This window comes from Saimiri boliviensis, chromosome 17, assembly GCF_048565385.1.
Source record: "Saimiri boliviensis isolate mSaiBol1 chromosome 17, mSaiBol1.pri, whole genome shotgun sequence".
NCBI lineage: Eukaryota > Metazoa > Chordata > Mammalia > Primates > Cebidae > Saimiri > Saimiri boliviensis.
Window position 1 is genome coordinate 64476621 of NC_133465.1, and position 124600 is coordinate 64601220.

The following is a 124600-nucleotide window of genomic DNA, read 5'->3' on the forward strand; positions in this document are numbered from 1 at the left end:
GCATTTCTCAAATGGAGAATTAGCAGTTTGATTAATTACCCCCCTAGACCTTAAGGCCATTTCTAAGCTGCTAATGCATTTCCAAGGAGCAGCAATAACATATAGCAAAGCGGTGGGCTGGGGAGGCGCCAAGCCTGCCTCGTGCCAAGACGGCTGCCTGGATCCAGAACTCCACTCCATCAGCCTTCTAGCAGGGAACAGATGGCACACTGAAAAGGGGTGATTGAGGACACTTTAATGAAGGAGTTTGTATACAGAGGTGTGAGCAGGGTGAAGGGAATGGAGAAGCACCCCAGGCTAGCAGCAGCTGGAAGCCACTACCACCCCAAGCCTGGAGGGAGCTGTTTGGGAAGGAGTGAGAGTCTGTAGCTATGGAAAAGGGCATCTAAAGGAGTTGCAGTCTTTGGTAAAGGCAGGCGTGATGGAGATGAGTGGGGAGTGCACCTGAAGGAACCAGTGGCCTCTGTGCAGCCGCCTACGGCCACACACACAGGAGCTCTCCCAAAGGAACCAGGCTCAGCAATGCCTGTGCCTGTAGCCAGACCCCTCTGCCCATCCACAGGCTCCCATTTGCCAGCAGTTTGTCTCCCTGTTAGCAGGGTGAGCATGCCCTTCACCCCATCCAAGGACTTCACTGGAAAACAAGGCAGTTACGCACTCAGAGACTGACTTGCATGTTCTCAGCTGGGGAAGACTTGGCAGTCTGGAGACAGTTTTGATTGTCATTACTTGAGCTCCCTGCATCTAGTAGGTAGAAGCCAGGGATGCTGCTAAACGTACTACAGTGCACGGGGCAGCCCCAACAACACAGAGTTGCCCAGATAAAATGTCCATAGTGGCCGGGCACGGTGGCTCACGCCTATAACCCCAGCACTTTGGGAGGCCGAGGCAGGCAGATTGCCTGAGCAACACGGTGAAACCACGTCTATACTAAAATACAAAAAATTAGCCGGGAGTGGCAGTGGGCACCTGTAGTCCCAGCTACTTGGGAGGTTGAGGCAGGAGCATGGCTTGAACCCGGGAGGCAGAAGTTGTAGTGAGCCGAGATCGCGCCACTGCACTTAAGCGTGGGCCACAGAGTGACACTCCATCTCCAAAGGGAAAAAAAGTCAATAGTGCCGAGGTGAGAGAACCTGTTTTCAACTAATGAGTCTGGCCTCCTGTCACAGGTCTGGCCTCCTTCTCTGTCTCTCCCTCAGCCTCCACCTGGGCACTTTCTAGCACCCTCCTAGTCCAGCCCCAGCTGGAGCAGCTCCCAGCCCTCTCTCAACACTACCCACCGTGGGCTGACTCTCAGTGGTGACCCCCAGTGCCTTGGTCTCTTCCTCTGCCCGACATTGGCTATTCCCTGATATTCCCATCTCACTCCCAGGCTGCAGACCATCCTTCCACAGCCCCACCCAGCCCTGACTTCAGGCTCTTCTATCTACACCCCACCCTCTCCCATTCCTCTCTAAGGCCATCTGTCCTCCAGACCCTGTTCCCAGAACCCCCTCCAGCTCCAACCCCCTCCCCCCAATTTTTCTCTCTCCCAATGGATTATCTTCAGGTTCACCATTTCTGAACATCACAGAACAAAGTAAACTTTGTTTGAGCTAGCCAAGGTCACATTCAAAGCTATTTATTCTTTTTTTTTTGAGACGAAGCCTGGCTCTGTCACCCAGGCTGCAGTGCAATGGTGTGATCTCGGCTCACTGCAACTTCTGCGTCCTAGGTTCAAGTGATTCTCCTGCCCCAGCCTCCCAAGTAGCTGGGACTACAAATGTGTGCCACCACAACTGGCTACTTTTTTTGTATTTTTAGCAGAGATGGGGTTTCACCATGTTGGCCAGGCTGGCCTCAACCTCCTGACCTCATGGATCCACCTGCCTTGACCCAAAGTGCCGGGATGACAGGCGCGAGCCACCTCGCCCAGCCTGCCATTTATACTCTTTCCCCAGCTCTGTCCCTGAGGGACCTTCTCCCCCCACTTCTGTGGCGTTCTCTCCACACAAAACCCACTTGCTGTTATCACACTGATACTGCGGCCGGGGAACCGCTGAGCCAGTGTCTTGCACAGGCTCCTTTGGCTGAGAATCGAGGAAGGCCTGCCAACAGCAAGCTCACCTGAGGTCCCCGGGGAGAGGGCACCTTGATGGGCAGAGCCTGAAGGAGGCAGTGGCCAAGGCCATGTGGGGCTCTCCCAGTGCCAGGGAGGTCACAGGCGAGGGAGCTGACCCTGCCAGGTGGCCCCTGAACAGGATCCCTCCTTGCCCTGTCACCTCCCCTTACCCCTACCAAGGCTGAGGTGAAGCAGTGGGAAGGACCCAGCTCTTCAGTCCTGAGATGGAGCTGCTGAGGTCCAGACTGACCAGCATACACAGCCACCATCACTGCTCCCCGCAGACGCACTTCAAAACCCAGAAAAGCAAGCAAGGCAAGTGGCCCCCAGACCCCAGGCCTGATCACCCCGCCTCCCAGTCTGTCCAGTGTCTCCACCCTCCAGGTCCGCCACCAGCCACTGAGCCACAACCCCTGGGCCAGCGGCAGTAGGAGGGCTAGGGCCAGGCCAGGCAGGAGTGGGGTGGCTTCCCTGGCCTCATTGCAGCCCCACAAGCTCAGTGATCGGCGGGGCCTGCACCATGAACTCCTCATAGCGCTGGAGAAACAGCCGGAAGCGAGCCAGGTACGAGTCCTCATTGTATGGTAGCTGCTTCTCACGGAGGAACTGGGACACCACAGGCTTCACCTGGGGGACAGGAGAGGGCAGGAGAGGGGCCTGTGAGCTGGGTCTGTGGGCAGGTCCATCACCCCATGGGGGGTGTCTTCTTCCCACCCCCAGCTCCTGTCTGCCTTGTTCCATGATTCTCCGGAGGAGCGGAAGGGCTTAAGTCAGAGAATTCTTGTCCCCACCCAGCAGAAGAAAGGAGTGGCTTCTTCCTAACATCCAGGGATCCTGACTGCATGACAGCCCTCCTTGGCACAGGGGGCTAAAAACCAGAGCTCCCTTTTACCAAGCACCTACCATGTGCCAAACATTTCAGATCTATTTCTCCATTTCATCCTCAAAGCCTGTCAACATAAGCCCTGCTACTCCCATTTTACAGAAGAGAAAGCTGAGGCCCAGAGGCATTCAGTTCACTTGTCCAGAGTCGCACTGCTATTAAGAAACCTGGGAGCCGGGCGTGGTGGCTCAAGCCTGTAATCCCAGCACTTTGGGAGGCTGAGGCGGGTGGATCATGAGGCCAAGAGATCGAGACGATCCTGGTCAACATGGTGAAACCCTGTCTCTACTAAAAATACAAAACATTAGCTGGGCATGGTGGCGTGTGCCTGTAATCCCAGCTACTCAGGAGGCTGAGGCAGGAGAATTGCTTGAACCCAGGAGGCAGAGGTTGCGGTGAGCTGAGATCGTGCCATTGCACTCCAGCCTGGGTAACAAGAGTGAAACTCCGTCTCAAAAAAAAAAAAAGAAAAGAAAAGAAAAGAAACCTGGGTATCTCTGATCTGAAACTCATGCTGCTGCAGATACACTGGCTGCCCTTCCTAGGTGACCTCTGACCAGGCCAGATGGGGAACTTGGCGTTCAGGTGAATCCTGAAGGTTCTTCCCTCCCCCTGCTACCTTTTATTTATTTATTATTATTTTTTTTTTTTGAAACAGGGTCTCACTCTGTCGCCCAGGCTGGAGTGCAGTGGCATGATTATGGTTCACTGCAGCCTCAACCTCCCCAGGCTCAGGTGGTCATGACTCAGTTTCCCAAGTAGCTGGGACCACAAGCATGTGCCACCACACCCAGCTCATTTTTGTATTTTTTTGGAGAGACAGGGTTTCACCATGTTGCCCAGGCTGCTCTCGAACTCCTGGGCTCAAGCAATCAGCCCGCCTCGGCCTCCCAATGGGCCAGGATTATAGGCATGAGCAACCCCGCTGGGCCAAAGAATCTTCCCTTCCACCCTCTAACGGTCCCTTCATTCCAGCGCCCCCAGCCCAGACCTCGACTACCTTGAGGCACATGTTGTCAGAGAGCCTGGGGAAGAGGTGGTGTTCCACGTGGCAGCTGATGATCGAGTGCCCGAACGCCCAGTCCAGCACCGGCAGCCGGGCCAGGTTCAGCACCCCCAGGCTCATCATGTGGATCCGGCGGGGCTTGTTGTCCCGGGAGAACATGGGCAGCCCAATGTGCTGTGACAGACACGTGGATCACGCCAGGCAGCATGGACCTCCCCACCCCATGCCAGGTGTCCTGGGACCTCGTGCTACCTAGAGGGCTCTTCTGTCCCCTACCACCTGGTGGAAGGGCCCCTAGCCTGGTTCCGATGCTGACCTTGTCTCCTGCACTGAGTCTCATCATTCTCTGCTCCTCCCTCCCCATCTGGACAGTTGGTCTTAGCCCAGGCACCTCTCAGGGCATGTGGTTCCCTCATGCTCTCAACTGCCTACCACTCACTCCTCACACCTTTGCCTCATCCCGGAGAGACTCTTCCTGCTCTGTTCACCAATCAAGACCCTACTCGTCATTCAAGGTCAAGTTTCACAGGCAGTGTCAAGTGCTTCCTCTGCCAGGTGCTGTCCTAGGTCGGGAACTCAGAGGTGACCAGGAGCCTCGGTGGATGCAGGACAGGACACAAGTATGGGATTAAGTAATTAAGTAGTTAACAGCAGCTGTGGTAAGTGCTGGACAGGGAGGTACAGGAAGCGCTTCTCTGGCGCCTTCCCTGGGCAGGGAGCAGGGAGATGTCCCCGTGGAAATGACGCCGGAACTGGATGCTGAGCCCTGGCCTCCCATGAAGAACTCCACCTCCAGTGCCTTCATCTGCCTGCCTTGGGGCATTCACTGGGGCTTTTATCTCCTACCACGTGGGCATCCGTGAATGGAGGGAGGCATGCCGACTGTGTTGAGGAGAAGCTCGATTCTTTTTCATTTTTTAATTTTTTTAGATGGAGTCTCGCTCTGTACCCCAGACTGGAGTACAGTGGTGCAATTTCGGCTCACTGCAACCTCCGCCTCCCAGGTTCAAGTGATTCTCACACCTCAGCCTCCCGGGTAGCTGGGATTACAGGTGCTCACCACTACGCCCAGCTAGTGTGTGTGTGTGTGTGTGTTTTGAGGCAGAGTCTCACTCTGTTGCCCAGGCTGTAGTTCAATGGCATGATCTTGGCTCACTGCAACCTCTGCCTCGTGGGTTCAAGTAATTCTCCTGCCTCAGCCTCCTACCCTACCCAGCTAAGTTTTGTATTTTTAGTGGAGACGGGGTTTCACGCCATGTTGTCCAGATGGGTTTTGAACTCCTGACTTCAGGTGATTCTCATGCCTCAGCCTCCCAAAGTGTTGGGATTACAGGCATGAGCCACCATGCCTGGCCATTTTTGTGTTTTTAATAGAGACGGCATTTTGCTAGGTTGGCCAGGCTGGTCTTGAACTCCTGACCTCAGGTGATCCACCCACCTCAGCCTCCCAAAGTGCTGAGATTACAGGCGTGAGCCACCACGCCCAGCAGAGAAGCTTGCTTCTTACCTGAAATCAAAACTCTTGAATGATCCTTAGAATTGGTGAGGGGAGGTGGGAGGGGAGCACTTACCAGAACTGCTGTTTTTTTTTTTTTTTTTTTTTTTTTTTTGAGGCGGAGTTTCGCTCTTGTTACCCAGGCTGGAGTGCAATGGCGCGATCTCGGCTCACCGCAACCTCCGCCTCCTGGGTTCAGGCAATTCTCCTGCCTCAGCCTCCTGAGTAGCTGGGATTATAGGCACACACCACCATGCCCAGCTAATTTTTTGTATTTTTAGTAGAGACGGGGTTTCGCCATGTTGACCAGGATGGTCTCGATCTCTCGACCTCGTGATCCACCCGCCTCGGCCACCCAAAGTGCTGGGATTACAGGCTTGAGCCACCGCGCCGGGCCCAGAACTGCTGTTAATGACTTAATCCCCTAATCGTGTCCTGTCCTGCACCAACCGGAAGCTCCTGTTCACCTCTGAGTTCCCGACCTAGGATAGCGCCTGGCAGAGGAAGCACTTTGACACTGCCTGTGAAACTTGACCTTGAGTAACAAGTAGGATCTTGACTGGTGAACAGAGCAGGAAGGGTCTCTCCAGGACGAGGCAAGGGCACGGTGTGACGACAGTGAGAGGGAGGATGCCTCATCCCTCAGGTGGCTCCTCTCTCCTCACCCTAGAGTCTAGCCTGCAGTCAGGGCCCCTGGGGAATGCTCCCCTTAGCTGCCCAGTGCCCAAGTTGGGGTGGCCTCACCTGGAAGATGTTGACATGGAGGTAGGGGTGGGCCAGCAGGGATCTGGTGACGAACATGCAGCCCAGGGCTGAGCTGGGGCTCTTGAAGCCTGACACGTTCAGGAGCAGCCAGTAGTGAGAATAAAGGCCCAGAGAAACCAGGGCCAGTGTCCGCAGGGCCGTCCCCAGCTCCACCTTCCTCAGCCGCTCTGCAGGAAGAGGCAAGACATAGAGGGAGGTGACAGGCAAGGCTCCGATCCATCAGGAGCAGCTCCCTGCTAGCTCAGGTGTGCTAAGGCAGTGGCAGGGGACTAAGTGTGTTCAATTCATACTCACAACAGCCCTGAAAAGCAGGGTCCCCCACTGTGTGGATGAAGAAACGAGGCCAGGCATCATGGCTCAAGTCTGTAAACCTGGCAGTTCGGGAGGCCAAGGCGGACAGATTGCTTGAGCCTAGGAGTTCAAGACCAGCCTGGGCCATATGGCAAAACCCTATCTCGATCAAAAATACACACAATTAGCTGGGCATGGTGGCACACACCTGTGGTCCCAGCTACTCAGGAGGAGGCTGACCTCCTAGGCTCAGGTGATGCTCCCACCTCAGCCCTCTGAGTAGTTGGAACTACAGGTGTGCACCACCTGGAGTGAGCTGAGATTGTAGCACTGCACTCTGCAGCCGGGGCAATAGAGTGAGACTCTGGAGGCGGAGGAGGGGGGTGAAGAAGAAAAAGGAGGAGGAGGAGGAAGAGGGAGGAGGAGGAGGAGGGAGGAGGGGAGGAGGAAGAGAGAGGAGAGAGGAGAGGAAGAAGAGGAAGAGAAGGAGGAAGAAGGAGAAGAAGAAACAAAGAAAGACAGAAACAGGAAGCAATCTGATGAAGGTCAAGCTGTGGGATTTAAACCCAGAGCTAGCTGCTCCCTCCCTCCTGCTCCCTCCACCGTACAACATCGCTCCCCAGACATCAAAGCTGTTCACATGAAGCATTATTTGTGCAAGGCGGCTGCAAAGCACTTTTTTTTTTTTTTTTTTTGAGACAGAGTCTAGCCTGTCACCCAGGTGGAGTTACAATGGCGAGATCTCAGCTCACTAAAACCTCCACCTCCTGGGTTTAGGTGATTCTCCTGTTTCAGTCAGCCTCCCAAGTAGCTAGGACTACAGGCCCCTGCCACCACGCCCAGCTAATTTTGTTGTATTTTAGTGGAGGGGGGATTTCCCCATGTTGCCCAGGGTGGTCTCGAACTCCTCAGCTCAGGCCATCCACCTGCCTCAGCCTCCCAAAACACTAGGATTACAGGCATCAGCCACTATGCCTGGCCCCTGCAAAACATTTTTATACCCAGGACCTCATTTTCTTTCACACCAAACTTGAGGAGCAGGTAGAGGATCCGAGGCTCAGAAAGGTTCAGTTATCTGCCCAGGGTCCCCAGCTAGTAGGTGGCAGAGCCAGACTTGGCTCTGGGTCCAAGGCTCTCCCTACCCTGCCAGGCGGTCTCAGCAAGTCTCTCTCGGGCCTTCCTCTACAAGCTACCTCCATGAAGCCAGGCAGGCAGCGAGAGCAGAGGAACCAGGTCCATGCAGGGCACCCCAGACCAGGCTCTCTTGGTACTCACCGACAGCCACCAGTGGCGTGGCGACAGGGAGGAGGAGAGGAGCAAGGAACATGTAGACGTAGCGGTTGAGGCAAGGCAGCCTCCACGTGCTGGAGTCCCCCAGCCCCACCACATTGGTGTAGGCATGGTGCATCTTGACATGCCCGTGTGTGGCGTGCTCTGCAGTGAAGGCTGTGCATACCTGGAGGAGGAAGCCAGAAAGGATGCTGGGGTTCGTGTCAGGCACAGTGGGTCAAGGCAGAACCTCTGAGAGCCCTGAGAACACCCCTCAACCCCTGCATGTCCAGGGCCGTCCTCCATCACGGCCTCAGCTAATCAGCTTTGACCATCAACTCTCAGGGATCTGTCACCACGGAGGGGCAGCCAGTCAATACAAACATGTCCATTTGGCGAGGCTCTGCAAAGCCTTTGGGGCTGGGAGGCTGGAACCCTGGAGTGCCAATCGGCCAGTGACTACCCAGGCTGTCGTGACTGGAGGCCCTGCAGGTGCTGATCCCAGCATCCACTGCAACGATTTTGTGTGCGTTTCTCTGAGAAGCATCTGCTGCTTCGTAACACTGAGCACCCTGAGCCTGGAGCAGCAGCCAGGAGGGGCAGCAGGAGTTGGGTGAGAGTGCAGGGACACCATCCCCTCAAGAGTCCACAAGGTGGGGGCGGTGCCCTGATGGGGACCCGAGAGCGTCTCCCTAGAGGTGACTCTTCTCCAGCATGGATCCCCGGTGGGATGCTCCGAAGCCACTCTGAGCAGCAGCGCAGCTCTGACTCCTAGGAGAGCAGTCAGTCTGAAATGCAAAATCCACACTAAGGTGTTTCTTAAGCAGATATATGCAAATGGTATGCAGATGTAAGCCTCTTCCAATATTTTATCTAGGACAGAAAATGTGGCTAATTTTATTGAAGACGCTGCCTGACTATTTCTGGAATGGCGTGAAAAATTTCCCAATACCACTCATTTTGAGCCAGGTAAAGACAGCGGGACGCCCCCTGCGGAGGGCTCACTGCGCCAGGCTCAGCATCCTGCATGCACACACTTCCCAAGGGAGGTGGGGGGTGACCACATGCTGCTGAGTTAGTTGGAAAGTGGATGGTCTTGCTGAAAAAGATTATCTGTTTTTATTTTTATTTTATTTTATTTTATTTTGAGACGGAACTCACTCTGTTACCCAGGCTTGAGTGCCGTGGTGAAACCACAGCTCGTGGCAACCTGCATGGGAAACAGATGCTCGATGCCACAAAGAAAAATTAGCACTGAGACAAAGAATCTTGCAGCGACACAATTTTCACTTCCTGGACTGCTGGAAAGGTACCCTCCTCACTAGCCATCTTGCCATGAGAGTGCAATGAACAAAGGAAAGCAGACAAGTTTATCCCTTACGAATTTGGGGTCGTCCTTACCGCTGTGTCTCATCTCCGTTGGCTGGAGCCAGACCTCACAATCTAAACTAAAACTCGATTGGCAAACAACTTAAAACTTTTCTAAACAGGAGAAAGCAATGGTGAGCTGGGACATGCCTGTGAGCATGTCCAGCACAGATATTTTGGCTAAAGTACAAGGACATAGAATATACTGTGTGCCTGTACAAGCATGGCATGTCTAACAGCTACATAGGATAGGGCTTAACAAACAGTGATTTGCACACATATTCTTTAACAAGAGAGGAAACTTTAAAGAGAAAATTTTCTACTTCCCACACTCTGCCTCCCGGGTTCTCCTGCCTCAGCCTCCCTTGTAGCTGGGACTACAGATGCCCACCACCACACCCAGCTAATTTTTGTGTTTTTAGTAGAGATGGGGTTTCACCATGTTGACCAGACTGGTCTCAAACTCCTGGCCTCATGTGATCCACCCGCCTCGGCCTCCCAAAGTGCTAGGAATACAGGTGTGAGCCACCGCGCCTGGCCCAATTTCTTCTTTCATGCAGTTGTTTGTTCATATAAGCATTGTCTGACCACTGTTGGTGCCCAGCACCATGCTACACCTATGGGGTTCCCAGGGCCTTGTCCCTGGGAAAGGGAAGAGAATGCCCTCAGTGCCATTTGATGGGCCCAACGCTGACCGTACGGGGCCTGCTCCCATGAGAATAAGGTGCTCTCAAGGGCTACTCTTGCTGTGGCCCTCACCAGAGTCCCTCTCTCATCCCGAAGGTGGCTAAAACATGGCTGCATTCACGCAGATCCCGCCCCAGGGCCAGCCCAAAGAGTTCCCTGGGGACTTGCACCTGGAGACTTTATTCTCCCTGGGCAAGACAGCCAGGTGGAGCAAATAAAAATACAGGATGCCCTCTGCATTCTGAATTTCAGATAAACAACTACATGGAATATCTGGGATATACTCGTACAAAAAATATTGGTTGTTTGTCTGAAATTCAAATGTATCAGTGTGTGTTAGGCCATTCTGGCATTGCTAAAGAAATATCTGAGGCTGGGTGGTTTGTAAAGAATAGAGGTTTCATGAGCTCAGGTTCTGCAGGCTGCACAGGAAGCTTGGTAGGGAGGCCTCAGGACGATCACAATCATAGCAGATCATAATCACGACAATCGTGGCAGAAGTCCAAGGGGAAGGCAAAGAGGGAGCAGGCAGTGACATGGTGAAAACAGGAGCAGTGGGACGGGACCAGGGGTGGGGGTGCCACACACTTTTAAGTGACCAGATCTTTTTTTTTTTTTTTTTTTTCCTGAGTCTCACTCTGTTGCCCAGGCTGGAGTGCAATGGCGTGATCTCAGCTCACTACAACCTCATGCCCGGCTAATTTTTTCTGTTTTTAGTAGAGACAGGGTTTTGCCATGTTGGCCAGGCTGGTTTCGAACTCCTGACCTCAAGTGATCCACCCGCCTTGGCCTCCCAAAATGTTGGGATTACAGGTAGGAGCCACTGTACCCAGTATGAATGCCCAGATCTTTTGAGAACTCACCCTCACTCTCACCAGGACGACACCAAGGGGATGCTGCAAACTCATTCAGGAGAAACGCCTCCATGATCCAATCACCTCCCACAAGGCCCCGCCTCCTCCCACGGTTGGTGCAGCAGCAACAGCTGACCGCTGGGGTTACTGCCTTCGTTGACAAACTTGGGTTTACCTGCCTGGAGACAAGTCTCTCTCGCACCAGCAGAACTACCGGTACTTCCAAAACCAACTCACCTGACCTGCAACTCAAAAGCTTTTTTTTTTTTGAGATGGAGACTTACTCTGTCACCTAGGCTGGAGTGCAGTGGTGTGATACCAGCTCACTGCAACCTCTGCCACCTGGGGTTCAAGTGGTTCTCCTGCCTCAGCCTCCCAGGTAGCTGGGATCACAGACGCCTGCCACCACACCTGGCTAACTTTTGTAGTTTTAGGAGAGACAGGGTTTCACCATCTGTGCCAGGCTGGTCTTGAACTCCTAACGTAGTGATCCACCCGCCTCACCCTCCCAAAGTGCTGAGATTACAGGCGAGAGCCACCACACCCGATGAAAGGCTTTTCTTAAGAAAACCTACATTTAAAGATTACATTTCAAACTGGGATTTAGGTGGGACAAACATCCAAATCATGTCACTGGACATTTTATATTTTACCTAGAAAACCTCCTGCTGAGGTCTGTGGAGCCTCAGAGGCCCCCAGCATTCTGGAGCCAGATGTGAAGGGGCTGCTGATGTCCTGGGAACCAGCAAGAGTCTAGAGAGGGGAACAGAAGCTGCGCGGATCCAGCCCGGAAGCTCTCCTGCCAGGCCAGCGCTGCCCCAGACCGTCCTGCAACCCCTCCTTCTCATCCTGTCCATTCCTGCTGCCCGACAATCTGCACCTCCTCCTCCTCCTTGCTGATCCCACCTCGACAACCTCCACCTGAACCTCCTCCTTGAACCCCATCCCTGCCCTCTGCCCTCACCATCTCTCGGCCTGTCCATGCCAACAGCCTTCGGCCCGTCTCCTGCCTCATCCACCTCAAATCCAATAGAGTGACCCAGTTAAAACCCAACACGGCATCATAATTTCACAACTATGGTTTTAATCCTGTAGGGTACTGTTTGTGTAAAAACTAAAAGAGGGGCCAGGCACAATGGCTCACGCCTGTAATCGCAGCACTTTGGGAGGCCAAGGTAGGCAAATCACTTGAGGTCAAGGGTTCAAGACCAGCCTGACCAACATGGGGAATCTCTACTAAAAATACAAAAATTAGCCAGGTGTGGTGGTGCACGCCTGTAGTCCCAGCTACTTGGGAGGCTGAGGTAGGAGAATCGCTGGAACCCAGGAGGCAGAGGCTGCAGTGAGCCGAGATCATGCCACCACACTCCAGCCTGGACAACGGAGTGAAACTCTGTCTCAAAAAAAAAACTAAAAGAGGAAAATATTAGAGAAGAACATAGAAGAGAGTGACAACCTGCAGCCGTCATCTCCCAGAGGAAACGGGTCATCTTCAGAAAGGGGCAGGACGGAGACCTCTCCTGATGCTTTTTGAATTCTGAATTACGTAAACACATTACCTATTCAAAAAATAAGTTAGTTATAAAAACTACCAACTTAGATGACCACCTTGGGCCACAAGACCAAGTGCCAGGTCTTCTGCCTGCCACACGCCTCCTTTCCCTCTCCAGGGTCCCCGTTAGATTCTGGCGACCCCAGATTCCTGAGGGTCCCTCATGCACTGTGCCGATGCCCACAGCCTTCGTCCGCATATTTGCTCTGTCTGAAGCCACCTTCCTGCTCCTTAGTTTGGCCAACCCTGTCCTGGCAGCATCTCCCCTGGAAACTTTCCCCCGGGCTTTGCAGCCCTGCATGATACACATTTGGGACTCGGCACTTCTTCTCAGGCGCTGTCCTGTGCACTGTAGGACATATAGCAATGTCCCCGGCCATTCACAGTAGATGCCAGTAGCATGCATACCTGCATACCCCAGGCTTTATTATTATCACTATTATTATTTAGAGACAGAGTTTTACTCTGTCGCCCGGGCTGGACTATAGTGACGAAATCATGGCTCACAGAAGCCTCGAACTCCTTGGCTCAAGCAATCCTCCTGCCTTGGCCTCCCAAGTAGCTTGGACTACAGGTGCACACCACTACATCCAGCTAATTTTTGTTTTGTTGTTTTTTAGAGACAGGCTCTCGCTCTGTTGCCAAGGCTGGTCTCAAACTCCTGGGCTGAAGTGATCCTCCCGCCTCGGCCTCCCAAGGTGGTGGGAGCCACCGAGCCTGGCCCACACCCCAGTATTAAAAGTCAAAAATATCTCCAGACATGGCCCAATGTCCCTGCCCTGCTCTTCCCACCCCCAGCTCTCAGAGCCTTCACTCCACCCTGGTTTATGCCCTCATCACATTCTGCCTGCCCCGGGCACCTACCAGCTGACGTGGCATTGCACAGGTGGCTTAACCTCCCAGATCAGGGTTTCCTCATCTACAAAGTGAGGGTAATAATAATTTCACCCTTGAAGAGGGTATGACTATGAAATGAGGTAATTTCAGGAAGCAGGAAGATGCAGGAAGCAGCCAGTAAGTGTTAGCCAGTGAGATCAGGATTTTTTACTATTTTAATGTCATTTGTATGTGTCTCTTGGAGCTGGGACACACACACACACACACAGTACTAATGTCCATTTCCTTGGTTTTGATATTGAACAACACTTAGATAAATGTAATTATTGGGAGAAACTGGATAAAGGCTATACCAGACCTGTTTTTGCAAGTATATATATATATATATATATATCTCCTGTTTTTGCAAGTCCTGTGAACCTATAATTATTTTAAAAATAAAAAGGGTTTTACAAACTTATATTTCGTACTGCAAATCTGAGTTTTCCCTCTAAATAAACATTAGAGATTAAAAAGATAAGAAGTCATAGTTGAACTTAAGCAACAGCCCTCCAGGTTTGCGTGGGAACAGGCAGAGAGAAGGTTGAAGAGACAGCCCGGAGGATAATGGCCACATTGAACTCCTGTGAGAAGAGAATGTTCCAGGATCATGACTAGGCTGGGAGTTCCTGGCCCTGTTTCCACCCCCACAAGAGGCCTGAAGGAAGGCGATGGCGTCCCCTATGAGGCACCCCTCCCCCAGGGCCGAGCTCCTGTCCAGCAGCGCGGAGACACCACCAGAGCTTAGGAACCGGCAGGGCCTGTTCCCTCCCACTCAGGGGAGCATCCTGGATTGTGAGTGACATGCAGGAGAGTCCCCAAAGCCGTCTGATTTCAGGAGCTAATCCTTCCCAAGCTTCAGGGCTTAAATTACGGGGACCTGCCCACCCCACGCTGCCCCCCACCTTCCTGTGGCCATCTGAGCATGGTACAGTCCCCTTCACTGGCAGTCCCTGAGAATACGCCTGGCAGTCCCCACGGTGACCCAGGACAGGGCTGGGCAGGTACTCTCACTGGGCAAGGCCAGGGTTATCAGAGGCAAGAGAGAAGGTCAGGGATAGAACTTTCCTATGGAGAACAGAAACGGAGCTTCAGAGGTTGGATACTTCGGAGAGAAACAACAGCCTGGAGCGGAAGCCTCCCCCTCCAGCCTGTCTGCCCCTCCCCCAGATCCCATGGCCCAGCTTGGAGCTGGCAAACCCTGAGACAATCCCAGCAAAAGCTGAGCGCCCAGTGATACTCAGTTAATGCCTGAGGCTGCAGTATTTGCCAAACACCAAAAAGAACCTAGGTCTGTAGGCTACATTATTCTGCAGCGATGATGTCTCCTGAGCGTCAAGGTTTGGGAAGAGCACAGGTACCCCCCAAGGAAGGATCCTAAGAGAGAAGACACCAAGATGTGGGAGGAGAGTCAGAGATCTAGGAAGGGTCCCAGGGCATCCTCTGAGGTCCTAGGCAGCAAGAACTTGTCCTCTGCGCCCTGCTGAGGCCCAGAGGACCCAGCATCCGATCCTCCAACGTATACAGAGCTCTGTCAAGCTTTGCAACCTTGCAGTTAAAAAAGCAACAACAACAGGCCGGGTGCTGTGGTTCATGCCTGTAATCCCAGCACTTCGGGAGGCCGAGGCAGGTGGCTCACCTGAGGTCAGGAGTTCAAGACCAGCCTGGCCAACATGGTGAAACCCCGTCTCTACAAAAATACACACACAAAAATAACCAGGCGTGATGGCAGGTGCCTGTAATCCCAGCTACTGGGGAAGCTGAGGTGGGAGAATTGCTTGAACCCGGGAGGTGGAGGTTGCAGTGAGAAGAGATTGCATCATTGCATTCTAGCCTGGGCAACAGAATGAGACTCTGTCTCAAAAAAAAAAAAAAAAAAAAAAGACAAACAAAGCAAACGAACAACTGCTAACCCTTTCCTTGCAGCTGACCACATTAACTCCAGAGAAAGAAAGCGACGATCACACTGGTGAAGCCTGTCAGGATCACGCCCTCCGTTACGATCTGCACTGCTACGTTTAATCCACATGCTGGCCTCATGAGGGGGGTCCTGTTATTTCTCCTGCTTATTAGGTGAGGAAAGTGACACTTAAATGTTGAATTAAGTAACTTGCTCAAGGTCAGGGCAGCCAGTGGGCTGAGATTCCAGCCACTGTAGAGAGCCAGAGTAGCCCCCGCTCTCTGGGGGGATCAGCAGCAAGGCTGCTGTGAACTTGGAGTGAACTCCAGATAAACAAAACCATAATAGGAGGATGTGTATGTCTCGGAATAGAACAGAGACAGGCCTGGAGAGATAACCAGCTTTCACTGACCTTGCTGCAAAAAGTTGTTAGCTGAAGTATTCGAACTGAAGTATGAGAATTATAACCACAGGCTGTTCTAAGTAACTGCAACCTCCCTCTGCTATGTGCTTTGGAAACATATAAATGAAGTACTCTTGAGACAGGTCAGCCAGAGAGACTGACATCCTCACACCCCGGACCACCTGGGCCAGCTTTCTCTATGTCTATGCCTGTGTCTTTCTTTATCCCCCATGGTTCCCTTGTGCAGCGTGGGATGCAGCATGCGCCAGAAACCACTGCTTCAAAGGCTGGTCTTGAACTCCTGACCTCAGGTGATCCGCCTGCCTCGGCCTCCCCAAAGTGCTGGGATTACAGGCGTGAGCCCCAGACACTGTCCTCGACACCACCCTGCCTGGCAGGCAGGACCAGCACCTCCTCCGGCACTGAACTTCCCTCACCGATACCAGCCAGATTGGGAAGACTGGTCCACCCCTTCCCTGACACTGGGGCTGGGCCCTCCCAGAGGGTAACTGGAGCGAAACTGTGGGATGAAAAAACTCAAGACGCATCCCATGTAGGTTAGTCGGAGGCTTGAGTGATAAACTACTCAGGCCCTGTTCCTCAGCCCACTGCAGCCCACCAGCCGGGTGTCACACCACATGAGGCTGGAGCCAAGCCTTCCCTCCCCAGCTTCCAGGGGGCTCGCAGGCCTGGACCCAGTTCCCTATACAACTGCAGGGTCATCGTCAACAAATAGTGATAGAAGACCTAGCAAGAGCTCAGGTCTCCAGAAGCTGAAGAGTCAAAGAGTCAAAAAGATGAAGCCACCAGGCTTATGGGGAAAAGACAGCATTCACAAGCAGAATGCAGCCCGAAGGCTACCTGGGTATCTCCTTCGTGCTGGGTTTTGGGTGGAGAGCTCCAGCAGAAAAGCCCAGGAAAGCTTCTCAGAGGAGGCGTCCTCGGCCTCCTGCCTTCATTTGGCACACATGATAGCTACTATGTGGGCATAACACTTTGGTGTTGTGTATCAGATTCACCTGCGGAACTTGGTGAAAACACAGTGGCCCAAGTCCACTTCTCTAGCAAGCCTGGGCCTTCAGGTCATTCTGCCACCAGACTCCCTCCCTCCTCCTGCACCCCGATCCTAGGGGACACAGGGCAGAACACACCAGTCCAGACTCTCTGGTTCGGGTGGGACCCTCCATCCTGCAGTCACCTGGCCACCTCCTGCTGTCTGCCACCGCCAGTCCACTCTGCCCAGCCATGCGCCCACCGGCTGCTGCAACAGAGCCAGCGCCACCACCTCCGCCACCCCCACCCCCACCCGCAGCCCGGCCGGGTCTCGAACACCAAAGTTTGAGAACCTCTAGGTTAGCTCTGTGCAGTAAATCCCTTACAGACAAGCAGTCCCAAAGTCTCGGTACCTGCTCCTTATCCTCAGCTGCCTCCAGGCTCCTGGCACTCGGTATAGCTTTTTTTAAACAATGGAAACAGCTCATTCAGCCCCGTGACCCAGCGTTATGACACAGTCCATGTCACCAGCACAGTCCAATGTCTCCCTTGCCTCTCTGTGGATTACAAACTTGGCGGGCAGCTGACCCAGACTCCAGGGCCTGGCCGGTGTCTAAGAGTCTGGCCAGGACCAATGCTCAGGGCTCCCAGGGAAAGGAACTATCTCAAAATTGACCCTGAGGATCAGAAGCCTGTCGGTTCCTCTTGTCTTCAGCACTTTAGATGTGTGTGCTGGTAAGAAGGGCAGGGACGGAGAAGGCACAGGGGATACGACAGTGCTAGGTGAGAAATGCTTCATCCACTCAGCTGAGTGGGTAGTATTATAGATATACAGATATATGTGCGTAGATAGTTATATAAAGTCATGTAACTTTATAAAAACTTAATAATTAAGTTATTTGGTCACAATAACCAGTCCTTCCAGAAAAGATTTGTTTCTGGTCCCGGCTTTCCTATTTATTCATTAGGTGTGGCCATTGATTTATTCAGGGGGACCATCACCTGGGTGGCCAGGCGACGGTGTCCCTGGAAAGGAGGAGGGAGCAAGTTCAGCAGAGGAACTAGAGAGGCTTGGAGACCAGTTAAGAGAGAAAGACAAGCTGGTCAGAAACCTTTGCCTTCCTGGCCTTGCCCAAAGGTAGGAAGGCCAAGGCAGAACTGGCAAGGGGTGGAAGAAGAGAGGGCAAGGGTCAGGTGAGGTGGGTCCTTCCTGGAGCTGACCCCAGGGAGCAGGGGGCTTCTCAGGAAGGCTGGGCCATGGCCCGGCGTCAGAGGAGCAGCATCTGGAGTGAAGGGCCCCTCCCCCCCACCCTTCTGTCAGTGGTTCACATTTTAAACCCTGATTGCAAAACCTGGAGGCCCCAGTGGTTGGACCTGTGGGCCAAGACAGTCGCATAGTCATCATGCAGTTTTCTACCATGGGGCGCAAACACCCTCTCAAGGGCTTGGAGAAGTGCACAGACACACTGTAGTGCGTACTGCACACGTGGACCCGCGTACCATCAGCCGCCGCCACCTGCCCCTCGGGCACACGCACAGCTGGACCTACCCACATGCTTGCACAGAAGAAAGAGGTTGCCCACATGGTCCCAGCAGCTGCTCACATCCTCCTTCTCCCAGGCTCACCTCCACAAAGAAAAGCAGCCAGATCTTGCTCCAGCGTTTGGACTCCGTCAGGGCCCCGTGAGTGGCCAGGTGGCTACCTTTGACAGTGAGTGTATAGTGGCACACACCCAAGACGGTGATGCCCGACGAAAAGACCAGGGCATTCTCGGAGCGCAGGCACAGAAACCCTGCGTGGGGAGGAGGCAGGGGACCGAGTCTTTCTCTAGTTCTGGGTGATCTGGGCCCAAACACTTCAACCCCTACCCTGGGAGCCCAAATTAAAGTGGACCAGGCTCCGGGGGCTGCCACAGGCTGGGGGCGAGGCAGGTTCCACTGCGGCCTGAAGGGGACCAGGATTGCCCCTCCAGTGGTCCTGACTCTCCCATGGTTTCCTTCCTGGGCCCCCAGCCAAAGCAGTGAGGGGGCCTCAGGTACCATGGGTGTTCCAGACCAGAAAGGGGCCAGGGGAAACTCCCACCCCGTCTCCAGTCACATCTCATCCCTCCCGCCACTCCCACCCCCATCTCGACTTTCCCTTCCACCACCCTCCTGCCATCAGACTCCGTCCCTCCTCCTGCGCCCCGCTCCTAGGGGACACAGGGCAGGACACACCAGTCCAGACTCTCGGGGTTGGTGTGACCCTCCATCCTGGGGTCGCCCGGCCACCTCCGCCTGCCTGCCGCTGCGGGTCCACTCTGCCGGGCTGCACTCCCAGAGCCCGCGCCGCCACCTCCGCCGCCCCCGCCCCCCGCCCCGCAGCCCGGCCGGGTTGCCAGGTCCTCACGTTCCTCACCGGCCGGCAAGGCGAGGAGGCTGAGCGCGAGGATGGCGCAGTCCACGCCGTGGCGCTCCCACCAGGAGCTCGTCCTCACCACGTCCTGGACCAGCACTTCCAGCTGCCGCAGCAGCGCCTCGCCCCCCTGGGGCGCGCTCGGCGCGGGTTCCATGGGCTACCTGGGCTCCGTGGGCCCCGTGGATTGCGTGGGCTCGGGCCCGGCGCGCACGGAGGACTGGAGGACGAGGCGGGTGTCTGCGGCACAGGCGAGGCGGGGCGGGGCGGGGCGGAGTCACGAGCCGCCTGGGGACACCCGCCCACAGGGTCAAGGTGCTAGACACCCTGGCTCCTCTGCTGTGCCCTCCGGAGACCCGGGCCCGGCCCCGTGCGGGACCCTGGCGGGCTGCACCAGAACCGCCGCGGGGGAGGATCCGGAGCCAGCCGCCGGGAATGGGGGCGGGGGTGGGTAGGGAGGCCACCCTGCGGTGAGACCCAGTCCCAGGTAGTAGGGACAGAGGCGCCAGGGGCACAGAGACCCCAGTGTAGACCCCACCCAACCCCCCAACCCTCACCAACTCCCGGCCACATGCGGAGGGCCTTCCCTGACCTCCGACCTCAAATAACTCCCTGAGTTCCCTTGGTCCCTGGGGTCTGTCCGAGCCTTCCCCTCCCCCGACCCTGACTCTTCTTAGTGGCACTGAGCTGCTGCTTCCACACGTCACCCACGTGGCACATGCCTTTGTATGTCTCTGCCAGCAGGCGGGACCCTCGGTGCTGCAGAGGCCTCCTCGTTTTTCCCAAGCTCTGGCTTACCTGGGGCAATACCGGGCACACAAACATCTGGGAATTCCTGGGACAGAAAGTTCAAGGACTCACTCCCCTGCCATTGCCCCTCCCCATGGGTCAAGGGGTGAGAGGTCCCCTCTGAGTGTGGCTTCAGCAGAGGTCACCCCAGGGGAGCTGGTTCTTCAGCCCAGTCATGTTTTGGGTGAAGGGGGGTAGCTATGGGGAAAACACATCCAGAGGTCATGGTTCTGGGTGGGCAGGCGGGCCCAGCTGCCATTCCAGTCCCTCAGGAGTGCCCAGGTCGGAACCCAGGGCCGGGGCCTCAGGCGAGCCCTCTGAGATCTGGGAGCCACAGCTGCCACAGCCCCTTCCCATCCGCCCAGGTCCACACCCCGCACTGCTGGAGATGACCGTGGTCCTCAGGGGATAAGCCTCTGTCCGCTGCGAACTCCTCTTCCCTGCTCCTGAATACCCTTTCTCTTGTCTTTTTCCTTTTACTTTTTCCCGATTTCATATTGAAGTCTCATGACTTAAGGGGTCTGGTAGGGTGGGGACGTGGGCATTTTTACCAGGAGACCCTAAGGAAAGAAAAGTTGGAGGAGGCCTGTCAAGGACCCTAATGACTTTGATTCCTTTTGAGTCCTTTCCAGTGTTTTTCTTCAGGAATTCTTTTTCTCTATCATTTTTTTAGAGACAGGGTCTCGCTCTATCACCCAGGCTGGAGTGCAGTGGCGCAGTCATAGCTCGCTGCAGCCTCAATTTCCTGGGCTCAAGTATCCTCCTCCTCAGCCTCCCCAGGAGCTTGGCACACACAGGAGCACGAAGCTCGGCTAATTACGAATTTGTATGAGCTTATCCCTTTCATTCTTTATCAAAGGATAAGGTCTGTTTACCAGCTCAGTATTCTAAGGGGCTGACAGTTTAATAAACCAAATCTCACCTCACAGGTTACCACTGACAGTCGCATACTGATGAGGTTTCATGGATTCCCCACATCCCTCAAGGATGGCATCATCTAAGGCCAGGTGCAGTGGCTCTCGCCCGTAATCCCAGCACTTTGGGAGGCAGAGGTGGGCGGAACACTTGAGGTCAGGAGTTTGAGACCTGCCTGGCCAACATGGTGAAACCCCGTCTCTACGAAAAATACAATAATTAGCCGGGCGCGGTAGCACATGCCTGTAATCCCAGCTGTTTGAGAGGCTGAGGCAGGAGAATCGCTTGAACCCGGGAGGCAGAGGTTGCAGTGTGCCAAGATCGCACCACTGCACTCCAGCCTGGGTCACAGAGCAAGACTTCATCTCAAAAAAAAGAAAAAAAGTGAAAAGAGTTTAAGTTGAACACATGCATACCCTAGATATATACTCAACAGAAAAGCAAAGAAACATACACAAATATTCATAGTGGCATTACTCAAAAGATAACACTGGGAACAATCAATAAACTGTGGTGTATGCACACGATGGGGGGATCACTACACAGCCCGAGCCTAATGCTGAACAAATAGAAACCAGACACAAAAGAACACCCACCAGGTGATCCCACGTGTATATAGTTCAGAAACAGGCAAAATGCATCAATGGCGTTAGAAATTAGGATGGCTTTTACTGATTAGGGACAGTGACTAGAAGGGGAATGAGGGGCTTCTCTAGGGGCTGAAAAATGTTTTGTTTCTTTTTTTTTTTTCTTTTCTTTTTGAGACGGAGTCTCGCTCTGTCACCAGGCTGGAGTGCAGTGGCACAATCTTGGCTCATTGCAACCTCCACCTCTTGGGTTCAAGCGATTCTTTTGCCTCAGCCTCCTGAGTAGCTGGGATTACAGGCATGCTCCACCACACTCGGCTAATTTTTAGAAAAGATGGGGTTTCACTATATTGGCCAGGATGTTTTGTTTCTTAAACTGGGTTCTAGTTACCCTTGCCTGTGTTCAGTTTGTAAAACTTCATCATGCCATACTGTTAGGAGATATGCATTTTTCTGTCTAGGTGATATATATGTGTGTGTATGTATATATGTATATGTATGTGTGTGTGTGTGTGTGTGTGTGTGTGTATGTGTGTGTGTGTGTTTTGTTTTTGAGACAGAGTTTTGCTCTTGTTGCCCAGGCTGGAACACAGTGGCACAATCTTGACTTACCATAACATCCACCTCTGGGTTCAAGCAATTCTCCTGCCTCAGCCTCCCAAGTAGCTGGGATTACAGGCACGTGCCACCATGCCCGGCTAATTTTGTATTTTTAGTAGAGATGGGGTTTCTCCATGTTGGTCAGGCTGGTCTCAAACTCCTGATCTCAGGTGATCCTCCTGCCTCGGCCTCCCAAAGTGCTGGGATTACAGGTGTGAGCCACCACGCCCGGCCGGTAATTGCCTTCTGTAGAGGTATAAATCAGAAGGTAAAGTCACCCCTAAACCCAGCACAGTGGAGCAGGGGAAGGCATGGCACCTACTCCCTTGGCCATGGAGTTGGCATGAGTGTGGGTGGGTGGCAGAGCGGCTGACCTACCCCTGCCAGCTGCGCCCAGAGTCTGAGTGACACCCCCCCTCCAACTCATTCCTATCCCTCTCTGTCATCTCATCCTGACCTCTCAGCCCCTGGTCCTCCCCATCCCTGGCTCGGGATTCTGCTCACAAGCAAGGCTGAATGGTGAGCCTGGGACAAGGCACTTTGTACAGCAGGCCTGCCCTCACCCGGGCTCCCTGCTGCCATGTTTCCCAACAGGCCCTGCAGGCCTAGTGAGCAGGCCTGGGCAGGCTCCTTAACCTCTGCCCACAGTGGCAGAAACAGCCAGGAGCTGCCTGCTCTCCCAGCCACCCTCCTCTAGACTTGCCTCTGTCCCCACCCAAGCCCTTATCTGTCTGCACAAGATTCAGCATATGTGAAGAGCACAGCGGGGTTTTGAAGTCAGGCACACTTAGTAGCTGTGTGACCTTGCATGAGTTACTCAACCTCTCTGAGCCTTGGTAGCTTCATAGACACAAAAAAACAGACATTTAAAGAAGTGAGATAGACAGGGCACAGTGGCTCACGCCTGTAATCCCAGCACTTTGGGAGGCCGAGGCAGGCAGATCACCTGAGGTCAGAAGTTCAAGACCAGCCTGGAAAACATGGTGAAACCCCATCTCTACCAAAAATACTAAAATAAAATAAAATAAAAAATAACTGAATGTGGTGGTGTGCGCCTGTAATCCCAGGTGCTCGGGAGGCTGAGGCAGGAGAACTGCTTGAACCGGGGAGGTGGAGGTTGCAGTGAGCTGAGATTGCACCACTGCACTCCAGCCTGGGTAACAGAGTGAGACTCCATCTTAATTTAAAAAAAAAAAAAAAAAAAGCCGGGCACGGTGGCTCAAGCCTGTAATCCCAGCACTTTGGGAGGCCGAGGCGGGTGGATCACGAGGTCAAGAGATCGAGACCATCCTGGTCAACACGGTGAAACCCCATCTCTACTAAAAATACAAAACATTAGCTGGGCATGGTGGTGCGTGCCTGTAATCCCAGCTACTCGGGAGCCTGAGGCAGGAGAATTGCCTGAACCCGGGAGGCGGAGGTTGCGGTGAGCCGAGATCGCGCCATTGCACTCCAGCCTGGGTAACAAGAGCGAAACTCCGTCTCAAAAAAAAGAAGAAGAGGAAGAGGAAGTGAGATAAACATGAATGGGAGTTTTACCATTTTCTTCCTGTGCCCCAGTGGATTGATGCCCACACCCACCTGGGAGACCACTTCAAACTTCGGACAAACACAAGGTCTTTTAGATCTTAGGCTGTAAAAGTAAAGTAATCAGCAGCCTGAGGTCTAAATTGCCCCTCTTGGCATTTGAAGGCCTGCAAGTTCCAGCTCCATTTCCAAATACTCTCCTGCTTGGGCTGGAGTGACTGGTCACTGATCTCTGACCCATGGACAAGTGTGGCCCTTTCTCCCCTCCAGATCTTTCTTCCCAGGGTAACTTCTCTACTCCTATCCCCCAACCAAGCCCCACCATCCTCTGGGTATCTGGCAACTTCAGCCATCACAGCAAAGCTCTTCCAATGTTTTTGTATATTTCATTCATTCTATTTTATTGAGCACCTACTATGTGCCGTGCATTTCAGCTTTCACCATTCATCCTTCCCCTCCTCTGACTTCATACCCACTACCAGCTAGCATTAGCCATCACACATTACCTCACAATGAGCACTCCTGGACACTGTGATCCAGCCACAGGATTCAAGCTGTCCCTGTTTGCATTGTCTGCCTGTATCAGTCAGAATAAGCAACATGAGCTGTTGTAACAAACAACCCCAACATCTCAGTGGCCAACCACAACACAGGTTTATTCTTGCTCACGTCACAGGCCAATTACTGATTCTCTGCATCTGTGATGCCTCCTCCAACACAGGGCTGCCACAGGATTGCCAGGGGATGGGGAGGGAGAGCATGGGAAGGTAGTTTGAATTCCAGGTCTGGAAGTGGCACATATCACTTCTACCCACACTCCATTGGCCAGAATCCAGGCATATAGCCTCAGCCACTGGCCAGCTTGGAACTGTGGCCTTTCTGTGTACCCAGGAAGAAGAAGTCACATAAAGGACTGTATAGCCAGCCTCTTCCCCATAGCCAGCTGTACTGTGAGCTTCCAAATGACAAAAATCCTTCCTACCCCTTCCTGATGTTTCCCTGAATCTCCTCCATAACTTCCAACCAGCCTGCCTCCCAGTGCCTGCCACCACCCAACAGGACCAGCACACCACCCCCTACCCAGCCAGTGCTCAGGATTTACCAGCAGATGGAGAGACTAGGGTGGGTTGAAACAGCCTGGCTGAAGACACAGGTGGAGACACAGGTCCTTCCTGTGTCTTTGGACAACACGGCTTCCTGGTCCTGATGCTGTGCTTGGCACATAGTAGGTGCTCAGTAAGCACCGGTTGACTAACGAATAGATAGATGCACGGAATGATTAGGAAAACAGGCTCAAGAGAATGAAGGAGGCGGCAAAAGAATTTGAAAAAATAGTCAATGGCGGAAAAGACCGGGTCCAAACCTGAGACAAGCTTGCCTTCCCAAACCTTACCTGAATGGGGAGGCGGTGCCCTCCTCCCCAGCCCCAGTGGACTGGGGGCATCTGGACCTACTCAGGCCACAACAGTGGGGTAGGATGTGTCACATGCACCCGGTCTTAGCCTTCCTGGGCCCTCTGGAGTTCCCCATCCTGGGGCAGTGATGATCCCTCCCTTCTGTGATTCTGATCTTTATTTGCTGGGGTGCACTGGGGTTAATTATTGTTGTGGTTGGGCGGGGTGGTGGGAAAGGCCCTGCCCTGCCCCAGGGCCTGGAGGGGAATCCCAAGAATCAGATGGGTCTGGAGACCTGGAGGTCTGGTACCAGGGCTCAGGGATGGCACTGGATGGGTTAGGAAGGTGCCTCCTGCCAGCAGTTTAACCGTCTCTATGCCCTGAGCCTAGGTGGCTGAGTCTTTAAGCCTTCCTTATAACCCCTCCATTCATGCCGCCCTCCAAATTATCAAAGCCTGAGTGAGGCCCAGCTCCATAAAGCAACCGGCATTATTCACAGGGGTGGGGCTGGGCAAGCCAGGGGAGAAGAGAGGTCGCCTGTGGCTCAGATCCCGGCCAGCTGGGGGTAAGACTGGCACCCTGAACTGCGGGGCCACATCTGCAGCATCTCGGCATCGGCCACCCCTCTCCGGACCCTCCCCTTGGCCTTCTGCGGCTACCCCAGAGCCTGCATCTGGTGTTCCCAAGCTGCTGCTTTTCTGTGGCAACGAAGCCAGGTTAGTGATGGCCCAGAAAGGTGGGAGGGGGAAGGGCAGGAGGGATGGAGAGAGCCAGCCTCTAGCTGGCAGGGGCTCTGCTGAAGCTCCACAGGCTGTCGGCCTCTCCTCACCTTGCAAGAAGGGAAACTGAGGACTGAGGCCCAGGGTTACTCTCCAAGCTGCATTGCAAGTTAGGTCCTTGGAAACCCAGGGCTGGAGCCGTCAGCAGCGCGGACACTGTTTTCCACCTGGTCTGTCCTCTGCGTCAGATCAGCACCCCAGTCCACTGTGTGAGTGACTCCGGGGTGTAGATTAGCCTGAAGGATGTGTGTTGGGCCTGGTGGGACCAGTGCCAGAGCTGGGAGGGGAGTGAGGGCTGTGACTCCTGCACAGTGTGGGGGCACCCAAAACAGAGCCGAGAGCAGGACTCTGGATCAGACACGCCCGGGTTCTAGTCCCTGCTGTGTGACCTTAGGTAAGTCATTTAACCTCTCTGAGCTTCGGGTTTCTGAGAGGGTGATTTGGAGTGGATGAGGGTGATGCCACCCACCTTATCGATCACTGGGGGAGCAATGACATCATTTCTGTACTGCAGATATCATCGGTCATGGCAGGGCACGGGCTCGTGGTGGATGTCGTTACCACGAACACCACTCCTTGTGTTAGCATAATTGTAACATGATTGTGATATTATTTAATTTAAATATGCCACAGTGGGGGGTCCAATCATCCCCACTCACAGATGGGAACACTGAGGCTTGTTAAGCTGAGCTGGCCTTTCTAGGAAGTGGCAGAGCTATGCACTCAAACTGGACACCCCTGCCCAGGGGGAGAGCCCACCCAGACCCCTCAGCACAATAGCTGCCCCAAGAGGTAGACTGCCTCCACCCCATCCCATCAGTTCTTCTCCCACTACGGCCCGCCCTATCCCCCAGGGCTGGGACCCCCAACAAGCCAGTCACCCAGAGAGAGGGTGAGGGAATCTCTCTGCAGAAACCCCAGTTCAGGGTGAGGGTGGGGTGAGGGAAGGTGCAGTGTTCAGGAGCTTCAACCTTCCAGTCTAAAGGAACTGGGACCCTAAAAATAAATAATAGGGAAGAGGAGTATAAAAATAGACTCCAGATGAAGCAATGGGCATGCACACACACACACACATGCATACACATACATATGCATGCACACACATGCACACGCATGTGCGTGCACACACACGCACACACATACATATGCATGCACACACTCATGCACACATAGGCACCCACATATGCACACACATGCACACACACGTGCATACACACACGTGCACGCACACGTGCACACACACATGCACACACGCACATACATGCACACAGGCACCACATACATGCACCCAGACATGCACACACATGCACACACATGCACACATGCACCCACACACATGCACACAAATACACATGCATGCACACATGCACACACATATCCCTCTTCTGGAAAACTTGGCGGCCCTGAATCAAAGACAAATGGGCAAAATCACAGACACATGCACTCAGCTCACCAATAACCAGCCAGGCACGGTGGCTCACGCCTGTAATCCCTGCACTTTGGGAGGCCAAAGTGGGCAGATCACTTGAGGTCCGGAGTTCAAGACCAGCCTGGTCAACATGTCCCTACTAAGGTCTCTACTGAAAAAAAAAACACAGGTTATAAAAAGAAAAAAAAGTGTATGATAAATTACACTGTTTGCTAAGAAGAACAATGGCAAGGAAGCCCTGGCTGCCACCCCACTCGCCATCGGAAAACTGCTTGGGGCATTCTTTAGTTTTTCTTTAAAAAAAAAAAAAAGAAAGAAAAAGAATAATAATTTAAAAAAATAAAGAAGAGGAAGAAAGAGGAAGAGGAAGAGGGAGAGGGAGAGGGAGAGAGAACGGGGGTGTTGCTTTATTGCCCGGGCTAGAATGCAGTCTAAAAATGGGTATTCCTGTAACTGTGCTTAATAATGAAGACATGAAAAAAATGAGGGAAGAAAAAAGCAAGCAGCCAACCAATATCTCATTTAAACCTGTAAGTAGGTGTGATGCGGTACTGATAAGAGTGTGTGTTTTGTGTATTTGAAGTGGAGAGTTCTATAAATGTTAAGTTTACTTGTTTCAGATCTGAGTTCAAGTCCTGGATGTCATTGTTAATTTTCTGTCCCATTGATCTGTCTAATATTGATGTTGAAGTCTTCCACTATTATTGGGAAACTTAATAATAATATTTGTGAGTTTAATACTGCCATTTAACGTTAGCTGGTTGTTTTGCCCATTAGTTGATGTAAATTCTTCATTATGTTGATGCTCTTTACTTTTTGGTATTTTTGGTATTTTTTAGAAAGGCTGATACTGGTTGTTCCTTTCTATGTGTAGTGGTTCTTTCAGAAGCCTTTGTAAAGCAGGCCTGGTGGTGATGAAATCTCTGAGTGCTTGCTTGTTCACCAAAAATTTTATTTTTCCTTCGCTTATGAAGCTTAGTTTGGCTGGATGTGAAATTCTGGGTTGAAAGTTCTTTTCTTTAAGGATGTTGAATATTGGGCCCCCACTCTCTTCTGGCTTGTAAGGTTTCTGCTGAGAGATCCGCTGTAAGTCTGATAGGCTTCCCTTTGTGGGTAACCTGACCTTTCTCTCTGGCTGCCCTTAATATTTTCTCCTTCATTTCAACCCTGGTGAATCTGGCGATTATGTGCCTTGAGGTTGGTCCTCTTGAGGAATATCTTTGTGGTGTTCTCCGTATTACCTGGAGTTGAATACTGTCCTGCCTTGCTAGGTTGGGAAAGTTTTCCTGGATAATATCCTGAAATGTATTTTCCAGCTTGGATTCATTCTCTTCATCACATCCAGGTACACCTATCAAGCATAGATTAGGTCTTTTCACACAGTCCCATATTTCTTGGAGACTTTGCTCATTCCTTTTTATTCTTTTTTCTCTAATCTTGTCTTCTAGTTTTATTTCATTGAGTTGGTCTTCGACCTCTGATACCCTTTTTTTTGCCTGATCAATTCGGTTGTAAAAACTTGTGTATACTTCGCGAAGTTCTCGTGTTGTTTTTCAGCTCCATTAATTCACTTATATTCCTCTCTAAATTGTGTATTCTTGTTAACATTTCGTCAAGCCTTTTTTCAAAGTTCTTAGTTTCTTTGCATTGGACTAGAACAAGTTCTTTTAACTCACATAAGTTTCTTCTCATCCACCTTTTGAAGCCTGCTTCTGATAATAGAACACACTCGTTTTCCATCAGGCCTTGTTTCATTGCTGATGAGGGACTGTGATCCCCTGTAGAGGGAGAGACATTCTGGTTTTGGGTATTCTCAGGCTGTTTTCTTCCCTTCATTGTAGATTTATCTATCTGTGGTCTTTATAATTACCGTCTTTGGAATTGGGCTTCTGAGTGGACGTCCAACTTGTTGATTCCCAGCACCAGAATCTGAGCAACCCACTGCGCCGGCCAAAACAGCGGCGTTAAGATTGATGGTGCTTTTCTAACTCTGCACCAAGAACTGCCGCACCGAGGCAAAACCACCTCGCCGGCCACAAGAGACGGGCTGGCAACCCATGGGGCTCCTCCACTGGGAATCTCGTGGTCCATGAGCAACAAGAATTCGTCTGAAAGTGTGGCGTCGTCTCTTTCTCTGCGCTTTCACTGGGAGCTACAGTCCCGAGCTGCTAGTGATCAGCCATCTCGGATCTCTCTCCGGACATTGGTAAAGTAGCAGAACAGTCTATGTATATCACACACCGGTGAAAACAATTCTTTAAGCACGGGCTCTGTGACCTGCCCCCGGGGCTCCCTCGGGGAGAGTACTTTCTAGTTTGGACTTGATCAGCAGTAAGCAGGCACCTGCCTGCCTAGTTTACCTTGGGTCTATGAGAAAACACAGAACACCTGTTCGCTAATAATAATCACCTGTTCAGAGAGAATAAACGAGTGGGCGAGCATCTGCTCGAGGCCCTCAGCCCAGAATGTTGTCAGCTCCCTGAGACTCTCAGCTGGAAAGGCTGTTGGCCCCCCATACACCTTCCTGTTCTATCTGGGCGTCTGCTTCTTAATGCCTTCAGCGCCACCTGGCTGGAGTCTCTACGGCCGAGCTGGTCTCGGTACCACCTCCTGCCTTCTGCCTGCTTTATCTTGGACAACTGCTGTGAGGTTTGAAAAAATGAGACCGTGAGGGGTGGTCTGGTCCTGTGGGGGTGAGACAGCACCAGAGGACAGGGAATCACTGGTAGCTACTGTTTCTGACGCCCTCTCTCCTCCATGAGAACACCCCCCACCTGCCAGGGCACCCATCAGCTATGTTTGGGGTCCAGTGGAGAAACTGCCCCAGGGTGTGCATTTTCAGAGTTGGGAAAAGCTCCAGCCAGAGTGGTGTTGGGGGCCGGGGGTGGGGGTGCATTTTCATACGGGGGTCGGAAGAACAGGACTGCTCCCTGGAACTGCCTAAGACCCACCTGCTGAGGCAGCTTGACCGACCACAAATGCAACGAACACCCCACAGCCAGTCTCAGACCAACAACAACCATGACCTTGATTAACTGGTGCGTACTAAATACCAAGGAGTGTGTGAGTGTTTATGCACCATCATCTCACCCTCCTAATAACCTATGGGGTTAATGCTATTATTATAATACCTATTTTTACATATGAGGAAACAGACTCAGAGAGGCTAGGTAACTTACCCAAGGCCACACAGCTGAAAGAAAAGGAGCCAGTTTCGCTGCCCAAATCTGGCTGTCCCGAGTCCTGTCATCTCCCACACAAGCTGGGCCAATCTCAGAGGTCACAGACTTAGCATGCACTGGAGGGACAGGGGTGCCATGCTGTTGGGGACTGGTCATAACATGGGGACAGGAGGCAGCGGGCACCATCAGGAGACCTAGTGCTGCTTTGCCCACTTGGTGACTTGGTGACCTTTGGCCAGCCCCTTCCCCTCTGGGCCTCAGTCACCTCATCTGTAAAATGACAGGGTTGGGCCATGTCCCCTGGAGGCCTCTGATTCACTCCACCGCCCCCACCTCCAGCTGGAGTGGAGTGGCGAGATCTTGGCTCACTGCAGCCTCCACCTCCTGGGTTCATGCAATTCTTGTTCCTCAGCCTTCCAAGTAGGTGGGATTACAGGCACACACTTCCATGCCTGGCTAATTTTTGTATTATTTTTAGTAGAGATGGGGTTTCACCATGTTGGTCAGGCTGGTCTCAAACTCCTGATGTCAAGTGATCCCCCTGCCTCAGCCTACTAAAGTGTTGGGATTACAGGCATGAGACACTACACCCGGCCTTTTTTTTTTTTTTTTTTTTGAGACAGGGTCTCACTCTGTTGCCCAGATTGGAGTGCAATGGTGTGATCATAGCTCACTGCAACCTTGACCTTCCCAGCTCAAGCAATCCTCCCACCTCAGCCTCTTGAGTAGCTGGGACCGAAGGTGTGCACCATCAACCAGGCTAATTTTTCAATTTTTTGTAAAGATAGGGTCTCGCCATCTTGCCCAGGCTGGTCTGGAACTTCTGTGTTCAAATGATCTACTAAGCTCTGCCTCCCAACGTGCTAAAATGTCCCTCTTCTTGAGCTAAACCTTTATGGAAATGAATGATGAAAGCTGAGCCCCTATACGTAATATTCCCTGCATGTACATCCCCACTCCTGGCGCCCCAGGCTTCCGCCCTGGAGCCACACTGGCCCACGGAGCCCCTCATCTCGCTGCCTCCTGCTCCCCTCTGCCGGGATGCTGAAGCGTCCCTCTGCTATCTGTCTCATCACTCCACGCCCCTGTATCCGCTTCTGGACCGTCGCGGCGAAGGCAGCTTTCATGAGGTGGGTGCAGTGACCGGGATGGCCAGCAGAGGTCGCAGGGAGAAGCGCCCCCGGGGCATGGCAGGTGGAATCGTGTTGTGTTGGCGCCCTTGGCAGCCTGAGTGTGAGCAAAGTGTAGCAGCAGCCAGAGACCCACATTCTGGGTCTGACTCTTCCCCTCTGTGGGCCTCCTTTTTGCCATCTGTGAAGTGGAGGGAAGTGGCTTGGAAGCCCTGATGGTTGCTAGGCAACCTTCCTGCACCAACATCCTAGGGACCTTTCTGATTGATACTGGGGGAAGGGAACTGTCTTGAACTCCCTTTGGCAGAAGAAATTGGCCCAGCAGCCGGAGGTAGTGGATCAAGATGACTCCAGGGCTCTTCCTCAGACCCGACTGAGAAAACAGCCCACTGGGCACCAGCTTAAGGAGGGGAATCACCCCTGGGGAAAAGGAGGGCTTCAAATCAGGCTGCCCGTGAACTCCCTGCAGTGGTAAGGGACATGGAGACCCTTTGGAGGCCCAGAGCCCAGGCGACAGACAGGTGGCAGCCTCCCAGAGTACAGCTTCTGCCCATATCTGGAAAAGCCCAGGGAAGCCTTGGTGGGAAGAGAGAACGTACCCTCTTGCGCTCCACAGCTGCAGGCCCTGGCAACAAGGCTGGAGGTTCAGCCACCTTCCTTGCTGAGGGGGACCCTCCTGCCCCAGTTCTCAGCCCTGCCTCTCCAGCAGCTCCTAATTCTGGGCTCAGCTAGGAGAACAGGGTACAGGCCTAGGGCTCCCTGCAAAGATGCACAGCTGGGGGCTCGAGGACACTCCAGAGAACAGGACCCAGGACCCAGTCCTCGCAAGCACAGAGAAGACCCCCTCCCACCCCCATTCCCCGCTTCCCACTCTTCATCCGCAAAGCATTAAGGACAAGACACGGGCATGACACTGATGGAGAACATTGTCTACAAAAGTCGTAATGAGGCTGCAGGATGGATTGCGGGTACAGCGGCGGGTGGAAGCACAGCGCCTGCTCCACCCCTGCACCGGGAGAACCGGGAGGGGCTGCGGCAGTAATGGACAAGGAACGGGAGAGAAGCGCAGCACCTGGGGCTCTGGGAAAAACAAGTCGGCACTTGGGGGTGGCCCCAGGATCAGGCCCAGAGAACAGGAAAAAGCGCTGCGGTGGGCTTTGGAGGTGGTGGCAGGCAGCCAAGTCCTCAGTGTCCTGTAGTGGGACAGGGACCATCTCCTCCATGCCCCCCCCCGCTCTAGGCATGTGTGTGGGGATAGGAAGTCCCACACAGACCAGAAAGAGGCCTTGGGGGCTCTCTTTCCCCTGCCCTAGCCAAGGGGGCCCCAAGAGGAGCTGGGAGCTGTGGCCATGCTCCCAGCAGGTCAGGGATGGGGGGCCATGGCCGAGAAAGGAGAACGGTACCTCTGCATGGGATGCGAAGGGGCACACACATGTCAGTGGGCTCCTGAGGGATGCTCCCACATCTGTGACCTAAGTCTGGCTGGAGAGCTCTGGGGGCACATGTCTGAGGACACATGCTCTGAGCACCCTCTGAGCTGGCCTTTCCCCTGGACTCACCACCATCACAGGGCTGGGACACAGGTGAGCTCTCCCTGACCCCCCCGATCCATGCAGAATCACGCAGCAGCCCAGTCCCTTTCAGACCTGGAGGGAAACCCACCACACAACACCCAACGCGAGCGTGCACGCATGTGCACACACATGAACACACATGCACACACACCCAGCATATGTGCACAAACACGCTCACACACCACACATGTACACATGTGCACACACATGCGTGCACACATGCACAAAAACGTGCGCACACACAGCCCTGGTGACCTGGGGACAATCTGCAGTTTAGATTATCCACTTTCTCCAGTGTCTACATCGCAGGACTTACCCACCCCAGGCCTGACACCCAGCCAGGCCCTGTTCTGCCTGTCCTGGGGCTGGGAGACTGAAGAGGTTGGCGATGCCTTTCTCTAGCCCAGTGCGTGCCTGCCAGGCCTGGGGGCTATAATACTGCAGCCTGTTGGTCTAGCACCTTGCGTCTAGCGCCCTGGCCCTGTGGAGTCCCTGGGGAGGGCCAGGCTGCCCAAGGAAGAAGGGGGAGGCTGGAGGAAGACAGGCCAGGCTCCACCCTGGATGAGCTGGGAAGGGTGTCAGTACCCCCAGCCCATCCCAGCCTGGCTCTCCAGCTCCGGGCCTTGGCCAGTGGGTGAAGGAGGGGGTGCTGGCTATGCTTGGGTTGGGGTGCAGATTGAGAGGGCATTTGGCTGAAGAGTCTGGCTGGGGAACATCCCCTCTGGGGTGGACGGGAGGAGGGGAGGCAGCCTAAACTCTTCCCTTCACAAAAATGCAGGAAGCAAGCAAGTCTCCGGCCTCAGCACAAGAGAGCAGGACCCTCAGAAGAGGGGTGGGAGAGGCCACAGCGCCCGGGACAGGTGCGGCGCCCTCCCGCATCCACCCTCCACACTCCCATCCAGCTCGGATGCTCGTGCCCTCCCTCTGAAGTGGGCCTCCCCCATGTCTACATGTCCTTTAGAGCTGTTCAGAGGGGGCGGCTCAGGGCCTTGGAGACCTCTAGAACTGGAGTTCCAGAACATTCTCTTGCCCTTTTGGTGCCTCCAGACCACACCTTCTGCTTCAAGGTGTAGACAGGCTTTCAAAGGAGTTGACCACGTGGTCCTTGCTCCTGGGGAAGGGGGCTGCAGGGCTGGCGACCATGGGGACCTCGAGGCCCCACCATAGGTTGTGGCAACTTGCGATTGATTTTGGTCTGGGGAGAGGAGCCCCGGTTACCTGTGGAGGAAGAGACAGAAACCGATCTCAGGTGAGGTCCTTCAGAGGCAACATTTTCTTCTTCCTTTTTCCTTTTTTTTTTTTTTTTTTGGAGACAGAGTCTCGCTCTGTTGCCCAGGCTGGAGTGCAATGGCACAATCTTGGTTCACTGCAACCTCTGCCTCCCAGGTTCAAGCCAATCTCCTGCCTCAGCCTCCTGAATAGCTGGGATTACAGGTGCATGCCACCACGCCTGGCTAATTTTTGCATTTTTAGCACAGACGGGCTTTCTCATGTTGGTCAGGCTGGTCTTGAATTCCTGACCTCATGATCCACCCACCTTGGCCTCCCAAAGTGCTGGGATTACAGGCGTGAGCCACCGCGCCCAGCCATCAGAGGCATCATGTTCAACCAGGACAGCCATCGGGACAACTTAGCCTCCCCATCTCTGAGCAGGCTGATGGTCAGGGGTGGGGGATGCCAGCCTATGGGTGACCTCCCCATCCCCAAAACTCTAAACCAGACTGTCCCCACACACCCATCCCTGCTCCAGCCATTCAGGATAAAGGCCATAGATACCTAAGAGGAAGTGAGGACAGTGTTTGTTGGGCCTGTGGGATGTCATGGGGGAGGGGCCAGGCAGGGACTGGGCAGTGTGACCACTGTGGTGGCAGCCTTGGGCACTATGGTGGCCTTTGGAACATGAACTCTGCCTCCAAGGGTGCTTCTGGCCCTCTTGGACTATTTGCCCACATTCCTGGTTGGAGCATTCAGGAACAGCAGGTAAAACATCTGCCTAAGGCTGGGTGTGGTGGCTCATGCCTGTAATTCCAGCACGTTGGGAGGCTGAGGTGGGCAGATCACCTGAGGTCAGGAGTTTGAGACCAGCCTGGCCAACATGGTGAAACCCCATCTCTACTAAAAATACAAAAATTAGCTGGGCATGGTGGTGGGCACCTGTAATCCCAGCTACTCAGGAGGCTGAGGCAGGAGAATCGTTTGAACCCGGGAGGTGGAGATTGCAGTGAACCAAGATTATGCCACTGCACTCCAACCTGGGTGACAAGAGTGAGACTGTGTCTCAAAAAAAAAAAAAATCTGCCTGAGGGCTTGGGCAATTGAGAGGCCCTGCTGACTGCACGTCCTGCAGCCGATGGGAGCCACCTTGACCCTAGGCTCTAAAGCCATGCAGACCAGGGATCAAGCCCAGCTCCAGGCTCAGCAGCAGCAGGACCTTGAGGTGAGCTATTCTGACCATCTGAGCCTCCATCTGCTGTCAAATGGGAACAATACAGTCCACCAATATAGTCCAGTTCACACAGGCATTTAGGGGGATTAAGCATGAGGACTTGTTCAAGGGCACAACCCAGCATCTGGGAGGTGGGAGGGCTCAACAGCACCCCAGCTGTAATTCCTGTGACTACTGTACCTCACTGACACTAAGACACCCATTTCCACACATGTTGATGTCCTCAGAATCGAGGCACACATCATAAATTGAGGCGTTGTGATAAGAACGCTTCCCGTCATCAATAAACGGGCAGCTTCTTGTTCTAAGCCGGTGGTAAATAAAATAATAGGGCCTCATATCATTGACGGCCCCATTTCGATTGTATGAAATACAGTATACTCCCTCCCTCCACTCCTGAATAGGCAGATCTGTAACCCCCTCCCCAGAGGCCTTCCAACTCCTGTTCCTCCATCCCCCCGCCCCTGCCAGGCTGGACACTCACAGCTCTGTGTCCTCCAGGGCCGGCGGGCGCTCCATCGCCTGCTGCCGCCTCCTCACGGCCCCCAAGATCTTCTTTCGGGGCCCCAGGGGGACGCTGATGCTGCGGAGGTCGAGGTCAGAGCACAGCATCAGAGCTTCGAGGTCGATCTTCTCCTGCCGCAGGAGGGCGGCAAAGTCCTCCATGTGCAGAGAGGCCAGGAAGGTCTCCAGTGGGCTGGTCTCGGGCTCCAGGTCTTCGTCCAAGCCCAAGTCCAGCTCGTCCCAGGGCAGCTCCTCCCCACAGCTGCGGTCCTGCAGGCTGTTGGCACTGCCCAGGCTGTCGTCGTCCAGGCTGGGGGAGCTCTGCAGCCGACCCCTCGGCGCGCCCACCCCGTCCAGCCCCCCATCCTCGCGGCCCAGTCCCTGAAGCCCACTGCTCAAGTAGTTTCTGCGGAACACCATGGTGCCCAGGCCGGGGCGGGTAAACAGGGAGTCGTGGCCTGAGTCGGTGCTGACCTCCGAGTGAGCAGGCTCGGCCGCCAGCGTGGCACGGGAGACGCTGTCCTCGTCCGAGAGGAACATGTCCCGGAGCGGGGCTCGGCCCCACTCCTTGGGGTTGGCGTAGGTGCCCTGGCGCACGAACATCACATCACTGCCCAGCTGCAGGCCGGAGAGCGAGCGCACGCTCTTGCGCCCATCCTCGGAGACCTTGAAGGTGCCTTCGCCGCCCTGCTTTCGCCGCTCCAGCTTCTTCTGCATCTTGGTCTTGCCCCTGGACGTGCCGTGCAGGGTGGCTTGCGAGTAGGGCAGGTGGCTGCCCAGCGCCAGGTGCTGCAGCCGGCGGCTCAGGGTGCTGGACGTGAGGCTGGAGAAGCTGAGCGCGTCGGAGCGCTCGGCCAGCTCGCGCCGGTAGCGCCGCTCCATGCGCTCGTGGTGCTTGCGCTGCAGCTTGGCGCACTCGCGGATGCGCCGCTCCGCCTCGCGGAAGGCCTTGTCCTTCAGCTTGCCCACCAGCTTGGGGTTGAGGCTGCTCTGCTTGGCCGCGATGGAGTCCAGGTAGCGCACGCACTCCATGTGGCCCTTCATGGCGGCCATGTCCAGCGGCGTGTGGTAGTCATTGTCTAGGCACCAGATGTTGGCCCCGAAGGACACCAGGAAGGACAGGCAGTGCAAGTGGCCATTGGAAGCTGCCAGGTGCAGGGGTGTGTTGCCCCAGATGTCACACTTGTCCGGGTCGCCCCTGCAGGGAGAGCACACAGGAGTGGCGGGTGAGGAGTCCTGGCTGGTGATGGAGGTGGAGGGAGTGGAGGCGAGGAGGGGAGCTTCCCCACGGCCACAGCAGGCCCCAAAGGGACCATGACCCTGCGACCTCTTCGACTCCAGGACACCTGTAGGCCTGAGCCACCAAACAGACCTGGGGTGAGCCCAGGGGAAAATGGCCCCAGGTGTGCAGGGGGTGGGGTGGCAGAGAAGGCGGGACCGGGGCGGGGCCTTCCCCGAGCTGACTGCGGGCTGGGAATCTCAGGGGATAAATATTTGATGACCTGAGAGAAGGGAGTGAATTATTCATGGGGTCCTGCGCAGAGCTGGCCCAGAGCGTGGTGGGCCAGGGCCGCTGGGTCTCTAGGCAGGCATGGTGGTGAGTGTGGCTGTGTGTGCCCAGTGACCGCAAAAGAGAAAGACCAGAGGGTGGTGTGTGCCAGGCCCCAGCCCCGGGTGAGTGTGTGTGAGGTGTGGGCTTGCGTGTCGGCGGGCACGGCCCTGTCTGCAGGGAGCAGGGCCAGGCCTGGCAAGCCCAAGTGTGAGAGGTGTCGGGCCTTGGCCTGGACCTGGAGGGGAGTGCCAGGGCAGCCAGGACTGGAGGGGAGGAGGAGGGAATCAGCTGCCCATGCTCCAGAGCCGTCCCCTCCCTAGGCTGCCCTCTCTTTGGTATCCCTGAGACGCTGGCTCACTTGAGCCTGTCCAGGGACACCCAACAGCCCCCACAAGCACCTTCACACCAGAATGTGTCCCCCAGGGGAAGCTCCCAAGACCCCTCCAGAGCTCTCGCTCCCTTGGGGACCCAGCACAGCACCCCTGCCCTGCGCTAATGAGGCCACAAGGCCACCCCCCCCCACCCTGCCTGGGGGAAGAATCACTCCTTTGTCTCAAGAGTTCCCCGCACACCCCCTCCTGGGCCTCCCTTCCCAGCTTCCAAGTCCTGCAGGCCAGTGTGGGAAGGGCCCCCCCACCGGCACCTGGCCCACACCCCATCAAACACCAGTCCTGACCTCTGAAGGGGCTGGGGCTTGGTGTAGCCAAAAGGAGCCCTCTTCCCCTCCTCCCATGAGCCTCTCTGAAGGGGTGACAGGGGCCAGTGTCACTGTGTGCTCTCCTGGTGGGGAGGGGCCAGTCAGCCTTGGCCTCCCAGGACATGGCTCAGCTGTCCAGGCTCCGAGGCTGCTCCCACCTGAGGCTGGGCCCAAGGAGAGGGCAAGAGGGAGGGGTCTCCAGCACCCACGACATGTTCAGGCCACAGCCCAGCACCTGGCACCGGGGCCAGTTCAGCCCCTGGCCCTCTCTCCCATGACCTGAGACTTCACATCAACTCTCCAGGGGTGTCCTGTCACCCCTCATCCTGTCCAGGCCACCCTGGTGTCCAGAACAACATGACTTCTCTTTATAAAGCCATTGGACCTGAGAGACTTGGTCACAGTCCTTTGACTTTAGCCCCAAGGAACCCATGTCAGTAGCTCTGGTCCTGGAGGTGGCTCAACTGCCACCTCCAGGCCCTGTCCCTGGCGCTGACACCTGCACTGGATGCCCGCCCCTCCCCCTCGGACAACTGCAAAGGGAGGGGGAGGGGAGAGAAGCCCCTTCAGGGTGAGCACATCGCAGCGTCCCTGTAGCTTAGCTGTGCCCCGCTGAAGGGGAGGGGCTTGGAAAGAGTTAATGGGGTGGCTGAACCAGTGACATTTGGCACTGTGGACAGTGTCCATAAATCCCAGAAATGAGCAGGGTGAGTGTAAGTGCTGTGTGACACTAGCCTGCAGGGGGGAGGTGGGTGCCGGCTGGGAGAGCCCTTTGGATCCAAGGCTGGAGAATGGGCAGTGATGACCCCTCCCTTCCTACCCCCCACTGCTGGCTCCTCCAGACTTCCCAGGCTTCCCTCTGGGTGTCAGCCCTCACACTTGCTCCAGGAGGACCCCAGCCAGGGAATCTCTCCCACCTTCCCCTCACTCTGCAGCAATCTCCCATAGTCAGGAACCCCCAAACACCAGTCTCTCCCCTCCTAGCCCCAAATCCAGGTCACAGATGTTACAAGTGTCAGATGCCTCTGCTTGGGTCCCCCTCCACGTGTGTCTCTCCCACCAACAGCAGGGTCTAAGGGTGCACCTGTCTGCAGGGGAAGGAAGCAGCTCCAAGCAGGAGCGGACGAGCCCAGGGGTTTCAGGGGCTTCAAGGGTGCTGGGTGGGGTGTACTTACCCGCGGCTCACAATGAGCCGCAGAGACTCCAGGTTGCCGTGGTAGGCAGCCCAGAGAGTGGGGGTCATGCCATCCTCGTCGGGGGCATTCAGCTCCTTCCGGGTGGCCTCCTTGAGGAGCTCCAGGTAGCCATCCCGGGCTGCCCGGTGGTACTGGTCGTTCATGGCGCCCGACGTGGATGGGGCGGGCGGGGGCACGGGGAAAGGCCCTCCGCAGGGGAGGGCAGCAGGGTTAGGGCTGAGGCATGAGGTTGGGGGAGGGGGGCCGGGCAGGGGCCAGGGCCACCAGCCCCCGCTGCCGCAGACGGAGGGTGCGGAGCGCCAGAGCCGCGACTACTGGGACATCTGAGCCGCTCACCGGGAGGCGGGGGTGGGGGGAATCTCCCGCTGTCCAGGGAGCCGCCCCCGGTTTTCCCCTGGGTCCTAAACACCCTGCATGCACCTCAAAGCACGAGGGTGACCCACGCGAGGCCTTGCCCCCCCCTTTTCAAAAGCGCCCACCCCCGGGTCCCCGCCCCAAGCCGGGGAACAGTCAGGGGTACGTCCTCACTAGAGCCTGGGGCGCTGTGGCTCCCGATTTCTCCACCTGTCAGTAGAACAAGCCGAGAGCTGGGGAGGGGTGCCGAGGACGGGGTGGGAGAGCTGCCCTGAGCCCCAGGACAGTGGGCCTAAGAAGGGGCGCGAGCACCGACCGCGGTGCGGTGAGCTAGTGGGACTCCGCGGGCCCGGCCGCCGCCGCCGCCCGCACGAGTCCCTCGACCGCGCTCCAGCAGGGGGCGCTAGAGGACTGGCAGCCGCTCCGCGCGCCGCGTGCAGCTTCGCACCCGAGCCCGGACTTCGCCGCATCCAGCGGAGCGGGGACCTGGGGGCCGGGCGGGGCGGCGGGGTAGCGGAAAAGGGAGCTTGGGTCCCTGCGAGGACCGTGCGGGGAGGGGGACTGGGGTTCCCATCCCGCGCAGCAGCAGAGGAGCACGAGGTTACAGGGTGCGCCGCGGCTGGAAGGCGTCGGGGTGCCCGCGGGCTTTCGGGACGTCTCTTGAGCTTAGCTCTCGGGGCTCTGGGCGCCTGGAATGCTGCGCGCCAGGGCGCGGTGGGCACCCGGGGCGGGGTGCCCTCTGGGTGCCGCAGTGCGGGGCCGCACCCGAGCCTGGCCGCACTGGGGTGACGGAGTGGGGTCGCCTCTCAAAGGGTAAATATGAATCTTGCCTTATCTAGCGCCCGCGGGCTCCTTCCTAAATTCACCTTGGAGAAAGATGGATCATGTGAGCGGGACTGAGAGCTTTATGGAGCCGAACTCCCGCAGCTGTAAATCACCCTGTCCTCCTGGGTATAAAGCGCCTGTCCAGCCCGGCGTGGGAGAGAGGAGACGCTCGCCGTCCCCTGACCCCCAGCTCAGCACCGGCTCGAGGCCCAGCCAGGTGGGTGCCCGGGTCCAGAAGGCCGTCGGACTTGGGGAGTGGGGACCCTTGGTGGGGTCCGACCTGGTGCTGCCGCGTCTCCTTTCTTTTCTGTCCATCGAGAGAAGCTGGTTCTGCGTTTTCTCTTCCCCTTTCCCAGCTCTTCCTCCAGCACCCGAAGCCCCCACCCTGCGGGTCGGGGAACTCCCTAGTCCCCAAATTTAGGGATGAGATGGTGGAAGGAGAGCCGTCGGGGTTGACCCGGAGTCCTGTCCGCTCCTCCCCCACAGTGACCCCTCTAGCCTCCGCCAGTCGCCCCCGCCATGTCCGAGGAGCTGGCCCCCGGCCCCAAGGAGAGCCCCCTGGCGCCGCAGGCGGGCCCCAGGGAGGTGTGGAAGAAGGGCGGCCGCCTGCTGTCGGTGCTGCTGGCCGTGAACGTGCTGCTCCTCGCCTGCACGCTCATCAGCGGCGGAGCCTTCAACAAGGTGGCCGTATACGACACGGACGTGTTCGCGCTGCTCACCACGATGATGCTGCTGGCAGTGCTCTGGATCCTCTTCTACCTCCTCCGCACTGTGCGCTGCCCCGGAGCGGTGCCCTACCGCGACGCGCACGCTGGCCCCATCTGGCTCCGAGGTGCCAGGGGAGGTCGGGTCGAGGTGGGGTTGGCACAGCAGGGACCCGGTGGCTGGGGGTTTTGCAGGAGTTGCAGAGGTGGTTGATGTAGAAAGCCGAGAGGTTCCCTAGGGAGAACCAGGAGGGCCAGATGTGGCTGAGGGGGAGGTGGGCTGCAGTTAAGGAAAGGGGAGGGAAGGGGTCCCCGGGGAGAGATGAGTAGAGGGATGGATGAAGGGAGACCTCTTTGCCACCGGTCGGTCGGAAAATTGGAGAAGGCTGGCCCTGGAGGGCCTTTGATGGAGAGCAGGAACCAGAAGACGGCAGCCACTGAAAGAGCCCAGTCAGGGCTCTCCTCGGTATCTACACAGCCCCAAAGAAGAACGGGGTTGGGGGGGTCTTGGTAGCATGTCCATCCATCCCCCCACTCAGTCATACACTCATCCTTCCATCCATCCATTCACCTTTCAGTCCGTCTATCCACCTATCCTCCTGTCCTCCCCATTGATCCATCCAACTGTCACTCACTCACCCATCTGCCCAGCCTCCCATCCTCAGGGACGGTCATCTCCCACCAGGTGGGCTGGTGCTGTTTGGAATCTGCACTCTTGTCATGGATGTCTTCAAGACCGGCTACTACTCCAGTTTCTTTGAGTGCCAGTCGGCCATCAAGATCCTGCACCCGCTCATCCAGGCTGTGTTCGTCATGATCCAGGTGGGTGGAGGAGTGTCGCTGTGTGAGAGAAAGGAGCCAACACTTGGCCTGTTGGAGAGGAGCCAACAAGGGGTCGGAGACCTGAGCTCCACCTGCCTCCTATCCTGAGCAATTAGGCAAACTGGGAACAGGGCTGCAGGGAACATCGAAGGAGTCCATCAATGTGGAAACACCACACAATGAAGTGATATCCCAATGTGAGCTCCCACTTGGAGCTCTGCAATGTTATTTTAACCTAAGCAGTGCCAGTAGTTAACACCTAGGAGGTGTGAGTTGTGACAGCCAGACTTGTCTCCTAGCACCTGGCCTGCCCTCCTTGGGTGCCCATAGTGGGCATCCGTGTCAGCCCAGGGTCCTGCCAGCTTGGCCCTTCTGTTCTGTATTCAGAAATAAGGTCTGACTGTAAGTGGGATTTCTCAAACATTTATTTTGTTGTTATTGTTGTTGCATAAACAATACTTTGAAAGAGCTTCTGAGTATCACAGTATTGTTGTTGCATAGACAATACTTTGAAAGAGCTTCTCAGCTTCTTGAGCTGAGACAGGACTGGCCTTAGATGGGATCAGAAAAGTCCCCAGCCTTCTATCATGACCAGAATGGCACCATGGATGATGCCCTCCCCAGAGACACCACCCCTGCTGCCCAGGTTTCCACAAGTCAGCACATGGCTAGCTGTGGCATTAATGTAGCTTTAGTCTTTCACATTTTACGGGTTTGAAGAATACTCAGGTAAAATGAAAATATAGATATCCCCACATCACCAAATGGCATGGCAGGAATTCACAGGCAGCCAGACAACAGCAAGGCCTGGCAGGGTGACAGAGGACGAGGATGAGCAGGGGATGTTGTCAAAGGAAGGTGAGAAGTCCACAGAGACTCCTTCCACCCTGAACAAGACCTAACCTCAGGCTGGCCTTGCTCCCAGAAAAAAAATAACTAGGTAGTCAAAACTCTACTTGAACCCCACCTCCACACAAAATAAACCCCACCACGAGCAGAGTTTCACATGTGACACTTTGCAAACCTTTAAAGAATGGAGAACCACTATTTTATACAAATCGTGCCGCATAATAGAGACAGTGCTCCACACCTTGTTTCTTTGAGACTTAGTCTCACTCTGTCACCCAGGCTGGAGTGCAGTGGCCCAATCTCAGCTCACTGCAGCCTCCACCTCCCAGGTTCAAGCGATTCTCATGCCTCAGCCTCCCAAATAGCTGGGATTACAGGCACATGCCACCATGCCCAGCTAATTTTTTTGTATTTTAGAAATGGGATTTCACCATGTTGGTCAGGCTGGTCTTGAACTCCTGACCTCAAGTGATCCACCCACCTCAGTCTCTCAAACTTCTGGGATTACAGACATGAGTCACCATGCCCAGCCCCCATCTCATTTTGTGAAGCTAAAAGAAATCTGATAACTCAGTGTAAGGGTTCCTCGGGCAGAGAGAACAAGATGGCATGGACGTGGATGCGCTGGAGTTTTGTCCATCTGTGGAGTAAATGCTTCTCACCACATTCTCTCAATACAGACCTACTTTCTCTGGGTCTCCGCTAAAGACTGTGTTCACGTCCACCTGGACCTGACCCGGTGAGAACCCCAGCTCGATGCCCGTGCCCAGCGTCCCAGTGTGGGCCTTGCAGGAGAGATTCGGGCTTTCCACCCTGGGGCAGGGCCCCTCTGTATGCCCCCTGGATCAGGTTGCAGCCAAGGCCTCCTTGCTTTGTCAGGCTGACTTCCACTACCTTGAGGGACTCTTTCTCCCAGGGGAGGGAGTGGTGGTGGCCCCGGCCCCTGGAAAGCTCCTGGCCCTCTCTTGCGTGGCATACCAGCCAGGCTGTGTTCCTACTGAAATCAGCTTCCCTGTTCACACAGGGCCTGGCTGCTTTCTTATTTCCCAAAGCCAGCTCTCAGTATTGCTCCCCAACCTGCCACCCGCCAAAGGGTCACAGGCCTCTTTGTCCCTGCCCCCAACCCCAAACAGGTGCGGTCTCATGTTCACACTCACCACAAACCTGGCCATCTGGATGGCAGCCGTGGTGGATGAATCTGTGCACCAGGCCCACTCCTACAGCAGTTCTCACAGCAACGCCAGCCACACCCGGCTCGCCTCTGACCGTGAGTTTCATCTCAATGCTGGCCCTGTGACTACCAGGCCTGGGCCCGAGTGCTTTGTGAATTTGTAACATCTGTCTCTCGTTCCCTCATAAGGGCATAGAGGCAAAGGAGAGAGCCAGGGGCCTCCTCCTGCTGCAGGATTTACCTCTGCAGTTTAAGTGTAGGTGACCCCAGAAGGGGAGTATTGGGGGCATCCTTTTATCCTTGAGGCTGCAGCCCTGGCCCCCCTATCTAGTCTCCATCCCACTAAGAAGGGACCGACCCAGGACCAAGTGCAATGGCTCATGCCTGTAATCCTAGCACATTGGGAGGCTAAGGCAGGCAGATTGCTTGAGCTCAGGAGTTCGAGACCAGCCTGAGCAAGATGATGAAACCCTGACTCTAATTAGCTGGGTGTGGTGGTGCATGCCTGTGGTCACTATGGGAGGCTGAGCTGGGAGGATCACTTGAGCCAGGGAGGTCGAGGCTGCAGTGAGCCATGATTGTGCCACTGCACTTCAGCCTTAGTGACAGAGTGAGACCCTATCTCAAAAAAAAAAAAAAAGGAGAAGAAGGAGAAGCAACCCTCCGTTTCTTCATCTGCAAAGCCAGCCGGGCCAGCTCTCAGAATGAAAAGAGACATTTGCCAAGCCCCAGGGTATCCTATCCTATAGAGCACATTCTGGAGTCAAGACTCCTTTCCATGTGGTACAAACAGAAGTGACGGGACGGTCATGTGGAGACTTGGATGTTGCAGCTGGCTTTCTGGGCTGAGTCAGATGGTGGGGAGGGCCGTGAGGAAGCTTGAACGTTAAAGATTCCCAAGAGGACCACTTTCTGTCTCAGGGATCCAGGGCTGGAAGGGATGGAAGGAATTGAATGGGGTGAAGTGGGTAGCCCTGTGGTTTAGACTGTTCTTTTTGAGACAGAGTGTCCCTCTGTCGCCCAGGCTGGAGTGCAGTGGTACGATCTCAGCTCACTGCAACCTCCACCTCCTGTGTTCAAGGGATTCTCATGTCTTAGCCTCTCAAGTACTTGGAACTACAGGCACATGCCACCAGGCCAGGCCAATTTTTGTATTTTTAGTAGAGACTGGGTTTCACCATGTTGGCCAAGCTGGTCTCAAACTCCTGACCTCAAGTGATCTGCCAGCATCATCTTCCCAAAGTGTTGAGATTACATGTGTGAGCCACTGCGCCTGGCCCAGACTGTTCCTACTGAGCACTGATGTGTCCCACAGTCTCTGGCACACAGTAGGTGCTCAAGAAATATTTGTGAAATGAAGGAGTGTGCCACACCCTGTGAAGATATGAGGGATACTATGGTGAATATAGCAGTCGTGACAGGCAGGAACCCTGCCTTTACAAAGGTCACAGGGTAGGGCGGGCACAGAGGCTCACGCCTGTAATCCCAGCACTTTGGGAGGCCAAGGCAGGCAGATCACCTGAAGTCAGAAGTTCGTGACCAGCCTGGACAACATGGTGAAACCCTGTGTCTACTAAAATTACAAAAATTAGCTGGGCATGGTGGCGGGCTCCTATAATCCCAGCTACTCAGAAGCATCACTTGAACCCGGGAGGGGGAGGTTGCAGTGAGCTATCACACCATTACACTCCATCCTGAACAAGAGTGAATCTCCATCTCAAAAAAACAAACAAACAAAAAAAACGGTCACAGGCTAGGGGTGAGACTTCTCTAGGAAGGTGAGAAGGCAGTCCAGCCTCGTGTCTCTCTCCCCGCAGCAGAGCGTGCAGGCAACGCAGTGGGAGGAGACTCTTGCCTTTGCAGCACAGCCGTCTGCCAGATCTTCCAGCAGGGGTACTTCTACCTATATCCCTTCAACATCGAGTACAGCCTCTTCGCCTCCACCATGCTGTATGTCATGTGGAAGAATGTGGGTAGATTGCTGGCCTCCACCCCTGGCCACAGCCACACCCTATCCCCGGTCAGCCTCTTCCGGGAGACCTTTTTTGCCGGCCCAGTTCTGGGCCTGCTGCTCTTTGTGGCCGGGCTGGCTGTATTCATCATCTACGAGGTTCAAGTGAGCGGGGACGGTGGCCGCACGCAGCAGGCCCTGGTCATCTACTACAGCTTCAACATTGTCTGCTTGGGACTCACGACTTTGGTCAGCCTGAGTGGCTCCATCATCTACCGTTTTGACCGCCGGGCCATGGACCACCATAAGAACCCCACACGCACCCTGGACGTGGCCCTGCTGATGGGTGCCGCCCTGGGTCAGTACGCCATCTCCTACTACTCCATTGTGGCCGTGGTGGTGGGCACGCCCCAGGACCTGTTGGCAGGGCTCAACCTCACACACGCACTGCTCATGATCGCCCAGCACACCTTCCAGAACATATTTATCATCGAGAGCCTTCACCGAGGACCACCCGGGGCTGAGCCTCACGGTACACTCCCCAAGGAGCCCTGCCAAGGCCTGACCTTCACCAACCAGGTTGCCCTCCACACCTTGCCTGCCTGCCCACCCAGCCCCGGGCTGGTTAGCCCCAGCCCTGCAGACCAGCAGGAAGCAGTGGGCGTTGTCTCAACCCCCAGAAGCCACTGGAGACGCCGGTGCCTAAAAGACATTTCTCTGTTTCTCCTGCTCTGCAATGTGATCGTGAGTAGCTGTGGGGAGGAAGGGGTGGGCTTGGGAGCAGAAGAGGCTGAGGAAGGATCCTCTTGCAGGTTTAAGCACTTTAGCTTCTCTGTCTTGCCCGCAGCCCACCTGAGAATCTTACAGCTCTCTAGGAAAGAAGCAGGTTCAGAGGGGGCCAGCCGTAGCTTTGTGGGAAATGGCATCTCAGGGCACACAGAGAATATGAAATCCTAGCATTCTGGCATCTAGGCACCAGATAGAGCTGCAGGGGTCCCGGGGAAGGTTGACACAGGGGCTGGGTGGAGGTGAGAGGAAGCTGAGAGCTGATGTGGAAGGGGGGACCCTCACCCCGCAGTGGGAAGTGTGACTGCTCCTGGGAACTTGTGACCTGCCTGCTTCTCAGAATAATTGGAGCAGCATCAGGAAGTAGCAGAGACCAGCGTAAGTGTGAGCAGTCTGTTAGCAGAGTGAAGTGGCAGGCCAGCTGGGAAGGAGGGCATCTACAACAGTCACCCCCTCCCCAGTGACTCAGCAAAGATTAAGAGCGACAGACTTGTCCAGGCACAGTGGCTCATGCCTGTAATCCCAGCACTTTGGGAGGCCAAGGCAGGAAGATCACTTGAGGCTGGGAGTTCGAGAGCAGCCTGACCAACATAGTAAAACCCCATATCCACTAAAAAAAAAAAAATGAGCCAGGCGTGATGGTACATGCCTATAATCTGAGCTACTCAGGAGGCTGAGGCAAGGAAATTGCTTGAACCCAGGAGGCAGAGGTTGCAATGAGCTGAGATCGTGCCACTGTACTCCAGTCTGGGCAACAGAGGGAGACTCTGTCTCAAAAAAAAAAAAAAAAAAAAAAAACCAATAGACTTCACCCAATACAAATATGTTCTGTATACAGAAGCATCCCAGGACAGAAACACTGGGAATGAAGGTGCACCCCAATAGAGAAAGACTCTTGATGTTTCTAGTACAACCCAAGACAGAAATGGCCCAGTGGGGCTTACAATTACCTCTGATATAAAAACATGTACCTATGTGGGTACATCTCAAAGAGAAAAAAACACTTCTAGTAAAGTTTCACTCAGTAGAAAAACAGTTCTTTCAGCTATAACCTCCAATAGAAAAATATCCCTAATATAGAAAAGTACTTAATGTGGGTATATCCCACAGAGAAAGATCCCAGAGTGAATTCTACCCCATGAAATCCTACTTGCATGAGGTGAACCAGCAGCCCTAACTACAAGCTGTTCTTAGTGAGTCCCACAGTGAAGGACCATCCTCCAGGACATGGTACCCATAAATGTGGGATGACGCCATGCAGGAGCCTTCCAACGAAGTTAATTTCACTTTAAAAAATAATAATAATAAAAGGCTGGGAGCAGTGGCTCATGCCTGTAATCCCAACACTTTGGGAGGCCTGGGAGGCCGAGATGGGTGGATCACGAGGTCAGGAGTTTGAGACCAGCCTGACCAACATAGTGAAACCCCATGTCTTCTAAAAATACAAAAATTAGCCAGACGTGGTGGCATGTGCCTGTAATCCCAGCTACTCAGGAGGCTGAGGCAGGAGAATCACTTGAATCTGGGGGGCGGAAGTTGCAGTGAGCCGAGATGGCGCCACTGCACTCCAGCCTGGGCAACAGAGCGGGACTCCGTCTAAAAAAAAAAAAAAAAAAAAAAAAAAAAAAAAAAAAAAATGTGGTCATCAATCTCTGACCCTATCAGTAGAAGCAAAAGGCCCAGACCTTAGCATGTCTTGGACCAGCTTTGGCGCCTGTCCCCCTGCCCTCTGCCCTGACCCCACCTTCCACCCAGGCCCAGCTAATAGGCTAGGGGCCACCTTCTGGGAGGCTATTCTTGCTCCAGGAATCTGAACCTAAATCACCTCCAACAGCATCTTCTCCATCTCCTCCATTTTATAGGACAGAACAGGCTCAGAGTGCCTGCCGAGACTGCAGTGTGCCCAAGGACAGTTAATTGGGGGTAGGGGTGAGGCTGGTCTAAAAAAACTCACACCTGAACCTTCTGAGCTCATAGCCAGAGAGAAAGCAGGATTCCAACATCCACGTCCTCCCAGCCCTGGGAAGGGAGAAGGGGTTGAGGAGAGAGCTGGAGGGCAGAGCTCAGGAAGGGATAGGGTGGAGTGGCCTTCTGCCTGAACCCCAAACCCCTCCCCTTAGGCTATCTGATTCTGCCACCCTCACCCCTATGCACACAACCCCCCAGGACAGAGCTGCTGATTTCACTGTTTGGACCTCTTCTTCTAGTGAAACCTCTTCTCCCCTCCCCCATCCCACACTGAGACCCCGCTAAGATTTTGGAAGAGGTGATCACAGGTGGACTCCTAGCCCAGGGATGACAAATTCAGTTGGTTGTACTTCCTGAGCCCCTTAGAGAGTGCCAGGTCCTGTCCAAAATACTGGAACTGCCCATTCACTGACACCAAGCCCTCCCTGTCCACCAAGCTAGAAGGATGGGCTCCCATCTTGCCATAGCCCAGCAAAGCCCACAGAAATGGCTCACAGGTTTCCATCTGGGCCGGCTCCTGAAATGCTCCTCTCTCCTCACAGCTGTGGATCATGCCCGCCTTCGGGGCCCGCCCTCACTTCAGCAACACAGTGGAGGTGGATTTCTACGGCTACTCCCTCTGGGCGGCCATCGTCAACATCTGCCTCCCTTTCGGCATCTTTTACCGCATGCACGCCGTCTCCAGCCTGCTGGAGGTCTACGTGCTCTCCTGAGGCCTCCGACAGAGACATGGGGAAGGAGCAGGAAGAGGAGACTGAGCTCCTGTGCCCGTTCAGACATCCTCTGGGAATGAATCCCAGCTGGTGCCATATGACAGCCCATTGTCTGCTGGTCCCAGAGTGGAATTTTCACAAAAGTTATTTTTCCAGGTTGAATTTTTAAATCACAATCAGGACAGGCCCATCCACCCCAGTATGACCGTGGGGCAGGAGGTGACTGGGGAAGGGAGACCTCTCCTGGCGGCATTTCTAGGACCAGCAAGATCTGGAAGTGCTGGCTCCCGCTCCCCCTCTAATCCTGCCCTGGGGCCTGGCCAGTGCACTGCCTGGAGCTGGAAACCAATAAACCTGTGCTTTGCCCCCATCCCCACTGTTTGTCTCCGTTGTCGCATCTGAGACGCTCACAGGAGAGGATCTCGGGGTTCAGAGTGGGAAGGGCCCCTGGAGATTTTCAGGTCTCAAGCTTTGTCATGTGTGAGCAAAATCCAAGTGACAGACTAACTACAGAGTAGGTAACCAGAGTTCTCAAACTGCCATCTTCCTTTTCCCTTTATCCCCAGGTGACATATACAAATAATCATTTTTTTTATTTTATTTTTGAAACGGTCTCACTTTTTTGCCCAGGCTGGAGTACAGATAGCTCACTACACCCTCAGCCTCCTGGACTCAAGAGACCCTCCCACCTCAGCCTCCTGAGTAGCCGAAGCTACAGCTACTACTGCCACCATGCCTGGCTAAATTTTTTTGGTGTGTGTATTTTTTGTGGAGATGGGGAGTCTCACTTTGTTGCCCAGGCTGGTCTTGAACTCCTGGGCTCAAGTAATCCTCCCGCCTCGGCTTCCCAAGGTGCTGGGATTACAGGCATGAGCCACAGCACCCAATCTAATCATTTTTTAATGTGTCCCATGACACAAGAAAGTTTAGGAAGCAGTAACCTAGTCTAATGTCTGCATTTTACAAAAAAGGAAGCTGAGGCCCAGAGAGGTAAAGTGACTTGCCCAAGGTCACATAGCTACAAAAAAAAACCCAGAGCCTTTCTGCTAGGATCAATAATTTTCAAACTTTGTTTTCAAGCAGATCATTTTTTCCCTTCAAATAAAATACTACAGGAATCCAAGTTTATAACATAGATATAGGCCAGGCTCAGTGGCTCACGCCTGTAATCCCAGCACTTTAGGAGGACAAGGCAGACGGATCACTTGAGGTCAGGAGACCAGCCTGGCCAACATGGAGAAACCCTGTATCTACTAAAAAATACAAAACTTAGCTGGACATGGTGGTAAGCACCTGTAATCCCAGCTACTCAGGAGGCTTAGGCAGGAGAATCGCTTGAACCCAACAGACAAAGGTTGCAGTGAACTGAGATCCAGCCACGGCACTCTAGCCTGGGAGACAGAGCGAGACTCCATCTCAAAAAAAAAAAAAAAAAAAAGATATAAACAGGGCAGTTCTAGTTTGAGAGGAGTTGGGAGACTCAGATCCTCGCCACCTGGGCCCTCCCCCCGACCTCCCCTTGCCCCAGGAGTTCCGCTAGGGGCTTCTCCTAAGTCCTGGGGATTCCACTCTACAAAGGGTATAGAGATGCTTAGGATGGAAGACAGCAGAGAGAAGGGAAGGAGGCTCCACAGTTAGAAGAAGAGTGAAAGGTGGGGGTGACCATGCAGAGTCAGGGGGAGGGGAAGGGCTGGGTGGGACCCACGGAGCAGATGGCATTTGGGGGAGGGCATGGGAACAGCAGCACCTGGAGTTCAGGGGACTTTGAGGAAAGTGTGCCCGGACCCTGTCAGCAGAAGGAGGTGAGTAGTTCTGAGGGGCTGCAGGTGGAGCTGAGGAGGCCTCCTGCCCCGTCAAAATGCAGCTCTGCTCCAACTCTCCCCATACCAAGTTCAGGGAGATACAGGGTCCTGCCAGGCAGCCTCCAGGCCTGGGGCTAGGAAGGTCACAGGAGAAAAGAGACTCTGTCCTGGAACGAGGGCGTCCATTCCCAGCTTGATCACCAAAGGAAAGCCAGGCCTGAACCCCACAAGCTCTTCCCTGCGGGCCTAAGAACACTGCACCCCTCTCATCCCACCGAGGACGAGGACCGGCTGCGAGCTGGAGACCCTGCCTGCCCGCACCTGCACCGCCTTCGACCCCGCCCTCTTGCCCAGCCGCTTCACAATTGGCTGCACCCTGTGGGTCCGAGCCCCCGGCAGGGTAATTAAAGAGGGATTAATGAGATTTCCAAAGTCAACAGAAAAATCGATGGGCCGCGGAGTCCGAGCGGCGGCTGCGCAGTCCTGCTGGGGGAGGGCGTCGGAGGCATCGGTCTCACCTGGGGACGGACGATCCGAGCCGCAGAGCGCCCGCAGTCGGTGCTTAGCCGGCGGCGATGCCCGTCCCGGCCTCAGGTAAGCCCAGAGCGCCGGCAGAGCTTTCCCAGCTGGCGCCCCCCAGACACTGGCACACACTACGCCCCCAAAGCAGGGTTCACGAGTAGGGGCTGCAGGGATTTGAGCGGGAGGTGGGGTGACTGTGGAGAGGTCAACTCCCTTTGATCCGAGGCCAGCCCCTTGCTCCCCCCTCAACCCGGGCTCTGCGCCTCTACTCCTTTCCGTGGACCTGGGGCGCACGAGGGCCGCAGGGCGCGGCTCCTCCCGGCCGGGCCCACACAGCAGAAAGTGGGCGCGGAGGCCTGGGGTGTGGAGTTGGTTGGGGCTGTCTGGACGGCCGGTCTAGGGCACACACGAAGCGGCTGCCCCCCGGCCCCACAGTCCCTTAAATGGCTCGAAAGGAAATCCCGAGGGCGCCCGCACTCAGCAGCCTCCTGGGAGCCGGCCCTGAGTTCCTGGGCCCGACGGCTTCGGCTTCGCGGCTTTCATCACCACCGCCTCTAACCGAGTCCCACAAACCAGTTCGGTGTCGCGGCCCTCCCTTGGACTGGCGTCGTGCCCAGGGGCGTGCCAGGGGGCGGCGGAGTCCTCCTTGTCAGTTCCAGGCGCCCTAGCCCTAGCCCTCTGACTGAGACCCCTGCCTGCCCACTCCGGCCCCCTGCCCAGCCAGGGACTAAATTCGCCCCTTTGAGGGCTCACTCCAGCGGCCTTTGGAGGGTTGGCCCCCAGATCGGGAGACGTGGGAGATGGGGGAGACTGTCAGGGCAAAGACCCCAAAGGGAGAGAACCTGGAACCTTGTCCCCCAGTGTCCCCTCTAGTCTGAGTAAAACCCACCCTTGAAATTCACCAATATTCCGGACTCCTCCCAACTCTCCAGGACCTGAAAGGAACTGGAAGGAAATGCAGAGACAGCTAACAGGGAGCTTGCTAGGTGCCAGGCATTCTCTCTACCTGTGCTTACATGTATTAAATCATGTAAATCTGACAAAGCCCCTGTTTGGTACTAATCCCTTCCTTTATTCGTTCAGTATTTTTTTTTTCTTTTGAGACAGGGTCTAACTCTATCCCTCAGGCTGGAGTTCAGTGGTGTGATCACAGCTCACTGCAGCCTTAACCTCCCAGGCTGAAGCCATCCTCCCACATCAGCCTCCCAGGTAGCTGGGACTACAGGGACATGCCACCACACCTGGCTAATTTTTTGGTATTTTTTGTAGAGGCAGGGTTTTGTCATGCTACCCAGGCTGGCCTCCAACTCCTGGGCTCGAGGAATTTGCTCACCTCAGCCTCCCAAAGTGCTGAGGTTACAGGCGTGAGCCACTGAAACCAGCCTTGTTCAGGAAGTCTTTATTGAGCATCTACTATGTACCAGCTACTATTCCATAGTTGTGTATTCGTTTTGCAGATGACAACACGGAGGCACAGAGTCTAAGTAGCTCTCTGTAGTAGTCTCAGTAGTCTAAGATGACCGAGGCAGTAAGTGCTGGAATCTTGGCTCTTGATCTTTAGTCTACCCTGCTTGGGGGCTGGGGGAGAGGGGTTGGGGGAAGGTGAAGTAGAGCAGTTAGGGTTGGGAGATATGGAGCAGGGAGGCAGCCCTATGAGCCCCAGCCTTGTTCAACTAGGAGGGAAAGATCAAGATCATCTGGAGTCTCCTCCCCTGCCAGCCTGGAAAGAGTTTAATGGGGAGGGTCTCTGTCCATAGCTCTGGTGCTGAAAATTCTTCTGTAGAAGACTACAGAGTCAGTGGGCAAAACACTGAGTGAATGTCACATCTGTGCTGGGTTTCAGGGTCTGAGTTAAGCAGGGCCCGGTGTCTGTCCTGGAGGAGTTCTGGGCCTTAATGAGAGCCAGCTACACCCACAGCACACCAAACAGGGCACATCTACTCTCAACAGAGGGGAGTGGCCCCAGCAAAGTAGTACCAGAAGGCTTAGGCAGAGAGGAAGGCTTTCCAGGTGGGTGGGGAGGATGAGCAAGTGGTGGGCAGGGCAGAAAGAAGAGCAGTGTCCAGGAGGGATGGCAGGAGGCAGGAGACCGTGCGAGAAACGCAGAGCTCTCTACCTGGGCCGGGGTGGGTGTGGGAAGCAGGTGCCTTGAGTGCGACAGGGGAGGTGGGTGGGGACAGGGAGGGGACAGAACGTGGGCAAGGATGACAGAGTGGACTGGGAAAGGGGAAAAAATCATTTGGAGAATCTCAAAAAGAGGCTCAAGTTTTAGTGCTCCATCTGCCCCTGAAGAAGACAGCAGAAGGAATAAATTTGAAGCAGGTGGGTGAGCAGGGGAGAATGGGAGCTTGGAAAGGTTGCATTTTCGAGCCAGATATGGTGAAGGTCTTCTGGTGCTGCAGAGAGGGTGTGTCTGAAGCTCCTGAAGCCCGGGGTCTCAAGGGAGAGACAGAGCAAAGCACAGCTAATGGAAGCAGAGGACAATGGGTGATCAGCATGGGTGTCGTGGGAGCGCTGATCAGGGAGGGCTGCAGAGACAAGGTGGAGTCTCTGCTGAGTCCTGAAGGACAAGCTAGAGTTAGCCAAGGGCCGAGAGTGGTAGGCATTAAAGGCAAAGGGTGGGGTGTGGGCAAAGACTGGGGGCATTCCAGGAAAGGCAGCAAGATGGTGTAGCCCAAGGAGAGGGGAGTAGGGTCTGAAGATGATGCCGGAGAGCCAAGCTGTAGCCAGACCAGGAAGCAGCAGCAGTACCCTGCCTTGGGCAGAGAACCTGGTACCTTGTCCAGATCCATGCTAATCATACACCTCTCATTTTGAGAGGCCATGCAGGCTGTGTCATAGTTTGGACTTTATACTGAGGGCAGTTAGTTGCCTCTGCAGAACTTTCAGTAGGGGAGAGGCACTCTGGGCAGGGAGCCCAGTCCAAGAGAGTGAGGAAGGGGGCCCAGACCAGGTAGTGATTGAGGTCAAGAAAAATCCAGGCCAGGCACAGTGGCTTACACCCGTAATCCCAGCACTTTGGGAATCTGACACAGAAGGATCACTTAAGGCCAGGAGTTCAAGGCCAGGAGTTCAACTCCAGCCTAGGCAACATAGCGTGACCCCATCTCTGCAACAAAAATTTTAAAAATTAGCCAGGTGTGATGGCACATGCCTGTCTGTAGTCCCAACTACTCATAAGTCTGAATCAGGAGGATCACTTGAACCCAGGAGTTCAAAGTTGGAGTGAGGTATCATGGTGCCACTGCACTCCAGGCTGGGAGACAGAGCAAGACCCTAGCTCTAAAAATAAAGAAAGAAAAATCTAAGAGCAACTTGTGAGCTGGAATGAACAAGCCTGGGGCCTAAGAGAATGCAAGGGATGAGGGGAGAGGCAAAGAGGACACCCTGTTCTCTGCTAGGAGATGTGGAGATGGACATGCCACTCTGAGATTGTGACCATTAGGAAGCAGGAGAATGGGGACAATGAGCACCTAGAAGCCTGGGCCCAGAGCACGAGGGCAGCGACAGGACCAACGAAGAGCCTGGGTGGCACAGGGGGTCTCTAGGGAGCCTTCCGAATCAGCTCAGCCTCCCCACCAGGAGAGCACCCAGAAGCAGCGGAACTGTCCCCACTCTCAACAGCAGCTCAGTCCCACCAGGAAGGAGCGCCCAGTGGGGAGAGGATGCTGGACTCAGAGCTACAGGCATTGGGTGACCCAAAATCTCGTCTAAGCAAGTGGTGACAAAATGGTTGGCCCGAGTGAATGCTTGAGAGAGGTGAGGGAGTGGCAGGAGATGTTCACGAAAAGAGGAGGGTAAAGATTGTTTCCTATGTGACACCAGGCACTCGTAGTACTTCCGGGAGGGAGGGAAGGGGCACAAAAAGGGAAGTCAGTTCCTTCAAAGTCAAAGGCATGGCAGTGGTGCTGATCTGGGCCGTCCCATGCTCTTAGCAGACATTGTAAATCAACCCCAGAAACTTTTCCCTAAACCTTTAATGTATTTTAAAATTATTTTATTTATTTGTTTATGTTTAAAAGCAGGGTCTAGCTCTGTCACTCACTGCACATGATTGGAGTGCAGTGGCCTAATCATAGCTCACTGCAACCTTGATTTCCTGGGTTCAAGCCATCCTCCTGCCTCACCCCCTGAGTAGTTAGGACTATAGGCATAAACCATCATATATATAAGCACACACACACACACACACACACACACACACACACATATGTAAAGACGGTGTCTTGCTATGTTGGCCAGGCTAGTCTTGAACACCTGGGCTCAAGCAATCCTCCTACCTGAGCCTCCCAAAGTGCTGAGATTACAGGCATCAGCCACCATGCCCAACCTAAAATTACTTTTAATTGCATAAGTACTGTGCTCATTAAAAAAAAAAAAAAAGAAAAAGAAACTAGAACAGTAAGCTGAAAAGTCTACCACTCCTAATACCAGTAGCCTCACCCAGAAGAAACTCCTTTTGTGAAATTGATGGGTATCATCTAGACCAGGAGTACCCAGTCCCCGGGCTGAGGACCAGTACCAGCCCATGGCCTGTTAGAAACCAGGCGGCACAGCAGGAGGTGAGCAATGGGGAGGGAGCATGACAGCCAGAGCTCCACCTCCTGTCAGATCAGCAGTGCCAATAGATTCCCATAGGAGCACAAACGCTGTGAACTGCACATGCGAAGGATCTAGGGGTGGCCCACTCCTTATGAGAATCTAATACTCGATGATCTGAAGCAGAACAATTTCATCCTGAAACCATCCCCCACCCTCCATCCATGGAGAAATTCTCTTCCAGGAAACTGGCCCCTGGTACCAAAAAAGTTGGAGACCGCTGGTCTAGACCTTTTAAACGTAATTGTCCAGGTGCTTGTATGTTCCCATAATACAGTAATGTTTCAGATCACCCCCATTCTTTCCTACCAAGCCCAGACACAGCCTCAGGATGCTTCTCTACAAAACATTTTAGGCAATCATTTCCCAACCAATCAGCATCAGGGTAAGAGAGGACACCAACTTGCCCTCCCTGATGTCAGAAGTGAAATTCCTCCCGGGGGGTGGAAGGACATCACTGCCTTTTGATGACAAAAAGTCACGGCCCTGGAAACTGACCAGGCGCTAGGCAGAGTCTATTCACCTTAGGATCAGGCACAAGTCAGGAAGTGAGGTTGAGGGCGAGGACGTGAGCCTCACACCAGCCAAACTAATTCCCCATGTTTGTGTGCAGCACAAAGCGTTTCTCCTGGTCTGTTTGAACCTCCTCAGGTCCCGTAAGGCAATTGGGCAGCTGCTGTTAGTTCCAATGTCCCAGCCAGAACGGCTACATAGCTGGCCCCGAGTCACACAGCAGTTAGGAGCAGGGTGGACTTGAACCCAGGTCAGCCTGGCAGTAAACCCAGGACCCTTTCTCTGTCTCCAGCCCCTGCTGAGCCTCCACCCATGCCTTCTCCAGAAGCACAGGAGACTGAAGCAGCCCCAGAGAAGGAAACCCCAGTGGACATGGGCGCCGAGGAGACAGCGGCCACTGCCCACCCCCGGCAGAAGTCCTGGCTGGTGCGGCATGTCTCCCTGCTGCTGCGGCGGGACCGGCAGGCCCAGAAGGCCGGGCAGCTCTTCTCGGGGCTCCTGGCCCTGAATGTGGTGTTCCTGGGTGGAGCCTTCATCTGCAGCATGATCTTCAACAAGGTGGCCGTTACTCTGGGCGACGTGTGGATCCTGCTGGCCACGCTGAAGGTCCTCTCCCTGCTCTGGCTTCTCTACTACGTGGGGAGCACCACTCGCCAGCCACATGCCGTGCTCTACCAAGACCCTCACGCGGGGCCCCTCTGGGTGCGGGGTGAGTTTCGGGATGCTGGGGGGCCAGGCAGGGATGGGGAGGGAGAGCTGGTTCCGGGCAGGTGCCAACGCCTGCCTGCACGCCCGGCTAGGCTCCCTGGTGCTCTTTGGCAGCTGTACCTTCTGCCTCAACATCTTCCGAGTGGGCTACGACGTAAGCCACATCCACTGCAAGTCGCAGCTGAAGCTTGTCTTCCCTGTCATTGAGATGGTCTTCATCGGCATCCAGGTGACAGGCTTCTCCCGTCCCCATGCCCTGTCTACCCATGCCATGCCCACATCTCCCACTACCTATACCTAGGAACAGCCACATAGGCAAATGCTAAATACCCCGAGGTCTTTGCACACACACCACACCTGTCACACAAGTGTTCACGTCCACACATACCCGTGGGTTCCTGCATCAACACACACACCGTGTCACTGACATAGACACTTAGAAGTCCAGCTGCCTGTGTGCATGTAGGCATATCCCTGAATATATACTCCCTAGAGGGAACAAACCTCTTAAAAATACGATCTCCGCTGGCGGGGGCTCATACCTGTAATCCCAGCACTTTGGGAGGCCGAGGTGGGTGGATCATCTGACGTCAGGAGTTCAAGGCCAGCCTGGACAACATTGTGAAACCCCATCTCTACTAAAAATACAAAAATTATCCGGGCGTGGTGGCAAATGCCTGTAGTCCCAGCTACTCGGAGGCTGAGGTAGGAGAATCGCTTGATTCTCCAGGCCTTGTGTTGGGTGCTTCATTCCCACTGTCTTCTTTATTTCCCTCAATAAGAAGGTATTTCCCCAAAGGATGGGCTTTTTGGTCCCTTTTCAGAGCTTAGGCAACTAAGGCTCAGAGATGGTTTGCCACTGACTCAACACCACACAGCAAGAAGCAGTGGAGCCGGGATTCCAACCCAGTCTTTCTCCCTGTGTCTTTCACTGTAAATATACGCATGCACCCCAGGAACTCACACTGGGGTCCCACCACCTCCAGCAGCCCCTGGGCTCAAGGCCCTGTCTCTTTCAGACCTGGGTGCTCTGGAAACACTGCAAAGACTGTGTTCAGGTCCAGACCAACTTCACCAGGTAAGACTTCTCTCCCTCCCAAACCCCCGGCCTCTCTGTCCTCCCTACCGCTTCCCTGGTCAGGGTGATCCTGGGGCTATAGGTTAGTCTGGGATGTGTCCCAGGTGGCCTCAGGGCTGCCTTTTCTGTGTCCTAGTGCCAGTGTGACACTAGGGAGTCAGTAGTTGCCCCAGCAACAGGGGATGGTGAGGGTTTGGTGCCCAGGGAGCCAACCAGGGTGTGTAAGCATGTGGCACTTCCTCCAGGTGTGGCCTGATGCTGACCCTGGCCACAAACCTGCTGCTGTGGGTTCTGGCCGTTACCAATGACTCCATGCACCGAGAGATCGAAGCTGAGCTTGGCGTTCTCATGGAAAAGTTCTCAGGTATGGAAAGGAGACCATGACTTCCTTGCCCTGAAAACCAAACACACACACACACACACACACACACGTGTGCGCACATACGCACATGCAAATGCATGCACACACACACACACACACATACACACACACACACACACACACACACACACGCTACACTCCCCAAAACAGGTGAGGCTCAGTTAGTCTACAGAGATGGGAGCAAACTCTAAAGGCCAGATTCGAATCAACAGAAAACTGAGGTTTGCTAGTTATTCTCATCCCAGCCCATCAGGTGCTGGCGCCCTGCACCCCACTCTAGGCGTCCACCAGATAGCAGTCAGCAAGCCAGCCACTGATCCTGGCTGAGCTGGCCACTAAGTCCTTCAGGTATGCACCCAACCCATGGCATTTGCATTTTACTCCCAAGCAACTAAACAGCCTCCAGGGCTGAAAGGAATGCCTTCCTAATACAATTTTAGGTACCTAGCCTTATCAATCTGGTGGGACAGATTTCTGGGCAGAAAAGCTCTCAAGATTGTCCCACACGTCTCACCTCCCATCCTAGAGGCCACATCCCATACCCCACATGGGAACACTGCTCTGTGGGGTTCAGCCACACCTGTATGTACATGCCTCACCCCACCCCAGGTGGCATCACCATCACGCCCTGCAGCCCAGCCCTCCCGGCACATTCACACATTCACATGCTCCCAGCACCAGTCACGACATGCCTGTGTACTGTGAGCATTCTGTATACTCTGCTTACGTTTCTCAGAAAAGCTGTGCAAGAGAGAATTTTTGGCAAGTGACATCATGGGTTTTGATATTATAAAGTAATCAAGGCCAGGCGCAGTGGCTCACGCCTGTAATCCCAGCACTTTGGGAGGCCGAGGCGGGCAGATCACCTGAGGTCAGGAGTTCAAGACCAGGCTAGCCAACATGGTGAAACTCCATCTCTACTAAAAATACAAAAATTAGCTGGGCATGATGGTGGGTGCCTGTAATCCCAGCTACTCGGGGGTCTGAGACATGAGAATCGCTGGAACCCGGGAGGCAGAGGTTGCAGTGAGCCGAGATGCACCATTGCACTCTGGCCTAGGAGATAAGAGTGAAACTGTCTCAAAATAAATACATAAATAAAATAATTCAAGCATTACAAATAAGTAGAAGAATAAGATAAACCTATCACCTCGGCATAATAATTATTAAAATTTGGCCATATTTATTTTTTATTTTTTTATTTTTTGCTGAAGTCTTAAATTGCAGAAATCGTGATATTTTATCTCAAAATATTTCAATATACATTTGTGAGTTTTTTTGAGACAGGGTCTTGCTCTGTCACCCAGGCTGGAGTGCAGTCAGTGGTGCAATCATAGCTCACTGCAGATTCCAACTTCTGGGCTCAAGCGATCCTCCCTCCTCAGCTTCCTGAGTAGCTGGGACTACAGGCACATACCAGCACCCCCAGCTAATTTTTCCAATTTTTGTAGAGATGGAATTTTACCAAAAAAGTGTTGAGCCCAGACTGGTCTCAGACTACTGGGCTGGAGTGATCCTCCCTCCTCAGCCTCCCAAAGTGCCGGGATTATAGGCATGAGCCACCATGCGGGCCCATTGTGTGTCTCTTTAAAAAGAGATGTATTCCTCCACATGACCACAATGCTATTATAATTGTTAAGAAAATTCTTTAACTTCATTCTGTCCTCTGCATCAGTCTATATCCCACTTTCTCCAGTTAGCTCCAGAAATGCCTTTTACAGACGGTTTGTTCAAACATGCAATGCATTTGGTTAAGTCTACGTCGGTATCTTCCCACTGATCTTGAGACTTGTCAGGTTGCTTCCTCCTGGCAGCGTTTAACTCAAGTCCCTCTCCCCTATTTTCCTTGGAATCGGAAGTATGGACAAAAACCATGATTAGATTCAGATTAGGTATTTTTGGCCCCAGCTGATGCTGTGTGCTTTGAAGAACACCGACGCCAAGGTACTAGTGACTGATGACCTGACAGTGCGTGCTGCCAAGGCCAATCGCGGGGTTCAGGTGTCACTACCACGGGTTTTCCCTTGAGCCCAGGAAGTAATCTGTGGGGGTAACATTTGGCACCATAGATGTCATGTGGAGGTTTTTTGGATTTTGGTTTTTGGTTTCTTTGAGACACAGTCTCACTCTGTCAACCAGACTGGAATGCAGTGGTAGGAACATGGCTCACTGCAGCCTCAACATCCCGGGCTCAAGTGATCCTCCCACCTCAGCCTCCCAAATAGCTGGGACTACTGGCATGTGCCACTCAACTAATGCTTTTTTATTTTTAGTAGAGACAAGGTTTTGTCATGTTACCCAAGCCAATCTTGAACTCCTGAGCTCAAGAAGTCTTTCTGCCTTGGTGTCTCAAAATGCTGGGATTACAGGCATGAGCCACTGCACCTGGCTGGCATTGTGATTTTTTTTTTTTTTTTTTTTGAGACAGAGTTTCACTCTTGTTACCCAGGCTGGAGTGCAATGGCACGATCTCGGCTCACCGCAACCTCCGCCTCCTGGGTTCAGGCAATTCTCCTGCCTCAGCCTCCTGAGTAGCTGGGATTACAAGCACGCGCCACCATGCCAAGTTAATGTTTTGTATTTTTAGTAGAGATGGGGTTTCACCATGTTGACCAGGATGGTCTCGATCTCTTGACCTCGTGATCCACCCGCCTTGGCCTCCCAAAGTGCTGGGATTACAGGCTTGAGCCACCATGCCCCGCCTTTTTTTTTTTTTTTTTTTTTTTTTTTTTTTTGAGATAAAGTCTCATTCTTGTCACCCAGGCTGGAGTGCAATAGCATTATCTCAACTCACTACAACCTCTGCCTGCCTGGTCCAAGCGATTCTTCTGCTTCAGCATCCTGAGTAGCTGGGATTACCGGCGCCTGCCACCACACCCAGCTAATTTTTGTGTTTTTAGTAGAGACGGGATTTCGCTATCTTGGCCAGGCTGGTCTAGAACTCCTGACCTCAGGCAGTCCACTCACCTCAGTCTCCCAGAGTGCTGGGATTACAGGCATGAGACACTGCACCTAGCAGCATCATGTTTTGAATGCTTTATATAAGCTGGCATCTGAATATTCAATTCCTTTGAAAAAGAATGACCAAGGCCGGGCGCGGTGGCTCAAACCTGTAATCCCAGCACTTTGGGAGGCCGAGGCGGGTGGATCACGAGGTCAAGAGATCGAGACCATCCTGGTCAACATGGTGAAACCCCGTCTCTACTAAAAATACAAAAAATTAGCTGGGCATGGTGGCACGTGCCTGTAATCCCAGCTACTCAGGAGGCTGAGGCAGGAGAATTGCCTGAACCCAGGAGGTGGAGGTTGCGGTGAGCCGAGATGGCGCCATTGCACTCCAGCCTGGGTAACAAGAGCGAAACTCCGTCTGAAAAAAAAAAAAAAGAAAAGAAAAAGAAAAAAGAAAAAGAATGACCATTCTGGCCAGGCATGGTGGCTTATGCCTATAATCCCAGCACTTCGGGAGGCCAAGGCAGGCAGATCACCTGGGGTCAGGAGTTCAAGACCAGCCTGATCAACATGGAGAAACCCCATCTTAACTAAAAATACAAAATTAGGCCGGGCGCGGTGGCTCAAGCCTGTAATCCCAGCACTTTGGGAGGCCGAGGCGGGTGGATCACGAGGTCGAGAGATCAAGACCATCCTGGTCAACATGGTGAAACCCCGTCTCTACTAAAAATACAAAAAAAAGTAGCTGGGCATGGTGGCACATGCCTGTAATCCGAGCTACTCAGGAGGCTGAGGCAGGAGAATTGCCTGAACGCAGGAGACGGAGGCTGCGGTGAGCTGAGATTGTGCCATTGCACTCCAGCCTGGGTAACAAGAGCGATACTCCGTCTCAAAAAAAAAAAAAAATACAAAATTAGCCAGGTGTGGTGATGCACGCCTGTAATCCCAGCTACTCAGGAGTCTGAGGCAGGAGAATCGCTTGAACCTGAGAAGCAGAGGCTGCAGTGAGCTGAGATCCCGCCACTGCACTCCAGCCTGGTGACAGACTGTGACTCTGCCTCAGGAAAAAAAAAAAAAAAAAAAGACCATTCTGTGGGATTTCTGATTTCTGTGCCTGGGCCTCAGTTTCCACATCTGTAAAATAAGCAGCTTGATCTCTTTCAGCTCTGGCGTATTTCAGGGAATGGGAGGGATCTGTGTAGCCCGTTTGCTCAGAGCCTGCCTGAATGTCGGCCCCTCCCACCCTGCCCCCTCTCCCCAGGCAATGAGACCAACACCTGTCTGTGCCTCAACGCCACTGTGTGTGAAGTCTTCCGGAAGGGCTACCTGATGCTCTATCCCTTCAGCACTGAGTACTGCCTCCTCTGCTGTGCTGTGCTGTTTGTCATGTGGAAGAATGTGGGCCGCCATGTGGCACACCACATGGGTGCCCACCCTGGCATCATGCCCTTCCACCTGCACGGGGCCATCTTTGGGCCGCTGCTGGGCCTGCTGGTGCTGTTGGCAGGGGTGTGTGTCTTCGTGCTCTTCCAGATCCAGGCCAGCGGCCCTGTCATTGCTTTCCAGTACTTCATCCTCTACTACGCCTTCTATGTGGCTGTGCTGCCCACCATGAGCCTGGCGTGCCTGGCGGGCACAGCCATACACGGGCTGGAGGAGCGAGAGCTGGACACGGTCAAGAACCCCACCCGCAGCCTGGATGTGGTGCTGCTGATGGGCGCTGCACTGGGCCAGATGGGCATCGCCTACTTCTCCATTGTGGCCATTGTGGCCACGCGCCCACATGAGCTGCTCAACCGCCTCATCCTGGCCTACTCGCTGCTGCTCATCCTGCAGCACATCGCCCAGAACCTCTTCATCATCGAGGGTCTGCACCGGCGCCCACTCTGGAAGGCAGTTCCTGAGGGCCTGGCAGGGAAGCAGGAGGCTGAGCCTCCCCGCAGAGGCTCCCTGCTGGAGCTGGGCCAGGGCCTGCAGCGGGCATCGCTGGCCTACATTCACTCCTACAGCCACCTCAACTGGAAGCGGCGGGCACTCAAGGAGATCTCACTCTTCCTCATCGTCTGCAATATCACAGTAAGTGGCTGGGCTAAGAGGTCTCAGGGGTTGAAGTGGCCATGCAGACCCAGAAAGCCTTACTCATGAAGGGATGGATCAAGGACACAGACCCCTTTCCAACTATCCTGATGATGCTTAAGAGTGTCCCCACAAGGCTGAGGCAGGAGAATTGCTTGAACCCCGGAGGCAGAGGTTGCAGTGAGCCGAGATTGCAGCACTGTACTCCAGCCTGGGCGACAAGACTGAGACTCCAACTCAAAAATAAATTTAAAAAAGAGCTTCCCCCCAGTTCCCTACAGGGTGCCTGGCATGAATGAATGTGCCAAGCACTTGGCTAACTGCTCTTCACAAACAAATATGTAAGATTTCCACCCTCCAGAAACTTCCTGCCTAGTTGGGAAGACCACTGAATTCATCATCCCTAGATTCAGTTAAAGGAAAGGATCAGGAAGTACCTGATTTTCTTTTTTTTTTTTTTTTTTTTTTTTTTGAGATTCTCTGTCGTCCAGGCTGGAGTGCAGTGGTGTGATCTTGGCTCACTGCAACCTCCGCCTCCCGGGTTCAAGCGACTCTCCTGCCTCAGCCTCCTGAGTAGCTGAGATTACAGGTGAATGCCACCACATCTGGCTAATTTTTTTGTATTTTTAGTAGAGACAGGATTTCACCATGTTGGTCAGGCTGGTCTTGAACTCCTGACCTCGTGATCCACCCGCCTCGGCCTCCCAAAGTGCTGGGATTAAGGCTCGAGCCACCGCACCCAGCCTGGAAGTACCTGATTTTCTAAGACACTCCTGGTGGAAGATGTTGCTAATAGTTGCCCAGCTCCTGGTGGAAGTCCCAGGTACACCTCTCCCTGCAATATCTCCATACCTCATTGAATGACCACAGTAACTCCATGTAACAGAGACTACTGCTGTCCCTTTCCACAGAGGAGGAAACTAAGGCTTAGGTTACTGGACCTACCCAAGTATCCACAGCCTATAAGTGGAGGACTGGGAAACTCTGGGTTGTTTGACCCCGAGCCCTCAATGCACTGAAAACATACCCCGGATACGAAACCTCTGGTCTAGGCAGAGAATAATAAATTGGCTCTGACGTGCATTAGGAGCTCAGTAAAGGAACTGTGGGCCTGCATAGCCACTCCTTGAGGAATGGATAGAATTTGGACAGGAAGGTAGGAGGGGGTGGGGGTCATAACTAGCAGAAATGATGGAGCACAGTGGCTCACACCTGTAATCCCAGCACTTTGGGAGACCGAGGCAGGAGGATCAGTTGACCCCAGGAGTTTAAGACCAACCTGGGCAGCACAGGGAGACCCTCTACAAAAAAATTTTAAAATTAGTCTGGGTGCGGTGGCTCATGCCTGTAATCCCAGCACTTTGGGAGGTCGAGGCAGGAAGATCACGAGATCGGGAGATCAAGACCAGCCTGGCTAACACAGTGAACCCCTGTCTCTACTAAAAATACGAAATATTAGCCAGACATGGTGGCATGCACCTTTAGTCTCAGCTACTCAGGAGGCTAAGGCAGGAGAATGGCTTGAACCCGGGAGGCGGAGGTTGCAGTGAGCTGAGATCGTGCCACTGCACTCCAGCCTGGGCGACACAGTGAGACTTCATCTCAAAAAAAAAAGAAAAATTAAAAATTAGCTGGGCATGATGGCACATGCCTATAGTCCCAGCTACTGGGAAGACTGAGGTGAGAGGATCACTTGAGCCCGGGAGGTTGAGGCTGCAGTGAGCTCTGATCCTGCCACTTCACTCCAGCCTGAGTGACAGAGCGAGACCTTGTCTTAAATAATAAAAATAAAAAGTAGCTAACAGAGGAGTGAAACCCGAGCTCAGGGTACAGGGTGGGGGTGCCTAGCTCGACAGAGCAGGTGGCACACTGGGAGTTCCTGCTGCTCCTCACACGTGGCAGAGCCTGGGGTCTCCTGACCCATCTGAAGTTCAGGCTGGCCCCAGGCAGGCTCAGGAAGATGGCTGGGGATGGCTAAGGCCTGCTACAGTAGGGTGAGAAAGATCTGGGGGAGAGACGAGCTTGCACTGAAAGCCCAAGGGTTAGAGGAAGATTGAGTGGGAGATGGAGCTGGCACTGGAGGGGCTGCAGGTTTGAGGGCTGCCTCCCCTGAGCTGGGTGCCCTGGGGCACAGGAGAGCCCTTCCCTAACAGCACCATCCTCTCCCCCAGCTGTGGATGATGCCCGCGTTTGGCATACACCCGGAGTTTGAGAACGGGCTAGAAAGGGATTTCTACGGCTACCGGATATGGTTTGCCATCGTCAACGTCGGCCTGCCTCTGGGGGTCTTCTACCGCATGCACTCAGTGGGAGGCCTCGTGGAGGTGTACCTGGGGGCCTGAGGCTGCCTGCCCACTGCAGAACCTCGAAGTGCCGAGGCGGGGAAGGTGGTAGCCCAGAGTCTCTGAGCAGATGCCTCATTCTGAGAGGTGCCGAGACCAGCCGGAGGCTCCCAAGGCCGCCCACTCCCCAGAGCCTCACCGAAGGGGACGGCACTCACTGCCTATAGCCAGAGTCCAAGGGCAGGGGCCTGAGCACTTTCTGATACCCATGCCCAGGCCTGGGCACATGCCTACCCCCCGCCTTCCCACCACAATCAGCGAGCCAAGCATGCACCCCAGGAGGCTGGTGGGGACCCCCTCACGGCTACTCTCTGGGAAGGTCAGACCTACAAGACAGAGTCTGGGGAGCTTGACAAGAGGTGCCCCTCTCCAGCCAGGCCTCGGTGGTCTGTCTCCTGCTGCAAGAAGAGCATCTGGTCCAGGTGTGGCTCTGGACATCCTCAGAGCTCCGAGCTCCGAGCTGGGAGGCCAGCTCCCTTCCCCACACAGCCTATCTCCTAATGAGCTCATAATTAGCTGCCAGGCAGGGTTCAACAGCTCTCTCCTGCCGCATAAATCCTGTTTGTTCGATCGATTGCATTCAGGCTCGTGGCATTTGTTCGCAGGGACAGAACTGCTCCTCTGGTCATGGTTGAAAGGAATGGTCCTTTTGGGTAGGGCTGTGGGGCTGGGACAGTCCTGCTCCTGGGCCAGGAGGGTTTTAACCCAGTTCTTCCCTGGAATGATCCAGGGGAGGAGGTGAGAGAGACAGCTTGGGACTTGTGTATCTCTGCCCCGCCCCTCCCCAGCACACCCAGTCTCTGGGATGGTGAAGCTGGCTCACCGTGAAGGCTGTGACCCCTGGCTGCCTGTCCCAGGGCTGGCTGATCCCCTGAGCCATCAGGCGGGGCAGGAACGGAAGGGAAAGGACGGGTGTGGCTGCCCATCCATCTTCCTGAGCCCAATGCAAACATCGGGCTGTGCCTGGGGCGAGGCCAGAGAGGGCAGCCCTGGCCCTGCAGGCAAGGCTCTGCCTTCCTCCTCAACACTCCTCGAAATGGCGCACTAGCAACCACAGGCCCTCCCAGCACTGTCTCAGTGGCTGCCTGGAGCGGCCCCGTGGCCTCTCCTGTGGGCTCTTTCTCTGGGTGGCAACAGCCCAGGGGCCCAAACCCTAGGTGACAGGGTCTAATCCTGCTTTCTCACCCAAGAAAATGACAAATGCTGGTTCCCAGTCATGCTCTGGGGGCCCGCTGGGGTGCAGAGTCCCCCACCTCCCCTGAAGACAAGAGCCATGCCTGGCCTTGTGCCTCAACCACAGAGTCAGAGTGTGGAGTGGGAAGTTTTATTGTAAAGAGGCCGATTGTACAGAGCAAAGATTGTTCTGATACAGGGGTTGGGGGCCAGGACCCAGAGGCCTGAGCCAGGGTGTGGGATGAGGGGTGGCATCGCCCCATCCACAGTGGACAGAGCAGGGAGGACTAAACAACGGCCCCCCAATTCTCTTCCCTGCCTTCTATTACTGGGTAAGAGGAATCCAAAGGAATACAGCAGAAGCCCCTCACCACCCAACACCACACCCCAAGGATACTGGAGGTGCCCCAGGCTGGCTTTTGCAGTCAGCCAGCTCCCAGCCTCCTCAAGGAGCAGCCTGGCCACATCTTTTTCCCCTGGAGCCTGGAACAGCCAGCTCAAGCACCCCTCACCCTGCCCAGGCACCTCAAGGGACAGCCCGAGGTTCGTTGGTCAAACCCTTAGGGCACAGTGACCCAGCGGCTTCTGCCTCTGGGGCTGGGCAGCACAGGAGTGGGTGGGCACTGAGGGACAGCACTGAGCCAGTTCTTGAAGAGGGAGTCCGCGCCAGGTGTGGTGGCTCACGCCTGTAATCCAAGCACTTTGGAGGCCAAGGCGGGCAGATCACCTGAGGTCGGGAGTTCAAGACCAGCCTGACCAATATGGTGAAACCCCGTCTTTATTTAAAAAAAAAGGAGTCCGAGTGTTGGGAGCGTGGTCTCTGGTGGGGGCATAGCCCCAGGGATGGGGCTCCTGTGAGTCCAGCTTGGGGGTTGAGGGGATCAGAGCTGGTCCACATTGTCCTGGTGACAGGGGTCTCTGGGTCCCGACACTCAGGACTCGGCCACTCTCTCTGTCCCAGGCCCTGATCGTGGTCATTTAAAGCTCAGAATGGTGGGTGGGGGAAGCCTTAGGGACCAGGGCCCTGCCCTCCCCTGGACGGAGTGCCTCGCCGGCTCCATCCTCACACCCGCTGTATCTCAAACAGCTTCACATCAGTGTCGTACCAGACAGGGGGGTCCACATTCCTGTGGAGGAAATGGGGGGTTACCTGGGTGCCGGGACACCTTGCAGACAAGGCACCAGGAGGAGCTGGGTGGCAGGAATGGCCAAGCCAGCCCTTTCCATCCCGATGCCCACCCTGGGCAGTGGGTGCCCACCCTCAAGCAGGCAAGGCGGCCTTAGTTGACTGTCTCAACATGAAGTCCACCAGGGGTGGTGGGGCCCAGAGCGGAGGTCCCTGCTGAGACCTGCTGGACAGGTTCTCAGGCGGACACCACCCCACCCCCGGGGCCCACCTCAGATAGATGACGCCCCACATGTAGGTTCGGAACCACATGGCAGTGCCCGAGTTGGCCTGGTACTTGCGGATGAGGATGGGGTGGGGCACGGGCAGCAGCCCCACCAGGGTGCCATGTTGCAGGAACCGAAGGATCTCAGACTCATCCGTCAGGCCCCTAAGGAGAGAGGGTGTCTCCAGCACACTCACACAGTCTAGGGGAGCAGGGGCTCACCCTGGACCCCCAAGACCCATGTTTTCCATCACATGCCCACCTAAGCCTAGCTTTGCCCCGCCCAGAGCCCACCTGCCCCAGCTCCGGCCTGCAGGCACCCAACTCACTTGTCGATACAGATCTTCTCCACCTGCGGAACCAGCACCTGCAGAAGCCTCATGATGGTCTGCAGCGGCAGCTTCGACTTCCAGGAGAGGACCTGGGGAGGGGACCGGTTCCCAGGGCTGGGAAAACAGCCCCTGGAAGCTGCAAGGCAAGCCTGACCCACAGAGCCTCACACACCCAGGAAAAGTCAGATGCCCTGTTAGAGGGGACTCGTCTGTTTGAATCCTCCCTCCCTGCCCCCATCACCAGCTGTGGGCTCCACAGGGCAAGACGCAAAGCTTTGTTCCCCACTGTATTCCCTGCACCCAGATACACTGCAGGTGCTCAATAAATGTACCAAGCACGACCGGGGAACAGTTCATTGTTATTAATGGCAAGCACCATGGCCCCGCATTAAGCCAGCGCTGTGCCACGTGCCTCTCAAGAGACTGTCGCCTTTAGCCCTCACAACATCATGGGCAGGCAGGGACGGCAATGATCCCTGCTCCAGTGCAGTCAGCGTGATCTCAGGAGACACAGCGGGTGGGGATGAGATTCAGGGAAGGAAGTGGGAAAGGGTGATTTATTAAGGAAGAGAGCACTGTGGGGACACCTGAGCTTAATCCTGCTAGGGACTCTGGCGATCATGTAGACAGAGGAAGCAACTGAGCCAGAGAGAGGCCAAACACGTGGGATTGTCACCCAGTGGAAGGACTGACCCGGAGGCAGGCTCCTATGCCAGGGTCCTTTGATTTGGACACATTGCCATCTTCACTGGGTCTTCACTGAGCTCCCCTGGGCCAGGGAGCCCCAAGCCAGCTCCCACCCCAGTGCCATCTGCCCACACCCCAGCCCCCGCTCGCCTGGCATGGGGTCCCTCACCCACTCCGGCGTTGGGCTCCACTGCCCACTGGCTGATGAGCTAGACGGTCGCCGCTGCTCCCTCCATGCCTGGCTGGGCTCCTGGTCCCCAGAAAGAAACAGGGGTGAGGTATGGAGGGGGTGGGTGAAGGGTGGGGGGCCATGAGCTTTCTCCACTGGCAGCTGGAAATCCCACAAAGGGGAAGGCCCAGCCCAGCAGACTTTGCCCCAGGCCCCAGGCCCAGCCCAACCTAGTGACAGGTTTAGGGCCAGTGGCTGACAGGGCAGTCTGGGTAAAGGCCAGCTCAGATAAGGCCGAGGGATGAGAAGTCTGAAGGCCAAGGGCTTTGCTGGGACCAGTAAACAAGGGAGGGGTCTAGGAAAGGCCCCCACCCGCAAGGGAGTCAGCAGCACTGATCCTGATGCCCTGGGCACTAGGCGCTTGCCCCTCTCCTGCAGGTGACCCCAGAGTGCCCCAGCCCATCCCCCACTGCAGAAGCCAGGGAGGAAGGGAAGGGCAGCCTCACCCAGCTCCAAGAGTCCCTGTCACCCACCCCCTTGGCCGGGCTGCCGTCCTCCGAGCTCTGCTGGGGCTCAGGCTCCAGGGACCGCAAGGTGCCATCCTCTGATACCTGGGACTTCTCAGTCAGCTTGTCAATGCCTGGGCAGGGCACAGGTGGGAGTGAGGACCCCCTTCTAGCCCTTCTTCCACCCACTTTATTTTTTATTTGTGTTTGTATTTTACTCCTGCTTCCCTCCGGAAGTCCCGCTGACTCTGATCACTTCCGCAGTGTCTGATCACTCCAACGCCCTCTCCTGTGCCCACCCCTCCACAGTCTACACTTGCCCTGAGGCTCTGCCCCCAACACCAAGCTACCCATGCTAAGCCCACCCAGTACCCTCCTCACCCCTGTTGCCCAGCCCCATCCCCTCAGCTTTCCAATGCAAGCCACGCTCTTTGCCAGAGATGGGGGTGATACCCTGAGGTCACATCCTCATGTCCCTCCCCCGGCCACACTGGTATCCACGCTCTTCTACCACCCACTCGCACCAGACCTGGAGTGGCCACCAGGCTGGTCTTGAGGGTGCCGGGCTCTGCAGGAGCAGCGGGGCGGGAGCCCTCCATGGAGGTGCCCTCCTGCGAGCCAGTGCGGGACAGGGGCTCAGGTGTCCGCCGGCGCCGCTGCAGGGCCTTGTGGATGGCGGGCGGGTCCGTGGGCAGGTTGGCCAGCTGGTGGAAGACGCTGCGCTTGCGGATGATGGCGTAGACCAGGTTGGAGTTGCCTGTGGGCAGGGAGCATGTCTTGCCTCAGGGGGGCCCCTCCTGCTCACCCATCCAATCGGGGTGAGCTTCCTCAAAGGGAGAGTTTGGAGGGCAGGAGAGCGTCTGCCAAAGGGGTTGGGGACGGTACAGGGAGCCCAAGAGAGGGTGCTGGGTCAAGGCTGGCACTGGCTGTGTGTGCCCACTATGGCTATCCCAGGAAGTCAGGCCTGAGCACCCCACAACACCCCTCCCCAGTGCCCAAGATGCCCCCACAACCCAGCACTAAGGGGCTAACGCCTGGCAAAGAGCGCAGGTCCCAGCACGGCAGTGTCCACACCAGGCCAGCCATTAAATATTCTGACCCTCTCCCCAAGTAAGGTGCCAGGAGGAGTCTCTGAGGATGACGTGCTGTGTGCCTGCCATCCATCCCCACCGCAGACCTCTGCTGGCTCTCAGTGCCTGCCTCTGGTCCTGCCTCATGCCATACGCCTCCACTTTCAGCTCCCCATCCCACCCCAGGGCCTTTGCACGTGCGGTCTCCTGCCCCACCTTGCCCCTAGTTCTCCCTCAGAGATCACTGCAAATTTGACTGACTTTGGAAATAGCAATAATAAAAATGGACGGTTTTTCAGTTGCCAGGTGCTGTGCTGGGTGCCTTCTTGGGTTATTTTGTTCAATCTTCCCAACACCCTCTGAGACAGCGACTCTTAGAACCATTGTTACGAGCACCTTACATATGAGGGAACTGAGGCTCGGAGAGGTCAGATGACGTGCCCGGGTCACAGGGCCAGCAAGTGGCAAGGCTTGAAGTGACAGCCAGCAGCCGGGTGTCTGTGACATGGGGGCAGACAGCTGCTGAGACACCCATCAGGGTCTCACTACTCTGCACTTCCCTTTTATCCCATTTCAGGCCAGGCGTGGCGGCTCACACCTATAATCCCAGCACTTTGGGAGGCCAAGGCGGGTGGATCATTTGAGGTCGGGAGTTTGAGACCCAGACTGGCCAACTTGGTGAAATCCCACAAAGGGAAAGGTCCAGCCCAGCAGCTCATGCCTGTAACCCCAGCGCTTTGGGAGGCCGAGGCAGGCAGATTGCTTGTCTCTACTAAAAATACAAAAACGAGGGCCGGGCGCGGTGGCTCAAGCCTGTAATCCCAGCACTTTGGGAGGCCGAGGCGGGTGGATCACGAGGTCAAGAGATCGAGACCATCCTGGTCAACATGGTGAAACCCCGTCTCTACTAAAAATACAAAAAATTAGCTGGGCATGGTGGCGCGTGCCTGTAATCCCAGCTACTCGGGAGGCTGAGGCTGGAGAATTGCCTGAGCCCAGGAGGCGGAGGTTGCGGTGAGCCGAGATCGCGCCATTGCACTCCAGCCTGGGTAACAAGAGCGAAACTCCGTCTCAAAAAAAAAAAAAAAAAAAAAAAAAAATACAAAAACGTAGCCAGGTGTGGTGGGGGGCACCTGTAATCCCAGCTACTTGGGGGACTGAGGCAAGAGAATCGCTTGAGCCCGGGAGATGGAGGTTGCAGTAAGCCAAGATCACGACACTACACTCCAGCCTGGGTGACAGAGCGAGACACCCTCAGACACACACACAAGTCAGATGCCCTGTTAGAAGGTAATCATCTGTTTGAAGCCTCCCTGCCTGCCTCCATCCCCAGCTCTGAGCTCCACAGGGCAAAAAAACAAAGCTTTGTTCCCTACTGTATCCCCCCGCGCCCAGGTACACTGCCGGTGTTCAATAAATGTACCCTGAATGAAAAAATCAAGGCAGAAGGCCACCGCGCCCAGCACCTCCTAGAGGCCAGCTCCTGGGCTATGCCCTCCTTAGGTAGGAAGGAGCTCCACTGGCCACCCTGACGGCCAGGGTCTTGGGCTGGTGCCTCACCATCAAACTGGTACTGGATGATGTTGTTGAAGACCTCCAGGAGGAAGAAGACCAGGTGGTGGTTCTGGGCAGCAGAGAAGAGGAACCAGGCGGTGGAGAAGGCTTCCAGCAGGTGCAGCAACTTGTTGGCAGTCACCATGGACAGGCTCTTGAGGTAGGGGGACACTGTAGGGGAGGGGCCGCCTCACTCCTGGGGCCCCCACCCAGCCATCCCTGCACATCCTGGGCCCGAGTGACACAGCATCCTCCTGCTGCCAGGCCCTCCCTACTCCCTGCAAAGCCAGGAAGACCAAGGCCCAAGAGGCCGAGTCTACACCGGCCATACTCCATGCGGAGTCCTGGGAGGCAGTGAGGCCCCACCCTCACCCCTCGACCCTGAAGACAGCTGTCCTGCTTACAAAGCCATACGAATCCCACCTGTGCCAGCCCCCCACCCCCATGCCAAGATGGAGGCAGGGCACAGACAAGATCATCCCCGTTTTATGGATAGGGAAACTGAGGCTCCGAGAAGGTTATAAACTTGGCCCGAGTTCCCCAGTAATGAAATGATCGGGCAGGGATACAAACTCAGGACTTTAAATCTTTCTAGAAGGTCAAGCTGCCATGTCACTAGAGACGTATTCTGGGGCACGCCCAGCCTGAGGTTCCCTGCTGATCTGCGCACTTCCTTGTGTCATTTTCCCTCACTAGGCTGAGGGCTCCGCATGCCAGGGACCAGGGTTGTCTTGTTCACAAATGCATCCTCGGAACCAGCTCAGTTAAGATTTGTGAGATGGGGCCAGGCACAGTGGGAGGCCGAGGTGGGCAGATCACAGGTCAGGAGTTTGAGACCAGCCTGACCAACATGGTGAAACCCTATCTCTACTAAAAATAAAAAATAAAAAATAAAAAAAAAATAAAAAAAAAAAAATTAGCCAGGCATGGGGGTAGGCGCCTGTAATTCTAGCTACTTAAGAGGCTGAGGCAGGAGAATCACTTGAACCCGGGAGGTAGAGGTTGCAGTAAGCCAAGATCATGCCATTGCACTCCAGCCTGGGCATCAGAGCGAGACTCCATCTCAAAAAAATAAATAAATAAAATAAAATAAAGATTTGTGAGATGGAGCCAGAGACTGAACCAGGAGGGGAAGGGACAGTTCTGGACCCAGAGCTTACAACCCAGCTAGAGGCCTCTACCACCACACACTACCCACCCTGCAGTCTAAACCAGACCACAGACAGGCCAGCCACCCCTAGCTGTGACCACCCTGTCCAAAAGATGTTCACATTGAAGGCATTTTGCCCTAGCCCATAGCCACCTGCCTTGCTAGGTCCTGAACCCCAAGAAGCCTGGCCCCTCCCATTTCCTCTCCCCAGCAGCTGTGTGCAGTCCTTCTGGGGGGCCTGGAGGGGGAGGGCAAAGGCAGAAAGGGTGGGGTTTCTACATCCCCATACTGTGTGACACCAATTGTCCAAATCTGCACTGCTCAATACGGTGGATACCAGCCACATGTGGCCACTTCGTGCTTCAAACACAGCTAGTCCTAACATGTGTGCTACATATATGAAACAGAAGAGGCCAGGCACAGTGGCTCACACCTAAGTAATCCTAGTACTTTGGGAAGCAGACGCAGAAGGATGATTTGAGCTCAGAAGTCTGAGACCAGCCTGGGAAACATAGTGAGACCCTGTCACTATAATTAGAAATAAAATGAAATATGGCTGGGTGCAGTGGCTCATACCTGTAACCCCGGCGTTTTGGGAGGCCAAGGCAGGCAGATTGCTTGAAGCCAGGAGTTCAAGACCAGCCTGGCCAACATGGCAAAACTCTGTCTCTAGTAAAAATACAAAAGAAAAAAATAGCCACGTGTGGTGGCACATGCCTGTGATCCCAGCTACTAGGGAGACTGAGGCATAAGAATCACTTGAACCCAGGAGGCAGAGCTTGCACTGAATGACGATTTTGCCACTGCACTGCAGCCTGGGCAACAGAGTAAGACTCTGTCTCAAAAATAAAAAATAAGATAAATAAATAAAGTAAAAATGTTATCAGAATACCAGTGGATCCGATAAACAGGAATAAACTCCTTCAGATGTGAAAGAAATTATTAAAATTAAACACACACACACACACACACACACACACACACACACACACACATAATATTAACATTAAATGTAAACGGGGGAAAAAAAAAAACAGACACAGTGGCTCACGCCTGTAATTCCAGCATTTTGGGAAGCCAAGGTGGGCAGATCATCTGAGGTCAGGAGTTCGAATTAGCTGGGCATGGTGATGGGCATCTGTAACCCCAGCTACTGGGGAGGCTGAAGCAGGAGAACTGCTTGAGCCTGGGAGGCGGAAGTTGCAGTGAGCAGACATTGTCCATTGCACTCCAGCCTAGGCAACAGAGCAAGACTTCGTTTCAAAAAAAAAAAAAAAAGAAAGGGGCCGGACGAGGTGGCTCAAGCCTGTAATCCCAGCGCTTTGGGAGGCCGAGGCGGGTGGATCACGAGGTCAAGAGATCAAGACCGTCCTGGTCAACATAGTGAAACCCCGTCTCTACTAAAAATACAAAAAATTAGCTGGGCATGGTGGCGTGTGCCTGTAATCCCAGCTACTCAGGAGGCTGAGGCAGGAGAATTGCCTGAACCCAGGAGGCGGAGGTTGCGGTGAGCCGAGATCGCGCCATTGCACTCCAGCCTGGGTAACAAGAGCGAAACTCTGTCTCAACAACAACAACAAAAAAAAAAAAAAAAAGAAAGAAAGAAAGAAAATCTAAGGAGTTCGAGACCAGCCTGGCCAACATGGCAAAACCCTGTCTCTACTAAAGATACAAAAATCAGCCTGGTGTGCTGGTGCACGCCTGTAATCCCAGCTAGTCAGGAGGCCAAGGTAGGAGAATCGCTTGAACCCGGGAGGTGGAGGTTGCAGTGAGCTGAGGTGGTGCCACTGCACTCCAGCCTGGGTGACAAGACTGAGTGTGAGAGGGAATATTCCATATCTCATTAGTAATTTTTATATTGGCTACATGTTGAGATGATGGTATTTGGGATATAGTGGACTAGATAAAACATATTATAAAATTGTTGTCACCCTTTTTTTTTTTTTCAACGTGGCTACTATGAACGGTACACAAGCTTGCATTCCTTCTGTGGGCTGGAGGGGCTTGAACCCAGGAGCGGACAGCAGGTTGGCCTATGGCCTAGCACCACCTGGTGGTGAGCGCGGGGAGGGCGGGCTCTGGGTCCCTACCGTTGACCACGATGGTGAGCAGGCAGTCGAAGAGGGGCTGCAGTCGCTGGTGGCCGCTGGTGATGATCTTGTGGAACACCTGTGCCAGGAGGGACAGGGGCACTGTGGGGTCCCCGCTGCCTCCAGACTCAACCAAGAGGACGCCGCCCCTGCACCTCCCGGCCTGGCTGCACGAGCCCCCTCACCACAATGAGCAGGTCAGCGTGGGTCCCCGTGAAGACGGGGATGTCCATGGGCACGCGCACCGAGTAGGGCTTGTTCAGCCGCACCCCGAAGTTCCGCTCCCCACTCAGAAGCAGCAGGATGAAGACGCCAATGTGCATCAGGCCCACCCGAGCTGTGGCAGGTGGCAGGGGACAGGTCTCTTGGGTGGGAGGAGGAGGGAGGGGCCCAGGCGGGGATGTTTTGGGGCCTCCCTCCTGGGAGGTCAGGACGCCCTGCCCAAGCTCCTAGGAGGCAGGGCAGATGGTCGGCCCTTCACCTGGCTGCCAGGAAACCCCCCAACATCCCACCGCACCCTGGTCTTACACTGATCGGCCCGGGCGTCGTTGAGGAAGAAGAGGATGGGGACAAGGATGTCTAGGACGTCACTGCTCTTCAGCACGAAGAAGAGGAATTTCTGGGGGTGCGGGGAGGTAACGAAGTGGGCAGAGTTGGAGGGAGGGGCAGTTCGCCCCAACCCCCTCAGTCTGACACTGTCCCGGGCCCCTGGCTACTGGGGCCGAGGCTTCCCATCTCCCTGCAAAGCCCTCGAAACTGGCCCACCTTGTTGAAGTCGCAGAGCTTCCAGAAGAGAACTAGCAGCTCCTGGTGGAACTGGATCTTCTTGGTGGAGTTGGGCAGGTAGGTCTGGAGCAGGGGGTTGGACAGCAGCCGGGCTATGCCCTTGAGGATGAACTGGAAGTCCTGGGGCGAGGGCAGAGCAGGGGGCCTCCAGCCCAGATCCCTGCAGCTCCAGCTTCCCAACCCAGGCCCCCCACAAATGCCCCTTCCTTCCCCCAGAGCCAGATGCTATCATCCATAGCTGTCCTGGGGTGACGCCGCAGGAAGCCGAATCCCTCACAGGTGTGGACGGCCCTGGCCCCTCCACCAGACCGCAGACTCCCTGTCCACCCCTGGAGCAAGTCTGCTGCTCCCAGTGACCCTCCCCCGCCCCGACATACACACACCCTGAACCTCATCCCAGCCCACCTTGGGCTCATGGTTGACAGGTTCCATATTTCTACCCCTCCCCAAAATATTCCTCCCACCCCCCCATCACACTGGAGGAGCATTCCACTGTTCTGAAGAGCTGTCATATACTGAGATTGTCACCAGCTAGGCTGTGCTCTACTTTATGCTCACAGGATGAGAAGGCAGGGAGGGGTCTGTTTTTTAGCTACGGAAGTTAGAACTCTGGGAGTTCAAGCACCTTCCCACCAAGGTCACAAGACACATGAACTGGGACTGCCTGACCTGAAGTCCTTGTCCACTGTCATTTTCCTCACTCCCCACCAGCACTGAAATGACATCAGCCACCTCCTCCTAGAAGCCTTCCCAGTTGCCTCTACCCAGGTGAGGCCATCCACCCTTCCTGCACCTTGAAACTCTCACAGTCCTGCCACTATTTCACTTGGGGTTGCCCCAGTCCACAGAGAGCATGGTTCCTTCATGGAGGGGTCAGGATCCCCCATATCCCTGTCTCACTTGCCTCCCCCAACCCCTGCAAAGCCACTGTGGGGACTGGACTTGCCTCCTCTCGGTGGATGCGGGACAGGTAGTTCACAAACAGGTTCTCGGGGCCTGGAGGCTACCAAGAGAAGGCCCTGGTGAGCCAGCGTCTTCCCGCAACCCTCGCCCCAGCAGGACCAGCTGGCGCCTCCACACTCCCACGCTTACATCGGCATCATCCATGGCGGTGCCCGTGGTGGTGCCGTCCACAGTGGGGCTGGCACTGCTGGCGCTGTCGTGGTCCAAGGTGACAATGAGCACCTGGGCGGCCTCCTCCACCAGGGGTTCCCGGTAGTCAGAGAAGAGCAGGTGATTGTAGGGGATCCCGTAGCCCACAGGGTCATAGGCACACACGGTGTTGAGGAGGGAGGTGAAGAGGGGCAGGGCATGTCTGTAGGGAGAGGGGCGAGGATGCAGAGGCTCTCCGGGCCCAGCCCCCTGGCCACACCCCTCTGGCCACACACCCAGAGGGTCGGCCTCATTCAACAAGCATTTTAGCGCCAGGCCAGGGAGTGGCTTGGGAAGAGTGGGTGGGGGAGGTGCAGAACCATGATTAAGATACATTAGGGTCTTAAGGGGCAGATACCCTCCATCGGGGCCTCAGAGATGAGATTGGAGGCCCATGGAGAAGGCAGCTTCCCCTCGGGGAGCAGAGCCCAGGCTCAGCCAACCAGCTCCCAGGCCGCAGAATGACCCGACTCAGACTCAAGAGATGTCACGGTTCAAGCTGCTCATCTTACAGATGAGGAAGCTGAGACCCAGAGAGGTTAAGTGAGGGACAAAGGGTGGCAGTTTGCCTGATAAGGCTGGTGAGAAAGAAAACTCTGGCCAGAGTGGCTGGTGGAGGGGTCGCCTGGCTCCCTTCTCTTCTGCAGTAGGGTGGAAGGTTGAGCAGAAGGCTAGGAAACCTGAAGAATGAGGCGTGTCGTGTAGGGACCAGAGTCTGGAAGGCAGAGGTCGACCGCCACCTGCTGGGCACTGACCCTGTACGGCCAACACAGCTCCTGCGGGGGAGCTACCTGCTCAAATAACCCCACCACATGGCATGGGTGACACCCCCTGTGCTCATGTGTGCCCCACAGTCCATGAGTGCCCCGCGTGGGCGGGGCCTCCCTGCCCTTCGGGGTATTTGTCAAACACACAGCCTGAACTGCAGGGTCCGGCATGGCAGCCTCAAGCCACATGGAGCCCTTGGAATGTGGCTGATCGGAACCGAGACCTGCTGTAAGTGCAAAATACACACGGGATTTCCAAAGCCTAGTGTGAAAAGGGGGATGTAAAACAGCTCAATAATGTTAGATGCTGATTGCATGTTAAATGCTAAAGTTTGAGGTAGATCGGGTTATATGACATGTATTATTACTTAATTTAATTTTTTTTTTTTTTTGAGATGGAGTTTCCCTCTTGTCGCTCAGGCTGGAGTGCAGCGGTGCGATCTCGGCTCACTGCAACCTCCGCCTCCCAGGTTCAAGTGATTCTCGTGCCTCATTCTCCCAAGTGGCTGGGATTACCACCAGGCCCCGCTAATCTTCGTATTTTTAGTAGAGATGGGGTTTCACTATGTTGGCCAAGCTGGTCTCAAAACTCCCGACCTCAGGTGATCTGTGCACCTCCCAAAGTGCTGGGATTACAGGTGTGAGCCTCCGCACCCGGCCCAATTTTACCTTTTAACGTTTTTAAATTTTCAGATTGCACTTGTGGTTTGCAAACTATTTTGCTGGACAGGCAGCTCTTGATGGAGGACCCAGGCACGGATCACTGAGGGGCCCCCAGATTCTGTCCTGTCGGGGACTCCAAGGAGAGACTGACAGGGCTGGTGTTAAGGTGTGGCTGGTACATTACAGTTCATCACCACCAGGGGGCAGCACATCCCCTTAAACGAGACCCAGGCGGCGAGTGGGCTCAGCTCTGGGTTGACAGGAGTAAGAGGAGAGAGCCGAAAGGCCAGGAGCCCTCACCTGTTCTCCGTGGAACAAAAGAACTGAACCCATGGGTTGGTGCTGCCGCTCTCCGGAGCTGGGGGCAGGTACATGGCCTCGGAGAAGCATGTCAGCAGCAGTTTCAGCAGCTCCATCCTTGGGAGGGCAGGGAGGGGGAGGGCACCTTAGGATCCCAGCCCTCTCTTGGAGATGCTGCCCACCCAGCACAGCCACCCCGCCCAGGTCCATGGAAGGAAGTGATCCCCGTCGACCCCTGTAAGCCCAAGGGCGGATTACAGGTGCGGACGGTCTCCTGGGGAGACCCCATGGGCTCTCTCAGCTGTGCTGGGGGGCCCCGCCTGGGGTCCAGCTGCACCAAGGGCTCTGGGTCTGGGCAAAGCTGACCGGTTCATGTCGTGGATGTAGTTGGGCTGAGGGGAGTGAGCGAAGCCCACACCAGCCTCCCAGATGTATTCGCAGCTGTCCAGGGAGTGGACGTCCTCCGCCGAGTCCTGGGGACCGGGCCAAGAAAGGCCAGGTTAGGGGGTGAGAGGTGAGCAGCCTGGGTCAGAACCCGGCCACCTCGAGCCTTACACAATCCCGTGGGCAGAAACCCCCAATTCTCCTAAAGACAGGTCCCCAAAATGCCCCAGCCCTAGTGCACGGGGCAGGAGCGAATATTCTCAGGCCTGTTGAAAGCTCATTTTTCTTCCATCTCACACTGGTTTTTTCACTTGCTCAGTCCAGTTTGGGACAGGGAGCGAGGGAGGGGCAGGCAGGGAATCGGTGCCCTCGGTGGGGGCGGAGAGAACACTGAAGGTGGAGTCCATGCCACCACAGGAAGTGAGAGGGCCAGGCCTCCTGCGTCTCAGCCCCGAACCCCCACACACCCTGGGCAGGCAAAGACAATGGGTGTCTGTACCCAGCTATCCGAAGGTGCCCGGCAGGGCCAGCCCCAGCTGGCTTCCCTCCAGCTGTACCAGCCACCACCCTCAACCCAGGCCTACATGTGCCAGGCAGCTCAGCTCTTCTGGAGCCCTCCAGCCCCCAGTGCATCCCACCCAAAGGAACTCCAACTGGCCTGGCCCCAAGCCAGGACCAGAGCCTGTCCCGGCCTGGGGGTGGAAGCGGGGGACCCTCACCACAGTGCTCCTCCGGTGGCTCTGGACCGTGAAGTCTGGGCAGAACAGCAGGTCAGCAATGGCCAGGAGCAGGGACTCGGCCAGGGGCCTGGCATTCTCGTCATCGTCTTCTCCCTGCTGAGGACACAGCACCCACAGGCTGCCTCAGTGAGAGCTGGCCAGGGAGAGGTGGCCCAGGGCTTGGGGGCTGGTGGAGGACAGGACTGAGCCCAGGCAGGCACCCATGGGCAGAGGAATGAAGGGAGAGGAAGTGGACTCCTGGTTGCCCCAAACCTCCCAAGACAGAAGCAGGGCAGAGTAGGGAGCTGGGCCAGGGGCAGCAAGGGAATCTCCCCTACTGACTGGAGGGGGCGGGGCAGTGACCCCAACCTCAGCAGTCTCAGCCCTGCTAGGAATCACTATGTTGTACCCCTCAGCACCTCACCTGGAGATAAACCCAGGGCAGGTGGGCAGGTGGGCAGATGGTGTGGGGTAGAAAGGACAGTACGGTCCCTCTCTGGCTCTCAGAGGGCCCAGCTACTCTGCCCCTGCCTCTGCCCAGCGACCCTTGGCTCTCAGCTTCTCTCTACAGCCTACTTCCTCCCGACTGTTGGGGCAGGGACCCCTATGGGAGAAGAACTGAAGGCCCCAGGAGGTGGCATCGAACACCATCCCTCAGCAGTACCCACTAGCCCCACCCCTGCGCCTCCCAAATCCCAGAGAGGCTTGGAGGAGTGTGGCCCGGCTCCGAAGGGCACTCTCCCTGTGACGCTGACTCTGCCTCCCACCCAGCCCTGGCCAGGCCCACAGACCCCTCCTCGCCCTGCCCCGGGCACTGTGGACCAGAAGAAGCCCCTCCAGTCGGGATCCTCGAAGATGTAGGGCAGCACCCGGGTGAGCAGCCGGCTGCAGTTCAGGACGATCTGCTTCTCCTTCTCCGAATGGCAGCCGCTCTCCGCTCCCTGCACCAGCTTCTCCACGGCCTGTGGGGGCAGGCAGGAGCAGAAGGCAGGCTAGAAGGCGGGGAGGGGACCCTGGCACTTGGAGTCAGGGTGGGCACCCAGGCCGCAGAGGAGAGACAGTGGGGCTGCCTGGCAGGTGGCTCTGCAGTTGGGGTGGCACTGTATGTCATCCACACACACCTGCATTTACCACCCCGGGGGGCCTGGGACACAGGCCAGAGCAGCTGAGAGCATCGGGACAGGCAGAACCCAGCCCACCACTGGATGGCTGAGGCCTTGCTAAGTGAATCTGTCCCAGCCTCAGTTTCCCTATCTGTAAACTGGCGACACTAACAGTACCCACCCCACAGAAGGAGCTGAATGAGCTGATCTTCCGAAGGTGCTCAGTTCAGATGTGGCCTGGAGAAGCCTCCATAAACGCGGCTGCCATGGTCCCTCCCACAGAGAGGAGAACCACGGAGAGAGAAGCAGGAGAGCTGGGCGAAGCCGCAGGACTGCCTGGACCAGGGGGTGGGAAGGCCTGGATGCCAGGCTTCTCCCGCCGTGGGCGGGGAGGGTGGAAGAGCGGCAGCAAGGGTCTGGGCGGCCCTCACCTTGTAGCACAGGGTGGCCAAGTTAGAGGGCGACTCTTCCCGCACGGCCCGGATCTCCGCTGCCGGCACCAGCGCAAACACGTCCTGCACCGAGGTGGCTGTGTCTGCCCAGAACTGGTCCCAAAAGGCATCATCGGTGGCTTCCACGGGCTATGCGGGAACCAAGGGTCCAGAGTTACACGACTCCTAGCCAGAGGGCCCACAGTTTGCCCGAACTGTGGCCAGGAGAGACCCCAAGAGGGAAGCTAGAGTCCCCCTACCTCATTCCAGCTGGGGTCCCAGAGCCCTCCCACATGGGTGGGGGACATCCGTCAGCCACCACAGGCCCTGGCCAGCACTGTCAGGCTGGAGACACCGGGTGTACATGGTCAGAGGACAGCTAGGCACAGAGTCATCCAAAGCCCAGCGCCACCCTTGAGGGGCTGTGTGATGCTGGTTAAGTCACCATCCTCCCCTGGCAAGGCAGGCTGACCTCCCCACCTGGTCATGGCCCCAGGCCACGTCATTAGGTCAAATGCCGGGGGATCCAGGTGAAGACCATGCCCTCTCCCCATGGAAAGAAGACACAGGGGATTTGCACCCTGTTTCCAGTCACCCAAGCTGCCTGCCACAGGCCTCCGGCCTCCGCCCTCTCTCAGCACACCCAAAACAGCTGTCACATCTGCTGAATTCACCTCTGCGTTCTCACCCCAACTCGCTCCTCTGCACGCCCACCTCCAGCGCTGCAGCCCAGGCCACCCTCGCCAGGCCTCCCGCCTTCAAATCCACCTCCTTCAACCTGGCTCAACGCTGCCAGCAGCCCATGCACCACACCCAGCACCACAGGAACTGCTTCCTCACCCAGAGCCCTGCAGGGGATCCCCACCGCCTGCTGGAACAAGTCCAAACCTCAGCCCGGCACTCAGCCAAGATCTCACAGAAACATGCCTTACACACATACACGCAGACACACATGATACACACCTGTATGTCATACACACACACCTGCATTTACTACCCCAGGACTCAACCCTTTACCTTCACCAGAGCTGTTCTCTCTTCCCCTCTTCCCCTATGACAACGCATTCCAAAATCCATTGCCATGAGGGCAACAGGCCTCAAAAACACACATGCCCGGCCGGGCGCGGTGGCTCATGCCTGTAATCCCAGCACTTTGGGAGGCCGAGGCAGGTTGATCACCTGAAGTCAGGAGTTCAAGACCAGCCTGGCCAACATGGTGAAACCCTGTCTCCACTAAAAATACAAAAAATTAGCCAGATGTGGTGGTGGACACCTGTAATCACAGCTACTCAGGAGGCTGAGGCAGGAGAATCACTGGAACCTGGGAGGCGGAGGTTGCAGGTTGCAGTGAGCCGAGATCGTGCCACTGCACTCCAGCTTGGGCAACAAGAGCAAAACCCCATCTCAAAAAAAAGACAAGATATAAAACTTCCCCGGCCGGGCGCGGTGGCTCAAGCCTGTAATCCCAGCACTTTGGGAGGCCGAGGCGGGTGGATCACGAGGTCAAGAGATCGAGACCATCCTGGTCAACATGGTGAAACCCCGTCTCTACTAAAAGTGCAAAAAACTAGCTGGGCATGGTGGCACGTGCCTGTAATCCCAGCTACTCAGGAGGCTGAGGCAGGAGAATTGCCTGAACCCAGGAGGCGGAGGTTGTGGTGAGCCGAGATCGTGCCATTGCACTCCAGCCTGGGTAACAAGAGCGAAACTCCGTCTCAAAAAAAAAAAAAAAAAAAAAACTTCCCCTAGGATGCTCGCAATTTTGTGTTAAATTATACATGAATAAAAGACTAGAAGAAAATGAATCAGAATGCTAATAGCAACTCTCTCGGAGTGGTTTTATATTTTTCTGTAGGAGCACATGTTACTATTTTTTTCCTTTTGAATGTTCATCTGTTAAGGGACCGGAGTGCCCATGGCAGGCGAACCTCCTCAGCCCCATCCCTTAAGGCTCCTTCTGAACATCACTTCCTGAAGACACCTTCCCTGCTCTCTCCAACACAGCTTTTTACCTTCTCTGAAATCCTAGAGCCAAGAAAACCCGAGGGCCCCGCTATCACAAGTCTGCACTTCATACACGTTACTCTTATCATCAGAAAAAAACATATATCTTGTTTAAAAATAATTCTGGGGTAGGTGTGGTGGCTCTCATGTCTGTAATCCCAGCACTTTGGGAGCCTGAGATGGAAGAATTGCTTGAGCCCAGGAGTTAAGACCAGCCTGGGCAGCATGACTTTTGTAGAGACCGTGTCTCTACAAAAAATAAAAACAAATTCTCCAGGTGGCCTATAGTCCCAACTACTCAGGAGGCTGAGGTGGGAGAATCCCTTGAGCCCAGAAGGTCAAGGCTGCAGTGAGGTGTGATAGCACCACTGCACTCTAGCCTGGAAAACAGAGCAAGGCTCTGTCTCAAAAAACAATAATGGCTGGGCAGAGTGGCTCACGCCTGTAACCCCAGCACTTTCGGAAGCAGAGGCTGGCAGATCACGAGGTCAGGAGTTCGAGACCAGCCTGGCCAACATGATAAAACCCCGTCTGTACTAAAAATACAAAAATTAGCCAGGCATGGTGGCACATGCCTTTAGTCTCAGCTACTCGGGAGACTGAGGCAAAAGAGTCACTTGAACCCAGAGGCAGAAGTTGCAGTGGGCTGAGATTATGCTACTGCACTCCAGCCTGGATGACAAAGCAAGACTCCATCTCAAAATAATAATAATAATAATAGGCCGGGCACAATGGCTCACACCTGGAATCCCAACACTTTGGGAGGCCAAGGTGTGCGGATCACGAGGTCAGGAGTTTGAGACCAGCCTGGGCAACATGGTGTAACCCTGTCACTACTAAAATACAAAAAAATTAGCTGGGCATGGTGGCGGACGCCTGTTCAGCTACTCGGGAGGTAGAGGCAGAAGAATCGTTTGAACACAGGAAGCAGAGGGTGCAGTGAGTTGAGACTGTGACTGGGCGACAGAGCAAGACTCCATCTCCAAATAATAATAATGGCTGGGAACAGTGGCTCACACCTATAGTCCCAACACTTTGGGAGGCTGAGGCAGGTGGACTGCTCGAGCCCAGGAGTTTGAGACCAGCCTGAACAACATGGCAAAATACCATCTCTACAAAAATAAAAAAAAATTAGCTGCCGGGCACGGTGGCTCAAGCCTGTAATCCCAGCACTTTGGGAGGCCGAGGCGGGTGGATCACGAGGTCAAGAGATCGAGACCATCCTGGTCAACATGGTGAAACCCCGTCTCTACTAAAAAAATACAAAAAATTAGCTGGGCATGGTGGCACGTGCCTGTAATCCCAGCTACTCAGGAGGCTGAGGCAGGAGAATTGCCTGAACCCAGGAGGCGGAGGTTGCGGTGAGCCGAGATCGCGCTATTGCACTCCAGCCTGGGTAACAAGAGTGAAACTCCGTCTCAAAAAAAAAAAAAAAAAAAAAAAAAAAAAAAAAAATTGGCTGGGCATGGTGGCATACACCTATCAGCTCAGCTACTTGGGAGGCCGAGGAGGGAAGATTGCCTGAGCCCAGGAGTTCAAGGCTGCAGTGAGCTGTGATTGTGTCACTGTACTCCAGCCTGTGTGACAGAATGAGACCCTGTCTCTAAATAATTAATAAGAATATTTCTGTTCTCTGAAGCTACTTATTCTAAGAAGCCTCCCAGAGCCCCAGACTTGCTTGCTCCCAGCTGGGAATCTCCATTCCCCCTCCGCCCCACTGCCCCCATATAGTTCCAGCCTCCACAGTCTGGGTGCAGGTGCCTTTACAAAGCCCTGTCAGTCCCTGACCTTGCAGGTGAAGCCCAATATTTGTTCCATTGAAGCTGCGCTCAGTCCTGGGGACCCCTTCAGCCTGGCCACAGAGCAGGGCTGAGCACCAGTGGGGCTCTCCAAACTCAGAGCTGGGGTGGCATGCCTCACCAAGGTCCAGGCATACCGCAGCCCACTCCCAGAGCAAACACCTCCATGGCACCCCAGGAAGCTGCAGGGTACCATGTGGCTGTGACTCTCAGTCCCAGAACTGGTAGAGCAAGTTCTTCCCTGGGGGAGCAGAACAAAGGCCAAAGGAGGGCCCTGGGGCTGGGGTGTGCTGGCCCTCCTGCCCTCAGCCAGGATAGCCATCTGGCACTCCCTCGAGTGCAGAGGCATGGTACCACAGTCTGGGTGGCCTGGGGCCAGGGTGGGGTGAGGAAGAACATCCCAGGAAACCCACAGAGCCATCTGGGAGCGCCTCTGGGAAGCTGCCAACCATCCCTGACACTTTCCCCACCTCCCAGGTAGCTGCTACCCTCTTCAGAGGGGAGAGACTCCGCTAAGCACAAGTGGACATGACCTCTGACCTAGTTCATCAGGCCGTGTCACCAGGGGGGCCAAATCCAAAATGAAGAGAGAGACTCAGGAGACCTCAGCACAGCCTATTCTGGAAGCAGAGGCAAGATCCCAGCCATGACAGACCCCAGCCTTGAACTTGAGAAACAGGGCTTTGCCTCCCTCTTTCCTGAGCTTGGGCCTTCTCTCCTGGTCCCACTGTGGCCTGGACATTCGGATTTGGTGTCCACTTGCCCAGACCAAGCCAATGCTACAGGCGTTAGTCAGGGTCACTGAGGCCCCTTAGGCTTCTAATGGGAGACACGTGGCTCAGCACCTGCCTCAATGACCCCAGCTGCCCTCCACCCAACCCAAGGAAGCTTATATCTGATCTTTGAAGAAAGCGTTTTTGCTGGACATGGGCAGGCCCCTGCTGCTAGGGCCACAGAAACTGAGCTGCCCTACTAGGAAACCAGGTATTCTTCTTCCTTTATTCTTTTTCTTTTGTTTGTTTTTGAGTCAGGGTTATTTATGCTCGGTTGCCCAGACTGGAGTGAAGTTGTGTAATCATAGCTCACTGTAACCTCAAACTCCTGGGCTCAAGCAGTCCTCCCACCTCAGCCTCCTGTGTTGCTGGTACAACAGGCATACCTCACCAGGCCCAGCTAATTTTTTTTTTTTTTTTTTTTTTAAGAAATAGGGTCTTGCTATGTTGCCCAGGCTGGTCTTAAACTCCTGGGCTCAAGTGATCCTCCTGCCTCTGCCTCCCAAAGTGCTGGGATTACAGCCATGAGCCACCACACCTGGCCAAAATCAGATTTTCTTAACCCAGCTTTTCCAGGCCCCTGCTCAGATCAGACCCCCACTCAGACCTGGGGGACCAGCTGTATCTTTTGATTCTCAGGGTGTGCAGAAGGAAGGTCCCCCAATATACTTGAGCCCCCTAAGCCTGCTCTAGAAGACAGTGTCACCATGTATTCCTATAAACATACATGTACACGTGTGTAAACATGCACCCGCCAGGTCTCATCTGGCCTGCAGCAGAGAATTCCAAACAGGTGGGATCCGGGAGAGGGTTCCAGGTCTGGGAATGTCTCCTCCAGGGCCCCACCTACTCTGAGGAAGGGCCAGAAAACACAGCTAAAGCTGCTGGCTCTCAGGACCAGGGTCAAGCCTGGCCCAGGGTTAGACCGTGGGGCAGGAAGAAAACAGGATGCAGGGCAGGAAGGCGAGGAAGGAGGCGCAGCAGTGACACAGGCCCAGGCCACGGGAAAAGGTGCTGGGTCTGCCTGTCTGCTGCTCAAGCCACACCCTCTAAGAGCCTGGAACCACATATCACCCTATGGATAACTGGACTGAATTTCCTTGAGGACGCCAAGTGGTAAGATCAGTGATGATCATCTGGGTTCTGGTCCTCACACCCAAGCCACTCAAGCCAGGCCAATTACAGAGTCCAAGGCTTTAGCTGCTGAGGGCCTCTCACTCCAGGCAGCCCAGGCACCCCCCTTCCACCCCCAACAACCTACAGGACCCAGTTAATGCTCTCCAGAAAGCTGGTCTGGTCTCCAGCCTATCCAGGCTCTATTCGAAGCCTACTCACTGTCCTCAGCTGGGAAACAGAACAGCACCATCTCAAGCGGCCCGTCATTGGGCTGTAGCCGGGGAAAGACAGAGGGACATAGTAGATCAGGGAAAAGGCCTGAGCAGGTAGGAATCTAGGTCACTCCAGATCCTTGGGGACCCTGCTGAGCTGGCCCCACTGGCCCAGCAAAGGACCCCAGCTGCTGAGCCCACAGGGCAAACCTTCAACTAGGCATTTCTCCCCAGGTCGGTAAACACGGGAGCCTGCCTTCCTCCCTGCCGCCCCCCTCCTCTCCCTGCAGCCCTACACTGAGGGGCCAGCCCACTTGCCACCTTCCCTGCCACCCACAAACAAAAACCCCATCCCAAGAAAGCCAAGCTCCAGAACGACCCAGTAGCCATCGGGAGTGGAGAAAAGTGTGGTCTGGTTTCTGTCAAGCGCCTTTCAGCCGGGATTGGACTCTCCAGAGGCCATGAGCATGTGCAGTGCACCTGACCTTTCCAGGCTGGGGAAAGGAGTGAGGGAGCAAGGGCTGGCCCATGAAGCTGCGACCAGCTGGCTGTGGGAGTTGGCTTCCTCCATTCTACTCTATCCGCCCGCAGCAAGAGAGAGCCATGGAGAGCAGTCGGGTGGGGGCCAGGAAAAAGAAAGGTCCCAGATGGCAGCAGGTCCTGAGTCCTGTGAAAACAGGGGACCTGGAGAGTCAGGGCTGAGCATCTCTGTGGCCAGTGGGCCTGCTTCAAAAAGCCAGGAGAGAAGGGGTGGGCAGAGAAGCAGCCTTGCTGGGGCCATCCAGTATGTGTTGGGGACAAGGAGGTGGCCATGGGGCCACTTGTGGACTCACAGGAGAGTTATGAGCATGGACTAGGCTGAAGGGTCCCTAGGCTCCTCACCAGCTGACTCAGGACCATCCTCAGGGTCCTCATCCCTGAGCCAGAGAACAGAGGACACAGGCCAACACAGCCTTTCCACGGCAGGGCCTCGGCGGAGACCGGTGGAGAGAGCCCCAGCTGGGAGGCAGGTCCCCCTTGCAAGGCTGCCTCGCTGCCCGCCACTCTTTGCGTGTTCCCAGGAAGACCTAGGCCTTCCCTGCCCGCGGGCATCGACCAGGGCCCAGCAAGGCCGCTGCCGCGGCGCACCAGCTGTTTTCCTGACCCGGGCGGGCGCCAGCCAGGCTTTGTTTGCGTTGAGTCAACCAGGACTGTGTCCGGGACCCGCGGGCAATGAGGGGCAGCGAGGGGAGCGGACGGTGGATAGGTGGGTAGGGGCAGCGGGAGGCTGGAGATGCTAAGCTAGGGACGCGGGGGTGGGGGGCGGTGGGACAGGGGGCGGACAGCTGTGTCGCCGGCTCGGGAAGTAGGCACACGTCAGCCTAAGGAGGCAGCAGCGGCTTCGGGGAGAGGGGTGTTTCCAGGAGAGGAGGCTGGGGGTGGGGGATTAGGGCCAGGGGATGGAGCTTCGAGGTACAGGCCGCGGGGTCCCGCTCTGGCGCTGGCCTTGGCGTCCTGCTCGGGGCCCGCCCGTGCTCCCCATCTCCCGGCGAGCCAAGTTCGCGCACCCCCGGCCCTGCCCAGCCCCCAGCCCGGCAGGTGGATGAGGAGGCGGGGGCCCCGTGGCGCACCTGCGTCTTGGTAGTGAGCTGGATCACCGCCTTCCGGAAGTTCAGCTTCGAGTCGGTCGACCCCATGTCGCTGGAGCCCGTTCCGGCCCGGCCCCCGCCCCGACTCCAGCCTGGGCTCCGGCTTCAGCTCCCGCTCCAGCTCCGCGGCCCCCGCGGCTCTAGCTGGAGACTAGCGGCGCGCCCCGCCCCCGGCCCGCGTTGGCCCCGCCCCTCACGGCCCCGCCTCGACAGGCCCCGCCCCCGCATGGCTCCGCCCCCTGCACCTGCCGCGCCGGCCACCCACGACCCCCGGAGTTCGCGGCTACGACCCCGGCGCCGCACGCCGGGTGCACTCAGCTCCCACCCCGAGCCTCGGCGCTCTTCCTTCTCCGTCGGAGTTTTGTCCCCGCCGCTTCCATCTCCCCCGCAGCCACGAAGTCGCCAGAACCCTCCTCTCAGCTGGTTCCCCTCTCCTGTCCTCACCCTTCATCCCCGTTCGGGCCCTGAGCCCACGTCTCAGCCGGCCCTCTACACCCCGCTTTCCTCCTTTCCAGTCTATCTTTCCCATTCATGTTTTCTGAGCATCCACTCTCTTAGATCCTTCTTTTTCTGACCTGTCAAACACACGTGTTCAGACAGTCCTGCAGTTATTCCGACCACAAGCTCTAGAATCGGCCCTGGGTTATGAGAGAGGGAGCCGGTGCTCAGTTTCCCTGCTCCAGGAAACCAGCTCCTAGCCTCAATGAGAGCGGGAAGTCCCTCGAGGTCCCCACCGTTCTCTGGCCACCTGCCTTCCCAGAGAATCCTTTGAGATTCATCCATTTCAACAAAGGTGCTGAGGGTCTGGCATTTGCCAACTCTGTGTCAGGGACCGGCGCAGGCGACATAAGTCGTACAGCCTGCTCCTTATGGGTGAGGAGCTAGGGAGAAGGACAGCAGCCAGGGTACAGCAAAGTAAGCCTATAATAGAGGCAGATTAATAATCAAAACAAGGCTGGGAGCAGCAACTCACTCCTGTAATCCCAGCACTTTGGGAGGCTGAGGTGGGCGGATCACGAGCTCAGAAGTTCGAGACCAGCCTGGCCAACATGGTGAATCCCTGTCTCTACTAAAAATATAAAAATTAGTTGGGCATGGTGGCACGTGCCTGTAATCCCAGCTACTCCAGAGGCTGAGGTAGGAGAATTGTTTAGACCGGGAGGGCGGAGGTTATGGTGAACTAAGATGGTGCCCCTGCACTCCAGCCTGGGCAACAGAGCAAGGCTCCATCTTGGGGAGGGGGGGAATTAAAACAAGGCAACGATGATGATATCTCTAATATCTACCTCTGAGCTATTGTTTTATCCCCATTTTACACTTGGGGAAAATGAGGTTTAAAGCAGCTGCTTGCCCAAGGCCACACAGGTAGTAAGGAGCTGACCCAAATGAGGCTGCACTTTTCCCACAACATCATTTTGCACACTACGTCTGGAAGCTTCTGGAGATCCTATGTGCTTTTTCATTTTATTTTTATTTTTATTTTTTGAGATGAAATTTCACTCTGTCACTCGGGCTGTAGTGCAGTGACGCAATCTCAGCTCACTGCAACCTCCTGGGTTCAAGCAATTATCTTGCCTCAGCCTCCTGAGTAGCTGGGACCACAGGAACCCCCCCCCACCACCATGTCCAGCTAACTTTTTTGTATTTTTAGTAGAGACAGAGTTTCACCACGTTGTCCAGGCTGGTCTTGAACCCCTGACCTCAAATGATCCACCCACCTCAGCCTCCCAAATTGCTGTGATTACAGGGGTGAGCCACCGCACCCAGCCCTATTATTTATTTATTCATTCATGCATGCATTCATTTTAGAGACAGAGTTTCATTCTGTTGCCCAGGCTGTAGTGCAGTGGTGCAAGCATAGCTCATTGTAGCCTTGAATTCCGGGGCCGAGACAATCCTCCTGCCTCAGCCTGCCAAGTAGTTAGGACTACAGGTGTACACCACCATGTCCAGCTAATTTTTTTTTTCATCTCTTGTACTAGACAGGATCTTACTACATTCAGACTAATCCCAAACTCCTGGCCTCAAGGGATCCTCCCACCTCAGCCTCCCAAAGTGCTGGGATTACAGAAGTAAGCCACCATGCCTAGCCCCTGGGTGCTTCAAAAGGATGTGACATTCACTTAAAGAATTCCACAGGTGAAAAATGAGTGCTGCACCATCTGGGACAAAAGTGTAGCAGGGAGGGAGGAGTGGGTGCAGAGGGAAGGAGGAGTGCGAAGGGCGTCGCCATGTCACTGAACAAACACTCCGCAGGGCAATCATAGGATAGCTCTAGCCTTTCTCCAGAGGTGGGTTTTCCCCACCCTGGGCAAAATCCTTGGCAGGTTTCATGGCTTTTCTAATCATTCCAAGATAATGAATGAATAGTACCTTTATTTGGCATTTAAAAAAAAAAATCCAGTCTATTCTACAAATCACTCAACCCCAGCCCAGGTCAGAGTGACATTAAAAACTCTCAATCGTAATCGTTAGGGAAATGCAAATTGAAACCACAGTAAGATAACACTACATACCTAGTACAATGACTTTTAAAAACTGAAGTATCACATGCTGACAGTTTATTTCTTTCTTTATTTTTATTTGTTGAGACAGGGTCTCCCTCTGTTGTCCAGGCTGAGTGCAGTGGCACGATCACAGCTCACTGCACCCTCTACCTCCCAGGTTTGTTTTTTTTTTTTGAGACAGAGTTTCGCTCTTGTTACCTAGGCTGGAGTGCAATGGCACGATCTCGGCTCACTGCAACCTCCGCCTCCTGGGTTCAGGCAATTCTCTTGCCTCAGCCTCCTGAGTAGCTGGGATTACAGGCACGTGCCACCATGCCCAGCTAATTTTTTGTATTTTTAGTAGAGACGGGGTTTCACTATGTTTACCGGGATGGTCTCGATCTCTTGACCTCGTGATCCACCCGCCTCGGCCTCCCAAAGTGCTGGGATTACAGGCTTGAGCCACCGCGCCCGGCCTTACCTCCCAGGCTTAAGCAGTCATCCCACCTCAGCCTTCCAAGTAGCTGGCACTTCAGGTGCACACCACGATGCCCGGCTAATTTTGTATTTTTTGTAGAGATGGGGTTTTGCCATGTGGTCCAGCTGGTCTCAAACTCCCGAGCTTAAGTGACCCTTCCGCCTGGGCCTCCCAAAATACTGGGATTACAGACAGGAGCCACAGCGATTGGTCTTCAAAAAGAAGAAAAAATAATAAAGGCAAGTGAAGGTATGAAGAAGGAGGAGGAAGAGGAGAAGAAAATAATTAAGAACTGTTGCCAGGCTGGGTGTAGTGGCTCACGCCTGTAATCCCAGCACGTGGGGAGCCGAAGCAGGGGGATCAGGAGATCAGGAGTTCGAGACCAGCCTGACCAACATGATGAAATTCGTCTCTACTAAAAACACAAAAATTAGCCAGGCGTGCTGGCGTGTCCCTGTAGTCCCAGTTACTCAGGAGACTGAGGCAGGAGAATTGCTTGAGCCAAGAAGGCAGAGGCTGCAGTGAGCAGGGATTGTGCCATTGCACTCCTCTAACCTGGGCAACAAAGCAAGACTCCATCTAAAAAAAAAAAAAAAAAAAAAAAAAAAAAAAAAAAAAACTGTTGCTAACCAGCCACTCCAGGTGAAATTTTGACCCCTTTGGCCTTGCCCATCACTCAGAGCCATTTCTGTGGTTTGCAACCAGGAACTCCAAGTGACATGGAAATATTACTGGATTTAAGTGAGTCCACCCTCATCTAGCTTCAGGGAGTCTTCTCCCACTCAGATGGACATTCTCCTCCTTAGATCATCTTCATGCCAGGAAATCTTACAAGATCCCTGTGCATTCACCCCACCATGTCATGGAAAAAAAACATAACATTGTCCTGAGGAACCTGACCACTAACACACCTGAGTGGAAAAACACCCACTCTTCCCTGCCCTTTGTTTACAGTCTCTAAATTAAGCCTAACATCTTTCCTGATTCCACCAGCAATCATGTTTTTCAAATGCTGTTGTTTTCCAGTGATGCATATTGGCATCTGTAGCAATGAAATGGGGATTTGCTTTTAAATATACTGCAACAGCCTGCGCACGGTGGCTCACGCCTGTAATCCCAGCACTTTGGGAGGCCAAGGCAGGCGCATGATGAGGTCAATAGATCGAGACCATCCTGGCCAACATGGTGAAACCTTGTCTCTACTAAAAATACAAAAATTAGCCAGGTGTGGTGGCATGTGCCTGTGGTCCCAGCTACTTGGGAGGCTGAGGCAGAAGAATTGCTTGAACCCAAGAGGCAGAGGTTGCAGTGAGCCGAGATTGCGCCATTGCACTCCAGCCTGGCTACAGAGCAAGACTTCATCTCAAAAAATATATGTATACTGCAGCAAAGAAAAACGGTGCATTCCACCCTTCTCTCTACTTTTGTGTGTGTAAACTTGTATAGTAAACCTTTTGAGAAATAAGTCTGGATGTGTGAAGAAAAAATATTCTTAGTAAATAAAACAGAGCTTTTAAAAATTTTTTTTAATTACGTTTCCCTGATCAATTTGACAATTATCTGGTACATTCTTCGCTGTGATGTATCCACACAAAAACCATGTCCTGTTCTCCTTTATGCCCAGCATAAAATGAAGACTCCCTGGTCTGCAGCTCTCATAGCTCTCCCTGGCACCCTTTTTCTGAGTTCAACCAACAATCATCCAACAAACATTGACTGAGGCCAGGTGCCATGGCTCAACCTGTAATCCCAGCACTTTGGGAGGCTGTGGTAGGTGGATCACCTGAGGTCAGGAGTTTGAGACCAGCCTGGTGAAACCCTGTCTCTACTAAAAATACAAAAAATTTAGCTGAGTGTGGTGGTGGGCACCTGTAATCCCAGCTACTTCGGAGGCTGAGGCAGGAGAATCGCTTGAACCCGGGAGGCAGGGATTGCAGCGAGCTGAGATCAAGCCACTGCACTCCAGCCTTGGGCAACAAGATCAAAACTGCCTCAAAAAAAAATTTACTGAGCATCTACTGAGCTAGTACCATTCAAGGGCCTAGTGCCTCAGCTGCAAAGGCAAGTTCCTACTGCAGAGGCAGACAACGGAGGGCAACAATACAGGCAACAGAGACTCATGGGGTTGAGAGAGGAAGTCTGTCCAGGGCCCTGGTAGAAACGGAGAAGGAAAGACTCCACAGAGTAGAGGAAGCCAGGCTGAGGCTGCGGAATGACAGAGTGTATCAGCTAAGGTCTCAACAGAAACACATGGAACAATGGAACATTCATACAGAGTAACCAAGGAGAGTTCATCAAGGTGCAATTAACAAGACGAAGGGAAGACAAAAAGGGTCCATGGAGCACTCTGGGGCTGGAAGCAGCGGGGAAGCTTGGCTTGTCCGGGTCAGGGATGGAATGGTTGCCATGAACCTGGAGAAAGGCTGCCGCAGAAGAGGCCCAGCAGGAGCCGAAGCCTCGGGGGGTCTGGAAGGGACTGAGCTGTGGAATACTCCACTTTTACTCCACTGCCCTCCCAATCCCTGCTGGGGCTTCCCATCGGATGGACCCACAGAAAACAGGAGAGCAAGGGATCCCATGGAAGCTCAGCCTGCCAGGGCATGAGGCAGAGTGCAAAAGATGGAAAGAGGTCTGAAAGGCAAAGAAAACATTTCCAGGCCAGGCCCAGTGGCTCATGCCTGTAATCCCAGCACTTTGGGAGGCCAAGGCAGGCAAATCACAGGAGGTCAGGGGTTTGAGACTAGCCTGACCAACATGGTGAAACCCCATCTCTGCCAAAAATACAAACGAAAAAAATTAGCTGGACGTGGTGGCATGTGCCTGTCGTCCCAGCTACTTGGGAGGCTGAGGCAGGAGAATCACTTGAACCCAGGAGGCAGAGGTTGCAGCCAGCTGAGATCATGTGACTGCAATCCAGCCTGGGCAATAGAGTGAGACTCTATCTAAGAAAAAAAAAAAAAAAAAAAAAGAGGCCAGGCACCGTGGCTCACGCCTGTAATCCCAGCACTTTGAGAGGCTGAGGCAGGTGAATCACCAGGTCAGGAGTTCAAGACTAGCCTGGCCAACATGGTGAAATCCCGTCTCTACTAAAGATACAAAAATTAGCTGGGCATGGTGGAACGTGCCTGTAATCTCAACTACTTGGGAGGCTGAGGCATGAGAATTGCTTGAATTGAGGGGGACACAGTGGCTTACACCTGTAATCCTAGCACTCCCCCGGGAGGCAAATGTTGCAGTGAGCCGAGACCGAGCCACTGTACTCCAGCCTGGGCTACAGAGTGAGACTTCATCTCAAAAACAAAAAAAAATTTCTAGAATCCAGTTATTAGGGGGAGCAAACAAAAAGGCGGCCCGGAATTGAAGAGAGCCTGGCTCATCCAGGGAACAGAAACACCTGGTTGAGGCCGGGCGCGGTGGCTCACGCCTATAATCTCAGCACTTTGGGAGGCCGAGACGGGTGGATCACGAGGTCAAGAGATCGAGACCATCCTGGTCAACATGGTGAAACCCCGTCTCTACTAAAAATACAAAAATTAGCTGGGCATGGTGGCGCACACCTGTAGTCCCAGCTACTCGGGAGGCTGAGGCAGGAGAACTGCTTGAACCCAGGAGGCAGAGGTTGCGGTGAGCCAAGATCATGCCATTGCACTCCAGCCTGGGTAACGAGCGAAACTCCGTCTTGGAAAAAAAAAAAAAAAAAAAGAAACACCTGGTTGAGCCGGGCATGGTGGCACGAACCTACAATCCCAGCTACTCAGAAGGCTAGGGTGGGAGGATCACTTGAGCCCAGGAATTCAAGACCAGCCTGGGCAACATAGTGAGACCTTGTCTCCATGAAAAATAAAATAATTAACCAGGCAAGGTAGCATGTACCTGCAGGCCCAGCTACTCAGGAGGCTGAGGTCAGGGGATGGTTTGAGCCCAAGTGTTCAAGACTGCAGGGATCCATGATCACGCCACTGCACCATAGCTTGGGCTGCAGAGTGAGACCCTGTCTCCAAATAGGTAAATAAAAAGACCAGGTACAGTGGCTCATGCCTGTAATCCCAGAGCTTTGGGAGGCCAAGGTGAGAGGACTGCTGAAGGCCAGGAGATTGAGACCAGCCAGGGCAACATAGTGAGACCCTGTCCCTGTTTTAATATTTTTATTTATTTCATTTTTTTATTTATCTTGAGACGAAGTATCTTTTTGTCACCCAGGCTGGAGTGCAGTGGGGCAATCTCGGCTCACTGCAACCCCCACCTCCCAGGTTCAAGCGATTCTCCAGCCTCACTCAGCCTCCTAAGTAGCTGGGATTACAGGCACGGCCGCCACACCGGGCAAATTTTTGTATTTTTAGTAGAGACGGGGTTTCACCATGTTGGCCAGGCTGGTCTCCAACTCCTAGCCAGGTGATCCGCCCGCCTTGGCCTCTCAAAGTGCTGGGATTACAGGCATGAACCACCACCCCTGGCCTCTATGATAATATTTTTTAAAATCAAAAAAAGAAAGAGAGGGCCGGGCGCGGTGGCTCAAGCCTGTAATCCCAGCACTTGGGAGGCCGAGGCGGGTGGATCACGAGGTCAAGAGATTGAGACCATCCTGGTCAACATGGTGAAACCCCGCCTCTACTAAAAATACAAAAAAAATAGCTGGGCGTGGTGGTGCATGCCTGTAATCCCAGCTACTCAGGAGGCTGAGGCAGGAGAATTGCCTGAACCCAGGAGGCGGAGGTTGCGGTGAGCCGAGATCGCGCCATTGCACTCCAGCCTGGGTAACAAGAGCGAAACTCCGTCTCAAAAAAAAAAAAAAAAAAAAAAAAAAAAAGGGCTGAATATATCCTGATAAGAGGCTTTAATCTTATTCCCTGAGCAACAAAGAGCCTGGGAAACAGGGAAGCCATGTCATTAGAGCTTAGTGAAGCCATCCTGGATGCAGGAAGAGAGAGAAATGACCTGAACCTGGGGAATCCAGCTGAGAGGCAAGAGCTGATGAGGGTTGAGCCAAAGCAGTCCCAGGTGGATGGAGAGGAAGCAGGCTGGTGGTATTAACGAGGTGGAGTCTTAGAACTTATTTTCTATCTCATGTGCGTTCTAGGTACCATTGCTGCATAACAAACAACCTCTCTGCCAGACTGGTGTTAAACTCTAGCCATTTTATCATGTTCACAAATTCCATGGGTCAGTAATTCAGACAGGACTCAGCTGCGGTGGCTGGTCTTTTCTTCACCGTGTCTGGGGTCTCAGCTGTGGAGATCAGAATGGCTGGTGCAGGGCTTAACTCAGAACAGCTGGGGGCTGAAATCACCAGGTGCTTTACTCACATATCTGATGCCTGAGTCAGCAGGACCCAAAGGCTGGGCTCAGCTGGGGCTGAAGACAGAAACACCAACATGTGACCTCTCCATGTGGCTTGGGCCTCTCTCAGCAAGGACACTGGGCCCTGTGAGGGGACACCCAAAGGATGCTATGAAAAGAAGAGGGGCACACGGTGGCTCATACCTGTAACCCCAGCGCGTTGGAAGGCCAAGGCGGAAGGATGGCTTGAGCCCAGGAGTTTGAGACCAGCCTGGGCAGCATAACAAGACTCCATCTCTACAAAAAAAAAGGAACGAAATACTAGCCAGGTGTGGTGGCACACATCGGTAGTCTCAGCTACTCAGGCGGCTGTGGCAGGAGGATCGCTTGGGCCTGAGAGGTTGGGAATTCAAGTTCTGTTCTCCACACTCCATCCCCCAAACCTGATGATTCTCTGTCTTGACCCTTGTCTCCAAGTCTCCTCATCTCAATAAAGGGCACCTACTTCCCAGGTGCTCAAGTATCCCAGTGTCACCCTTTCTTTGTTTTGTTTTTGAGATAGTTTCACTCTTGTCGCCCAAGCTGTAGTACAGTGGCGTGATCTTGAACTGCAACCTCCGCCTCCCGGGTTCAAGTGATTCTCCTGCCTCAGCCTCCCGAGTAGCTGGGACTACAGGTGCACACTACCACACCCGGCTAGTATTTCTGTATCCTCAGCACTCAGCACCGGTGCCTAGCCCATCATAAATATTTATTGGATAAATGACAATAACTCCTGGGCTTCCAGCTTGGTTGCTTACAGGGGGAGGAGCCACCTGGCTGCCCACTTTAGTCAATAGGAAGGACACATTTTGGCCAACTGTTTCTCAGATTCATCTGTTTGTTTGTTTGAGATGGCGTTTAGCTATTGTTGCCTAGACTGGAGTGCAGTGGCGCAATCTTGGTTCACTGCAACCTCTGCCTCTTGGGTCCCGGTACAAGCGATTCTCCTGCCTCAGCCTCCAGAGTAGCTGGGATTACAGGCATGCACCATCATACCCAGATAATTTTTGTATTTTTAGTAGAGACAGGATTTCATCATGTTGGCCAGGCTGGTCTCGAACTCCTGACCTCAGGTGATCCACACTCCTCAGCCTCCCAAAGTGCTGGGATTACAGGCATGGTAGATTCTTCTTTGAGTAGTTTTAGCAGATTTTCAGGCAGGGCAGGTGGATCTGACCTGGGGCAAAGGGATAAGGAAAGCTGTGAAATGTAGAGTTGGGGGTCACTGGGAAGAAGGATGAAGAAGGCCAAGAAATATGGCTGAGAATGTTTCTCCATTCACTGGGGACCTATGATGTGCCAGCCAGAGTCCCTGCCCTCAAGGAGTTCTCAGTCTGCCAGGAAGCAGAAGGGTCCCATGCAGAGGGGCTCCATGCTATGATGTGCCTGTGCTAGAGGCAGTGGAGCCCAGGCAGCCTGCAGCAGGCAAATGCACGAGGGGCTTCTCCCCAGGTATCTTCTCCCAAGGCCTGAGGCTTCACTGCAGGCTCCACCTGCCTCCCCAGCCAGGAAGGTAAAGTCCCTGCACAGGCATCCCCAGCCTGCCTTAGGGGGTAGTGAGGGGCAAGGAATAGTTCCTCCGGGTAAAACGGATAATAAGAATAAAACCCTAGCCCAGGTGGTAGCTCAAGCCTGTAATCCCAGAACTTTAGGAGCTCGACATGGGAGGATCGCAAACTCCTTGTCAGGAGTTTGAGACCAGCCTGGCCAATATGGTAAAACCCTGTCTCTACTAAAAACACGAAAATCAGCCAAGCGTGGTGGTGTGCGCCTGTAGTCCCAGCTACTTGGGAGGCTGAGGCAGGAGAATCGCTTGAACTCGGGAGGTGGAGGCTGCAGTGAGCCGAGTTTGCCCCACTGCACTCCAGCCTGGGCAACGGCGCAAGATTCCATTTCTCTCTCTATATATATATATATTCTTTTTTTTTTTTTTCTTTTGAGACAGAGTTTCGCTCTTGTTACCCAGGCTGGAGTGCAATGGCCTGATCTGAACCCACCACAATCTCCGCCTCCTGGGTTCAGGCAATTCTCCTGCCTCAGCCGCTTACAGGAACGCACCTTATAGTAGATTAAAGGCGCGCACCACTATGTCCAGCTATTTGTATTTTATTTATTTATTTATTTTTTTTTTGAGACAGAGTTTCGCTCTTGTTACCCAGGCTGGAGTGCAATGGCACGATCTCGGCTCACCACAACCTCCGCCTCCCGGGTTCAGGCAATTCTCCTGCCTCAGCCTCCTGAGTAGCTGGGATTACAGGCACGCGCCACCATGCCCAGCTAATTTTTTGTATTTTTAGTAGAGACGGGGTTTCACCATGTTGACCAGGATGGTCTCAATCTCTTGACCTTGTGATCCACCCGCCTCAGCCTCCCAAAGTGCTGGGATTACAGGCTTGAGCCACCGCGCCCGGCCCATATATACATATTCTTACAGTGTCTTAGTCAGTGTCTAGTGCTCGGCAGACCCCAGCGCTGATCTAAGGCCGCAGCATGTATGAACTCATTGTACCCTCCCAACCAGCCCAGGAGGAGGCATCAGAGGATTAAGGCTGGACATCATCAGCACAAGTCTCCAAAAGGTCACCCCACTGATGACAGCTCTGGAGGGTTAACACTGCAGGGATTTGAGGTAGATATGTTGAGGCACTTCCCGACCACGAGGACTGTGAGAATCTGCAATAATGTACCCTTCAGAGCACAGGGTTGTCTGGAACAAACTCAGAGGGTGCATGGGAGGGGGAGGATGGGCAGCAGATGACCTCACTCACTCCAATGTCCTGAGCGCCTTACCCCGCCAGGCGCTGACCTCAGACTGGTGGAGGGGACAGATGGGGCGAGATCATTCAGTACAGAGTGCGCCCAGCGCTGGAGTGACCACGTCCCGGGACAGGGAGGGAGGCGCCGCCCGCAGGGGTGTGAGGACCCGAGGAAGGTTTTCAGATGTCGCCTGATCCTTTGACCTCAACCGAAGATGCGCAGCGCGAGAGGTCGGTGGATCGACGCCCTCCGCCTCCCCGGACGCCCGGGTGCGGTTGGGGGTGGTATGGTTCCTCGGCTGCCAGCGCAGCCCGCGCGGCGTCACTTCCTGTGGGCTGGGCCGGGCCGCGCGCGGAGGTGGGGGATGCAGGCTGCGGGTGAGCAGCGGCGACGGAGCCATCGGCTGTCGCATCAGCGTCCCCAGCCCCGCCCCGCATCGAAGTGGCGCTCGCGGGGTGGGCCTGGCCATCTTCGCGCGGTGGCTGGAAGCTCCCACGGTACCTTGCCTGTGCCCCCCTCCCTTATCCAGGACCCCGGCTGGAGGTGCAGGGGAGCTCCGGGAGCCTGGGATGCACGCAGGGAAGTGCTCCCGGCCGCCGGTGTCACAAGACCCCAGGGCTTCCCAGTGCCCAAGGCTTGGGGAGCATTGAGCCCAACGAGGGCACTTTGCCATCAGCGCCGTATTTTGATGCCCGCAACAAGGAACGCCACGAAATAGGTTTCCTGACACTCAGGTGAGGTGCCAGGTCCGGGATGACCAAGATCAGGTCAGGTAGTCTGTACTTGCCACCCGTGGGTCGGCTCTCTAACCTGCTTGACTACATCACAGGAAAAGGCCTGAAATGGATCCGGGGCTTGTTGACCTGCAGCTCACGGAGCCTGAAGAATTTCGTCCTTGGAGGCCGACCGGATTTTCCTCCTCGTGGAAGAGTTTAGGCCAGCCATGGGGTGTTTTTCTTTTTGGCGGGGGGCGGGGGGGAGGGGTGGATGGAGTCTCGCTCTGTAGCCCAGGCTGGAATACAGTGGCGCGATCACGGCTCACTCCAACCTCCACCTTTCCGGTTCAAGCAATTCTCTTGCCTCAGCCTCCCGAGCAGCTGACACTACAGGCACGCCACCATGCCCGGCTAATTTTTGTATTTTTAGTGAAAATGGGGTATCACCATTTCCAGGCTGGTCTCAAACTCTTGACCTCATGATCGACCCACCTCGGCCCCCTAAAGTGCTGGATTACAGGCGTGAGCCACCGCGCCCGGCCCTAATTATTTTATTTTATTTTATTTTATTTTATTATTTTATTTTGTTTTATTTTATTTTATTATTTTATTTTATTTTATTTTATTTTATTTTATTTTATTTTATTTTATTTTATTCTAGATAGAGTCTTACTCTTGCTCAAAGCTGGAGTGCAGTGGGACCATCTTGGGTCACTGCCATCTCCACCTCCCAAGTTCAAATGATTCTCCTGCCTCAGCCTCCTGAGTAGCTGGGATTACAGGCATGCACCACCACATCCAGCTAATTTTTGTATTTTTGGTAGAGAAGGGGATTTTCCATGTTGGCCAGGCTGGTCTTGAAACTCTTCACCTTAGGTGATCCACCCACCTCAGCCTCCCAAAGTACTGGGATTACAGGCATGAGCCTCTTCTTCTTTAGTAAACTATTTGATTGAAGTATAATATATCTTCAGAATAGTGCACACATCTTAAGTGTACACGTGGGTGAATTTTCACGAAGTGAACTCACCTGTGTAACCAGCACCCAGATCAGAAGATAGAATTCTCCTGAATGGGATTTAGTGTTTAATGATACAGAGTTTCAGTTTGACAAGATGAAAATAGCTATGGAGATGGATGGTGGTGATAGTTGTACATTATAAATTATTTAATACCATTAACTGTACACTCAAAAAAGGCTAAACGGGCCAGGCACAGTGGCTCACACCTGTAATCCCAGCACGGTGGGAGGCCCAGGCAGGAGGGTGACCTGAGGTCGGGAGGATCACCTGAGGTCAGGAGTTCAAGACCAGCCTGACCAACATGGAGAAACCCAGTCTCTATTCCGGAGGCTGAGGCAGGAGAATCACTTGAACCCAGGAGGTTGCGGTGAGCTGACATCAGGCCACCAGTGCACTCCAGCCTGGGCAACAGAAGCGAAAGTCTGCCTCAAAAAAAAAAAAAAAAAAAGTTAAATGGTAAATGATAAATCTTATGTGTATTTTGCCACAATTGCAAAAAAAAAAATTCACTGGCTGTGGTGGCACAAGCCTGCAGTCCCAGTCATCCAGGAGGCTGAGGCAGGAGGATCACTTGAGCCCAGGACTTTGAGATTACAGTGAGCTACCATCATGACACAGCACTCCAGCCTGGGACTCCATCTCAAAAAAAAAAAAGTTAAAAAAATTTTAGAAAAAGGTTCCCAGCCGCTTAGAATTCTCCACATAGCTTCCCAAAGCCAAACACTATGTCAATTCATTTTGCCAGTTCTGAACTTTATTTATTTATTATTTATGTTTTATAGAGACAGAGGGTGGTTGTGCTACCCAGGCTGGTCTCAAATTCCTGACCTCTTGCCTCTCCCTTCTGAGTAGCTGGGATTACAGACACATGAACTTTATATAAAATGGAATCATGCAATGCTGTGATAGAATCATGACCCACCAAAGATATCCGCACCCTAATCCCCAGAATCTCTGAATATGTTACCTTGACCAGCATAAGAGACTTTGCAGATGTCATTAAGTTAAGGACATTGAGACAGGGAGATGATCCTGGATTATTCAGTGTGCCCAGTTTAATCACAAGAGTCCTTTCTAAGAGGGAGGTGGAGAAGTCAGAGTGATAGGATGTGAAAAAGGACTCCACCCTCTGTTGCTAGCTTTGAAGATGAAGAGGCCATAAGCCAAGGAATATGGGTGGCCTCTAGAAGGTGCAAAAGACAAGGGAACGGATTCTCTCCTGGAGCCTCCAGTAAGAACACAGCTTCTACCAATGCTTTGACTTTAGCCAGTGATCCTGGTCAGACTTCTTTGGAATTGTAAAATAATAAACTTGTGTTGTTTCAAGCCATTAAATTTGAGGTCATTTGTTACAGAAGCAAGAAGAAACAAATACAGGTATTTACTCTTTGTGTCTGACATCTTTCACTTAGTGTTGTTTTTTTTTAACCAAGGCCCATGATAGTAGATCATTTTATTTGTGCTATATAATATTCCATTACATGAACATGCCACATATGCTTTGTCAACCGTTGATGGACGTCTGTGTTGCTCCCAGTATGGGCTTTTAGGAATAGTGTGGCTATGAACATTCTTGAACATTCTTTTTTTTTTTTTTTTTTTTTGAGACGGTGTTTCGCTCTTGTTACCCAGGCTGGAGTGCAATGGCGCGATCTCGGCTCACCGCAACCTCTGCCTCCTGGGTTCAGGCGATTCTCCTGCCTCAGCCTCCTGAGTAGCTGAGATTACAGGCACGCGCCACCATGCCCAGCTAACTTTTTATATTTTTGGTAGAGACGGGGTTTCACCTTGTTGACCAGGATGGTCTCGATATCTTGACCTCGTGATCCACCCTCCTCGGCCTCCCAAAGTGCTGGGATTACAGGCTTGAGCCACCGCGCCCGGCCATGAACATTCTTGAACATGTCTTTGAGATAAGGTATGTACATATTTCTGTTGCACATATATAGGAATAGAATTGCTGGGTTATGGGGTATGCTCACTGGCAGCCTGTCATGCATCCCCGACTCTTTCAGAACGAAAGGACTTATTCCCTCAGGTGCTGGGAGGACCCCCGGCTGGCAGTCCCAGCTGCCAGGCCTCTATGCAAACTAGCCTCAGCTGAAAAAACATTTCTTTGGCCAAGGTCACATATGCTTCATAGGGACGACCTGTGTCGTTCAATGACTGGTTGATATGTAAGGGTGGGAGATATAAAGCCCCCCCCACCAACTGACACTTGCAATAGCTTTGAAGGGTCACCCCAGATTCAAAGTTCTTCAGGGATCAGAGGAGGCTTTTGCAGAGGCTACCTCCCAACCCTGTTCTCCCTCCCGCAACCCTGCTCCCCTCCCTTTCCTGCAGGTGTTGATCCTGAGAGCACTTCCTAGTCAAATTCCTCTCTTTTTTTTTTTTTTCCTCTCTAATCCAATAAGATTGGTAACACTAATCAACTTCCTGCATGCTAATCTCCCTCTCAGGATCAGCTACCTGGGAAAACAATCTACAACAGCCTACGTTATTCAGCTTTCATGGTTATCAAGCAGTTTTTTTTTTTTTTCTTTCTTTCTCCACCCTCCCCCCACCCTCCAGCCCGCTTCCATGGAGTCTCGCTCTGTCACCCAGGCTGGAGTGTAGTAGCACAATCTCAGCTCATTGCAACTTCCACCTCCTGGGTTCAAGCGATTCTCCTGCCTCAGCTTCCCAAGTAGCTCAAACTACAGGCATGTGCCATCACACCAGCTAATTTTGTATTTTTAGTAGAGACAGGGTTTCACCATGTTGGCCGGGATGATCTTGAACTCCTGACCTCAAGTGATCCACCCGCCTTGGCCTCCTAAAGTGCTAGGATTATAGGTGTGAGCCGCCACACCTGGCCATGTCAAGCAGTTTTCTAAAGTGGTTGTCCTCTTATGTACTCCCTCCAGCAGTGTTATTTTGTATATCCTCTTTGGTCAATTACCGGATCAAATCTTTTACCCACTTTTCTACTGGGTGAGAGAGTTGCAGTTGCTCAACGTTCTTGCCAACATTAGGGTTTTTTTTTTTTTTTTTTTTTTTGGAGACAGGGTCCTGCTTTGTCACCCAGGCTGGAGTGCAATGGCATGATCATGGCTCCCTGCAACCTCAATCTCCTAGGCTCAAGTGATTCTCCCACCTCAGCCACCCAAAGTAGCTAGGACTAGGCCGGGCGCGGTGGCTCAAGCCTGTAATCCCAGCACTTTGGGAGGCCGAGGCGGGTGGATCACGAGGTCAAGAGATAGAGACCATCCTGATCAACATGGTGAGACCCCCCATCTCTACTAAAAATACAAAAAATTAGCTGGGCATGGTGGCGCATGCCTGTAATCCCAGCTACTCAGGAGGCTGAAGCAGGAGAATTGCCTGAACCCAGGAGGCGGAGGTTGCAGTGAGCCAAGATCGTGCCATTGCACTCCAGCCTGGGTAACAAGAGTGAAACTCCGTCTCAAAAAAAAAAAAAAAAAGTAGCTAGGACTGCAGAAGTGTGTCACCATGCCCACCTAACTTTTATTTTTTAATATTTTGTAGAGATAGGATCTTGTTATGCTGCCCAGGCTGGTCTTGAACTCCAGACTCAAGTGATCCTCCCACCCTACACTCCTACAAAGTGCTGAGATTATAGGCTGGGCATAGTGGCTCAAGCCCATAATCCAAGCACTTTGGAGGCCAAGGCAAGCAGATCACCAGAGGTCAGGAGTTCAAGACCAACCTGACCAACATGGTGAAATCCCGTCTTAAAAAAAAATAACAAATAAATAAAAAGAAAAAAGAATAAAACAAAGGGCTGAGATTATAGGCATGAACCACCAAGACTGGCCTGTGTTTTCTTTTCTTTTTCTTTTTTTATTTATTTATTTTTTTGTTTGTTTGTTTGTTTTGTTTTGTTTTGTTTTTGAGACGGAGTTTCACTCTTGTTACCCAGGCTGGAGTGCAATGGCGCGATCTCGGCTCACTGCAACGTCCGCCTCCTGGGTTCAGGCAATTCTTCTGCCTCAGCCTCCTGAGTAGCTGGGATTACAGGCACATGCCACCATGCCCAGCTGATTTTTTGTATTTTTAGTAGAGACGGAGTTTCACCATTTTGACCAGGATGGTCTCGATCTCTTGACCTCGTGATCCACCCACCTCAGCCTCCCAAAGTGCTGGGATTACAGGCTTGAGCCACCGCGCCCGGTTTCTTTTATTATTTTTAAAATTTTTTTTTAGAGATGGAGGTTTCACCATGTGGCCAGTCTCCTGAAGTGCTGGGATTACAGACGTGAGCCATTGTGGCCGGCCTTTTTTTTTTTTTTTTTTTTTCCCTAAATCCTCTCTGGTGATTGGTTAGTGGTACCTCATTGTGGTTTTAATTTGCATTTTTCTGATGGCTAAAGAAGTTGATTACCTTGTTGCATATTTATTGGGTTATTTGTATACCTCTTTGGTGAATTGCCTGATCAAATCTTTTACCCACTCTTCTACTGGGTTGGGTATGACTATGTAGATGCTCCTTCTATATTCTGGATACAAGTTGTTTGTTGGATATATTACAACATTATTCAGAGATTCTCAACAGCACCAGCACATTATGGGTCCCAATGAAAATGAGTTACATGAATGCTTGAGTCTGAAAACTCCTCTAAGGAAAGAATGCTTGGACAGATGCAAATATGTATGGTTTTCATGGATATAATTGGATATAGGATATGGGTCCCAAGGAAAACAAAGCAGAACCTTGAATGCAGGTAAAATACCCTCAAACTTTGCCACTGTAGGCCTGTAGTTTCCAGTCACAGGCACTTAAACACTCAAGTTCCCAGAGGCAACTGTAAATTTTTATTCATTCAAAGAATGACGATGCAATGTATCAATGACCAGCCTGCTGTTTGGTTTTGTTTGTTTGAGACGGAGTCTCCCTCTGTTCCCCAGGCTGGAGTGCAATGGCTTGATCTTGGCTTACTGCAACCTCCTCCTCCCGGTTCAAGCGATTCTCCTGCCTCAGCCTCCGGAGTACCAGGGAATACAGGCATGCGCCACCATGCCCGGCTAACTTTTGTATTTTTAGTGGAGTGGGGGTTTCACCGTGTTGGCCCCGCTGGTCTCGAACCCCTGACCTCTGGCGATCTGCGCACCTCGGCCTCCCAAAGTGCTGGCATTACAGGAGTGAGGCACCGCACCCGACTGGTGAGCAGCCTGCTCCAGGAGCTGAGTAGCCAGCTGTGAAAAAGAGACAATATTCTTGCTCCCAAGAGATAGAGGAGACGACAACTTTTAAAATAACGTAATTTCAGACAAGAGACGTAAACTGAATCGGTCGTGGCGGGAGGACGAAAGGGTTGATCTTGCAATTCCCAGACCGGGACACAAGAGAGTCCCGCCCTCGGCCCCGCCTCTATCTTTGCATGCGCCTTCTGATTGGTCGGCGGCGGCCGGCCCCACCCCCCGGAGCGGGGCTCCGCAAGCTGCAGGCGGGCTCCACCGAGATGCAGCGGCGGCTCCGGGTGTCGCCCGGCGGGCCAGGGGCAGCGCGGACCCAAGCCGGGCAGGGGGCGCCCCCCGCGGCACCCGCGCGCTCCTAACGCCCCAGACCCGCCTGCGGGCCCGGATCTTCCCTGCCACCGTCCCACCCGCTGTCCCCGCCCCTCCACCCTTTGTGTCGCCGCCGCCCGCCCGGCGCCCCCGGCTCCGCGGGATCCCGGCCGGGCAAGACCGCGATATTGCGCCAGGCCCCGCGTGGGCGCCCGGCGGGCGGCCGATGGCGAGGGGGCGCGGCGCGGGCGCTGTAGCCCGAGTCCCCTACGCGGGAGGCCCGGCCCGCCTCCGCCGCATTGTCCCGGGCCGCGCGACCCGGCCCTGAGCCGCGCTGCCGCAGCACCCGCCAGCCGCCTGCCGGGCCATGCGGAGAGCCGCTGGGATGGAAGACTTCTCTGCGGAGGAAGAGGAGCCCTGGTACGACCAGCAGGACCTGGAGCAGGGTGAGCGCGGGGGTTCCGGGGGCAGGAAGGCGGGGAGCGCCCGGTGACCCCTGTCCGATTCTCCATTGTTGGGCGCTATCACCCCGGGAGGGGCTGGTCTGGACCCGGCGCGCCCGACTTGGAGGAGCGACACGTCTGGAGAACCCGGACGTGGAGAGAGGGGGCGCTGCCCGAGAAGACGCGGACCGGACGGGTGGAGACCTGCAAAAGTGGGGGGCAGCGGGCACTCTTCCTATTTTCCCAGACGACAGGGCATCCGTCATCCAGCTCGCCCACCCCGTCCTGGAGGCAGCAACTGCCCAGCCGCCCCTGGTATTGTTAACGGGCCTGAGCACTGGCTGGGAGTCTTTGGAGGACGGAAGGCGGCTCCTTCGTCATGTTTTGCTGGGAGGGTGGCGCGCGTGTAGAGGGAAGTTATCTCACGCCAAAGCCAGCAGCACCCGTCCCTGCCAGGATTTATAAGCTCTAAGACTCCCAGAAAGTTTCCCTAACTTGCTTCCTACTCAGGGAGAAGTGGTGCCGGGTCCTTGCCGGTGAAGAAGCAGAAAGTCGAGTCTCCCATCTGCCTTCGAGAGTGGGGAGTCGCCTAGCCCTCCCCTGCCCGGTCCCCTTGCAGATGGCTCCTGGTTTGGAGGGGGTCAAGGTTCGGGAATTCTGGCCAGTGTGCCAGATGAGAGACAGAGTAAAGAGGGATCCACCTCCGCTGCCCACAGCTGCCATCTGAGGGCCTAATGGGCGACTGCAAGGGGGTTGGAAGCTGGTGATGAGGTGGCCGAAGTGACATCATTGGGAGTGGGGGTGGGGCTGTTGGGACAGGAAGGAGGAGGAGACCTGCTGGAGTGAAGTTCGTCTACCCTCTCTTTCCCCAAGATGCCTCATTCTTGGATGGTGAGAGCTGGAAGGGGGCAGGAAATGTGTCCAGGGAGAAGTGACCTTCCCACAGTCTCCAGCAAGCTAGTGGGGTGTGGACACAGGTCTGCTGCAGTCTGTGCGATCGTGGCCTACTGTGGTATGCCCACAGCCTGGTCTCCATCCACAAGGCCCCAGAGGGCTGGCTTTGCCCTCATGTGCAGCACCTACCCAGATCCTGCAGTCCGTGACCTACTTCCCCACATGGCCAAGATTGGCTGGCAGATGAGGCTCTGTCCTTGTGCTCAGGAGCAGGGTTAATCATAGCCTCCGGGGGACCAGGGTGGGACTGGGGATGCTGGGCTAGACCCTGTGATGGTCTGTGCCCTGGACTCTAGCCTCAGCCTCCTTTGCCTGGAATGAGATACAACCCCCCTCAAACTCACACACACACCCACACATTGTGACAATGCCTGCTCCCATCCTGGACACTAAATTTTTCCAGGAACACCTATTAGGCTCCCCTTAAGTACCAGGCACCATCCTGGGAGCTGGGAATAGTTACAGCCCTGACGCTGAAAGTATACCCTGGCAGGTGAAGGAGGCAGGCTTGTAACTAACTGCAAGTGGCACAGTATTTTTTTGTTTTTGTTTTTGTTTTGAGGAGTCTTGCTCTGTCACCCAGGCTGGAATGTAACGGTACAATCTCAGCTCACTGCAACCTCCACCTCCTGGGTTCAAGCGATTCTCCTGCTTCAGTCTCCTGAGTAGCTGGGACTACAGGGACATGTCACCATGCCCGGCTAATTTTTGTATTTTTAGTAGAGACAGGGTTTCACCATGTTGACAGGGCTGGTCTCAAACTCCTGACCTCAAATGATCCGCTTGCCTTGGCATCCCAAAGTGCTGGTATTACAAGCATGAGCCACCGTACCTGGCGGGTGGCACAGTATTATGGGCAGTGGTGAGGGCTTCCTGGAAGAGGCAGACTTGGAAGGAAAGATTGGAAGCTGAGTTCTTGAGAAGACGGTTTTCAGGGAGGCTGATGCTAATATTGTTGCTGTCTCACTTAATTCCTGCACCCCAGTGAAGCCTTTGGCACTATTTCTGGCTCAGATGTGGAAAAGGAGCCAGGGCGTAGGGGTGGGAGATGTGCAGAGATATGCAGCTTCTTGAGAAAGAAAGGTATCTGAGAGTCCACCTGTGCTGGGGGAGGGATGGGCCCTGCAGACCCCTGCTTCTCTGGCCCTGCTGGTCTGCAGCTGTCGGCCTGGCCTGGCAGCCCCAGTGGCAGCCAAAGGCCAGGAACCAGGAGGGAAAGCAGAAATGAGACAGTCTCAGAAGAAACTGGAGCTTCCCACCAAAAGCTGGATGTTTGTTTGCTTGTGGGCCAGGTGCTGTGCTGAGCCTGAGGACACAGTCTCTGCCCTCAGAGGACTCCACATTCCATTAGAGGAGGCAGAAATAGGATCAAACTCACAATGGTGTTAGAGTGTGAGGGATTCTGCAGCTGTTGGCCCAGCGACAGAGACAGCAGAGACTCAGAAAGGTTTATGCTAAGGCCCTTTTGAGCTGGAGACTCCCCAGGAGAGGGAGGGAAGGAGGATTCGGAGGAAGGGATGCTTGTAACCAAGTCATGGAGTGACGTGAGAAGGCTGGAAAGTCAGGATTGAGGAGGCTGAAGGAAGCATCAGACACGGGTACTGAGGCATTCCCATGGGCCCTGCCCACTCTGTGCCCCAGGGGCCAGGCATGGAGAGCTGGATGGTGGGACAGAGCCAGGGCCAAAGGCCAGCCATATTGGGTGTCAGGAGCCTGTTGCATCTCCCAACCCCCAAATTCTCTTCCACACAGCTGCTCCCTGGCTGCCTGTGAGTGGCCCAGAAATGGCTTTCTCGGCCAGCCACCTGGTCTCCCCTCCCATCTGTTTCCTCCTGCCCCAAGGACAGGCCCTGATTCCACTTTCCAGAAGCTTGACTGAAGAGATCCTGTTTGACTTTGGTGCTCTGTCCTGGTGGAAGGCGGCCGTGGGGACAAGCAAGGTCCTAAATTCTCACTGTTCCCTCTGCTCACTGCCACGAGCACCTGTGAAAATAGAAAAAGCCATGAATTATTAAACACTGGCACTCCGTCTCTCACTCCTCCCTCCCCCACCCTGGACCAGGCATGGCAGGCCCTGTGAGTTCCTCTTTCCAGGCTGAGAGGCGGCTGCTGAGTCACAGATTTGAAGTCCTTGGTACCCATGCTCCCTGCTTGCCTTGCTGACCTTGAGTCCTCAGCCTCAGGAGAGCTCTGACCTGGCAACAGGAGGGGGATCCTGCCTCCACCCCAGTTACCCCAAAGGTGACCTGACCGTGATTCTGTGGACCCAGAGTGGCTGACAGTCATGCCCTGGAGCTGAGAATAGGACCCCACAGCCCTGCCAGGTGGTACTCATGTCTACTACCTGGGGCCCACACCCTTACCTTCGTCCTTCCTGTACATGTTCCCTGTCCCTTTGCCACCTCTCTGCTCTGGAATCTATGGTGCCCCAACCAGTGAGGGACAGTGGTGCCCCAGCCAGTGAGGGACAGTGGGATTTCTAGGTTTCTTTTTTTTTTTTTTTTTTTTTTTTTGAGATGGAGTTTCACTCTTGTTGCCCAGGTTGGAGTGCAATGGCATGATCTCAGCTCACCGCAACCTCTGCCTCTCGGGTTAAAGCAATTCTCCTGCCTCAGGCTCCCGAGTAGCTGGGATTACAGGCATGCACCACCATGCCCAGCTAATTTTGTATTTTTAGTAGAGACGGGGTTTCTCCATGTTGGTCAGGCTGGTGGTCTCAAACTCCCAACCTCAGGTGATCCGCCCGCCTCAGCCTGTAATCCCGAAGTGCTGAGATTACAGGCATGAGCCACCACACCTGGCCTTCTAGGTTTCTTTTCTTTTTATTTATTTATTTTTTTTTAAATAAAGACGGAGATTCTCCATGTTGGTCAGGTTGGTCGTTGGTCAGGTTGGTGTCGAACTCCCGACCTCAGGTTATCCACCCACCTCAGCCTCCCAAAGTGCTGGGATTACAGGTGTGAGCCACTGCACCCAGCCTCTAGGTTTCTTTTCAAAGACAGGCTCTGAGCTCCCCAGACATTCCTTCTCAGGCCTCTGGGGTATTGCTTCATGTAAAACCACTAAATCCTCCTGAAGCAGTCTCCAGAAAACCCTAGGGTCCAGGCAGGGGAGGTGCCAGCTCAGACTTAATGTTTTGTTTTTTTTTAAATTTTGACCTGCACAGTTCAAACCCATAGCTCAGATTTAGTACCTTCCCCGGTTTGGTCCAGTGTGTCCCATTCATCTAGCTGTGACAGGCTGTTACTCCGTGTCCACTTTCTACCTAGCCAGCTTCCGCATTCTCCCGTTCCCAGACCTCTCTCCTCTGAGCCTGGAGCAAGCACCAGCCCTCAGCTAGCTGGTGTCCTCTCCCTAGCACTTGGCTCCACTCAGTACCCTGCTCTACAACTTCTAGACTTTTCTCTGGTCCCTCCTGCGTACTTTGAGCACCTTAGCTTGCACTGTGATCCTGTTTCCCTAAAATGATCAGAGACCTGCCTCTCCACCCCCTACAACTTCCATTGTTTCTCTTTCTGCCCATCCCTCAATCACTAGCTGGCCCAAGTCGATCACAGCCTTCAAAGGGCAACCTTTGATGTCTCTGGTGTATAGGTTGATATACCACCCTGGCCTACCAGCATTAGAAATATACACACAGCCCAGACACTCACCTGGAAGCAGGGAGCAAGACATTGCACTGCACTTGGCCTTTCTTCCCTTACCTCTGATTCGGTGGCTTTGCACTCTAGTTAAGCTGCAGGGGCTCCATGCAGGCCATTCACATGGAGCCTGTCCTCAGACACCCACGGCAGGAAGTGGAATCAGTAGCAATGGCCTCTTTGCAGACCATGTAACAGTTTCCAAGAGAGGAAATACTTAGAAGGGTAGCCCTTTGATCTTTTTCATGTATATCTCAACTAGTGAAAACTGTTTAGGGATGAGCTGAATTTCAGCCCCACTATGGAAAACAGGAAGATAGCATGACTCTCTCATTACAAACTGAAAGCAGTCTTGCCCAGCTCCTGAGTCCGGAGTTATGCCACACACATGACATAGCACAGGGCTATACTTTTTTTTGTTTGTTTTTTTGAGATGGAGTCATTCTATCGCCCAGACTGGAGTGCACTAGCACGATCCTGGCTCACTGCAACCTCCACCTCCCAGATTCAAGTAGCTCTCCTGTTTCAGCCTCCTGAGTAGCTGGGATTACAGGTGTGTGCCAGCAGCCCAGCTAATTTATTTTTTTGTAGACACAGGGGTCTCACTGTGTTGCCCAGTTCAATGATCTTTACATCAAACTTCACACTTTGTAGATACCTACAGACTTTTGCCCAACTTACAGTTAACAAATTCATATAGCATGTATCCTCATTCCCATACTAGGTTTATGTTAAGTAACTAGTTTTTGGTTTCTTGGCTTTTTGGTTTTGTTTTTGTTTTAAGATGGAGTCTTGCCCTTGTCACCCAGGCTGGAGTGCAATGGTGCGATCTTGGCTCACTGCAACCTCCACCTCTTGGGTTCAAGCAATTCTCCTGCCTCAGCCTCCTGAATAGCTGGGATTACAGATGCGCACCACCATGTCAGGCTAATTTTTGTATTTTTAGTAGAGATGGGCTTTCCCCGTATTGGCCAGGTTTGTCTCGAACTCCCAACCTTGTGATCTGCCTGCCTTAACCCCCCAAAGTGCTGAGATTACAGGTGTGAGCCACAGCCACCAGGCATTAGGTAATTAGTTTTTCTTGGCATCCTCATCAGAAAGTTAATTGCTCAAGGCTAAAGGTTCTTATCTATGATCTACGATTTGGTTTTTTTTGTTTGTTTGTTTGTTTTTTGAGACGGAGTTTCGCTCTTGTTACCCAGGCTGGAGTGCAATGGCGCGATCTCGGCTCACCGCAACCTCCGCCTCCTGGGTTCAGGCAATTCTCCTGTCTCAGCCTCCTGAGTAGCTGGGATTACAGGCACACGCCACCATGCCCAGCTGATTTTTTTTGTATTTTTAGTAGAGACGGGTTTCACCATGTTGACCGGGATGGTCTCGATCTCTTGACCTCGTGATCCACCCGCCTCGGCCTCCCAAAGTGCTGGGATTACAGGCTTGAGCCACCACGCCCGGCCCTGGTTTCTTTGTTGTTGTTTTAAATGGCTGAGGTGGTGTCTCCAGGAGACATCAGGACACAGGGCCCTCCTTTGGCTAAAACCCAGCCCTGGAGGCTCCACTTTGGCTGTTTCAAAAGCTCACCTCTGTGCACAGGAGCAGACAGGCTCGGTGGCTGGTCAGGGCCCTCCGCCTCTCATAAGGCAAAGCCAGTTCTGTCACCAGCTTGGCTGTAGGCCCAAGGCTCTGCCCTCAGCTGCCCACCAAGAGTCACTGCTTGCCCAGCTCATCCCAAAGGAAAACTTCCACCCCAGGTCTAGGTTTCTTTTCAAAGACATCCCTTGGGCTCCCCAGCCATTCCTTCTCAGGCCTCTGTCAAATGCACAGCAAGGGCTCAGCTGAAACAGCCGTTTATCTAGGAAGCTTTCTGTCCGGGCGTATACAGCCCATCCATCCTCCAGGGACCCTAGAACTGTCGCTATTTCTAAAAAGAGAAAGCAGTAGAGAGCTGGATCCCTGAACCACATCGTATTGGCCCCAGTAGAGTTGCCTTTACACGTCTTGATCTGATTTACATCGTCAGCCTAGATTGAGAGCTGTTTTAAGAAGCAGCCTCATAAAGTGAAACAGACCAGTGCTTTCCCAGACAGTGTTTTACGGGATGCCTCAAGAAGGACTACTTTTTGTCCCAGGAATTCTGTTTCTAGACCTACCTTTTGTTCCAGGTTTCTGGAACCTGGAACAGGTTTTGTTTCTAGACCTACCCTTTGTTTAAGGAATTCTGTGTCCTAAGGAACTGCAGTGATTTGCACAAAATGTTTTATACAAGAAAGTTAATTAGTTTCTTTCTTTTTTTCAGAGATAGGGTCTTGCTTTGTCTCACTGGAATGCAGTGGCGCAATCAGAGATTACTCTAATTTGAAACTCCTGGACTCAAGCAATCCTCCCACATCAACCTCCCTAGTAGCTGCAACCACAAACATGTACCACCTTGCCTGGCTAATTTTTACAATTTTTTTGTAGAGATGAGGTCTCGGGCAGGTATGGTGGGTCAGGCCTGTAATCCCAGCACTTTGAGAGGCTGAGGCAGTGGAGCACGAGGTCAAGAGATTGAGACCATCCTGGTCAACATGGCCAAACCCCTTCTCTACTAAAAATACAAAAATTAGCTGGGCGTGGTAGCACACGCCTGGCAGCTGAAGCAAGAAAATCGCTTGAACCCAGAGGGTGGAGGTTGCAGTGAGCTGAGATTGGGCTACTTCTCTCCAGCCTGGAGATATAGCGAGACTGTCTCAAAAAAAAAAAAAAAGAGAGAGAGAGAGAGAGAGAGATGGGGTCTTGCTGTTTCCCAGGCTAGTCTAACTTTTGGCCTCAAGCGATCCTCCCATCTCAGCCTCTCAAAGCACTGGAATTATAGGAATGAACCACTGTGCCCAGTCTACAGTTTGCTTTTCTTTTTGAGAGACAAGGTCTCGCTCTCTCACTCCAAGTTGGAGTGCAGTGACACAATCACAGCTCACCAAGTAGCTGGGACAACAAGTGTGTACCACCATACCCAACTAATTATTTTTTGTAAAGACATGGTCCCATTATATTGCCCAGGCTGGTCTTGAACTCCTTTGCTAAAACAGTCCTCCCACCTCGGCCTCCTGAAGTGCTGGGATCACAGGCGTGAGCCACCATGCCTGGCCTGGCCTATAATTTTTAAATCAGTCTTTTGTTATTGTTATTGTTGTTGTTTGTGTTTTGTTTTGTTTTGTTTTTGTTTTTGTTTTTGTTTTTTTTAGACGGAGTTTCGCTCTTGTTACCCAGGCTGGAGTGCAATGGCGCGATCTCGGCTCACCGCAACCTCCGCCTCCTGGGTTCAGGCAATTCTCCTGCCTCAACCTCCTGAGTAGCTGGGATTACAGGCACGTGCCACCATGCCCAGCTAATTTTTTTGTATTTTTAGTAGAGATGGGGTTTCACCATGTTGACCGGGATGGTCTCGATCTCTTGACCTCGTGATCCACCCGCCTCGGCCTCCCATAGTGCTGGGATTACAGGCTTGAGCCACCGCGCCCGGCCTGTTTTGTTTTTTTTTGAGGGGGAGTTTATTGGGGATTTTTTGAGACAGGGTCTTTCTCTGTCACCTAGGCTGGAGTGCAGTGGCACAATCTCTGTTCACTGCAACCTCTGTCTCCCAGGATCAAGTGATCCTCCTGCCTCAGCCTCCTGAGTGGCTGGGACCACAGGCACACGCTACCATGCCTGGCTAATTTTTATGTTTTTAGTAGAAACAGGGTTTTACCATGTTGGTCAGGCTGGTCTCGAACTGCTGACTTCAAGCGATCCAGCTGCCTTGGCCTCCCAAAGTGCTGGGATTACAGGAATTAGCCACTTTGCCCCACCTAAATCACCGGTTTTTAAACTTTCTGTACGGTTTGATTTTTTTTTTATATCGATTATGCCTTATGAAAAACATTAAAGATATTTTTAAAAGAAAACAGCCTGTGAACTCAGCCTGAGCCTGCTCTAACAAATTATTTAAAAACCCACCCTCTCTCACCTTTCTCTCTCTCTGGATTAAGCTGCCTAAATCTTTTTTTTTTTTTTTCCTTAACAGCTTTATTGAGATTTAATTAACACACAATTCACTCATTCAAAGTGTGCAATTTAATGGTTTTTATTATAGTCACAGAGTTGTGCAACCATCACCACAATCAATTTTCCAATATTTTTATCACCCTGCCTCTCTAGAAACAAAAAACAATGCAGGCGCAGTGTCTCATGCCTGTAATCCCAGCGCTTCGGGAGGCCGAGGTGGTTGGGTTGCTTGAGGTCAGGAGGTTCAGATCAGCCTGACCAACATGGTGAAACTCCGTCTCTATTAAAAATACAAAAATTAGCTGGACATGGTGGTGGGTGCCTGTAATCCCACCTACTTGGGAGGCTGAGGCAGGAAAATGGCTTGAATCTGAGAGGCAGAGGTTGCAGAGAGCTGAGATTGCCCCGCTGCACTCCAGCCTGGGAGACAAAGCAAGGCTCCATCTTAAAAAAAAAAAAAAAAAAGCAAAAAGAAACAAGATATAATAAATATATGTAATATACATGTGTGTGTTGGGAGGACTGTATCCACTCCAAATGTCTAGGTACCATCATACAACTCAGAGCCACAAATAGAATTGTTAGGGATTTTAGTATCTGCCGTTTCCTCCTAACTCCTTCTCTCTACCCACCCATCTTCCACAACATCCCCCTAAAAACAGGACAGTTCCCTCCCAGCCTTTCTGACGTGTGCTCATTTCCCTTGGACTGGGGTCGGGGAGGGAAGGTTCTATAGGGTACAAGTACCAGGGCTGCTGGGGGAAGAGGATGGTTCTGCTGCCCAGGGAAAGGAGAAGGTTTGAGAGAGGGGCACACGTCACTAGGGTCAATTGGTACCCAACCAAAAGGAAAACACCTGGATTCTCCCCCTACATGGACATAAGCCAGCCGGGTGACCATGGTTAAGTCACCCTGCTGTCCTGCTTGTTATCCATAAAATCAAGAAGTTGGGCCAAAGAGTTCTGAATCCTCTTCCAATTTTAATATTCAGCAAGCCCTTCTGCTCTCTCTGCCTCTCAGCAAGCAGGAGAATTGCCCTCCTTTTTTTTTTAATGAGACGGAGTCTTGTTATGTCACCCAGGCTGGAGTGCAGTAGCATGATCTCGGCTCATTGCAACCTCTGCCTCCCAGGTTTAAGCCATTCTTCTGCCTCAGCCTCCCAAGTATCTGGGACTACAGGCTTGCGCCACCACGCCTGGCTAATTTTTATATTTTTGGTAGAGATGGAGTTTCACCACGTTGGTTGGTCTGGTCTCGAACTCCTGACTTCAAGTGATCCTCCCACCTTTCCCTCCCAAAGTGCTGGGATTACAGGCATGAGCCACTGCACCCAGCCTCCTATTCAACCTTCGAAGTCCAACTCGGAAACTGCTCGTTTGCCTGAGTCTCCCAGAGAGAGTAAAGCTCTCCCTTGCCTATCATCCCATGGCACCTCACCCCTATGTCCATCCATGCTCTTGTCAATCACTCACTCATTCTTCCAAAAAGACAAATTATGCACTGACTCTGCTAGATACTGTCCTGGGACCTGGGGATATTCATGAGCAAAACAGATAAAAGTCCCTGCTCCACCAGGTGCTGTGACTCATTTTGAGAGTCACAGCATTTTGAGAGGCCAAAGTAGGAGGGTCACTTGAGGCCAGGAGTTTGAGACTAGCCTGGGCAATAGTCCCTGTCTCTACAAAAAGTTCTTAAAAATTTTGTACTACCCCTGCAGTCTCAGCAACCAGTTCCACACCTATTCCCAGGCGAGAGAGATCATATGCGCTGCAGCCTTGAACTGGGCTCAAGGGATCCTATCCCAGGCAGCCCTATTGCACCACCTTTTTTTAAAAAAAAAAAAAAAAAAATAGAGATGGGCCGGGCGCGGTGGCTCAAGCCTGTAATCCCAGCACTTTGGGAGGCCGAGGCGGGTGGATCACGAGGTCAAGAAATCGAGACCATCCTGGTCAACATGGTGAAACCCCGTCTCTACTTAAAATACAAAAATTAGCTGGGTGTGGTGGCGCGTGCCTATAATCCCAGCTACTCAGGAGGCTGAGGCAGGAGAATTGCCTGAACCCAGGAGGCAGAGGTTGCGGTGAGCCGAGATCGCGCCATTGCACTCCACCCTGGGTAACAAGAGTGAAACTCCGTCTCAAAAAAAAAAATAGAGATGAAGTCTCACCATGTTACCCTAGGAGGCTGAGGGAGGAGGATTGCTTAAGCCCAGGAGCTCAAGGCTGCAGCGTAGATGATCACACCTGTGAATACACACTGCACTCCAACCTGGGCACCATCTCTTAAAAAAAAAAAATGTGGCCGGGCGCGGTGGCTCAAGCCTGTAATCCCAGCACTTTGGGAGGCCGAGGCGGGTGGATCACAAGGTCAAGAGATCGAGACCAGCCTGGTCAACATGGTGAAACCCCGTCTCTACTAAAAATACTAAAAATTAGCTGGGCATGGTGGCACGTGCCTGTAATCCCAGCTACTCAGGAGGCTGAGGCAGGAGAATTGCCTGAACCCAGGAGGCGGAGGTTGCGGTGAGCCGAGATCGCGCCATTGCACTCCAGCCTGGGTAACAAGAGCGAAACTCCGCCTCAAAAAAAAAAAAAAAAAAAAAATGCAACAGCTGGGATTGCAAAAAAAAAAAAAAAAAAACTGCCCCATGAGCTCACAGCTAGTTGGGGGAGATGAAGAAGATAAAGGAGTAACTTGCTTGGGAAATTAGATGGTGCTAAATGCTAAGGAGAAAACTGAAGCGGGGGAGAGAATGCAGAGCAGGGAACAGTGTGACTTTGAATCAAGTGGTTGGGGAAAGATCAAAGGTGATAGGCACAGAATTGAAGGAGAAGGGGGAGCAAGTCCTGGCGGTGTCAGAAAAGAACATTCCAGGTAGAAATAACAATTCCAGGCAGAAATAACAATCAGTGCAAAGGCTTAGCTCCCGTCTTACCTCTCCTCCCAGGCCTGGAGGCTCCCACTGTCTTGGTTACGTTGGGGTCACCTAGAGAAGATGCTTGTAACATGGATGGGGGTCCTCTGCTTTGTTCTCATGCTCGTGTTTCTCCTGTCCTAGACTTGCACCTAGCTGCAGAGCTGGGGAAGACTCTGCTGGAGAGGAATAAGGAGCTGGAGGGGTCCCTGCAGCAGATGTACTCCACCAATGAGGAACAAGTGCAGGAGATCGAGGTGAGGGCCCTGCATGTGCTTGCCCACACCCCTCAGGGGCCCCTTGGCCTGTGCGTGCCTCTACGAAACTTAGAATAAAGTGCCCTTTGGGAGGCCGAGGCGGGCGGATCACGAGGTCAAGAGATCGAGACCATCCTGGCCAATATGGTGAAACCCCATCTCTACTAAAAAATTACAAAAGTTAGCTGGGCGTGGTGGCGCGTGCCGGTAGTCCCAGCTACTGGAGAGGCTGAGGCAGGAGAATTACTTGAACCCAGGAGGCGGAGATTGCAGTGAGCCGAGATTGCGCCACTGAACTCCAGCCTGGTGCCTGGTGACAGGGCAAGACTCTGTCTCAAAAAAAATAAAGTGCTTGCTTATCAGACACAGCCGTGGCCCAATGGCCTGGTACAGTTCACAACCATGCTGTCCTATACAAGGATAACACAGCTATCCCAGGCAGCCCTATTGTGCCACGTTTTGTTTTGTGACGGAGTCTTGCTCCTTTGCCAAGGCTGGAGTGCAGTGGTGCAATCTTGGCTCACTGCAACCTCCACCTCCCCGATTCAAGCGATTCTCCTGCCTCAGCCTCCTGAGTAGCTGGGATTACAGGCACATGCAACCATGCCCAGCTAATTTTTGTATTTTTAGTAGAGACAAGGTTTCACCATGTTGGTCAGGCTGGTCTTGAACTCCTGACCCAGGGATCCATCCACCTCGGCCTCCCAAAGTGCTGGGATTACAGGTGTGAGCCACTGTGCCTGGCCTTTTTTTCTTTTTTTTGAACAGAGACCAGGTCTCACCATGTTGCCCACGCTAGTCTCTAACTCCTGAGCTCAAGTGATCCTCCTGCCTCAGCCTCCCAAAGTGCTAGGCTTACAGGCATGAGCTGCCACACCCAGCCTGAACTACCATTTTTTAGCCCCACTCAGCTGAAGACAGACACATCAAAGCAAACTTGTCCTTAAACGGGGGAGGAGGGGCCGGTCGTGGTGGCTCATGCTTGTAATCCCAGCACTTTGGGAGGCCTAGGTGGGTGAATTACTTGAGCCCAGGCAATGTATCGAAACCTTGTCTCTACAAAAAATACAAAAATTAGCTGGGCATGGTGGCATGCACCTGTGGTCCTAGCTACTCAAGAGGCTGAGGTAAGAGGATTGTTTGAGCCTGGAGGCTGAGGCTGCAGTGAGCCGTGATTGTGCCACTGCACTCCAGCCTAGGGGACAGCAGGAGACCCTGTCTTAAAAATAAATAAATAAAATAAAATAATTTTTTTTTTAGACAGTTTCCCTGTGTTGCTGAGGCTGGAGTGCAGTGGCACAATCTCGGCTTACTGCAACTTCCGCCTCCTGGGTTCAAGCAATTCTCCTGCCTCAGCCTCCCAAGTAGCTGAGACTACATGTACCCGCCACCATGCCCAGCTAATTTTTGTATTTTCTGGAGACAGCATTTCACCATGTTGGCCAGAATGGTCTAGATCTCCTGACCTTGTGATCCACCCGCCTCCACCTCCCAAAGTGCTGGGATTACAGGCATGAGCCACCGCTCACAGCCTATAAAAGAATTTAAAAGTAAAAAAAAAAAAAAGAGGCCAGTGTGGTGGCTTATGCCTGTAATCCCAGCACTTTGGGAGGCAGAGGTGGGCAGATCACTGGAGATCAGCAGTTCAATACCAACCTAGCTAATATGGTGAAACCCTGTCTCTACTAAAAATACAAAAATTGGCCAGGCATGGTGGCAGACACCTATAGTTCCAGCTACTCAGGAGGCTGAGGCATGAAAATCACCTGAACCTGGGAGGCAGAGGTTGCAGTGAGCCGAGATTGTGCCACTGTACTCCAACCTGGGCATCGGAGCGAGACTGTCTCAAAAAAAAAAAAAGAAAAGAAAAGAAAAACGACAAAAAAAAAAAAAGAAGTAGGAGGCGTGTCTAGGCAGAGAATTTGCCCCTGCCCAATTCTAAAAGGTTACTCAATGTCCTCCCACCGCCAGTACCTAACCAAGCAGCTGGACACGCTGCGGCACGTGAACGAGCAGCACGCCAAAGTCTATGAGCAGCTGGACCTGACAGCCCGGGACCTGGAGCTGACCAACCACAAGCTGGTGCTGGAGAGTAAGGCTGCCCAGCAGAAGATCCACGGGTGAGGGCCCGGCTGAGGGCTGGGGGCCAGGCGAGGGAGAGCCCAGGACTGGGTGTACACGTGGGCCTGTGGGCGGGTGGGTGTGACTTGTGCACTTCTCCCTAGGAACCTGGGATGGAAGTCAGCTTGCCCTTGTTGATTTTGTGTGATTTAACATTCAGGGCACAACCTTGCTTTAAGCACCAACTATGCATCAGGCTCTGGTATAGACACTGGGGATGCAACAGTGAGGAAACAAAGACATCGTCCTGCACTGTAAGAGCTCACAGCCTGGAAGAGAAGGCAGGCATGTCCATTTTTTTTTTTTTTTTTTTGAGATGGAGTTTTGTTCTTGTTGCCCAGGCTGGAGTGCAATGGCATGATCTCAGCGCACGTAAACCTCCCAGGTTCAAGCGATTCTCCTGCCTCAGCCTCCCGAGTAGCTGAGATTACAGGCATGCGCCACTACACCTGGCTAATTTTGTATTTTTAGTAAAGACAGGGTTTCTCTATGTTGGTCAGGCTAGTCTCGAACTCCCAATCTCAAGTGATCAGCCCACCTCAGCCTCCCAAAGTGCTGGGATTACAGGTGTGAGCCTCCTCGCCCAACCGGCATGTAAATATTTTATGGCAGTGCAGGACAATAAGTGATAGAGGAGTGACAAGGAACTGAGGTGGCACAGAGGAGATGTGATCAGCTCGCCCGGTAGGTATAAAAGAGGGGCGGGTCCTTGGGCATGCAGCGAATTCCCCACCCTACCTCAGACAGCAGCTCAAGGGTACCTGTCTGTCCCCTACCCCACATCCCTCCATCTTCAGGGAGCCAGGGCTGCAGTGAGGCACACTGACCCCATCCCCTTAAAGTGCCTCGTTTATGTGTCCACCTCCTCATCCCCAGGCTGACAGAGACCATTGAGTGCCTCCAGGCTCAGGTGGAGGAGCTGCAGGCCCAGGTGGAGCAACTGAGGGGCCTGGAGCAGCTGCGAGTGCTCCGGGAGAAGCGGGAACGCAGACGTACCATCCATACCTTCCCCTGCCTCAAGGAGCTGTGCACCAGCCCCTGGTAGGTGAGAGCGCTGCTTCGTGTCTGTGGGATTGCCAGCCAGGGGAAGAAGGCGAGGCCGCAGGCAGCAGGGGAAATGAGAGCTGGTGCATCATCCAGGCCATCAGGGAGACTGGTCCTGTTGCTAATGATAGTCACAGCAGCTGGCGTTTACTGAGCACTGACTGTGTGCTGCCACTGTGCTGACTGAATTCTTATCATAACGCTGTCGGGGTGTTTTATTATGCCTATTCTCCAGATGAGAAAATTGAAGCTCAGAGGTTATGTGTCTTATCCAAGTTCACCCGTTTAGTAAGAGGTACAGCCAGGATGTTAACTCAGGAGGGGTAACTCCACTGTGCTTTTCGGTTCCCGTTAAATCTAAGACCAGACAACCACTTAATAATGGAAAAATACCTGTTACCTATGTAGTGGGTGTTTCGATAAGGGTCCTCGCAGGAAACAGTCCCTTACACAGAGTCATGGAGAAGTTAAATGAAAAAGAGGTGTGGGCAGGGTGTAGGGAAACCACTGAGAGACTCTAGCGCCCCAGGGTTGCAGCAGAGAGGGCCTGCTACCAGCCCTAGGCCTCAAAGAGCAAGGGAGAAGGGAGGTTCCCAGCACCTAGACGGCATGAAGAGGGTTGCCTGGCCACCATTAAGCATGAAGAGCCCAGGGAGAATACACCCCACGGCCTCTACTTCCCCCTCGGACCTCTAGCCAGTGCCT

The 124600-nt window shown here is 54.0% G+C and overlaps 6 protein-coding genes across 11 annotated transcripts; 3 read left to right on the plus strand and 3 right to left on the minus strand.

Moving 5' to 3' along the window:
* Positions 1-220: 220 nt before the first annotated feature.
* Positions 221-19071, minus strand: FADS6 (fatty acid desaturase 6). Its single transcript, XM_039476219.2, has 6 exons — positions 18842-19071; positions 18070-18236; positions 7817-7997; positions 6230-6417; positions 3985-4164; positions 221-2728 (listed from the first exon to the last, which is right to left on the minus strand). The coding sequence occupies exons 1-6, from the start codon at positions 18993-18995 to the stop codon at positions 2579-2581; spliced, it is 1020 nt and encodes a 339-aa protein (XP_039332153.1). The 5' UTR covers positions 18996-19071; the 3' UTR covers positions 221-2578.
* A 12926-nt stretch (positions 19072-31997) lies between these two features.
* Positions 31998-39461, minus strand: USH1G (USH1 protein network component sans). 2 transcript variants are annotated; one of them, XM_003931754.4, is made up of 3 exons: positions 39119-39461; positions 35675-36892; positions 31998-33962 (listed from the first exon to the last, which is right to left on the minus strand). In XM_003931754.4, the coding sequence occupies exons 1-3, from the start codon at positions 39280-39282 to the stop codon at positions 33959-33961; spliced, it is 1386 nt and encodes a 461-aa protein (XP_003931803.1). In that variant the 5' UTR covers positions 39283-39461; the 3' UTR covers positions 31998-33958. The 2 variants fall into 2 exon arrangements, with proteins under 2 accessions (XP_003931803.1, XP_010340747.1); XM_010342445.2 differs by lacking the exon at positions 31998-33962 and having other exon boundaries at positions 35671-36892.
* Positions 39462-40804: 1343 nt separating this feature from the next.
* On the plus strand, positions 40805-49652 carry OTOP2 (otopetrin 2). 2 transcript variants are annotated; one of them, XM_003931753.4, is made up of 6 exons: positions 40805-41150; positions 41708-41844; positions 43374-43432; positions 43827-43960; positions 45685-46559; positions 49112-49652. In XM_003931753.4, exons 1-6 carry the CDS (start codon positions 40838-40840, stop codon positions 49280-49282), a joined length of 1689 nt encoding a protein of 562 aa, XP_003931802.1. In that variant the 5' UTR covers positions 40805-40837; the 3' UTR covers positions 49283-49652. The 2 variants fall into 2 exon arrangements, with proteins under 2 accessions (XP_003931802.1, XP_074244093.1); XM_074387992.1 differs by having other exon boundaries at positions 40817-41150; positions 45682-46559; positions 49112-49645.
* A 1983-nt stretch (positions 49653-51635) lies between these two features.
* OTOP3 (otopetrin 3) lies at positions 51636-66852 on the plus strand. Its single transcript, XM_003931752.3, has 7 exons — positions 51636-51678; positions 57011-57427; positions 57519-57655; positions 58446-58504; positions 58750-58868; positions 63097-63911; positions 66083-66852. The coding sequence occupies exons 1-7, from the start codon at positions 51660-51662 to the stop codon at positions 66251-66253; spliced, it is 1737 nt and encodes a 578-aa protein (XP_003931801.2). The 5' UTR covers positions 51636-51659; the 3' UTR covers positions 66254-66852.
* Positions 66853-67561: 709 nt separating this feature from the next.
* Positions 67562-90386, minus strand: HID1 (HID1 domain containing). 4 transcript variants are annotated; one of them, XM_039476472.2, is made up of 19 exons: positions 90195-90386; positions 82681-82830; positions 82016-82108; positions 81147-81260; positions 80410-80516; positions 80044-80160; positions 78254-78476; positions 78108-78164; positions 77141-77281; positions 76904-76994; positions 76561-76712; positions 76376-76454; positions 73142-73306; positions 71041-71268; positions 70539-70645; positions 70006-70086; positions 69147-69238; positions 68824-68982; positions 67562-68553 (listed from the first exon to the last, which is right to left on the minus strand). In XM_039476472.2, exons 1-19 carry the CDS (start codon positions 90258-90260, stop codon positions 68490-68492), a joined length of 2286 nt encoding a protein of 761 aa, XP_039332406.1. In that variant the 5' UTR covers positions 90261-90386; the 3' UTR covers positions 67562-68489. The 4 variants fall into 4 exon arrangements, with proteins under 4 accessions (XP_039332406.1, XP_039332404.1, XP_039332405.1 ...); XM_039476470.2 differs by having other exon boundaries at positions 81938-82108; XM_039476471.2 differs by having other exon boundaries at positions 81147-81263; positions 90195-90385.
* Positions 90387-108418: 18032 nt separating this feature from the next.
* Positions 108419-124570, plus strand: LOC141581895 (cerebellar degeneration-related protein 2-like). The gene is made up of 4 exons (XM_074388945.1): positions 108419-108944; positions 120618-120730; positions 122702-122850; positions 123728-124570. Exons 1-4 carry the CDS (start codon positions 108866-108868, stop codon positions 123894-123896), a joined length of 510 nt encoding a protein of 169 aa, XP_074245046.1. The 5' UTR covers positions 108419-108865; the 3' UTR covers positions 123897-124570.
* The last annotated feature ends 30 nt before the right edge of the window (positions 124571-124600 follow it).

What these genes read in the sequence shown, in the direction of transcription:
- OTOP2 (XM_074387992.1), top strand. Translation starts at nt 40,838, where the DNA reads ATGTCCGAGGAGCTGGCCCCCGGCCCCAAGGAGAGCCCCCTGGCGCCG. An exon ending in TGGCCCCATCTGGCTCCGAG is followed by an intron (nt 41,151 to 41,707) that starts GTGCCAGGGGAG and finishes ATCTCCCACCAG; the next exon opens with GTGGGCTGGTGCTGTTTGGA. An exon ending in CTGTGTTCGTCATGATCCAG is followed by an intron (nt 41,845 to 43,373) that starts GTGGGTGGAGGA and finishes CTCTCAATACAG; the next exon opens with ACCTACTTTCTCTGGGTCTC.
- FADS6 (XM_039476219.2), bottom strand. Translation starts at nt 18,995, where the DNA reads ATGGAACCCGCGCCGAGCGCGCCCCAGGGGGGCGAGGCGCTGCTGCGG. An exon ending in TCCATGTCAACATCTTCCAG is followed by an intron (nt 4,165 to 6,229) that starts GTGAGGCCACCC and finishes TGTCTGTCACAG; the next exon opens with CACATTGGGCTGCCCATGTT. An exon ending in CTGACAACATGTGCCTCAAG is followed by an intron (nt 2,729 to 3,984) that starts GTAGTCGAGGTC and finishes CCTGTCCCCCAG; the next exon opens with GTGAAGCCTGTGGTGTCCCA.
- USH1G (XM_003931754.4), bottom strand. Translation starts at nt 39,282, where the DNA reads ATGAACGACCAGTACCACCGGGCAGCCCGGGATGGCTACCTGGAGCTC. An exon ending in CGGCTCATTGTGAGCCGCGG is followed by an intron (nt 36,893 to 39,118) that starts GTAAGTACACCC and finishes CTCTCCCTGCAG; the next exon opens with GGGCGACCCGGACAAGTGTG.
- OTOP3 (XM_003931752.3), top strand. An exon ending in TGGTCTTCATCGGCATCCAG is followed by an intron (nt 57,656 to 58,445) that starts GTGACAGGCTTC and finishes TGTCTCTTTCAG; the next exon opens with ACCTGGGTGCTCTGGAAACA. An exon ending in TCTCATGGAAAAGTTCTCAG is followed by an intron (nt 58,869 to 63,096) that starts GTATGGAAAGGA and finishes CCCTCTCCCCAG; the next exon opens with GCAATGAGACCAACACCTGT.
- HID1 (XM_039476469.2), bottom strand. Translation starts at nt 90,260, where the DNA reads ATGGGGTCGACCGACTCGAAGCTGAACTTCCGGAAGGCGGTGATCCAG. An exon ending in TTTTGTTCCACGGAGAACAG is followed by an intron (nt 78,477 to 80,043) that starts GTGAGGGCTCCT and finishes CTCTCCCTACAG; the next exon opens with ACATGCCCTGCCCCTCTTCA. An exon ending in TGGGGCGTCATCTATCTGAG is followed by an intron (nt 68,554 to 68,823) that starts GTGGGCCCCGGG and finishes TTTCCTCCACAG; the next exon opens with GAATGTGGACCCCCCTGTCT.
- LOC141581895 (XM_074388945.1), top strand. Translation starts at nt 108,866, where the DNA reads ATGCGGAGAGCCGCTGGGATGGAAGACTTCTCTGCGGAGGAAGAGGAG. An exon ending in CCAGCAGGACCTGGAGCAGG is followed by an intron (nt 108,945 to 120,617) that starts GTGAGCGCGGGG and finishes CTCCTGTCCTAG; the next exon opens with ACTTGCACCTAGCTGCAGAG. An exon ending in GCCCAGCAGAAGATCCACGG is followed by an intron (nt 122,851 to 123,727) that starts GTGAGGGCCCGG and finishes CCTCATCCCCAG; the next exon opens with GCTGACAGAGACCATTGAGT.